Source organism: Dryobates pubescens, chromosome 26 (assembly GCF_014839835.1).
Source record: "Dryobates pubescens isolate bDryPub1 chromosome 26, bDryPub1.pri, whole genome shotgun sequence".
Classification (NCBI taxonomy): Eukaryota; Metazoa; Chordata; class Aves; order Piciformes; family Picidae; genus Dryobates; species Dryobates pubescens.
This window is the reverse complement of record NC_071637.1, coordinates 1,094,379-1,220,980: the sequence shown is the minus strand read 5'-3', so window position 1 is coordinate 1,220,980 and position 126,602 is coordinate 1,094,379. Positions and strand designations below refer to the sequence as shown.

At 55.9% G+C, this 126,602-nt stretch overlaps 3 protein-coding genes across 5 annotated transcripts; 1 reads left to right on the top strand and 2 right to left on the bottom strand.

The window, feature by feature from the left end:
* The first annotated feature begins 11,908 nt into the window (after nt 1-11,908).
* MMP24 (matrix metallopeptidase 24) lies at nt 11,909-78,972 on the top strand. Of its 3 annotated transcripts, XM_054173367.1 has the most exons (9): nt 11,909-12,051; nt 15,918-16,066; nt 29,192-29,308; nt 32,501-32,805; nt 54,737-54,898; nt 69,676-69,890; nt 71,398-71,536; nt 76,212-76,478; nt 78,467-78,972. In XM_054173367.1, exons 1-9 carry the CDS (start codon nt 11,953-11,955, stop codon nt 78,802-78,804), a joined length of 1,791 nt encoding a protein of 596 aa, XP_054029342.1. In that variant the 5' UTR covers nt 11,909-11,952; the 3' UTR covers nt 78,805-78,972. The 3 variants fall into 3 exon arrangements, with proteins under 3 accessions (XP_054029342.1, XP_054029343.1, XP_054029344.1); XM_054173368.1 differs by lacking the exon at nt 54,737-54,898; XM_054173369.1 differs by lacking the exon at nt 15,918-16,066 and having other exon boundaries at nt 11,963-12,051.
* Nucleotides 78,973-83,625: 4,653 nt separating this feature from the next.
* On the bottom strand, nt 83,626-94,379 carry EIF6 (eukaryotic translation initiation factor 6). The gene is made up of 6 exons (XM_054173378.1): nt 94,242-94,379; nt 94,066-94,151; nt 91,960-92,135; nt 89,281-89,457; nt 87,406-87,587; nt 83,626-84,656 (listed from the first exon to the last, which is right to left on the bottom strand). The coding sequence occupies exons 1-6, from the start codon at nt 94,346-94,348 to the stop codon at nt 84,647-84,649; spliced, it is 738 nt and encodes a 245-aa protein (XP_054029353.1). The 5' UTR covers nt 94,349-94,379; the 3' UTR covers nt 83,626-84,646.
* A 3,055-nt stretch (nt 94,380-97,434) lies between these two features.
* Nucleotides 97,435-123,287, bottom strand: FAM83C (family with sequence similarity 83 member C). The gene is given in 5 exon segments (XM_054173365.1): nt 97,435-98,403; nt 103,604-103,728; nt 111,468-111,635; nt 122,514-123,107; nt 123,110-123,287. Coding segments are annotated over 5 exon segments (1,902 nt in total). The 5' UTR covers nt 123,182-123,287; the 3' UTR covers nt 97,435-97,460.
* Nucleotides 123,288-126,602: the final 3,315 nt, after the last annotated feature.

The following is a 126,602-nucleotide window of genomic DNA, read 5'->3' as shown; positions in this document are numbered from 1 at the left end:
ACAGATCACTGCATTTGTTCTTTGGGTGGCTTACACTTGCTTGCTCAGAGAGCTCTTTCTCTCTTTCTCCTGCTGCTTCTATTTGCAATCTCTCTCTCTTCCTACTGTGTGAGGTACCAGGAAGGAGGGAGGGAGGGGAGGAGGTTGTGAGCAGTCCCCCCTGGACCATCCAGGGGGTGTGAGTCTGTGTAAGGGGACCCTTTATATAGAATAGAACAGAATAGAATAGAATAGAATAGAATAGAATAGAATAGAATAGAATAGAATAGAATAGAATAGAATAGAATAAACCAGGTTGGAAGAGACCTTCAAGATCAAGTCCAACCTATCATCCAGCACCACCTAATCAACTAACCCATGGCACCCAGCACCCTATCAGGTCTCCTCCTGAACACCTCCAATGATGGGGACTCCACCACCTCCCTGGGCAGCACATTCCAATGGGCAATCACTCTCTCTGTGTAGAGCTTCTTCTTAACCTGCAGCCTAAACCTCCCCTGGCACAGCCTGAGACTGTGTCCTCTTGTTCTGGTGCTGGGTGCCTGGCAGAAGAGACCCTTGCAGGGTCAAGGCAGGCTATGAGGAGATGTTTCATGTATCTCCCCTGCTCTCACTACAGGAAAACTGCACAGCCTCAGCCTCTACCTCTGCTGAACACCATCCCCCAACCCCACCTTCCTTTGAGCTACCAGTAAGCAACACCAGTGTAGGAAGGAACACCACCATACACCAGTACAGGTTAGAGGCTGACCTGCTGGAAAGCAGCTCCATGGAGAAGGACCTTGGAGTCCTGCTGGATTAATAGCATAGCACAGCACAGCATAGCATAGACCAGACCAGACCAGTCCAGACCAAGCTGCAGGAGACCTTTGAGATCATCAAGTCCAACCTGTCACCCAACACCATCTAATCATCTAAACCCTGGCAGCAAGCACCCCATCCAGTCTCTTCCTAAACACCTCCAGGGATGGGGACTCCACCACCTCCCTGGGCAGCACATTCCAATGCCCAATCTCTCTTGCTGGGAAGAACTTTCTCCTCACCTCCAGCCTAAACCTCCCCTGGCACAGCTTGAGACTGTGTCCTCTTGTTCTGGTGCTGGGTGCCTGGGAGAAGAAACTAACCTCTGCCTGTCTACAACCTCCCTGCAGGGAGTTGCAGAGAGCAAGAAGGTCTCCCCTGAGCCTCCTCTTCTGCAGGCTAAGCAACCCCAGCTCCCTCAGCCTCTCCTCCCAGGGCTGTGCTCCAGACCCCTCCCCAGCTTTGTTGCCCTTCTCTGGACTCGTTCCAGCAAGTCAACCTCCTTCCTAAACTGAGGGGCCCAGAACTGGCCACAGGACTCCAGGTGTGGCCTAACCAGTGCAGTGTACAGGGGCAGAATGACCTCCCTGCTCCTGCTGGCCACACTCTTCCTGCTGCAGGCCAGGATGCCATTGGCCCTCTTGGCTGCCTGGGCACACTGCAGGCTCATGTTCAGCCTACCATCAACCAGCACCCCCAGGTCCCTCTCTGCCTGGCTGCTCTCCAGCCACTCTGACCTATTTGTGCTATTTGTGCACATTCATTGCATTCTATACTCCCATGGAGACCCATCCTTCTAGGCTCAAATTTAGCTGCAAAGGTGAGTTGCTTTGCTCTTGTTAGACTTTAAGCCTCAAGAGTGAAAAAGAAAAGTGCAAAATTAAGTGGAGTTACAAATATATTTTGTGCATATTCATTGCATTTTATACTCCCAGATCTTGCTTGCTTTGCAGCTAGAGCTTCATTCTGCTTTTGAACCAGCTGAGCTGCTCTGGTGGTTTATTTTGGGGGTAATTCTCCAGTTTGTTGGGGGGTAACCACAAGTTCAGCAGCGTTTCATTCTCACCACAGCTTCCTCACAGAGCAGCTCTGCTTAGAGCCTAAGACAGTATCAGCACTTGCAGGTGGGTCTGGGTTTGGTGCTTCTGCTGCTTGAACTGTCCAGGCTGGCAGAGGAGCATTAAAATATCTTCCTGGGTTGGTACAGCTGCCAGCAGTGTGGTAAATGAATCACAGAATTGTCAGGGTTGGAAGGGACCTCAAGGATCTTCCAGTCCCAACCCCTCTGCCAGGGGCAGGGACACCTCACACCAGAGCAGGTTGCTCAGAGCCACATCCAGCCTGGCCTTCAAAACCCCCAGGGCTCTTACCAAGGGTGGGACCAAACTTGGGCTGAGGGCTCTGGGCTCTTAGATGAGTCCTCTCTCCTGATGCCTGGGGTTCCAGCTCCCCTTTCCTATTGCACATCCTGCACTTGCTGGGTTGCCTTATGTTAGAGACAGTGGTGGATGGCCTGTGCAAGGAGTTGATGTGGAAGGGGCAAGAAGGGAGTGCAGAGCAGACTGTCTCCAAGCCCTCAACCATACCTCAAGTTCCTCTGGCTTCACTTATTTGATCTCAACTGCCTATTTGAGGGAGAAAAAAAAATGCTGATTTTTGGCACTTTCCTTTTCAGTGTGGCAAAAGGTGTATCTGTTGCTACAGACCATGGCCAGTACAAGGAGGTGTTGATAGATGCTGCTGCAGAGCAGTACTGTGCCTGGAAGACACGTGAACCAGGTAGGTTGGCTGTGACCTTGTGCTGTGTAAGAAGGTTTGGCACTCTTGTGGCAGGGGACATTGAGGTTACTTCTGCCAGCCACGCTTGGGGGGTGTGGGAAGGCATTGGGATGGTAACAACTGGAGCTTTGTTCTGGTGTCTGATGCTGAGCTGGAAGGTAGTGGGCACCCAGGAGGGGTTGGCTTTGGTCTCTGAGCTTCTGATGCTGCTGGAAGCTGGATACCTGTGTTAGCTTAGCCTGCAGGATAAGCCCCTTGGGTGCTGCTCTTGCTCTGAGTTAGCAAAGGCAAGTCTCTGCTGTGTGTCCTTGTGCTCCCTTGAGTTGCTAGGAGAAGTAGGCAGCTGGAGGCCATTCTGGCTGAGCATGGGGGCTGATGTATTCCTGAAATTCAGATGCCTCTGGGGTCTAATTCCCAGACTTGCTGAATTAATCAGGGGGAAAACTTCTAATGACTTCAGTAACCTCTTGGAACCAGCACATAATAGGGCTGCAAGGGGAGGACATGAAGAGCAGATGACACTGAAGTTAGCATGAGTATTGATCTGCTGGAGGGTAGGAAGGATCTGCAGAGAGATCTGGACAGGTTAGCTTGATGGGATGAGGTCAAGGGAATGAGGTTCAACAGGTCCTGCATTTTGGTCACAACAGCTTCAAGCGATGCTACAGGCTTGGAGCAGAGTGGCTGGAAAGCAGCCTGATGGAAAAGAACCTTGGGGTGCTGGTGGATGGCTGAACATGAGCCAGCAGGGTGACCAAGAAGGCCAAGGGCATCCTGGCATGGATCAAAACCAGTGTGGCCAGCAGGAGCAGGGCAGTGATGGTCCCCCTGTACTGGGCCCTGCTGAGGCCACAGCTATAGAACTGGGTTCAGCCACAGGATAGGAAAGACATTGAGAGGCAGAAGCAGATAAGAGCAGTGGGGCTGGTGAGGGCTTTGGAGGGCATCATGAGGAATGGCTGAAGGAGCTGGGGTGGTTATGTCTGCAGAAGAGAAGGCTGAAGGGAGATCTTGCTGCTCTCCACAACTCCCTGAAAGGAGGCTGGGGTGAGGCTGGTGTTGGTCTCTTCTCCCAAGCAAATAGTGATAGGTTGAGAGGAACTGAGTTTAAGCTGTGCCAGGGAAGGCTTAGATTGGACATTAGGAAAAACTTCTTTACTGACAGAGTGGTCAGGCCCTGGAAGAGGCTGCCCGGGGGGGTGGAGGAGTCACCACCCTGGAGGTGTTCAAGAAGCTGCAATGTGATGGTTTAGTGGTCATGGTAGCTGGGGTTTGGTTGGACTATATGGCTGGAAAAGACCTTTAAGTGGAGGGCTGTGGCAATAAGGAATGGCACAGAGGGAGTTGATAACTGCTTGGATCCAACCAGGCAGCATCTGGCACACAGGCAGAGGAGAGGAAGTTGTTGGGAGTGAGAAGCAGCTCATTTTCTTTTCTCTACCATAAAGAAGCAGCTCCATCTCATAGCCAAGCTTGAACAGCTCTGTGTGCTGCAGAACACCTTTTGTTCCTGAATTCTTCTGGGGGCTGTGTTCCTTCCTTCTTTCTTTTGGGTTTTTTTTCCCCCAAAGGGGATGGTTTCTGAGCTGGGTTTGTTTTCCTTTTGTGGTGCCCATTTAGCAGAGGAGCTCTCTTGAATGCCACTTTGAGATGGGCAGCAGTACAAAGCCTGGCCTGCCCAAAGCTGGCCTTCAGATGTAGAGGAGGAACCCACAGGATTTGTATCCTCAACCAAATCAATTTGGATTAATCCAAATCTGAGGCCTGCACAAGTCAAACTGTAGAGACTTGCTTAAAGCTTTAACTTCATTTCTATTGCTGTTTATTTTTACCATAACTTCTTTATTTGCAACTCTGTTTTGTGCTTTTGACCGCATCAAACCCACAGTTTAGTCTCCATCTGAGCTCTCTGCACTCCATAGGCTTCTCCTTCCTCAGTGAGTGTCCATCCTTTCTTCCTTTACAGTAAGAAAATACTGCCACCCTCTCATGTCATCAGCAAGGAATCCAGAAGCAGTTTGAGAGGGGAAGACCACAGCATTCGGGGTGGCAGCTTCCCTGTGGGCACAGGGCTGGATGTTCCCTGCCTGGGCTGGTGCTGGTGCTCTTCCTGAAGCCAAGCAGAAGTTGAAGCATCAAGAGTTTCCTGCCCAGGGCCAGGTGGTACCCTCAGAAGTGCTGGTGTTCTGAGATGGTGGCTGGGGCCTCCACAGGAAGGATCACAGCTTGCCAGGTCGCATCCTTGCTGCGGGCACAGAGGTTGGATGCTCCCAGTTTGGGTTGGTGCTGGAGCTCTTCCTGAAGCAGAGCGGAAGACCAAGCATCCAGGGTTTCCAGCCCAAGGCAAGGTGGTACCCCCAAAACTGATGGGGGGGGGGTCTGATATGTCGGACAGGGCCCTCCTAGGGGGGACCACAGCATTCAGGGGGACACCCTTCCTGTGGCTGCAGCAGCTGGATGTTCCCAGTTTGGGCTGGCGCTGGAGCTCTTCCCAAGCCCGAGCCGAGGCGCAAGGCGAAGCATCGCGTTCTTGCCACCCAAGGCAGTGTGGCACCCCTCGCAACTCCTGGGATTTGGGGTTGAGTCCAGGACTTCCACCAGAGGGACCACAGCATTCAAGCTGGCACCTTTTCTGTGGGGGCAGGCACTGGGCTTCCCTGTTTGGGTTGGAGCCAGAGCTCTTCCTGAGGGTGAGCAAGCACGAGGATGGTTGTCTGTAGTCCAAACCCCAGGCACAGGGGACTGTGGCCAGAGCTAGAGCTACAGTTAAGAGTCCTTTCTCATGAAGCTCATCCTTGGAGTTACATTTGGATTTGGAGTTGGGGGTAGTGGTTAGCTTAGTGTCTCTGGGGGTTGGTGGGACATACCTGTGGTGGTTTGGCCCTGGCTGGGGGCCAAATGCCCACCAAAGCTGCTCTGTCACTCCCCTTCTCAGGTGGACAGGGAAACACAACCAGAGGCCTGTGGGTCTTGAAGTAGTTTACTAGGATGGAAAGCAGAGCCAAGGCTGCACATGAAAGCTGAGCAAACAGAAAACTTGTTCTCTGCTCCCCATGAGTAGATGATGTGGGAGTCACTCCTGGGAAGCAGGGCTGCACTCTGCAGAGCACCTGCTCCAGAGGATGAAACCTGTCAACTGGTATCCCCACACTGCCTGCCTTCACTCAGCTGTTGTATCAGAGCTGCTGTCATATGGCATGGAGCACCCTTTGGTCAGCTTGGGTCAGCTGGCCTGGCTGTGTCCCCTCCCAAGATCTTGCCCAGCCCTCAGCCTACTGTTGGGCTGGAGGAATGCTGGAAAAGCACAGCCTGGATGCTCAGCAGTAGGCAAAACCCTGCTGTGGTATAGAACTAACTCCAGCTCAGTGAAACCCAGTACAAACTGCATTCTTTGTCTTGTCACTTGTGCCAGCTCAAGTTCCACACAATCCAATGCATGGAACCACCTCACTGCTCTTGGTTCTCCTACTGCAGTCCTTCTTGGGAAGTGGATTTTTCCACCCTGCTTTGTTCACACAGTCTGTTTCCAGAAATACCTGAGGCATCTCTTGCTGCTCCTCTTCCTCTTTGCTCAGCACATCTGCTGGACACAATGCAGCTTTGCTTTCACCTGTTCCCTGGTATCCTCCATGCTTCATTCAGCATCTGCAGGTAGATGTTGTTCTTGTTCTTCCTTGCTGTGGCAGTCAAGTGCCTTTGGTTTTCCAGAGGAAGAGTGCTTCTGGCTTCATACTTTTAGATCATAGAACATTAGAGGCTGGAAGGGACCTCCAGAGATCAGCCAGTCCAACCCCCCTACCAAAGCAGGATCACCCAGGGTAGTCTGCACAGGAATGCATCCAGGTGGGTTTGGAAAGTCACCAGAGAAGGAGACTGCACAACCTCTCTGGGCAGTCATTCCAGTGCTCTGTCACCCTCACTGTGAAGAATTTTCTCCTCCTGTTGAGGTGAAACCTTCCATGTTCAAGTTTGTATCCATTGTTCCTTGTCTTATTTCTGCACACCACGGAGGATCATCGAGTCCATCCCCCCTGCCTAAGCAGATTGTCATCCTCAGCCAATTTCCACCTCAGACAATACTTGAGGGCTAGCTTTTGAGGGAAGAGGTTCCTCAGATTCTTCTGCCACAGGCAGATTCTCTCATTTGTTTGCTTCTTCCTCAACTGGAGCAGCAAGTTTTTGAGCCAGAGGAGAGGCTTTTCTTTACTCTATGCTCTACTGATGATGGCTTTGATCTAGTTCTCACAGGTCTGTGCCTTATGAATTGTCCTTGTTTCAGAGCAGCCAGCTTGCCTGCTTTTAAGCCAGGGTGAGGCCTGGTTTCACAAGCCCATAACATGCCAGTGATATTGATTAGCAGCATTACAGAGCTCACACAGTGTGGACAAGAACCTTGGGAGCCTGCATCATACTACCTCCTACATCCATCCCAGGTAGGGAGACACATGTGCTCCCCTGCCTTCCCCACAAGATAGCTGCAGCTCTGCCATGGAAAGTGGCCGCCCTGAATTCTCTGTTCTGTTCTTACAGTCTCCCTGCAGCTCCCTCATAGCCCAAAGGAGTTTGGGGCTAGTGCCTTTAGCTTATAACCTGGAATGTTTCTCTCTGCTCTTTTTGGACCAGAAATTGCTCAGGGTGAAAACTGCAAATGTTGAGAACCTCTGCAGTGAACAAATGCTTCCTAATATCCAGCCTGAACCTGCCCTGGGGCAGCCTGGAACAATTGCCTCTGCTCCTTTGTGGCAAGGGGCAAGAGCAGAGGCTGCCCCCTCCTCACCCCAGCCTCCCTGCAGGGAGCTGCAGAGAGCAAGGAGGTCTCCCTCAGCCTCCTCTGCTCCAGCCTGAACCACCCCAGCTCCCTCAGCCCCTCCTCTAGCCCAGGGGCTCCAGGCCCTTCTCCAGCCTGGCCGCCCTGCTCTGGACAGGCTGCAGCCCCTCAGTATCCTTCCTGGTGACAGATAATGGTAAGCAGCTTGGTGAGCACAGCTGCCAGGTCCTGAAGCACCCTTGGGTGGATCTCTCCTGGTCCCACAGACTTGTGCACTTCTGAGTGGCACAATAGGTTGCTGATCATCTCCTCTGGGGTTGTGTGGGCTGCTTTCTGCTCCCCATCCAGTTCCAGAGGCTGAACCCTCAAGGAGCATCTGGTGTCAGTGACTGAGGCAAAGCAGCTGTTCAGCCTTTGCCTTGTCTTTGGTTACCAGGTTCCCTCCTACATGCAGCAGTGGGCGGAGGTTCTCCCCAGCTCTTCTTTTCCTGTTAACATACTTATAAAAGCTCTCTTTTCCCCTTTGTAATGGGTTGGGGCAGACCCCTCCCCACCATGGGCAGAAATAACAACTCAGACGAAGGGATTGCAAGTGATGGAAAGTTCAAATGGAAAGCAGTGAGTGTGTGCAGAGAGCCAGCAGCCAGTGACAAAAGAAACCCCAAAGCAGACCCAGAAACATCCCATCCCCACCTGAGGGTGCACCCAAGACCCCCAGGGCTCCTTTCTCCCCACCCCCCACTGCTAGGCTAGTCTCAGCTGGCCAGATCTGAGCCTGCCCATCCCCCCTGGCCTTGGGCCTAGCCAGGCCCATGGCTGGGAGACATCTCCCCCAGTTACCGGCTGGCAGAGAGGGAGGAAGGAGGAAGTGCCAGACCCCGTGCTGGATTTTGTAGTGGTGCAGAGAATTACGGTAGGAAATACCTTGTTTCCTGTGTCCACCCACTGGGCTGGACTTCTGGACACAGGAAACACCCCTGTAGCAGAGGGCACCCAGCCCAAACTACTACACCCTTTAATGTTTCTAGCCAGACTGAGTTCCAGTTGAACTCTGGCCTTTCTCATTCTCTCCCTACGTATCCCTGCAAGAGCCTTGTACTCCTCCTGAGTTGCCTACTGCTTCTTTCATAGCCAGTGGACTTTCTTCCTGAAGCATTGATGATCATAGAATCACAGAGAGGCTCAGGCTGGACGAGACCATAGAGATCATCCACTCCAACCTCCCTGCCACGAGGGCTGCCTCTCAGCTAGACTCAGCTGCTCAGGGCCTCATCCAGCTGTAATGGTTTAGCACAAGGGCTAACCTGCTTGCTCCCCCAGCACAGAAGGGAGGGGAGAAGTAACACACAAAGCTCAGGGCTGAGACAAAGAGATAAGAGTTTAATGTAAACATGAGATATCATAATCACAATGCATAATTACCTTAGCTAATAATCTAATTAATAAGACACTCCATAATTACCTTAGCTAATCTAATTAATAACACAATGCATGATTCCCTTAGCTTAGCCTAGTTGCAGGAGCAGCACAGTGAAATACAGGTTGAAAAAACCCACCCCAGCATAAACCAGAGCACCAAAGCTCCCCGAGTCCCAGCTGCAGAGGAAGAGTCCAAACCCAGAAGCAGCAACCAGGACAGGCAGCCTGCCATGTTGCAAGCTGAACTTCAAGCCTCACACTACTTTGCACTTCCATTGCTGTTTTTTGGTTTTTTTGAAGCTGGCATGACTGCAGCACAGTATGGATAACAGCAGCAGGTTCAGCTCAACCCAAGACACCAGCCTGGCCTTGAATACCCCCAGGTAGGAGGCATCCAGAACCTCCCTGGGCAGCCTATTCCAGGGTCTCATCACCCTCATACTGGAGAACTTCTACCCTGCTCCAGTCTAACCCTGCTCTCCCTCAGCTTCAAACCATTCTCCCTTGGCCTGTCTCTAGACAGCCTCATGAAAAGTCCCTCTGCAGCCTTCCTGAAGGATCCTTTCAGGTACTGGAAAGCAGCTCTAAGTCCCACTGGAGTCTTCTCCAAGCTGCATACCCCCAGCTCCCTCAGCCTGTCCTCACAGCAGAGCTGCTCCAGCCCTTGGGTCACCTTTGTGGCCTCCTCTGGCCTCTCTCCAGCAGCTCTGTGTCTTTATGCTGGGGACAGCAGAACTGGAAGCGGGATTTGAGGTGGGGTCTCAGCACAACAGAGGCTGGGGCAGAATCCCCTCTCTTGCCCTGCTGCTCACGCTCCTGGATGCAGCCCAGCACACAGCTGCCTGCTGGGCTGCAGGAGGGCACTGCCAGCCTCTGGTGAGCTTCTCCTCCATCAACACACCCAAGCCTCTTTCTGCAGAGCTGCTCTCATGCCTGGCTTGTGCTGCACATTCCCATCACAATCCAACAAGAGGCTCTGAGAAGACACCAAGCACATCAAGACCTAAAGAAACAAGAACTTGTCAACAGCTGAAACTTTCACCAGCAAACTTTGATGATGTAAATCTCTTGCAACTTATGATTCTGATGAGTGACCTTTACTCATTAACATGTTATGACACTAAGACACATTCCCCCTTGAGATGAGAAGCCCCTTGCCTATACCATCACCCCTCTCAGAGCATAGGCTCTTCATTGTGTAGCTGCTATTGTTTTACTTGAAGGCAAAGAAGTTGCAAACCAGTCAAGAAGTAGAATAACAATAAGTATGCAGAGGCAGGAGGGGTTTGTCTAACCAGAAGTGTACAGGGCGTAAACAGATAGTTAGACCTGTGGAATGCTCCCAGCTCTGTGCAGATGCAGGTAAAATGCCTCCACTGTGTGTGTACATTGGCTGTTGCACACCAGAGAGATGACCCCAGACTGGGGATAGTGATCATGGAATGGTTTGGGTTGGAAGGGACCTTAAAGATCATTTAGTTCCACCCCCACACATCCCCCCAGGCCATGGGCAGGGACAGCTTTTCAGACTGCATTGGGTTGGAAGGGACCCTCAAAGAGCATCTTGTCCAACTGCCCTGCAGGCAGCAGGGACATCTCCTGATCCTGAAGGCGTCCAGGGATGGGGCCTCAACCCCTTCCCTGGGCAACCTGTTCCAGTGTCTCACCACCCTCATTCTGCAGAACTCCCCCCTGATGTCCAACCTAAACCTGCCCTGCTCGTTTCAAACCATTGCCCCTCATTGTATCACCACTAGACCAAGCTGCTCAAAGCCCCACCCAGCCTGGCCTTGAACTCTTCCAGAGAGGGGGCTCAGGGCAATCAGGATCCTGTAGGCCTATAGTGGAACCCAAAGCTTAATAATTATTATGTTTGATTATGACTTCCTGTAGAGTATCAAGTTACTCTTTCTGAGAGTATCTGCATTGTCTCTCAGTCTGCAGGCCCTGATCAACTCCATCTAGCATTATGTCTTACTAGGTTTTCTCCCAGGGCTTTTGGAGAATTCCCCTTTCACCCTCAGCAGATGTAGTAAGGTTCTAGAAGACTGCATGGAGGAACACCTATTGCCTTCAGCCACAGGTCTATGGAACAAGCCAAGCATAAAAATCTCACTTTCCTCTACACAGACCTAAGATTTGAATTGCCCAGTTCCATTCACTGCTAATTTCAAATCTGCACTGGCATAGTGGTGGACTTGGCAGTGCTGGGCATTAACCAGCTGGGCACATGGGTCTTTAATGGTCTCTTCCAATGTTAAACAGCCCTGTGATTCTATGACTCAGAGGCAACAGTTTGAAACTGGAGCAGGGTGGATTTAGGTTGGACATCAGGAGGAAGTTCTGCACAGTAAGAGCGGTGAAAGCCTGGCACAGGTTGCCCAGGGATGTGGTGGAGGTCCCATCCCTGGAGACATTAAAGTCAGAATTGTTAGGGCCCTGAGCAACCTGATCTCGCTGGAGCTGTCCCCGATGACTGCAGCTGGCTTGGGCAAGATGACTTTTGAGGGTCCCTTCTAACCCAATGCATTCTGTGATTTCCAGTTCCCAGCTCTCACGAAGTGTGTTGTCTTCTTGGCAAGCTCTCGGAGCACACCCAGGGCTCTCCTCTCCAACCAGTGGCAAAGCCTTCTCGGGCTTCTCCGTGCCTCCCCTTGGACACCAATCTCAGAAGCACGCCACCTCCTTTCAGAGCGGGGCCAGGACCAGCAGCCACCAACCTGCCCCGTGTTCGTCTGCCCCCTGGGCTCGCTGCAAGCTGCACGCCCCCGAGCCTCCTGCAGCAGCCTGCGGAACGCCTTCGGGCTGCGGCCGAAGCCAAGGCCAGGCTGCCTGGGAGGCGCTTCAGGAGCAGCACAAACCCGGTGATGCCAGAAGCGGCTCGGCAGAGAAAGGCGCCGGGGCTCCTGCTGGGGCGCTGCGGCAGGGCCGAGGTCGCTGCCAGCCCCTCCGAGCGCTCAGCCTGCAGCTAGAGGCGGCTGCGTGGAAAAAAAACCCTCCGGGAAGGGACGGCAGCGTGGGGCTGCCGGTGCCTGGATCCCAGCCCTGCCGGGGGCTCCGGCTGCAGGCGCCGGCTCGGCGCGGGGCAGGAAGCGGCGGGGCGGTGACTGCTTCCCGTTCCGGGCGCTGCGCGCAGCCGCCGCCGCCGCCGGGCCGGAGCGGTGGCCGGGCCCCGCCGCGCTGCCATGGCGCCGAGGCGGCGTCCGAGCCTGGCCGCGGCGGGCTCCCTGCTGCCGCTGCTGTGTGCCCTGGTCCGCGCCGCCGACGACACCAGCGCCGGCCGGGTAGGTGCCGGAGGGCAGCCCGGGGCGAGGCGGGGTGCTGAGCCTGTCTGCGCCGGGCGGCTCCCTGGGGCGGCCGGGCCGGCGGTGCCGTAGCTGGGAGCGGAGTACCGGGGACGGGCGGCCCGGGCCCGGTTCGTGCGCGGTGCTGGCTGCAAGGCTGGGCTCCCCGAGCTCTCCCGGGCTCTCTGTCGCCCTGCCTGGGCGCTGCTGCCCGCCGGCAGCCTTCCTGCGTCTGCGGTAGGCCCTTCTGGTCCTGCCGCTCTCCGAGGCGGCCGGGCTGGGCTGGGGGGCTGCGGGCTGGGCTGAGGTGCCACGCTGGCTGGCGGCTGCTCTGTGCCCGAGCAGGCTGGCAGCTGGCAGGCGCGGGCGGCCGTGCCCGCCCTGCGCGCTCGGTCAACAGCCGCCCAGGAGCGGAGCCCTTCGGTGCCTGTGCGGGCGCCGAGCGGTGTCCCCGCTGTGGCGGCCGAGCCTGGCCTGGAGGGAAGGGGAAGAGGTGAGAGCAGCCTCCCTCAGAGCTGCAGCGGTTCGTGCGCCCTGCCCTTGCCGCTCAAGGACAGCTTCTTTTGGTCAGGCTGAAGGGCTGCGTGTGCCAGCGCTCCGTGTTTGTCGGAGCCCAGGACCGGAGCTCAAGGCAGTGCTGGCAAAGGTTTGGTCTCCAAACAGTTCTGCAGCTTGGCTTTGCTTTGAGCCCTGGGTGATGTCTCTGTTCCATATGCTGCGTGGCCATTTATTTGGTGAACTTTAATATGTCCCCTGTGGGGACAGGCTGAAAGAGCTGGAGCTGGTAAATGTGGAGAAGAGAAGGCTCCAGGGAGAGCTCAGAGCAGCCTTGCAGTACCTGAAGGGGTTCCAGGAGAACTGGGGAGGGACTTTGGACAAGGGCTGGGAGTGCCAGGATCAGGAACAATGCATTGAAGCTTGAGGGGGGCAGATTGAGACTGGAGATTAGGAAGAAATTGTTGGGAGTGAGGGTGGGGAGAGACTGGCCCAGGTTGCCCAGGGAGGCTGTGGCTGCCTCCTCCCTGGAGGTGTTCAAGGCCAGGATGGATGAGGCCTTGAGCAGCCTGTGCTGGTGGGAGGTGGCCCTGCCCATGGCAGGGGGTTTGGGACTAGATGATCTTTAAGGTCCTTTCCAACCCAAACCATGCTACGAAGAAGTGGCCAGTCTCTATGAATATGCCTGACCCAGATGCTGTCTCACACCTTCTCACCTTCTTTCTAATGCTTTGGAAGCAACTTCCCCCCAGCACCCCCCCTTTTGTCCCAGTCCATTCTAGTATCTTTCTGTTGCCACAAAGAAGTGGAGATTGTTGTCTCTGGTGTGCTCCTATTGACCTGCACCCCTTTTCTGCTGCTGTGTTATGTTAGGGGAGGATGTGGCCCTCAGAGTGTCACAGTACATTAGAGGTTGGAAGGGACCTCCAGAGAGCACTGGGTCAAACCCCCCTGCCAAAAGCAGGATCACCCAGGGTAGTCTGCACTGAAATGCATCCAGGTGGGTTTTGAATGTGTCCAGTGAAGGAGACTCCACAACCTCTCTGGGCAGCCTTCTCCAGTGCTTTATCTGTCCTGTACTCAGCATTGGTTAGGCCACTCCTTGAGTCCTGTGTCCAGTTCTGGGCTCCTCAATTCAAGAAAGATGTTGAGTTGCTGGAAGGTGTCCAGCAAAGAGCAACAAAGCTGGGGAGGGGTCTGGAGCACAGCCCTGGGAGGAGAGGCTGAGGGAGCTGGGGTTGCTTAGCCTGCAGAAGAGGAGGCTCAGGAGTGACCTTATCACTCTCTCCAACTCCCTGAAGGGAGGTTGTAGCCAGGCAGAGGTTGGTCTCTTCTGCCAGGCACCCAGCACCAGAACAAGAGGACACAGTCCCAAGCTGTGCCAGGGGGAAGTTTAGGCTTGATCTTTGAAAGAAGTTCTTCTCAGAAAGAGAGATTGGCTGCCCAGGGAGGTGGTGGAATGATTGTCCCTGGAAGTGTTTAAGAAAAGCCTGGATGAGGCACTTAGTGCCATGGTCTAGTTGTTAGACAGGGTTGGGTGATCAGTTGGACTTGATCTTGGAGGTGCCTTCCAGCCTGGCTGATTCTGTGATTCAGTCTCTGCCCTCCTCTGCCCCCTGCCCTGAGCGGTCAGGCTGCCAGTGTGAGAGCAGCACATGCAGATGATTCATCATCAGTCCAGCACTTGGGTGTTGAGGACTGTGTCCTGTCAGTCAGGTGGGTTGTCCTGGTGGCTGCAGAGAGCATACAGGGTGGGGGGGTGTCTCATAGCAATCCTGTGTAAGTGTTGCATAGGAGGCCTGGGGGCATTGGGCAGAAGGAAGCAGCTCTGGGGTGTGTGCAGGAGGTCACAGTGCAAAGTTTCTGGAGCAGCTCTTCCTTCAGGTTTGTTGCCATTTGCACTGAATGGTGAATTGATGAGCTGGTTTGCTGTGCTCTCAGAGTTGGCGGGGAGAGAAAGGGAAGGGAAAAAATACACTCCTGAATTCAAGGGTGTTCTTGCAAGTGCTGTCCTTAGCATCTGGACAAGTCTGACGTGGTTTTAGCTGAAGCTGCATTTTGGGAGGGAGGCAGGGAAAAGGGACAAAGCTGCAGGAGGGGAGTTGGCTCTTTTCCTATTCTAACCATGTGCTAGGTGTCTGCTGTTAGTAGAGGAAAAGCCCATCTAACCAGAGCCCCTCCAGACTTCCAGTGTGGGATTTTTGCTGTTAGTTGGAGGTTTTAAGGGCGATGCTGCTGTGCTCAGTGCAAGTGTAAAGCTGAACCAGCGTTGGTGGGGATTGCCCTGGGCTGTTCACAGAACCTTAGAGGTTGGAAGGGACCTCCAGGGATCATCCAATCCAACCCCCCTGCCAAAAGCAGGATCCCCTTGGGTAGTCTGCACAGGAATTCATCCAGGTGGGTTTTGAAAGTCTCCAGAGAAGGAGACTCTACAACCCCTCTGGGCAGCCTGCTCCAGTGCTCTGTGACCCTCACTGTGAAGAATTGTCTCCTCTTGTTGAGGTGAAACCTTCTATGTTCAAGTTTGTATCCACTGTCACTGTTCCTTGGCTTGTTACTGTGCACCACTGAAAAGAGCTTGGCCCCCTCTACCTGGCACCCACCCCTCAGATATTGATAGACATTGATCAGATCCCCTCTCAGCCTTCTCTCCAGATTAAAGAGACCCAGGGCTCTCAGTTTCTCTCCATAAGGGAGATGCTCAAGTCCCCTAATCATCCTCGTGGCTCTCCATTGGACTCTCTCCATCAGGTCTCTGTCTCTCTTGAACTGGGGAGCCCAGCACTGGACACAGTATTGCAGGTGTGCTCTCATCAGTGCAGAGTAGAGGGGGAGAAGAACCTCCCTAGCCCTGCTGGCCGCACTTTTCTTGCTACCCCCAGGATGCCATTGGCTCTCTTGGCCACCAGGGCACATTGCTGTCCCATGCAGAACTTGCTGCCCACCAGCACCCCATGGATCATTCAGCTGCTTGCTTGGAGTCTGGAGGCAGCAGTAGGTGGCAGACAATGGGTTCCTGGGAGGGTGCTGCTGTGGGCACTGAGAAGTCTCGTGATGGCAAGTTGACAGTGCACAGGAGGTCTCTGGAACAAGGACAGGGCTTCTTGGGAATTTCTAGTGCTCCAAAGGACTAGTGCTCCAGTTACTCAGTAGGGATGACAGCCAGGTTTAATTGGCATTGTGCTGTCAGGAGAAGTCTTCAGCCCTTCCTGAGGATCAGATGATATTGCCAAACCTAACCACAAAACAGATGGTTGGTTGTTTTTTTTGGGGGGGGGCTAGTTCATCACCTTTGCTGTTGAGGAAATGCTCTGGTCTGTTAAGCTGAAACCTAATGGTGGCATCCTTCTGTCTGTCTCTTTCTTTTCCAGGGTTGGTTAAAAGCTTACGGCTACTTGCTTCCATCTGACAGCCCAATGTCTGCCCTGCAGTCAGGAAAAGCTGTGCAGTCTGCAGTTGCCACTATGCAGCAGTTCTATGGGATCCCAGTGACAGGAGTTTTGGACCAGACAACCATTGAGTAAGATGAACGTGGGCTAACTGTGCCTTTCCCTTTCTCAGCACCTTGTCCTATTAGCTGGGTGATCACTCCAGCTACAAGAAACCCTCACAAGGGACAAATCTGACTGACTCAGCCAGAGAAGTCTTGATTATGAAAAGGTGTCCCTGATGAAAACATGTGGACAGCTCCACCTTTTCCTTTTGCTGGCAGCACTGTGTGTGAGTGTGAGCAGCAGCTCTTGTTAAATGGCATTCTTTATGTGTGGGTCCCCACTGCTGGTGTGCAGGCAAAACATGAATCCCCTGAGCCTCTGCAAGTGGAGAGCATCAAGGGTTTCATTTCTTTCCACCTTTCTCTGGATTTAGGTGAAAAAACTGGGTCTAGAAATGGCTTCTAATGCATTTCTTCATGACTTGGAGTTGTGGAGCTCCATAGATGGTGTTTGGGAAGATCTCTAGTTTTGGGCTGAAGTGAGTTGTTGTAGTTTGATGACAAATAGTCAAAGCTGCTTAGCTGTCAATAGTTGCCATTTGTTGGGCATTAGATGTTCTCTGCTGTGTGTTTCTTCTTGTGATCATGGCTTGATGGCACCAGTCACAAATCACCTAAGCTGGAGGGGACTTTATTCTGTGGAGGCCTTTAGTCTGCTCTTCAGTGTGTCCTGGGAAGTGTGGAAGTGGTGTCTGCTGACTTAGCAGGGCAGGCTTCCTGGCCTCTGACTGCATGGGTGTTGTGCACTGGTAAATCTGCATGCTGTTGGCCTGGACTGGGGAGTATCTCTTAACTAAAGTACAATGCAGATAAGGTGTTGCTAATGTTTTCTAGGAGAAAGAAGCATCTCATGGTGAGCTAAAAAAGAAAGCACAAATAATAGCTCTTGCTTATGCCCTGCCTGAGAGTTTCCCCTTGACCTTAATGCATTAGCAAACCCTTTGAAAGCGTGCTCTAGTTCTTCCTCTCTCCTCATGCCACTCTGCTGGCATAAAGGACACAATAACACAAAGGAAAGGGAGCACAGCATCACCAAGGGGTGTGAAGAACAAAGGGCTTTGATTGTGTGCTTTCCAGTCTACAAGAAGAGGGGAAAACAAAAGAAACAGTGAATTAGGAGGGAAGGGATCATCCTGGACTGGCAGTGCCTCTGCAGTGGATGTAACATTCCTCCCTTTGGCTCCCAGGAGCAGCCCTGGTTCTCCACTAAGGGACAGGGATAATCCTGTGTGTTTGCTTTTCAAATGAGCTGAAAATGAAATGCTTTTTCAAGGTGGGGATTTTGCATCTGAGATCTTTTTGCCTTTAGTAAACACAGGTTGTTATGGGGAGCCAGAGAGCAAGGCTGTGTATGTCCAGCTGGTGTGTAGAAGCTTGCAGTTGGAATGCTTAAGAGCTGGGAGGGGGTGAGGGAAGAAGAGGCTGTGGTATTGGGGTGCTGATTTGGAAAGCTAGGGAGCTGCTTCTGCTCCCCTGTGGGTGGCAGGAGGAGGGAGTAAATGGTGTGTGAGAGTCCCTGCTTCAGCTCAGTAGAAGTGTTTGTGTGGAGGAAAGGAAGGTGTTGCCCATGTTTTACTGAGCTTATATATGGGTGTCCTGGTTTTGCCAGGGCAGAATCCTAGGCCAGCCATGCGCGGCAGGCCAGGAGCTACTTGGAGTCAGCCAGGACCTGAGCTGGCTACAGGTGTCCTAGAGCACACTCAGTGTACAGGGGTGTCCCAGAGCACACTCAGTGTACAAGGGTGTCCCAGAGCACACTCAGTGTACAGGGGTGTCCCAGACCACACTCAGTGTACAAGGGTGTCCCAGAGCACACTCAGTGTACAGGGGTGTCCCAGACCACACTCAGTGTACAAGGGTGTCCCAGAGCACACTCAGTGTACAGGAGTGTCCCAGACCACACTCAGTGGCAAATTTGCTGAGGGCAGGAGCTTCCTGCTTGAGGCTTTTCTCTTGGGCTCCTCCTGACCCTGCTCCTCTTCCTTCTCCTGAGGGCTGCCTTCCCATGCAGTGTGCTTACTGCACCTTTGCTGGGCTGAGGATAACTCTGGGTGCTTTCTATTGACAATGGCATCAGTTGGGCTGGTTCAGTAAATCCATTTTCAGTTCAACCTGTGGCTCTTCTCTCCTTTTTCTTATTCTCCTCTTCTGCTGAGGAGAGGTCGTAAGGCAACTGCCAGAGTTTAGCCCTGGCTAAATGTAGACAATGGGCAGGGTTTAATTGGTGCCTGAGCATGCAAAGGCTGACAAGAGAAAAGCCTGGATGGTTCCCTCTTCTGAGAGTGGAGTCTCTGAAGGCTTGAAAGCTCAGCTGTAAGCAGACAGGGTGTGCTTTGCAGGCAGGTTGGGTTGCTCTGCCTCCATCTGTCCTGAGTCAGTAGGTCCATCTGTTGTCCAGCAGGGTGGAGCAGGAGTACCCAGCTAGAAATTACATGAGTGGAAGATGAGGTCCTAGCTGCTGTCAGCAGTGAGTCTGGGGTTTGAGTTGGAGGGCCCTGTCTAGCTGGCCCTTTTGGGGCTGTCAGCTCCTCAGACCTGATTGTGGAGGCTGAGTAAAAGCAGAAGCTCTGGCAAGGCAGGCTGGCACTGAGCTCTGAACTACTTGGTCATTTGCTCAGCTGTTACTTCAGTCTGTTAGGAGTGTTGAGATTGCAGTTATGGATTTTCTGTCACTTCTGACAGTGCTCTGTCCCTTTAAAGCAACTGTAGGAGCAGTCAGAGTGTAGAGGTTCTATTTTATGTGGTTTCTTTGCTTGCAACAAATTCTGCATATTCTATTTGCACTTAGAGTGGAAGCCTAAAGCTTTTCATCTCCTTCCAACACACCACCAAATCCTGAGCCTGCTCTTTCCTCCAAGAGTGGCAGCCCAAGTGTGTGGAAGTTCTCATGCAGGCACAGCCAGTGGGAATTAAAAATCACAGAACAGTAGGGGTTGGAAGGGATCTCTGGAGGTCAAGTTCAAGCCCCCTGCCAGAGCAGGGTCACCCAGTGGAGGTCACACAGGAGCACATCCAGATGGGGCTTGAAAGCCTCCAGAGAAGGAGACTCCACAACCTCTCTGGGCAGCCTGCTTCAAGGCTTCAGCACACTTAAAATAAAGAAGTTTCTCCTCATGCTGAGCTGGAACCTCCTGGGTTGCAGTTTGTGTCCACTGCTCCTTGTCCTGTCCCAGGAGAGCACTGAGCAGAGCCTGGCCCCTGCTGCTTGGCACCACCCTGCAGCTGTTTGTAACCCTTGATCAGATCTCTCAGCCTTCACTTCTCCATTCTAAACAGTCCCAGGGCTCTCAGCCTTTCCTCATCAGACAGATGTTCCAGTCCCTTTGTCATCCTCACAGCCTCCTTTGGAGCCTCTCTGTCCCTCTGGAACTGGGGAGACCTAAACCTGACACAGTACTGCAGATGAGGCCTCACCAGAGCTGAGTAGAGGTGGAGGAGAACCTCCCTTGACCTGCTGGCCACAGTCTTCTTACTGCACTCCAGGAGACCATTGGCCTTCTTGGCCAGCAGGGCACATTGCTGTCCCATGGAGAACTAACTTACTGTGTCCAGTTCTGGGCCTCTCAGGTTAGGAAAGAGGTTGAGCTGCTGGAAGGTGTCCAGAGAAGGGCAACAAAGCTGGGGAGGGGTCTGGAGCACAGCCCTGGGAGGAGAGGCTGAGGGAGCTGGGGTTGCTTAGCCTGCAGAAGAGGAGGCTCAGGGGAGACATTATTGCTCTCTCCAACTCCCTGCAGGGAGGTTGTAGACAGGCAGAGGTTAGTTTCTTCTCCCAGGCACCCAGCACCAGAACAAGAGGACACAGTCTCAAGCTGTGCCAGGGGAGGTTTAGGCTGGAGGTGAGGAGAAAGTTCTTCCCAGCAAGAGAGATTGGGCATTGGAATGTGCTGCCCAGGGAGGTGGTGGAGTCCCCATCCCTGGAGGTGTTTAGGAAGAGACTGGATGGGGTGCTTGCTGCCAGGGTTTAGATGATTAGATGGTGTTGGGTGACAGGTTGGACTTGATGATCTCAAAGGTCTCCTGCAGCTTGGTCTGGACTGGTCTGGTCTGGTCTATGCTATGCTGTGCTGTGCTATGCTATTAATCCAGCAGGACTCCAAGGTCCTTCTCCATGGAGCTGCTTTCCAGCAGGTCAGCCTCTAACCTGTACTGGTGTATGGTGGTGTTCCTTCCTACACTGGTGTTGCTTACTGGTAGCTCAAAGGAAGGTGGGGTTGGGGGATGGTGTTCAGCAGAGGTAGAGGCTGAGGCTGTGCAGTTTTCCTGTAGTGAGAGCAGGGGAGATACATGAAACATCTCCTCATAGCCTGCCTTGACCCTGCCTCAGCAAGGGCATGGTGCTGGCAGAGCTGTGCTGGCACCTCACAGAAGTGGTGACTGTTGTCTTTGTCACAATCAATCACATGGCACTGGAGGAAACCAGGAATAATCTTACTTGTGTTCTAAGTGGTTTGTGTTTTGTCTTGAGCCTGTTGTGTAGCTTCCTCACCTTGGGATGCAAGATCACAGAGCTGTCAGGGTTGGAAGGGACCTCAAGGCTCAGCCAGTCCAACCCCCCTGCCATGGCCAGGGACACCTCACACTGCAGCAGGTTGCCAGGAGCCACATCCAGCCTGGCCTTAACAAACCTCCAGGGATGAGGCTTCCACCACCTCCCTGGGCAACCTGTGCCAGGCTCTCACCACCCTCATGGGCAACAACTTCTTCCTCATATCCCAGCTGAATCTCCCCATTTCTATTTTGCTCCATCCCCCCAAGTCCTATCACTCCCTGGCACCCTCCAAAGTCCCTCCCCAGCTTTCTTGGAGCACCCTTCAGATACCAGAAGGCCACAATTAGGTCTCCTTAGAGCCTTCTCCTCTGCAGCCTGCACAGCCCCAACTGTCTCAGAGCTGCTCTGCAGAGCAGAGCAGCTCCAGCCCTCTGCTCCTCCTCCTGGCCCTGCTCTGGACACCTTCCAGCCCCTCCAGAGCCCTCCTGGCACAGAGGCTCCAGAACTGGCTCCAGAACTGGCCCCAGAGCTGCAGCTGTGGGCTCAGCAGAGTGGAGCAGAGGGGGAGACTCACCTCCCTGGCCCTGCTGGCCACTGCCAGCAGCTCAAAAGCAGGAGATTGTGAGTGGCAGCTTCCTCTGTTTAGGAGCCTTATGAGATGAGGGGCTTGGCCCCTGAGCTGTGCCTGGACAGGAGCAGGGTGTCACTGCTTTGGGAAGTTACCTCTCTGCATACCAAGCAGCTGGAGGAGTGCAACAGTCTGAGTGTGTACAAGTGCCAGGTACAAATGTTGATGATCCAGTGTTACTGGTGTGCCCATGTGAAAACCAAACAAAACAGGGGGGGCTGGGAAGCAGCCCTAAGTAGCTGAATTCTGCTTGAAGTACCTGGCTTCTGTTGTTGTTTCTGATGGGACCTGGTTTGGTAAAGCCCCTGGAACTCAGAAAGGGTTATCCACACTGCTGAGTGGGGAATGGCAGTCAAACCCAGCTGCTGAAAGCAGATCAGTGGCAGCAAGCTCCAGCTTTGTGGTTGCTTCTCCATAGATTTCTCCTGCTGAGAAAAGAATAGGTGGCTGGACTGGCCCACATAGCTGGAGCAGGGCCCCTGTGCCTGGGAAGCAATCTGAACCAGAGAACTGCTCCAGAGAAATCTCCTCAGCTTGTCATTAGCACAGGCTGTTGACAGCTTGAATATTGCTTAGCTCTGCCCAAGTAGCCAGGATGATCCCCTAGGTCTGCTTCAGGAAGTGTGCAGCTGAATGCTGGAGCAAACTTTGGCAGGCTATGGGGGCAGGGCCAAGTGTAATGAGGTTGAGAGGGGAGTTGGGCAGCTGTGGGTAGCCTAAGTCTATCAGCAGCTCTGCAATTGCTGATACTTGGATGCTTGGCTTCAAGAAGCCCCTAAAGCCCAGAGTGCCAACACTGCAGCTTGCCTCTGCACCAGCCTGCCCTGCCCTCTGCCTGCCCACTGTGATGGAGCTGGCACAGGGTGGTGGTTTCAGGCTATGCCTTTAAAATGCAGTTACAGAGTTTGAGCAGAAAAGTAGGAAAAGTACAAATAAATCACCACTGGGGGTAAAAAGGAAAGGAAAAGAATATTCTAAACAAATTCATTGGCTAAGCACCTAGAATAAGAGGAGCTGTACCTGAACAATTCCTCCCTTTTCTCTTCTCATCTCTGGCTGGTTTTGCTTTGCTCAGGAGAGAGAACCTGCTTTGGCTGGCCTTGGCTAAGTCTAACTTCTCTGCTCCAGAATAAGAATAGAACAAAATAGAATAGAATAGAATTAACCAGGCTGGAAAAGACCTTTGAGATCATCAAGTCCAACCTATCAGCCAACACCATCTGACAACTAAACCATGGCACCAAGTGCCTCATCCAGGCTCCTCTTAAACACCTCCAGGGATGGGGACTCCACCACCTCCCTGGGCAGCACATTCCAGTGGTCAATTCCTCTTGCTGGGAAGAACTTTGTCCTCACCTCCAGCCTAAACCTCCTGGGGCACAGCTTGAGACTGTGTCCTCTTGTTCTGGTGCTGGGTGCCTGGGAGAAGAGACCAACCTCTGCCTGGCTACCACCTCCCTTCAGGGAGTTGCAGAGAGCAAGAAGGTCTCCCCTGAGCCTCCTCTTCTGCAGGCTAAGCAACCCCAGCTCCCTCAGCCTCTCCTCACAGGGCTGTGCTTCAGACCCCTCCCCAGCCTGGTTGCCCTTCTCTGGACACCTTCAAGTCTCTCAATGTCCTTCTTAAATTGAGGAGCCCAGAACTGGACACAGGACTCCAGGTGTGGGCTGAGCAGTGCTGAGCACAGGGCAGGATGAGCTCCCTGCTCCTGCTGGCCACACTGTTCCTGATGCAGTGTCCAGAGGTGGACAGGAAATTGTAATCTGTTGTTATTTCATTCCCATAAGCCCTGCATCTCTATAAAATCAAAAAGCTCAAGCTGTTCTGCCCCTTTTCCCCTTTCCTCCTCTCTCTCCTTCCTGATGCTGCTTCCTATCTTTGCAGTGCAGGGGAGCAAGGCCTTGGATGGCCTTGGCAGGGCCCTGGAGCTGGTGAGCTGAATTGTAGCTGTGTCACTTGGCTTTGGTATGGGGGTAGAGAGCCATGGGGGGGATTGGGCATTTGAGGCTTGGATTTTTTGCCCTGTTGTGGTGGATATTGTGGAGACTTTGGCTTAATGAGCTTCTGTGTTAAGCCCAGACTATGGATTGTGTGTATTTGGTATGCTCTGCACTGTAGCATGCAGTTTATCAATAGCACTTCCATTTAAACTTTCCTGCTCTATCCAATCCTTGTGTGCAGTGTTTCTTCCACTCCTTTGAGAGGGGTTAGAGAGCCTTTCCCTGCTCCACAGGGGCAGGGAATTTGGCTGTCTTTAAGGGAATTCACAAATTGGGGTCTTTGTGCACTTGTGTTTGACTTTGGCAGGGGGCTAATGAGTCTGGCATCTGGTGTTCATCCAAGGGCATCCTGGCCTGCAGCAGGAGCAGTGTGGCCAGCAGGAGCAGGGAGCTCATCCTGTCCTGTGCTCAGCACTGCTCAGCCCACACCTGGAGTCCTGTGGCCAGTTCTGGGCTCCATAGTTTAAGAAGGACATTGAGAGACTTGAAGGTGTCCAGAGAAGGGCAACCAGGCTGGGGAGGGGTCTGGAGCACAACCCTGTGAGGAGAGGCTGAGGGAGCTGGGGTTGCTTAGCCTGCAGAAGAGGAGGCTCAGGGGAGACCTTCTTGCTCTCTGCAACTCCCTGCAGGGAAGTTGTAGCCATGTGGGGGTTGGTCTCTTCTCCCAGGCACCCAGCACCAGAACAAGAGGACACAGTCTCAAGCTGTGCCAGGGGAGGTTTAGGCTGGAGGTGAGGAGGAAGTTCTACCCAGTCTGAGAGATTGGCCCTGGGGCTGTGCTGCCCAGGGAGGTGGTGGAGTCCCCATCCCTGGAGGTGTTCAAGAGGGGATTGGATGTGGCACTTGGAGCCATGGGTTACTTGTCAGGAGTTGTTAGCTACTAGGTTGGACTTGATGATCCTTGAGGTCTTTTCCAACCTGGCTGATTCTGTGATTCTGTGAAACAGGTGCTGAGGGCTGAGGGACTTGGTGATGGATTGTTGATTTGTCATCACTGTCCTTCAAAGTGCTGGTGGCTTGTCCTCCAGGGCCATGTCAGTTTGGTAGTGCTTCCCTGTTACCTTTTTGTCTCCTAGGGAATACTGGTGAGGATAAAACACAGCAGATAATGTTGTGACTGCAGTCAGGGCAAGATGATGGAGTTCTCAGGAAGCTCAGGAGATGAAAACCTAACTCTCACTATGGTCTGTGATGGGTTATGTTAAAAACTCTGACTCATGCCATAGGACTGGAGTGGATTTTTTCAAACACTTAGGAAATCCCTAGGAGACCACAGGCTGCTCTGAACCTAACAGCTCTCCAGCAAAGAGCTAGAAGCAAGGCAAAAGAACACAAATAAAGCATTTTGGGGTTCAATCCTGCAGTGGGGACCTTAAAGATCATCTAGTTCCAACCCCCCTGCTATGGGCAGGGACATCTCAGATTCACAGATTGCATTGGGTTGGAAAGAGACCCTCAAAGGTTCAGGTAGACTACATACATACATAGAATAAACCAGGCTGGAAGAGACCTTCAAGGTCATGAAGTGCAACCTATCAACCAATCCAACACCACCTCATCAGCTAACCCATGGCACCAAGCACCCTACCAAGTCTCTTCCTGAACACCTGCAGTGATGGTGACTCCACCACCTCCCTGGGCAGCATATTCCAGTGGTCAATTCCTCTTGCTGGGAAGAACTTTGTCCTCACCTCCAGCCTAAACCTCCCCTGGCACAGCCTGAGACTGTGGCCTCTTGTTCTGGTGCTGGGTGCCTGGCACAAGAGCCCAACCCCCACCTGGCGCCAGCCTCCCTTCAGGTAGCTGCAGAGAGCAAGAAGGTCTCCCCTGAGCCTCCTCTTCTGCAGGCTAAGCAACCCCAACTCCCTCAGCCTCTCCTCCCAGGGCTGTGCTCCAGACCCCTCCCCAGCTTTGTTGCCCTTCTCTGGACACCTTCCAGCAGCTCAACCTCCTTCCTAAACTGAGGGGCCCAGAACTGGCCACAGGACTCCAGGTGCAGCCTAACCAGTGCAGTGTACAGGGGCAGAATGACCTCCCTGCTCCTGCTGGCCACACTGTTCTGATGCAGGCCAGGATGCCCTTGGTCCTCCTGGCTGCCTGGGCACACTGCAGGCTCATGTTCAGCCTACCATCAACCATCACCCCCAGGTCCCTCTCTGCCTGGCTGCTCTCAGCCACTCTGCCCCCAGCCTGTAGCACTGCCTGGGGTTGCTGTGGCCAATGTGCAGCCCCTGGCACTTGGATGTGTTCAGTCTCCTGCCCTTGGCCTCTGCCCATCTGTCCAGCCTGTCCAGGTCCCTCTGCAGAGCCTCTCTACCCTCCAGCAGATCAACTCCTGCCCCCAGCTTGGTGTCAGCTGCAAATCTACTGCTGATGGACTCAATGCCCTCATCCAGATCATCAATGAAGCTGTTACAGAGCATGGGGCCCAGCACTGATCCCTGGGGCACACCACTGTGGCCTGGCTGCCAGCTGGCTGTGGCACCATTCACCACCACTCTCTGGGCTCAGCCTCCAGCCAGTTCCTAACCCAGCTCAGAGAGCTGCTGTCCCAGCCAGGGGCTGACAGCTTGGCCAGGAGTTTGCTGTGGGGGATGGTGGCAAAGGCCTTGCTGAGGTGCAGGCAGAGCACATCCACAGCCTGCCCCACACCCACCAGGCAGTGCCCTGGGCATAGAAGGAGCTCAGGTTGGAGAGGCAGGACCTGCCCTTCCTAACTCCATGCTGGCTGGGCCTGAGCCCTTGGCCATCTTGTCCAACCCCCTGCAGGCAGCAGGGACACCTCCTGATCCTGAATGTCTCCTCAGCCCCATCCCTGGGCCACCTTTTCCAGTGTTCCACCATCCTCACTGTGCAGAACTTCCTCCTGATGTCCAACTTAAATCTCCCCTGCTCCAGTTTCCATTGTCCCTCATTGTATCCCCACAGGCGCTTCTGAACTGTCCCTTCTCAGCCTTCCTGGAGGTCCTCTTCAGTTATTGAAATGCAGCTCTAAGGTCTCCCCAGAGCCTTCTCTTCTCCAGCCCTGAATATGGCTTTTCCTACAGCACACCTCAGTTGTGCTGCTTTTGTTGGAAGGTGGCAGGAGCTGTGTGGGCAAGGCAGGGCTGATTTCCCCAGGTTGCTTTGGCTTCTGAAAGACAGCCTGCTGAGACCTGGGGGTGAGGTGAGAGGTGTGCTAGCTTTGCATGCACAGCCTGGGGTCTTGCCAGCTACAGTGCAATGTGTGGAACAGCTCTCTTGGGCCCTGCCCTTGTTGGGGAGGAGATGGCAGCTGCCTGCACTGTGATTTGTGAGCATCTGGACTTTGCACATGGAGAAAGTGGATTGAGGAAGAGTCAACTGCTTGGCTGCCTGAACCAGGAGCAGGTATCTGTGCTGTGAGGGAATGTCCTTCTGAGGCAGTGCAAAGCAGTGTCTGTCTATATGTTTTGGGTTTAAATGGTGTCCTGGAGAGAGGCTTTGTAACTCCTTTGCTGGTGAAGGGCCAGTACCCTCTTCCTGAAGGTATGGGGCTCCTGGGGCTGATGTGCAGCTGCAGTGTTTAGGCTCAGGCATGTGGGCACACGTGGCCTGCTTGCCCTTGACTTGCTGCACTTGATGGAGGAATGTCTGTGTTTGGAGGTCCAAAGGTGTTCCCCCAGGTGGCCTCAGATGTGAGGGAGGCCATGCTGAGAAGTGGGGAGAGAGTCTGGTGTCCTGTGTGAGAGATCTGGCAGGACTGGCTGTGGTGCTCTTGCTGTGTGTGCCTGGGCAGTGGCACGTTCCTCATTCCCACGTGCTCGTGGCATTGTGGCGCAGTGACCCTCGCCTGTGCCACCAGAGTAAATGCATAAAATGCCTGGAGAATTCCAGGGCCAGGGTCACCAGCAGAAGCCCAGGCAGTGCCAATGTGCTTGGGAGGCTGTGGCCAGAGCCTGTTTGCTCAGCTCTGCTCTCCTGTCCTGTAAGATCCTAAAGAATGTGTCCTGCACAGAAAGTTGCTGTGCTGGGACCTTTGGAGACCAGTGCCTGTAGTTCTGCATCTATCCTGCTCTCCTTTTTCCCCTGCTGCCACAGGCAGTGGTGAGCTCCTCCATGAGCCATTTCTGGCCTCTGGATGTGGCCACACCAGCAGGTGGGCCAGTGTTTGGGGTACAGGCTGCTTCTCCTTGTCAGAGAATCATTTAGGTTGGAATGGGCCTCTTGAGATACCTGCTCCAGCCCCCTGTTCAAACAGGGACAAGCTAGGGCAGATTGCCCAGGTGGGTTTTGAATACCTCCAAGGATGGAGATTCTGTCACTTCCCTGGGCAAGCTGTGCCAGAGTTTGGCCACCTTCAGGCTGGTGCCAGAAAAAAGCAAAAGATGTGTTAAGGCTGGAAGTAAAGGAGATAGGGGAGGGGACCTGATGGTAGCACACGGAGCAGCTTCCTTTGCTCTTCCTCTTCACCTGGCCATGCAGGCAACTGCTTCCTGCAGCATGGCTGACAATCAAGAGTCAAGGCTTATGGGGAGGAGCTAACTGAGTTTGGTGACTGTGACTCTCAGATTGTTCTGCTGTGGTCCTTACAGCTGGAAGCCTCAGACTTGTTCAGTCTGATTCAGTGAGCTATGGACTGGAGGGGCTTTTAATGACTCAGCAGGGCTGTAACAAGGTGGGAAGTGGATAGTTTGATCCCAGTAGGTGCACAGATGCAGTTTGGATCTGTCTCTTTGGTAGCATTGTCATCATTAAGTTGTTGCAGTATCACAGTATCACCAAGGTTGGAAGAGACCTCAAAGCTCATGGAGTCCAACCTGGCACCACAGACCTCATGACTAAACCATGGCACCAAGTGCCACATCCAATCCCCTCTTGAACACCTCCAGGGATGAGGACTCCACCACCTCCCTGGGCAGCACATTCCAGTGGCCAACAACTCTCTCTGGGAAGAACTTTCTCCTCACCTCCAGCCTGAACCTCCCCTGGCACAGCTTGAGACTGTGTCCTCTTGTTCTGGTGCTGGCTGCCTGGCAGAAGAGACCAACCCCCACCTGGCTCCAACCTCCCTGCAGGGAGTTGCAGAGAGCAAGAAGGTCTCCCCTGAGCCTCCTCTTCTGCAGGCTAAGCAACCCCAGCTCCCTCAGCCTCTCCTCCCAGGGCTGTGCCCCAGACCCCTCCCCAGCTTTGTTGCCCTTCTCTGTACACCTTCCAGCAGCTCAACCTCTTTCCTGACCTGAGGAGCCCAGAACTGGACACAGGACTCAAGGTGTGGCCTAAGCAGTACTGAGCACAGGGCAGGATGAGCTCCCTGCTCCTGCTGGCCACACTGTTCCTGCTGTAGGCCAGGATGCCCTTGGCCTTCTTAGCCACCTGGGCACACTGCTGGCTCCTGTTCAGGCAGCTGTCAATCAGCACCCCCAGGTCCCTCTCTGCCTGGCTGCTCTCAGCCACTCTGCCCCCAGCCTGTAGCTCTGCCTGGGGTTGCTGTGGCCAAAGTGCAGCCCCTGGCACTTGGGTTTGTTGAATGCCATCCTGTTGGGCTCTGCCCATCTGTGCAGCCTGGCCAGGTCCCTCTGCAGAGCCCTTCTGCCCTCTAACTGACCAACTCCTGCCCCCAGCTTGCTGTCATCTGCAAATCTGCTGCTGACTGACTCAATGTCCTCATCCAGATCATCAAGGCTGAGGGAGCTGGGGTTGCTTAGCCTGGAGAAGAGGAGGCTCAGGGGAGACCTTCTTGCTCTCTACAACTACCTGAAGGGAGGTTGTAGCCAGGTGGGGGTTGGTCTCTTCTCCCAGGCAACCAGCACCAGAACAAGAGGACAGAGTCTCAAACTGTGCCAGGGGAAGTTTAGGCTGGAGGTGAGGAGAAAGTTCTTCCCAGAGAGAGTTGTTAGCCATTGGGATGTGCTGCCCAGGGAGGTGGTGGAGTCCTCATCCCTGGAGGGGTTCAAGAGGGGCTTGGATGTGGCACTTGGTGCCATGGTCTAGTAGTCATGAGGTGCTGGGTGGCAGGTTGGACTTGATGATCTTTGAGGTGTTTTCCAGCCTTATTGATTCTATGATTCCCTTGCAGGTGGATGAAGAGGCCTCGCTGTGGAGTTCCAGACCACCCCCACCTGCGGCGCAGCCGGAGGAAAAAGCGGTACGCGCTGACGGGGCAGAAGTGGAGGCAGAAGCACATCACCTACAGGTGTGGTCCTGCTCCTCCCCCTGCCCCTTTTCATTTGGGTAGTTAGCAAGCACACTTTGTAAGTACCATTGAAGACTGGATTTCCCCTGTGGTGCCTGCTCGAGGCTCTCATCCTCAGGACGTGGTGGAGGGAAATGCTTTCAGGGCACTGCAATAACTGAAGGCTCTGTTCTCAGCTGGAAATAACTGATCAGCAGAGACACCTGAAACTCGGCCACCAGCTGCAGAACTTTGGCAGGAGGATCCTAGGAAGCTTCTTTCTGTTCCCTTAGGAATCTGTGGCTCTAACCCTGAGGTCATGTTTCTTCTTTAAAAAAAGACTTGGGGTTGCTGGTGGATGAGAGGCTCTATATGAGCTGCCAGTGTACCCTTGCAGCCCAGAGAGCCAAGCAGAGCCTGGGCTGCAGCAAGAGAAGTGTGGCCAGCAGGGCCAGGGAAGGGATTCTGCCCCTCTGCTCCACTCTGCTGAGCCCACAGCTGCAGCTCTGGGGCCAGCTCTGGAGCCTCCGTGCCAGGAAGGCTCTGGAGGGGCTGGAAGGTGTCCAGAGCAGGGCCAGGAGGAGAGGAGCAGAGGGCTGGAGCTGCTCTGCTCTGCAGACAGCCTGAGAGAGTTGGGGTTGTGCAGGCTGCAGAGGAGAAGGCTCCCAAGAGATCTTCTTGTGGACTCCTAGTATCTGAAGGGTGCTCCAAGAAAGCTGGGGAGGGACTTTTGAGGGTGCTACAGAGTGATAGGACTGGGGGGATGGAGCAAAACTAGAAGTGGGGAGATTGAGCTTGGATGTGAGGAAGAAGTTGTTGCCCATGAGTATTCAGTATCACTAAGGTTGGAAGAGACCTCAAAGATCATCGAGTCCAACCTGTCACCACAGACCCCATAACTAGAGTAGGGAGGCCACTAGTGCCCACTGCAGTCCAACCTGCCACCACAGACCCCATGACTAGAGTAGGGAGGCCACTAGTGCCCACTGCAGGCTTGAACTCATGACCTTCCCATTAACAGTCTTATGTGCCACCAACGGAGCCACAGACTGGTGAGAGCCTGGCACAGGTTGCCCAGGGAGGTGGTGGAAGCCTCCTGCCTGGAGGTGTTTGCAGCCAGGCTGGAGGTGGCTGTGAGCAACCTGCTGTGGTGTGAGGTGTCCCTGCCCATGGCAGGGGGTTGGACTGGCTGAGCCTTGAGGTCCCTTCCAACCCTGACAGTTCTGTGCTTCTGTGAAAGTATGAAAGCAGAAGCAACACAAAATGTTGTAAATCAGTAAAATTGATTTATGTAGAAGTTTTGTCCAGAACTGGGCCTGCTGAGGCAAGATGCTGAGGTGGGCTGGAGGTGTGAAGTGAGGGCTCCATCGTGATGGCTGTTTCCCAGAGATGTGTTTTGTTTGAGTCATTCAGGCCCTTAGCTTTTGAAAGGCAATGTCCAGATGATGCCAGTGGCAAGTTTCTGAGAATAAGACTGTCACTTCAGAAGAAAATTAACTCCCCCTCTTGTTGAAAGTAGGGGAAAAAGAGGTAGCAGGGGAGTAAAAATCAGGTAGGTAGAGGTTAAGGAGAAGATACAGGTGAGACAGAAAGGAAGTCTGTAGTGAAGAGGTAGAAATGTGAGTGACCAAGATGGGGAAGATGCCAGAATGTGTAGGAAGGAATAGGAGGTGTGAAGAAGAGAATCAGGGACTGGGACACTCTTGCTTCTGCTGAGAGGTCTGAGAAAAGGAGGAGGAGGCTGAGTCTTCAGGTAACAGTGAGGGACTGGAGAGACTGGGAGGAGGAACTAATTCTGGGGACTAGGTCATAGCTTTACCACTTTTCCTTTAACTCACCCTGTAAGCAGACACCTGTATTTGAAGAGCTGAGGGTCAGGTCCTGCTTCTAACCTTTTCTGACCCTGGGGGAGCCCAGGTTTTATTTAGACAGTTACCTACCAGTGTGAAGCCTGTGCATAACAACGGGAAGCAGGTCAACAGATGGCTTCACTTCTGCCATTGTCAGCCTAGAGGCCATTTAGCTTCCTGCTTTCAGCATTTCCAGTGTGGCATTAAGTTACAGATACCTTCTTTTACCACTCATGTTTTAGTGTCTTTCATGTGTCAGCCATTCTCTGAAGTGGAGCCAGTTTCATTCAAGACTGAGAGCTGTTCCCATGACACAGAGATTTCACATCCCACAAGCCAAGGGATACTCCTGTGCAGTCCTCCAGGCTGGGGTTTGTCAGCTGTCATGGACTGGGTTGCACACAACTGAGACCCTCAGTGTTACAGTATCACAGAATCACTAAGGTTGGAAGAGACCTCAAAGATCATAGAGTCCAACCTGGCACCACAGACCTCATGACTAAACCATGGCACCAAGTGCCACATCCAATCCCCTCTTGAACACCTCCAGGGATAAGGACTCCACCACCTCCCTGGGCAGCTCATTGCAATGGCTAACAACTCTCTCAGTGAAGAACTTTCTCCTCACCTTCAGCCTAAACTTCCCCTGGCACAGCTTGAGACTGTGTCCTCTTGTTCTGGTGCTGGCTGCCTGGGAGAAGAGACCAACCCCCACCTGGCTCCAACCTCCCTGCAGGGAGTTGGAGAGAGCAAGGTCTCCCCTGAGCCTCCTCTCCTCCAGGCTAAGCAACCCCAGCTCCCTCAGCCTCTCCTCCCAGGGCTGTGCTCCAGACCCCTCCCCAGCTTTGTTGCCCTTCTCTGGACACCTTCAAGTCTCTCAATGTCCTTCCTAACCTGAGGGGCCCAGAACTGGACATAGGACTCAAGGTGTGGCCTAACCAGTGCTGAGCACAGGGCACAAGGACCTCCCTGCTCCTGCTGGCCACACTCTTCCTGCTGCAGGCCAGGATGCCAGTGGCCTTCTTGGCCCCCTGGGCACACTGCTGGCTCCTGTTCAGGCAGCTGTCAGTCAGCACCCCCAGGTCCCTCTCTGCCTGGCTGCTCTCAGCCACTCTGCCCCCACCCTTCTCTGGAGACTTCCCAGCCCTGTCTGGATGTGTTCCTGTGGGACCTGAGCTAGATTGTATGCTCCTGCTCTGGCAGAGGGTTGGACTCAATGATCTCTTTGGGTCCCTTTCAACCCCCGACATCCTGTGAGCCTGTGAAAAGGAACCTCTGTAGATGTGGCCATGTCTGGAATTGTAATAAAAGGTCTTGAATGTCTTCAGCAAGTGTAAAGATCTCTGCTCTCTCCTTCCCACAGCGTCCACAACTACACCCCCAAGGTTGGGGAGGTTGACACAAGGAGAGCCATTCGTCAGGCCTTTGATGTCTGGCAGAGGGTGACACCACTCACCTTTGAAGAGGTCCCTTACCATGAAATCAAAAATGACAGAAAGGAAGCAGACATCATGATCTTTTTTGCTTCTGGTTTCCATGGAGACAGTTCTCCATTTGATGGAGAAGGAGGATTCCTCGCTCATGCTTACTTCCCTGGACCAGGAATAGGAGGAGATACTCACTTTGATTCAGATGAGCCATGGACCCTGGGGAACTCCAACCATGATGGTAAGAGTGCAGCTCCCTTTTCAAAACAAGGCTTAGCTGAATGTGGACACACTGGCAGGCTTTCAGCTAGAAAGTGTTTGGTTAGTGGAGCTTTCATCTGTGCCATGGTTCACAGGGCTTCTAAAACTGTTGTTCAGCTTGTGACTCTGCATGCCTCTGTGCTTACCTGTGGCTGTCAAGGAGTGGATAGAATTGTCTGTCTGCTCTCAAGAGGGGCACCAGTGTTGAACCTGAAACCATGACTGAGAGGGAAAAGGTGAACAGAGTGTTGAAAAGTAACCTTTCTGTCTCATGGAACACTCAGTGAGGGCAGTTAGAGTTGTAATGATGAACACAAAGTTGAGGGAGTGAGGATACTTGGTTGAGTGCAGTCACAGAGGTTGGGGCTGGCTGGTGTGAGGAAGACTGATGATCAGGACCACTGCTGGTGTCATACTGAGCAGACAAGAGTTTCTGATGTCTTTCTAGCTTTATCTTACCCTCTAATGGCAATGAGTACTTTCTGATCTGCTTTGAAACCTTTGATTGAGGACAGTAATGGCTTGTAAAAATTTAAGTTGGAAAAGCAGAGTTTCCCAGTAGCCTCATAAAACCATCACTCCAGGTTTCAGAGGGCTGGAGCACCTCTCCTGTGGGGACAGACTGAGAGAGCTGGGGTTGTGCAGTCTGGAGAAGAGAAGGCTCTGAGGAGAGCTTCTGGTGGCCTTCCAAGATCTGCACGGGGCTCCAAGAAAGCTGGGGAGGGACTTTGGAGGGTGTCAGGGAGGGATAGGAGTGGGGGAGATGAAGCCAAGCTAGAAATGGGGAGATTCAGCTTGGATGTGAGGAAGAAGTTGTTCCCCGTGAGGGTGGTGAGAGCCTGGCACAGGCTGCCCAGGGAGGTGGTGGAAGCCTCCTGCCTGGAGGTGTTTGCAGCCAGGCTGGAGGTGGCTGTGAGCAACCTGCTGTGGTGTGAGGTGTCCCTGCCCATGGCAGGGGGTTGGGGCTGGCTTAGCCTCGAGGTCCTTTCCAACCCTAACAATTCTATGAGTCTAAGCTCTGCTGTCTTAGTGATTGGAGAAGGACAGCTTGTCTTTAAACCTTTAGGGGCTCAGTATCTCTTTTTGAAACATTAGAAGTTTACTTGGGAGGTAAATATGGCCTGGGTTTTAAACGGTACAAAAGCACAGTGGTGTTGCTGGGGCACTCATGCCTGAAGGGCCTCTGCAGAGGTAATGTCTGTACCAAAGTGTAGCCTGGAAAGGAGAAAAGCTTTCTGCTGTGCAAACCACCCTCAGGCCTGACAGCTGTCCAAGTGGAGTGCAGCTTGTGAAAATTCCTGAGGGTTGAGTCTCTATCAGATCATCTGTGAGAGGAAAGGGAGCTGGCAAGTTCCAGCTGGGAATGCTGATGTGAAGGAGAGCAGGAATTATCTGCACTTGTCCTCTCAGGGCAGGAGAGTAAGTTCCCTGACATGTGTAGATGTGGGCAGAGAAGGGAGAGGTTAGAGCCTGTGAACTGTGGAGGGAGGATGGTGTGGGGAGGGGGAAGGTTATGGTGTGGCAGAGCAGCAGTCTCTTGCTGTCTTGACATTCATTACCTTTCATTCTGAGTTTTGTGGCTGGAGGGCAGTTTATAGATTCCCCTTGAGGATCAGGGTTGGCTCTCAGGCTCTGAGTGGTGGCAGCTGTGTTTGTGGAGGTTTTGGTGGTCTGTGCAAGTTCAGTCTGCTCTTGATCTCAACTGTGGGGGGTGAGGGTGGCTTGGGTGCTGAATGTGACTTCCCAGGCAAGCCAAGTATGAGACCTGTGCTGGTGTCTGGGAGAGGGAGCCCTTGCAGGAGGGTGGAAGGGAAGCTTTTCACAAGCTGTGCATGCTTGCTTTTTGCTTTTGCCACACAAAAAGCTTTCTTCTGATGATTTAAGGACTAGCAGGGATGTCTGGGGAGAAAATGTTCCACTGGGTAGGATGCTCCAACATAGATTTACCACTTCTGTGATTCCCCCCCACTCCCGTTATAGTTCTTAGGATGGTGTTTGAGAGCAATGCACAGAGCAGAGGCTCTCTTTTTATGGAAGCTATTTCCTGTGCAGTATCCATGTGGCACTTCCAGTAGCATGCTCTGTTTCCCTGCTGTGCTGGGTGACTGTCATGAGTAGTGTCCCCCAAGTGCTTGTAGTTGGTGTTTGGGGGGTTGCTGTGCATCCCTGGGTGTGAAAATTGCCAGCAGAGTTGAGACTTCCATTCTGGAGAATAAATGCAGTGTCTGGATTTGTTTTCCACTAACTGCTGCATAGGTGGGGGCAGCACAGGTGTTTAAATCCACTTTGAAATGGCACCAGCAAGGATGCTGAGAGTGGTGGGGGAGATCTGGTTGAGGGGTCAGGTGCTCAAGTAATGTTTTCCTCTATACCCTTAGTTGCAGGAGGGAATGCCATAAGGAACAGGTCAGCAGCTATAGCTAACAAGTGGCTTAGAGGCTGGTGCAGTCAAAGGGATTTTGGGTTTTTTGATCTTGGAGAACTTTCTACTGCACCAGGTCAGCTGGCAACAGCTGGAGCACATCTGTCCCAGAGGAGGGGAAAGGTCACAGTGTATGAGAACAGCCTGTCCCCCAAAGGGAAAAAGATCCTGGGAAGGGAATTGGCAGGGCTCATCAACAGGGCTTTAAACTGGATTTGAAGGGGGAAGGGGCTGAAACCAGTCCCCTCAGGCAGGAGTCTGGGGGCGATAAGCTTGAGCCAGGGGTGAAACCAGCAGCCCAGCTGAGGTGCATGTACACTAATGCACGAAGCATGGGTAACAAACAGGAGGAGCTGGAAGCCTTGCTGCAGCAGGAAAGTTATGATGTAGTTGCCATCACAGAGACGTGGTGGGACGACTCACATGACTGGAGCTTGGCAATTGATGGCTGCAGGCTCTTCAGGAGAGACAGGCAAGGAAGAAGGGGTGGAGGGGTGGCCCTGTACATCAGGGAGGCACTAGATGCCATTGAGACGGAGATCAGGGATCGTCAGGTTGAGTGCTTGTGGGTGAGAATTAGAGGGAAGACCAGCAGGGCTGACATCCTGGTTGGAGTCTGTTACAGACCACCCAAGCAGGAGGAAGATGTTGATGAAGCATTTTATAGGCAGCTTAAGGCTGTCTCAAGATCTCCTGACCTTGTCCTCATGGGCGACTTCAACCTGCCTGACATCTGCTGGGAACTCAACACAGCAGAGAGGAGACAGTCCAGGAGGTTCTTAGACTGCATGGAGGACAGCTTCTTATCCCAGGTGCTGAGTGAGCCTACCAGGGGCAAGGCTCTGCTTGACCTCCTCTTCACCACCAGGGCAGGGCTGGTGGGGATGTGGTGGTCAGAGGCTGTTCAGGGGCCAGCGACCAGCAGAGAATTGAATTTTCAGTACTCAAGCTAAGAGGGGCAGCAAGAAGACCTCCACTCTGGAGTGCCAGAGGGCAGACTGCAGGTTGCTCAAGGAACTAAATCAGAAGGTTCCTTGGGATAAAGCCCTTAAAAATAAAGGGGTCCAGGAGGGCTGGACCTGCTTCAAGGAAGAACTGATGAAGGCTCAGAACAGGCTGTGCCAATGCGCCGGAAGAGGAGCCCCGGGGCAGACAGCCTGGATGGGTGATGAGCTTCTAAAGGAACTAAGGGAAAAAAGAGGGTGTATCATCTTTGGAAGAAAGGGGAGGCAACCCATGGAATGTTTAAGGATGTTGCTAGGTCTTGTAGGAAGAAAATTAGGGAGGCATAAGCACATTTGGAGCTTAAATTGGCCTCTGCTGTGCAGGACAACAAAAAGTCCTTCTATAAATATATTAATAGCAAGAGGAGGGCAGGGACAACCTCCACTCCTTGGTTGACATGGAGGGAAATGTTGTATCAAAGGATGAGGAAAAGGCAGAGTTACTTAACACCTTCTTTGCCTCAATGTTTTCTAGCAGGACAGAATGTCTTCCAGACAGCTGGCCTGCAGAGCTGGCAGCTGGAGCCAGGGAGCTGCATAGGTTCCTTATGTTCCATGAGCAGGAGATTGGAGCTCTCCTCAGCCACTTGGATCCCCACAGGTCCATGGGACCAGATGGGATCCATCCCAGGGTGCTGAGAGAGCTGGCAGATGAGCTGCCAAGCCACTCTCCATCATTTTTCAGCAGTCCTGGCTCACTGGAGACATCCCAGAGGACTGGAGGCTGCCAAGGTGGTGCCCATCCACAAGCAGGGCCGGTTGGATGAGCCAGGGAATTCCAGGCCTGTCAGCCTGACCTCAGTGACAGGCAAGGTTATGGAGCAGGGCATCTGGAGTGCAGTCACACAGCACTTACAGGATAGCCAAGGGCTCAGGCCCAGCCAGCATGGGTTTAGGAAGGGCAGGTCCTGCCTGACCAACCTGATCTCCTTCCATGCCCAGGGCACTGCCTGGTGGCTGTGGGGCAGGCTGTGGATGTGCTCTGCCTGCACCTCAGCAAGGCCTTTGCCACCATCCCCCACAGCAAACTCCTGGCCAAGCTGTCAGCCCCTGGCTGGGACAGCAGCTCTCTGAGCTGGGTTAGGAACTGGCTGGAGGCTGAGCCCAGAGAGTGGTGGTGAATGGTGCCACAGCCAGCTGGCAGCCAGGCACCAGTGGTGTGCCCCAGGGATCAGTGCTGGGCCCCATGCTCTGTAACAGCTTCAGTGATGATCTGGATGAGGACATTGAGTCAGTCAGCAGTAGATTTGCAGGTGACACCAAGCTGGGGGCAGGAGTTGATCTGCTGGAGGGTAGAGAGGCTCTGCAGAGGGACCTGGACAGGCTGGGCAGATGGGCAGAGGCCAAGGGCAGGAGATTGAACACATCCAAGTGCCAGGGGCTGCACATTGGCCACAGCAACCCCATGCAGAGCTACAGGCTGGGTTCAGAGTGGCTGAGAGCAGCCAGGCAGAGAGGGACCTGGGGGTGCTGGCTGATGGTAGGCTGAACATGAGCCAGCAGTGTGCCCAGGCAGCCAGGAGGACCAAGGGCATCCTGGCCTGCATCAGGAACAGTGTGGCCAGCAGGAGCAGGGAGGTCATTCTGCCCCTGTACACTGCACTGGTTAGGCCACACCTGGAGTCCTGTGGCCAGCTCTGGGCTCCTCAGGTCAGGAAAGAGGTTGAGCTGCTGGGAGGTGTCCAGAGAAGGGCAACAAAGCTGGGGAGGGGTCTGGGGCACAGCCCTGGGAGGAGGCTGAGGGAGCTGGGGTTGCTTAGCCTGCAGAAGAGGAGGCTCAGGGGAGACCTTCTTGCTCTCTGCAACTCCCTGCAGGGAGGTTGGAGCCAGGTGGGGGTTGGTCTCTTCTGCCAGGCAGCCAGCACCAGAACAAGAGGACACAGTCTCAGGCTGCGCCAGGGGAGGTTTAGGCTGGAGGTTAGGAAGAAGTTCTCCACAGAGAGAGTGATTGCCCTTTGGGATGGGCTGCCTGGGGAGGTGGTGGAGTCGCCATCACTGCAGGTGTTCAGGAGGAGACTTGGTAGGGTGCTTGGTGCCATGGGTTAGCTGATGAGGTGGTGTTGGATTGGTTGATAGGTTGGACGTGGTGATCTTGCAAGTCTCTTCCAACCTGGTTTATTCTTTTCTATGTATTGTAATTTCATGTGGTGGTGCCAGGGGTAAACCTGTAGTGTTGAATGGGAGGATTTTGTTCTTAGCCTTGGTGTGCAGATGTGACAATGCCTCCTCACTGGGTGACCCAGGCTTTTTCAGGAGGGCTTTCCCTTCTTTTTCACTATTGCCTGGCATCCAGGCTCTCACCTCTGCTCTGTTTTACTTGAAATGCCATTAGAAGGTGTTAAAGTTTCTTGTTGGTCAGCAGTTTCCTGCACTGTGATCAGTTCACTGCTTTTGTTCCCTGGAAATAGTGTTAGCAAGGAGAATGCTGTCCTTGGAACAGGGACTGGCTCTTCAGACAAGGCCTTGCTTGTTCTCATGAGAGCTGTTTTGGGGCAGTGGGGTTGTTCTGTATGGCACTGGAGAACTCTCTCAGTGAAAGACTGAAACTGCCCTGCCAGTAGATCAGTATCAGATGCAATAAAGGAACTGTTTTGGCCATTCCTCATCAGTTCCATGGCCATTGATCTTAAAATAGCCATTTAATAACAAAACCACCTTCACACCAGCCTGCAAAATACAGAATCACAGAGTACATCAGGTTGGAAGAGGCCTGCAAGCTCATCCTGTCCAACCCTTGACCCAGGGTCAACCCTAAACCGTGTCCCTAAGCCCCAGGGCCACAGCTGCTTGAACACCCCCAGGGATGGTGACTGCAGCACTGCCCTGGGCAGACCATTCCAATGGCTGAGAACCCTGCCAGGGCAGAAATATTTCCTGAGCTCCAGCCTGAGCCTCCCCTGGGGCATCTTGGAACCATGTCCTCTGCTCCTGTCCCTTGGCACTAAGGAGCAGAGGCTGCCCCTTCCTCACACCAGCCTCCCTTCAGGGAGCTGCAGGGAGCAATGAGGTCTCCTTCAGCTTCCTCTTCTCCAGCCTGAACACCATCCAGCTCCCTCAGCCCCTCCTCTAGCCCAGGGGCTCCAGAACCTTCTCCATCCTGGCTGCCCTCCATTGAACAGGCTCCAGAGCCTCAATGTCCCTCTTGTAGTGAGGGTCTCAGAGCTGAACAGCACCAGGTAGAATATTCCTTTCCTGCCAGGAATGTGTATGAACTGAAGGGAGAGCTGAACAATCAGCCTTGAAGCTCTCTTAGCCTTGCAGCAATTGTAGAGCTAAATGTCTGACCAGCAGAGCAGGATGCAGCCAGGCAGAAAGGGAGCTGGGGTTCTGGTGTACAGCAGCTGAACAGGAGCCAGCAGTGTGCCAAGGTGCCCACAAAAGCCAATGGCATCCTGGCCTGCATCAGGAACAGTGTGGCCAGCAGGAGCAAGGAGGTCATTCTCCACCTGTGTTCAGTACTGCTCAGCCCACACCTGGAGTCCTGTGGCCAGCTCTGGGCTCCTCAGGTCAGGAAAGAGGTTGAGCTGCTGGAAGGTGTCCAGAGAAGGGCAACAAAGCTGGGGAGGGGTCTGGGGCACAGCCCTGGGAGGAGAGGCTGAGGGAGCTGGGGTTGCTGAGCCTGCAGAAGAGGAGGCTCAGGGGAGACCTTCTTGCTCTCTGCAACTCCCTGCAGGGAGGTTGTAGCCAGGTGGGGGTTGGTCTCTTCTGCCAGGCAGCCAGCACCAGAACAAGAGGACACAGTCTCAAGCTGTGCCAGGGGAGGTTTAGGCTGGAGGTGAGGAGAAAGTGCTTCCCAGCAAGAGAGTTTGGGCATTGGAATGTGCTGCCCAGGGAGGTGGTGGAGTCCCCATCCCTGGAGGTGTTGAGGAAGAGCCTGGATGAGGCCCTTGGTGCCATGGTTGAGTTGTCAGGAGGTGATAGGTATTAGGTGATAGATTGGTCTTGACGATCTCTGAGGGCTTTTCCAACCTTATTGATTCTATGATGCTGAAGCTGGCGCCATAGCTCCTCAGAGTACTTGGCCAGGCTGTTTAGTCCACATGGTTTGGTTACAAACCAGAATGAGCTGAGGCTTTGCTTTTGGTAGTCTACATTTGGCTGTATTGTGGCAGCTGAAGTGCTTCAGTAAGTCCAAGAGTGGCTGCAGCTCTCACCCAACACAAGAACTGCTCTGGAGTCTCCGTGAACAGTACAGATTGCATGGAAGCTGTGAAAGGTTGCAGGTGAAGTCTCATCCAGTCTGAACAGATCTTCCTATGAGCACAGCTGCTTTGTAAATGGAGAAAGTGATTTACCCTGGTCATGAAAGCTGTCTTGTACCCACACCTTGGGGATATCTGATAGATTTCAGTGGCAAGAAAGGTATGGATATGCTGAAACCTGCCCAGAGAAGGGCCATGAGGGTGAGCACAGGGCTGGAGCTGCTCTGCTAGAGAGAGAGTTGGGGTTGTTCAGTCTGGCAAGGAGAAGGCTCCAAGGAGACCTTCTTGTGGCCTTCCAGGATCTGAAGGGGGCTTCAAGAAAGCTGGGGAGGGACTTTCGAGGGTGTCAGGGAGGGATAGGAGTGGGGGGGATGGATCCAGGGTAGAGGAGAGATTTAGATTAGACATTAGGAAGTTCTTCCCCATGAGGGTGGTGAGAGCCTGGCACAGGCTGCCCAGGGAGGTGGTGGAAGCCTCCTGGCTGGAGGTGTTTGCAGCCAGGCTGGAGGTGGCTGTGAGCAACCTGCTGTGGTGTGAGGTGTCCCTGCCCATGGCAGGGGGTTGGGGCTGGCTGAACCTTGAGGACCCTTCCAGCCCTGGCAGCTCTGTGACTCTATGGTCCCAGCAGCTGGTGCATGGTTGGTTGGGATGTATATGCACATGATTGTTCGGTGTGGGCACCATTGTGCATGGAGAGCTGGGCAAGGGAGAATCTAAAGAGGTTCAACAAGAAGAGGTACAGAGTGCAGCACTGGGGGGGTACAGCCCCCTGCAGCAGTACAGGTTAGAGGCTGACCTGCTGGAAAGCAGCTCCATGGAGAAAGACCTTGCAGTCCTGCTGGACAGTAAGTTAACCATGGGACAGCAATGTGCCCTTGTGGCCAAGGCCAATGAGCTGCTGGGGGGCATTAAGAGTGTGGCCAGCAGGTCAAGGGAGGTTCTGTCCTCCTCTACTGTGCCCTGGTGAGACCACAGCTGGAACACTGTGTTCAGTTCTGGGCTCCCCAGTTCAAGAGGGACAGGAACATACTGGAGAGTGTCCAAGGGAGGCTGTGAGCATGAGGAAGGGACTGGAAGGGTCTGGATGCTTTGCTATGTGACCTGCCCTGGGTGACACTGCTTTGGCAGGGGAGTTGGCCTGGATGATCTCTGGAGATCCTGTCCACCCCAACCCATCCTCTGATTGTATCATTATTATCCTGCTTTTGCCCCTTGGGGACAGGTCTTTGCCAACCTGAGTGATGCTGTGATTCTGTAAGAGGCTGGACAGGGGATGCAAAGCCTCCCAAGACAGGACAGATGTGATCACAGGATGTTAGGGGTTGGGAGGGACCCCAGGAGGTCACTGAGCCTGATCTTTGTGCCATTTGACTGTTCAGTACTTTTGGTTTTCATTTTCTTTCTCTGATTTCTCAGGTACAGACCATCTGCACATCAGAGTGACAAATGATGGCTTGAATCCATCATTATTTGCCAGGTGTCTGGCACTCAGTTGTTGAAAATGGTCCTCAGTATTGCTCAGAGTGAAAGCCAGAGCTGCTTTCATGTTCCTCATGTGCCCTCTGATGCAGAAGATTTGTGACATGAAACTCTTGCATAGAGGTGTTGGAAGTCAGTTGGGACAGAAAGCCTACTGAAATGTCAGTTGGTGCTGTTGGGCCTTTTCTGACACAGCCCTTCAGGCACATCATGCTGTGGGGCTGGACTAACGTTGGTCCAGCCCAGGATTTAGTCTCCAGGAGATGCCTGCTCAAAGCTGGGTTCATCCTCTCAGTGCCCAGAGAGACTGCTGGGAGCTAGCAGGGGTCCTGTGACATCCTGCACTGCCACTGCAACAGACTGGAGAAGCAGATGACACAGGGCCTGGGAGCACACACACACAGGGTGTGGAGCACACACACTCAGGGTGTGGAGCACACACACACAGGGTGTGGAGCACACAGACACAGGGTGTGGAGCACACACACTCAGGGTGTGGAGCACACACACTCAGGGTGTGGAGCACACACACACAGGGTGTGGAGCACACACACTCAGGGTGTGGAGCACACACACTCAGGGTGTGGAGCACACACACACAGGGTGTGGAGCACACACACTCAGGGTGTGGAGCACACACACACAGGGTGTGGAGCACACACACTCAGGGTCTCTCAGGCACACACACACAGGGTGTGGAGCACACACACTCAGGGTGTGGAGCACACAGACACAGGGTGTGGAGCACACAGACACAGGGTGTGGAGCACACACACTCAGGGTGTGGAGCACACACACTCAGGGTGTGGAGCACACACACTCAGGGTGTGGAGCACACACACACAGGGTGTGGAGCACACACACTCAGGGTGTGGAGCACACACACACAGGGTGTGGAGCACACAGACACAGGGTGTGGAGCACACACACTCAGGGTGTGGAGCACACAGACACAGGGTGTGGAGCACACACACTCAGGGGGTGGAGCACACACTCAGGGTCTCTCAGGCACACACACACAGGGTGTGGAGCACACACACTCAGGGTGTGGAGCACACAGACACAGGGTGTGGAGCACACACACACAGGGTGTGGAGCACACACACTCAGGGTGTGGAGCACACACACACAGGGTGTGGAGCACACAGACACAGGGTGTGGAGCACACACACACAGGGTGTGGAGCACACACACACAGGGTGTGGAGCACACACACTCAGGGTGTGGAGCACACACACACAGGGTGTGGAGCACACAGACACAGGGTGTGGAGCACACACACTCAGGGTGTGGAGCACACACACACAGGGTGTGGAGCACACACACACAGGGTGTGGAGCACACACACTCAGGGTGTGGAGCACACACACACAGGGTGTGGAGCACACACACTCAGGGTGTGGAGCACACACACTCAGGGTGTGGAGCACACACACACAGGGTGTGGAGCACACACTCAGGGTCTCAGGCACACACACTCAGGGTGTGGAGCACACACACTCAGGGTGTGGAGCACACACACACAGGGTGTGGAGCACACACTCAGGGTCTCAGGCACACACACACAGGGTGTGGAGCACACACACTCAGGGTGTGGAGCACACACTCAGGGTGTGGAGCACACACACTCAGGGTGTGGAGCACACACACACAGGGTGTGGAGCACACACTCAGGGTCTCAGGCACACACACTCAGGGTGTGGAGCACACACTCAGGGTCTCAGGCACACACACTCAGGGTGTGGAGCACACACTCAGGGTGTGGAGCACACACACTCAGGGTCTCAGGCACACACACAGGGTGTGGAGCACACACTCAGGGTCTCTCAGGCACACACACTCAGGGTGTGGAGCACACACTCAGGGTGTGGAGCACACACACACAGGGTCTCAGGCACACACACTCAGGGTGTGGAGCACACACTCAGGGTCTCTCAGGCACACACACACAGGGGGTGGAGCACACACTCAGGGTCTCAGGCACACACACTCAGGGTGTGGAGCACACACTCAGGGTCTCTCAGGCACACACACACAGGGGGTGGAGCACACACTCAGGGTCTCAGGCACACACACTCAGGGTGTGGAGCACACACTCAGGGTGTGGAGCACACACACTCAGGGTCTCAGGCACACACACAGGGTGTGGAGCACACACTCAGGGTCTCTCAGGCACACACACTCAGGGTGTGGAGCACACACTCAGGGTGTGGAGCACACACACTCAGGGTCTCTCAGGCACACACACTCAGGGTGAGGAGCACACACTCAGGGTCTCTCAAGCACACACACACAGGGTGTGGAGCACACACTCAGGGTCTCAGGCACACACACACAGGGTGTGGAGCACACACTCAGGGTCTCAGGCACACACACTCAGGGTCTCAGGCACACACACTCAGGGTGTGGAGCACACACTCAGGGTCTCAGGCACACACACTCAGGGTGTGGAGCACACACTCAGGGTCTCAGGCACACACACACAGGGTGTGGAGCACACAGACACAGGGTCTCAAGCACACAGACACAGGGTGTGGAGCACACAGACACAGGGTCTCTCAGGCACACACACACAAGGTCTCAAGCACTCAAACACAGGGTCTCTTGAGCACACACACACAGGGTCTCTTGAGCACACACACACAGGGTGTGGAGCACACAGACACAGGGTCTCTTGAGCACACACACTCAGGGTCTCTTGAGCACACACACACAGGGTGTGGAGCACACAGACACAGGGTCTCTTGAGCACACACACTCAGGGTCTCAAGCACACACTCACAGGGTCTCTCGAGCACACAGACACAGGGTCTCTCAAGCACACACACACAGGGTGTGGAGCACACACACACAGGGTGTGGAGCACACACACAGGGTGTGGAGCACACACACAGGGTGTGGAGCACACACACACAGGGTCTCTCGAGCACACAGACACAGGGTCTCTTGAGCACACACACACAGGGTCTCTTGAGCACACACACACAGGGTCTCTTGAGCACACACACACAGGGTCTCAAGCACACACTCACAGGGTCTCTCGAGCACACAGACACAGGGTCTCTCAAGCACACACACACAGGGTGTGGAGCACACACACACAGGGTGTGGAGCACACACACACAGGGTGTGGAGCACACACACAGGGTGTGGAGCACACACACAGGGTGTGGAGCACACACTCACAGGGTCTCTCGAGCACACAGACACAGGGTCTCTCAAGCACACACACACAGGGTGTGGAGCACACACACACAGGGTGTGGAGCACACACACAGGGTGTGGAGCACACACACACAGGGTCTCTCGAGCACACAGACACAGGGTCTCTTGAGCACACACACACAGGGTCTCTTGAGCACACACACACAGGGTCTCTTGAGCACACACACACAGGGTCTCTCAGGCACACACACACAGGGTCTCTCGAGCACACAGACACAGGGTCTCTCAAGCACACAGACACAGGGTGTGGAGCACACACACAGGGTGTGGAGCACACACACACAGGGTCTCTTGAGCACACACACACAGGGTCTCTCAGGCACACACACAGGGTCTCAAGCACACACTCACAGGGTCTCTTGAGCACACACACACAGGGTGTGGAGCACACACACACACAGGGTGTGGAGCACACACACTCAGGGTGTGGAGCACACACACTCAGGGTGTGGAGCACACACACTCAGGGTGTGGAGCACACACACACAGGGTGTGGAGCACACACTCAGGGTCTCAGGCACACACACTCAGGGTGTGGAGCACACACACTCAGGGTGTGGAGCACACACACACAGGGTGTGGAGCACACACTCAGGGTCTCAGGCACACACACACAGGGTGTGGAGCACACACACTCAGGGTGTGGAGCACACACACTCAGGGTGTGGAGCACACACACACAGGGTGTGGAGCACACACTCAGGGTCTCAGGCACACACACTCAGGGTGTGGAGCACACACTCAGGGTCTCAGGCACACACACTCAGGGTGTGGAGCACACACTCAGGGTGTGGAGCACACACACTCAGGGTCTCAGGCACACACACAGGGTGTGGAGCACACACTCAGGGTCTCTCAGGCACACACACTCAGGGTGTGGAGCACACACTCAGGGTGTGGAGCACACACACACAGGGTCTCAGGCACACACACTCAGGGTGTGGAGCACACACTCAGGGTCTCTCAGGCACACACACACAGGGGGTGGAGCACACACTCAGGGTCTCAGGCACACACACTCAGGGTGTGGAGCACACACTCAGGGTCTCTCAGGCACACACACACAGGGGGTGGAGCACACACTCAGGGTCTCAGGCACACACACTCAGGGTGTGGAGCACACACTCAGGGTGTGGAGCACACACACTCAGGGTCTCAGGCACACACACAGGGTGTGGAGCACACACTCAGGGTCTCTCAGGCACACACACTCAGGGTGTGGAGCACACACTCAGGGTGTGGAGCACACACACTCAGGGTCTCTCAGGCACACACACTCAGGGTGAGGAGCACACACTCAGGGTCTCTCAAGCACACACACACAGGGTGTGGAGCACACACTCAGGGTCTCAGGCACACACACTCAGGGTCTCAGGCACACACACTCAGGGTGTGGAGCACACACTCAGGGTCTCAGGCACACACACTCAGGGTGTGGAGCACACACTCAGGGTCTCAGGCACACACACACAGGGTGTGGAGCACACAGACACAGGGTCTCAAGCACACAGACACAGGGTGTGGAGCACACAGACACAGGGTCTCTCAGGCACACACACACAAGGTCTCAAGCACTCAAACACAGGGTCTCTTGAGCACACACACACAGGGTCTCTTGAGCACACACACACAGGGTGTGGAGCACACAGACACAGGGTCTCTTGAGCACACACACTCAGGGTCTCTTGAGCACACACACACAGGGTGTGGAGCACACAGACACAGGGTCTCTTGAGCACACACACTCAGGGTCTCAAGCACACACTCACAGGGTCTCTCGAGCACACAGACACAGGGTCTCTCAAGCACACACACACAGGGTGTGGAGCACACACACACAGGGTGTGGAGCACACACACAGGGTGTGGAGCACACACACACAGGGTCTCTCGAGCACACAGACACAGGGTCTCTTGAGCACACACACACAGGGTCTCTTGAGCACACACACACAGGGTCTCTTGAGCACACACACACAGGGTCTCTCAGGCACACACACACAGGGTCTCTCGAGCACACAGACACAGGGTGTGGAGCACACACACAGGGTGTGGAGCACACACACACAGGGTCTCTTGAGCACACACACACAGGGTCTCTCAGGCACACACACAGGGTCTCAAGCACACACTCACAGGGTCTCTTGAGCACACACACACAGGGTGTGGAGCACACACACACACAGGGTGTGGAGCACACACACTCAGGGTGTGGAGCACACACACTCAGGGTGTGGAGCACACACACTCAGGGTCTCTTGAGCACACACACACAGGGTGTGGAGCACACACACACAGGGTGTGGAGCACACACACACAGGGTCTCTTGAGCACACACACACAGGGTGTGGAGCACACACACACAGGGTCTCTCAGGCACACACACACAGGGTGTGGAGCACACACACACAGGGTCTCTCGAGCACACACACACAGGGTGTGGAGCACACACACTCAGGGTCTCTCAGGCACACACACACAGGGTGTGGAGCACACACACACAGGGTCTCTCAGGCACACACACACAGGGTGTGGAGCACACACACACAGGGTCTCTCGAGCACACACACACAGGGTGTGGAGCACACACACTCAGGGTCTCTCAGGCACACACACACAGGGTGTGGAACACACAGACACAGGGTCTCAAGCACACACACACACATTGTTTCAAGGTCCACTGCTGTCCCTTCACCCACAGCAGGCTGTAAATAGAGATCCTGCAATTTATTTCTTTTCTTTTCATTTGTTTTTTGACCCAAGTAAAGTGAAGACCCAAAGCCCACTAGCACCCATGGAAGTCTCCTCTCATCAGACTCTTCTTTGCTCCTGGACATCACCTCAGTAAGTAATGCTTTTTTTTTCTTGTGTGTGCTGCCCTTGTCCAGAGAGAGAAGTGGCACTGCAGTGGTGCTGTGCTAGTGGCAGTGTGGCTTTGAAAGCAAAGCTTTGCAGTGTTGAGTGTGCTAGGTATTGATTACAGCCTGAAATTCACTCACCCCAATCACCTGCAAAGTCTGCTTTCAAACCAACCTGCTTGGAGACAGACCTGATGGCCACAGTGTTCTCTGTTATCCATGGCTTTTGGCAGCAATTGTTTGATACACAGAGGATGGAGGAACACATGGAGGGATTTGGAATCACATTCTGTGATTCTAGGGTTCCAAATCCCTCCAAGAGTGCCTCCATCCTCTGTGTATTAATCCTGTGGACTTCTCTATAATCACAGGAAAACATTTGACTTCTTTCTACAGAGAAGGAGATCCTCTGACCTTCCTAGAAAGGAGGCAGTAAGGATCACAATGAAGTGAGGTTCCCTTAAAAAGGAAGAAAACAGCTGTAAAAAAGGCAAGGTTGTGTGAACCAAGGTGAGCCAAAAAGTCTCTTTGTGCTGCCTTCCTTTGTAAAGCAGAGCCAGATGCTGTGAAATGAGCCCAAATGCAGCAGTGTCTCTGACAGTCTTGCTGGAGAGGAGAGGATGAAAATAGCAGGGGTTCAGGAAGAGAGTGAAAAAGAGTTGAATTCCTGAAAAGGGGTTGCTGGTCATCACAGTCAGAGGTGGACTGCAGCAGCAGCAATGAAATGAGAGCCAGCACGATGTGATTGCACATCACAACCCAGTGGCAAGCTGAGGAGTTGTTTGAAGTACTTCAGTGGGTTACTTTTCCCCCCCTCTTCTCTTTCTGGAGAGTTCAAGACTTCAGCACTGCCTGCTCCACTCAATCTACCAAGAGTACCCCTTGGAGGGTTCAGTGTCTTTTACATTCCAGTTCTCTTCACAGTCCTACTCAGTCTTTACAGTCCCATCAAGAACCTTTTGTGTCAGGGGAGTACAAAGATAGTAAGTCAGAGGATGTTAGGGGTTGGAAGGGACCTCTGGAGATCATTGAGTCCAAACCCTCTGCCAGAGCAGGAGCAGAGAATCCAGCACAGGTCCCACAGGAACACATCCAGATGGGGCTGGAAAGTTTCCAGAGAAGGAGACTCCACAACCTCTCTGGGCAGCCTGCTCCAGGGCTCTGGGACCCTCACAGTCAAGAAGTTCCTCCTCATGGTGAGCTGGAACCTCCTGTGCTGCAGTTTCCATCCATTGCCTCTTGTCCTATCCCAGGGCACAGTGAGCAGAGCCTGGCCCTGTCCCTCCCTCTTGACCCCCAGCCCTCAGCTATTGATAGCCATTGATCAGATCCCTCTCAGCCTTCTCTTCTCCAGACTGAACAGCCCCAGGGCTCTCAGCCTCTCCTCCCCAGGCAGTGCTGCAGTCCCTTCAGCATCCCTGCAGCCCTCCCTTGGACTCTCTACAGCAGATCTCTGTCCCTCCTGAACTGGGGAGCCCAGAGCTGGATGCAATATTCCAGGTGTGGCCTCCCTAGGGCAGAATAGAGGGGGAGGAGAACCTCCCTGGCTCTGCTGGCCACACTCTTCTGAAAGCAGCCTGGGATCCCATTGGCCTTCTTGGCCACAAGGTCACATTGCTCTCTTGTCCTAGGTAGAAAAAGAACCTTTTTTTTGGTGACAAAAACTACTCTCATAGCTTCCAGAACAGCTCTTTCTCTGTTGCCAGTTCAACATAATGCCCACCTGAGTGGCCCAAAAGGCTCAAAGGATCCCAAACAGTGCCAGCTATTTTCTGTCAGCACTGCCTGCTTCAAAAGTTGGTTTGGATTTTTCTTTTCTCTCCCCTTTTTGTGGAGCAACCTTCCAGTTGCCCCCAGCTGGGTCAAGCACTAAATTCTTGCTGTAGATCCTGCTGCCTTTAGCTGCTTTTGACAAACAAAGCCACCAGCAGAGCTTCTTCTCAGGGCTGATGGAAGGAAGTCACAGCTACATTTCCCATGGCTGTAGGAGCATTTTGGTTTTCTTTGCTCTCTGTTTTACCAGATTTAGGGAATGGCATGTAGGCAAACAGGAGGTTTTCTTTGGTATTGAATTGCAGCCTGCATCTGTCATGGATGCAGGCAATTCTTTTCAGCAGAGCCCTTTTGTTCCACTGAATGTCAGGCTGCTGGGGCAGCTGAAGTAGTCACAACTTTGCCTCCCCCTGGCTGCCCACTCTTGCCCCCACCTCACTTGGCCTCATCATGCCACAAAAGTGTTTCACCTTTCTCCTGTGAAGTTCTCCCACACGTTGTCCTCATGGTGCCATCTGTGGCATGTCAGATAAAGAGCAGCTCGCAGCATTACCCAGCTCTGTCACACAGCTGACAGACATAGTCTGCACACTGCTTGTCAGGGACCAGGCAGCAGCATTGGCACAGTGATAACAGTAATCACAGAATGGCTTGGGTTGGGAAGCAGCCTAAAGCTCATCCAGTTCCAACCCCCTGCCATGGGCAGGGACACCTCCCACCAGCCCAGGTGCTCAAGGCCTCATCCAGCCTGGCCTTCAACACCTCCAGGGAGGAGGCAGCCACAGCCTCCCTGGGCAGCCTGTGCCAGTCTCTTCCCACCCACTAAAGAATTCCTTCCTCCTCTCCAGTCTCAATCTCCCCTCTCCCAGCTCAAAGCCATTGTCCTTCATCCTGCCACTCCCAGGCCTTGACAGGGTCCTTCCCCAGCTTTCTTTTAGGGCCCTTCAGGTACTGGGGTAAGGTAACAATGATTGGTGACAGGCTCACAGGATGTTAGGGGTTGGAAGGGACCTCTGGAGATCTTCCAGTCCAACCTCTCGTGCCAGAGCAGGGCCAGTGGTACCATCACACAGTTCTTTGTCCTGCTGCAGTCACTTGACGGCATTGAGAGCAGTTTGGTGCCACATCTATGCTGCCATTTCTGTTAAGGCTGCACACCACTCCCTCCTCCAGTGAAGCTGTTGGAAGGCAACTCTTAAGAGCTTTCAGGAAGTCCTTGAGCTGCACCATAGCTATTGCTGCCTTTGTCAGGATTATAGCTTGTTAACAAAATGAAGCTTGTTTTGCTTTCTGATATGTGTTTCCTTCCTTCCTAGAGAGAAAAGCTGCTTTCCACATCTCACTGGCTGCAAGCAAGAGGAAATGCAATGCCACCACTTCTTCAGAAGGCTGAGAAGCTCTTCCTGAAGCAGAGCACATTGTGGAGGTGAATGGAGGAGCACAGACAAACCACACTCCACTGGCTGAAGAGACCTGCAGATGCAAGAGCCAAGGCATAGCTCAGAGTAGCCCTAGAGCTTCTCTAAGTTGTGCTTGGCAAACAAGTGTCTCTGCAGTGGAAGGAAGGGATCATTGTAGTGTATTTAAAGCATGTTCAGTTCACACCATCTTTTCTGTATTGCCTTAGGCATGCTGTTGTCACAACTAATGAGACTTCTTCAGGACCATGCTTCAATAAATGATGTTCAAAATGTCCCCTTCTGATGGCTTGTTAATTGTCTGTGTCAGCTGCAGCCCAGGGATGTGGTGGCACTGTGGTGCAGGGCAGAAAGGTGAAAACTGGGATGGCAGAGATTCACAGCTGCCTTTCTGTTTTTCATTAGGCACACAGCATTATTTGTGCTCCTCCTGGCTTAGAAGCTCTGTCCTGGATTTACACTCCACTCTGCTAGGTGCTCCACAGAGCCTGCTCACGCTCATTACAGCCCCATACAGCCCCCATGCTCAGGGGTAAATACTGAGAGCAGTACCACAGTGCTGCCATAGTGCTGTCCCTGTGTCCTGCTGCTGTATACTGGCAGGCATTTAAATGTGGCTTTGCTGACCTGCAGCAGTGGGGGCTCTGTTATGCAATGAGTTACTTAGCCACATCAATTTTGATCTGCATTTTGTGACTGGGAGAGAGACCTGGGGGTGCTGGTTGGCAGTCACTGAGCAGGAGCCAGCAGTGCCCAGGGGGCCAAGCAGGCCAAGGGCAGCCTGGCTTGGGGCAGAAGCAGGGTGGGCAGCAGGGCCAGGAGGTGACCATCCCCCTGTGCTCAGCACTGGGGAGGCCACAGCTCAGTGCTGTGCTCAGCTCTGGGCCCTCCCTGCAGGAAGGCCACTGAGGGGCTGCAGCCTGTCCAGAGCAGGGCAGCCAGGCTGGAGGAGGGCTGAGGGAGCTGGGGGGGTTGAGGCTGGAGCAGAGGAGTCTGAGGGACACCTCCTTGCTCTCTGCAGCTCCCTGCAGGGAGGTTGGGGTGAGGAGGGGGCAGCCTCTGCTGCTTGGTGCCAAGGGCCAGAGCAGAGGCAATGGTTGCAGGCTGCCCCAGGGCAGGCTGAGGCTGGAGCTCAGGAAATATTTCTGCACTGAAGGGTTCTGAGACATTGGAATTGTTTGCCCAGGGCAGTGCTGGAGTCACCATCCCTTGGGGTGTTTAAGCAGTGTGTGAATCTGGTGCTTAGGGACATGGTTTAGGATTGACCCTAAACTGGGTTGAGCCTGGGGAGTCTGGACAGGGCTCTGGGCAGCCTGCTCTAGTGAAGGATGTCCCTGCTGACTGCAGGGGGTTGGACTGGATGAGCTTGGAGGTCTCTTCCAACCAGATGTTTTCTGTGATTGAAATGAATGAAGCTGTACAAGAAGGTGTGCAGCAGTTTCCCAGAGCAAATCCTCTTCTCAGGATGTCTGTTACTTGATTTACCAGGCTTTTGTTCCAGCTGAAGATGAAATGAGTGATGGAGCATCTCAGGATATGTGAGGAGGTGATGGTGTCCCTGTACTGGGCACTGGTGTGGCTGCATCTCCAATATGGGGTTCAGTTTTGGGCCTTTCACTGCAAGGACACTGAGATGCTGGAGCAGGTCCAGAGAAGGGCAGCAAAGCTGGTGAGGGGTCTGGACAAGAGGGCTGGGGAGGAGCAGCTGAGGGACTTGGGGTTGGTTAGTCTGGAAAGAGGAGGCTGAGGGAGACCTCATTGCTCTCTACAGCTCCCTGAGAGGAGGTTGCAGTGAGGCTGGTGTTGACCTCTTCTCCCTAGTAACTAGCAACAGGACAAGAGGTAATGGCTTCAAACTGTGCCAGGGCAGGTTTAGGTTGGGTATTAGAAGAATTTCTTGGCTGCCAGAGTGGTCAGGGATTGGAACAGGCTGCCCAGGGAGGTGGTGGAGTCCCCATGCCTGGAGGTGTTCCAACAATGAGTCAATGTGGCCCTTCAGGACATGGTCTAGTGGTCATGGAGGCGGTGGGTAGAAGCTTGGACTTGCTGATCTTAGAGGTCTTTTCCAACCTTAATGGTTGTATGATTGAACATCCTGCATGTTCAGATGCCTACAGCCTCCAACTCAGGGGGTTAGGCAATTTAACCACCTTAGTGTGGTACCTAGGACTGGTTGAGCACTGCTGACTTCAGGGGTCTCTAGATGCTGGCCAAGCACCCTGCTGGGAGGACTTGCAGACCTCTGAACATATGCTTGGTGTCTTCTTTTTAATGGGTAACAGTGAAGCAAGAAACATTTCAAAAGTGGAGGTAATTCTACATGGATCACTGCTGCAGCTCCTGTGCCCAGGAGAGCTCAGCCAGGTGCACAAAGCTGAGCTCTGAGGTAGGTGTTTGGAGCTGCTGCAAAGCAGCCACTGAGCTGCCACTGACAGCTGTTTTCTGCAGTCTCTGCCTGGAGGTGCTCTTGGTTTGTGCCTTGCCAAGTAGAGCAACGAGCCAGATGAAGGCAGAATTGACAGCTGAGGCATTTTATTGACATGGGGAGACTCACGTCGTTCATTGTTGGTTGTCTTCATCCCTCACACAGCATTGCCTGTGTCACCTCCATGTCAAGGTGCCCTCATGGAATAGGACATCCAGGGACCACATTAGATCAAGGAAATGAGAGTCCCAAATCCATGGGACTGAAGAGGAGTGTATGCCTGTAACATAGAGCTGAAGGTACCCCTCCTTTGCATTCCTACCAGCTTCTGGACCAGACAGGGCTCCTCAGCCCTTTCTCTTCCTGTCAGGATCCTGTCCCCCCTTCTTCCTCCTTCTCCCTCCTGCCATTGGCATCCAACCCAAACTTCCCCTCTGTGGCTCTGCTTCCTGCAGGATGGTGCTACCTGTGCTCACCTCCCACAGACATGGCAGTGCCAGGAGTCCACCAAAGTTAAAGCATACTGAGGAGCCTGTGCTAGAGGAGATGGGGCTGACCCAGGTACCAGACACACTGCAGTGGGTGTTAGACCTGGCCTCTGTCCTTTCTGCTGCATCCCAGGTGCCTTACAGACCTCCCCTAGGATTTGGAGGCCCATGGCAGATTAGAGCATGGCACCAGAGGACCTGGAAGGGAAGCAAAGTTCCCTTTCCACCGTGTCCCCTTGGTGAGGAGCAGACTGGCAGTGCTCTCACCTCTCCTGGCAGGGCTCAGAGGAGGAGGCAGTGGTCTCAGAGTGGCCTATTGGCAGTGTTCTGTAAGCTCTGCAGGGGAGTCTGCAGTCAGCATCCCTGCATAACAGGCAAGGATGGGTGCTCATGGTTAGGGGCAGTCACAGGCTAGGGGCTTCCTGCCCATTCTGGGCCAGTAACTCTAAAAGCTGTTCAGACTTTCAGGCCAAAGCATTTGCAGGAGCTGACCCTGGCACTGTGACCTGCTGGGCAGTGGCATAGCAAAGCATTTGCTTCTTGCTTTACCAGTAAGGGGGCGTGGGGCTACGTCAGGCTGGGGCTGTGCACTAACCTGGCTGTGCCTTCCTTCCACAGGGAACGATCTCTTTCTGGTTGCAGTCCATGAGCTGGGACATGCACTGGGTCTGGAACACTCCAATGATCCCAGTGCTATCATGGCTCCTTTCTACCAGTACATGGAAACACACAACTTCAAACTGCCCCAGGATGACCTCCAAGGAATTCAGAAAATCTATGGTGAGCGACACTCTGCACTGCCTGCACTGAGCTCAAGTCTAGTGAGTGTTTGACAGCCACAGGCAGGGAGTCCCCAGAATGCTTGCAGCTGCTGCCCTGGAATTCCTGCCATATGGGGACCCAAGTATCAGGCAGCTGTCCCAGTGACAATACCTTTGCACAAATTAGGATAGCCAAAGCTCTGTGATCCCACTGCTGCTCCTTCCCTCACTGTGTCCCCCAGCAACAAGGAGCACTAGAAAGGGGAAATGAGCCCTGGCTGTGCTCAAGGTTTGTGCATTAGGAACAGCCAGTGCAAGCAATGGGCAAGAATGCAAAGCCCTTGGATCAGCAAGGGAAGGTAAAACATGGGTTTGCACTCATGCACTCATTTTTGTGTCTCCAGGCAGGAAAAACCAATCTGCTTAGGGAACACTTTGCTGCTTTGGATCTCCAAAAGGTACAGGCTGAAGGGAAAGAGAGAAAAGGAGGCAGAGGGATTAAAGGGTTGTGGGAGAAAACCAAGGGGCTGGTGATGTGGCACTTTGTGATGGGATCATGGACACCAGGGTGTGAGGACAGGGACTTCCAGGGAATTACTGTCTGAAGGAGACCCTGGGAGAGGAGGGAGATGCATGGTTCAGGAGCCACAGTCAAAGGGAGGCTGAGCTAAGAGATGCTGATTGATAGGGCCTGTGGCAGCCAGTGGCCAACAGGTTTTGTCCAACATGCTGCTTTCATTCTTTGAGGAAAGTACACAGAGGGTACTGAAGTGGAGCACAGAGCAACTATCTCATGTGGCTGTGCAGTGTTTGCAAGCTGCTTGACTGGAGTCAGGTACTAGGGGGAATGGAATGAAGCTGGAGGTGAGGAAGAAGTTCTTCACCATGAGAGTGGTGAAGCCCTGGAATGGGTTGTCCAGGGAGGTGGTTGAGGCCCTGTCCCTGGAGGTGTTTGGGACCAGGCTGGAGGAGGCTCTGGCCAGGCTGATCTAGTGTGGGGTGTCCCTGCCCATGGCAGGAACCTGTCCCTGCCCATGGGCTGATCCTTGTGGTCCCTTCCAACCCTGACTGATACTATGATGCTATGATACTAGCTCTCAAAACCAACAGAGCAGATAGATGAACTGGAGCTGGAAGAGCCCTCAGCAGATGGTTGTCAGTGGGAGAGCTGAGCTGGTGTTCCAGAGGGATTGCTGCTGGGATCAGACCTGGTACTAGGCAACATTTGCATCAGTGACCTGCCAGTGAATTTTAAATGCCTGCTAACAGGTTTAGTGCCAAGGCCTGTAAGACTTTGAAGCAGTACAGCAAACCTTCAAGAGGTCTGAGCTGTCAGCCAAGTCTTTGAGGCTGACATTTAATTCTTTATTTTACTGATATTTGTGTGTGTGTGTGGCTGGAATGAGATGGATTTGTTCTAGTGTGGATGCCTGAAGAAGAGAAGTCCCTTCCTGGGCTACTTTAAATGACTCCTGCCTGGGCAATGGGAAAACAGCAGGCATTGGTAGAGTGTAATCCATCCCCAGGGCAAGGCAGATGTCCAAGTATGGTTCAACATTGAAAATTAGATAGCTTGAAGTACAGCCAAGGGGAAGTGGCTCTTCCCACCAGTGCAGCTGAAGATTTCTCTTAATTGTGCATTCCCTGCATGAAGTTGCATGGCAGTTGTCCTCTGACACCATTTAACTACACATACCTTAACACAGTGTATATTCATGTGGCATTTTGAAGGCCAGGCTGGAGGTGGCTGTGAGCAACCTGCTGTGGTGTGAGGTGTCCCTGCCCGTGGCAGGGGGGTTGGAACTGGCTGAGCCTTGAGGTCCCTTCCAGCCCTGACAGCTCTGTGATTCTATGACACATACTCAGGATGACAGAGGCTCTGGATGCTTTTGAAAAGCAATGCTGGGATAGTAAGTATTAAACTTTCATTAGCCAATGAACATAACTTGTGAAGGCTGCTACAATGCCACTGTGCTGATGATGGTTTGAAATGTTGGTTTAGTTCCTGCAGCCTCTGGGTAATCAGAAAGGACTGCTGCTGACAGGGAAACTGCAATCAGGACCAAAGTAGTGAGTTTCCAGATAGCTCTTTGGAAAGGGAGCAAATCAGGGACTGACAGCCAGGGTGTTAGGAACAAGTTCTGCACCATGAGGGTAGTGGAACACTGGAACAGGTTGCCCAGGGAGGTGGTTGGGGCTCCATCCCTGGAGCTATTCAAGGGAAGGCTGGACAGGGCTCTGGGCAGCCTGATCTAGTGAAGGATGTCCCTGCTGACTGCAGGGGGTTGGACTGGATGAGCTTTGGAGGTCCCTTCCACCCCAGAGCACTCTGTGATTTATGACTGTGGCTGAGCTGGAGACCAGCACTCCCACAGCACAGCTTGGATTGGGACCCACTGTCCAGAGGCTCTGAAATGGGGCTCCTGGGCCCATGGCTGTGGCTGGGTGTTCTGGGAGATGCTAGTCAGGGCTGTTGAGACCTGCTGGTGTCTGCAGGGCTCTAACCATTTGTGAGAGCACTTCACAGCATCTTGTACCTCACTGTGCCAGAGCAGAGAGCTCACTGTGCCAGAGCTCACTGCCCTACTGCCTACAGCTTGGCAGCAGCACCACTTGCCTTGCACTTACACAGTGACGTCAGCCTTCAGCCACAGGCTGTGTTCAGATTCTACCCATGCAAGGTAATGTGCTTCAAGTTCTAACTCAACTGGAAAGAAAGCAGTGTGAATAAATTACTACCTAGTGCTGGTAGTCATTAGCAATTTGTTCACTGTTGTGACTCACACAAAGCTCTTCTCTAAGGCCTTTCATCTGCAGTGGCTTGGGGATGGTGGTGGTGGTGCAGGAATGGCTTCTGCAATAGGAGCTTTGATTCCCCAGGTAGAAGTTTTGGCTCTTAGCACAGAGTTGCAATCCCAAAACTGAGGTTGAGTTTAAAAGCAGGTTTCACTCTTACTGCTCACAAAGAAAAGATGGGAAATGAAGATTCTGTTTCTCCCTAGAGCTGGAGCTAGGAGGACAGAGCCTTTTGCCTGAGCTTCTACCATCTGAGAGGGGACTGCTGAAATACCCTTACTGCAGCTTGAGCAGGAGCATTCAACTGGTGTGTTTTTGTTCCCACGGTGCCAGTCTGCTTTGTTGTGCCTTTGGAGTGCCAAAAGGCCATCTGCCAGAGCCCCTGTCCAAAAGCCCAAAGCCTCTTGCTGTGCTGCCATCCTCAGCAGTGCTCAGCACGTGCTCAAATTGTTCAGGAGCCTGTGCAAAGGATAGGATAGGATAGGATAGGATAGGATAGGATAGGATAGGATAGGATAGGATAGGATAGGATAGGATAGGATAGGATAGGATAGACCAGGTTGGAAGAGACCTTCAAGATCATGAAGTGCAACCTATCAACCAATCCAACACCACCTCATCAACTAACCCATGGCACCAAGCACCCTACCAAGTCTCTTCCTGAACACCTGCAGTGATGGTGACTCCACCACCTCCCCAGGCAGCATATTCCAATGGGCAATCACTCTCTCTGTGTAGAGCTTCTTCCTAACCTCCAGCCTAAACCTCCCCTGGCACAGCCTGAGACTGTGTCCTCTTGTTCTGGTGCTGGCTGCCTGGCAGAAGAGCCCAACCCCCAGCTGGCTACAACCTCCCTTCAGGGAGTTGCAGAGAGCAAGAAGGTCTCCCCTGAGCCTCCTCTTCTGCAGGCTAAGCAACCCCAGCTCCCTCAGCCTCTCCTCACAGGGCTGTGTTCCAAGCCCCTCACCAACTTTGTTGCCCTTCCCTGGACACCTTCCAGCAAGTCAACCTCCTTCCTAAACTGAGGGGCCCAGAACTGGCCACAGGACTCCAGGTGCAGCCTAACCAGTGCAGTGTACAGGGGCAGAATGACCTCCCTGCTCCTGCTGGCCACACTGTTCCTGCTGCAGGCCAGGATGCCATAGGCCCTCTTGGGTGCCTGGGCACACTGCAGGCTCATGTTCAGCCTACCATCAACCAGCACCCCCAGGTCCCTCTCTGCCTGGCTGCTCTCAGCCACTCTGACCCCAGTCTGTAGCTCTGCCTGGGGTTGCTGTGGCCAATGTGCAGCCCCTGGCACTTGGATGTGTTCAATCTCCTGCCCTTGGCCTCTGCCCATCTGCCCAGCCTGTCCAGGTCCCTCTGCAGAGCCTCTCTACCCTCCAGCAGATCAACTCCTGCCCCCAGCTTGCTGTCACCTGCAAATCTACTGCTGATGGACTCAATGCCCTCATCCAGATCATCAATGAAGCTGTTACAGAGCATGGGGCCCAGCACTGCTCCCTGGGGCACACCACTGGTGCCTGGCTGCCAGCTGGCTGTGGCACCATTCACCACCACTCGCTGGGCTCAGCCTCCAGCCAGTTCCTAACCCAGCTCAGAGAGCTGCTGTCCCAGCCAGGGGCTGACAGCTTGGCCAGGAGTTTGCTGTGGGGGATGGTGGCAAAGGCCTTTCTGAGGTGCAGGCAGAGCACATCCACAGCCTGCCCCACAGCCACCAGGCAGTCCCCTGGGCATAGAAGATCAGGTTGGTCAGGCAGGACCTGCCCTTCCTAACTCCATGCTGGCTGGGCCTGAGCCCTTGGCCATCCTGTAAGTGCTCTGTGACTGCACTCAAGAAGGCACAGAGCCAGAGGCATTGCCTTGCCTCTAGCACCCTTGTCAAAAACCAAACTCAATTACAACTTCCAACTATTCTTTGTACTGAAGCTGCTAGAACAAAGAACAGAAGCTCTGCCAAAGCTGAAGTCCCATTTCTTGTCTTCCTTGCAGAAAGAAGCATTTCAGCTGTGTTTTGGTGTTGTGTCTGTGTTTGTCCACCAGAACAGAAGATGTTTACCTCTGCCTTTGATATCTTTCTGCTGTATTTGTTTCTAAGCTCACCTGCAGAGCCAGCAGATGGTGTGAGCTCTTGTTTGTGCTTCGTGCTGGTCAGTGTAAGGTCAATGTTTGAAGTGGTATTGCCCCAAGAGCACTGGAAAGGTCAGCAGCTCACTGAGCCTGAGGAAGTAGCCTCTGCAAGTCAGCAGTGCTTCCACCTTCTGCTGAGTGCTGCTTGGAGCATCTTCCTTGCCCAGCTGAGGGAAGTGCCCTGCTTGTCCTTTACAGGTCTTTTTCAGAGGGATGTCTCCCACTGTGCTTGTGTGCCCATGTCACAAGTGAAATGCCCAGCAGGGAATTAAACTGGCAGTGAGTCTCTGGTGTGGGTCCCCTGGATGTCCTGCTGACTGCCTCTGCTAATTTTGCTAGTGTTGAAGTCAGGCCTGCATGCAGGTGGGGAGAGGAGACAGCCATGGCCTCTTCCTGTGGCCTGAGCTGATCATCCTTCAGTGCTGGTTCTCCTGTTCTTCACATCAGTAGGCTGTGAAGCAGCCTCTCATGTTAGTGACTCCTGACACTGCCTGGGGAGCAGAGGGTTGACATGATGTGCAGGAAAAACTCATATCCACATGGGGGCTTGGAGCTGGTAAACCAGGCCATTGCCTTCAAGGCTCTTCCACAGCTTCAGCTCACAAAGGACAGGTCTCCTGGTCACTCAGAGACAGACCAAGTCATTAAGCCGGGAGACAACCTGAAGGATCTGGGCTGTGCCAAATCTCACTGAGGCTGTGTCAAGCTCACACATCTTTTCTGCAGCTTAGTCAGTGCACAAGCTGCATCTCCTGAGGGCTGAGGTCCAGGATGGTCATGAAACCATGGCCAAGACACCACCAGCTCTGACATCCAGGATCAGCAGGACACAGTGTCCATGGAGCACCTTCTGCCAGCCTCATTAGTTCTCTGCAGCAAGCACAGCTTTCATGACCTCCCTCACCTTTTCCCAAGGGCAGCCTTAGAGCAGTCTCAGATCCTTGTGACCTGCAGGTAAGAGATGGCTTGTGGTGAAACAGCAGAAAGACCTGGTGCAGAATGCTCCATGTGGTGACACTGCCTTGTGAATGGGACCATCAGAGCAAGCTTTGCTGCCATGCAGGGCCTGGATGCTTTAGGCAGAGAAACTGTTTCCTGATGATGTCCTCTTGGAAGGTGGGAAAAGCATAGCATGATGCCCACAGCAGCCCTGAGGCTGCACACACTGGGTGTGAGAGCAGAGATCAGCTGCTTCTGATGCAAGGGAAGCTGAGGAGAAGCCCCACCTCTCTTGGGAGGTTTCTCAGCTGGTGGAGAGCACTGCTTTATGTCACAGCTGGCAGGAAATACTTCTCTCATCCTACACATCTTGCTGAGTAGAAGAGAAATGTTCTGTTTTGCAGGGGAGCAGATGTCAGCATTCTTAAAAGGGACCTGGGCTGCAGCCCTTGCAGAGCCCCAGGCTCTTAGCATTTGCCTGCCTAAGCCTGGCAATTTTACACCCCAGTTTTCTTGTGCAGTGCAGGGTGATTTGCTTCATTGCAGAGCCCAGGAGAGCATTCCCTTTGGCTCAGAGCAAGGATTTCAGCCATGGACTCTTTGTTGTCCAGGTGAATGCTCTGTCATCTGGGTGGCAGCTGGTGGTTGGTCATTCAGAGGAAATTGTTTATGCCAGAAGGGCTCAAGGAGCACTTCCCACCACTCAGTCGTGACCCTGAGGGCCTCAGCTGCCCAAGTGCTGGGCACACTGGGTGCCAGGGCTTGTTCTTCAGACTGTAGGGCACTGTGGCAAGGATACCCAAACTAAATGGAATAGCTGATCACTGCAGAAGGCTAACCCCAGAAGCACGAGGTCCTCTGTGGACATGTTTAGCAAGTGAGCAAGGGAAATGAGTCTTTCCTGAGCTCTGAGCTGTTGTGGCTTGACTGTCTCTCATCCCTGAGATAGCTTGTGGGCAGCTGGCAGGGACCTGCCTGCACTGCCCTGGAGCCTGCAGAGCACCCAGGTGGGTTTCTCTCACTTCCTTTGGCTCATAGGTTTTAATCTGAAACCTGGGCAGCTGGTGCAGTCCCACAGAGACGTGCAGGCAGCTCAGCTTCTTCCCAGCAAAACACTCCAAAGGGTAGGCAGATGCCTGTAGTCTGGATGATCCTTTTATTCTGGATGGAAATAGCTAAGAGTAGTTAAAAGAAGTTAGGCAGATGAAGAGAAGCCTCAGTTTGCAGGTAGATCATTGTCTGATCTGAACCTGAGGGCATTCTCTGCGCCGGCAGGCTTGGAGTCAGCGCTGCTGACCGTGATGGATGCTGAGCCTCCAGGCAGGGCTGTGCAGTTGAGGGAACACTCTGTCAATAGCCAGGAGGACAGCACAATTACACTTTGTCCTCAACTATCGACACAGTGGCTCCTAAATGCCTCCTCTCTCTGTGTTATCTTCACAGGTCACCTTGGTATTCAGATGGTCTGCGACAGAGGAAGCATGAAGGGAGGAGGCTAAGTGCCAGTGGCGGAAGTCACACTCTGAAGGTGATCTGCTGTGCCCCAAAAGCTTTCTGACATTCTTTGCCTTGGTTGTGATAGAGAGGAAGAAACTCTTCTTCTCCACACAGTGTCTGTAAAGTCCCAGCCAGCTGCTTCCCTCCAGTGTTCAGCTGCAGGTTTCTTTCCTGCTTCCCATGTGGAAGTGGCTGCAGGTTCCACCCGGGGGTGGGTTTGGCTCCCGTGCTGGGGTCACACACAGCTTCAGGACAGGCTGCAGAGCCCTGCAGTAGCCTCTTACATTTTAAACCTCGATGAGATTTGCTCTGTCTGATTCTCTGAAGCCTCTTGGGTAGAGGCTGTGATCTGTGTCCAGCACTGCCTGGCTGGTTGTGTCAGTGCTGGCTGTAACCAGGTCTTGTGACAAACACCAAGGTGCCAGCATCTCTTGAGCAGCTCTTTGTTCACACAGTCAGCTCTGCTTCTGCTAAACCTGTTCTGTTCTGCCTCTAGCAATCTGTTTTGGAGACACATGACTGTGAGGACATTCTGGAAATAGGGGTGGCTGGCAAACTATCCAGGGTCTGTTCCTTCTGCTTTTCTGCTCTGAAGTGGCTCAGGTCTTAACAGGTAGCATCTTTCTTCAGCAGTGGGCAGGCTGTGCGTCTGCTTCCCATCCCCCTAACTGGAGACCAGGTTCTGCCTGGCTGGCACTTGGACCCCAGGATTTTTGTCTTGTACCTGTGCTCCTCTGCTCTTTGCATGTGCTTAGCTGTAGAGCTACCTTCCCCCTTTAGCTGCAAGTCCACTCTCTCTCAGTGCCCAAGAGAAGGCAGCAATTAAAGATGCAATCCGTACAAGAGGAAACAAGACTTCAGTCAGGATAAATCAGAAGGCTGAGAATGGATCCAAACAAGAAGTGAAAGATGGAAGGGAAAATCCATGGCTGGCAGGGAAAGACAGGAAGAGAAATACTTGAAGTGAAATGACAAAGTCTGCATCCAAGTAAGTTTCAGTGTCCCCTGCAGAAGGTGTTGGAAGCTCTGCCAGTGGTGGGTGCCTCCTTCACAGCCAGATGCCAGTTCCAGTGTGGGTGTTGCAAGCAGTGAGCACAGGTGGTGCTTCTGACTTTCTGCTGCTCTAGCAGACGTTCCAGTGAAGGCAAACCTCTGCTTCCCCTGGTTTGCACCCTCCTGACTGCAGTCTGTGCCACTGCTTCTGCCTCCTAAGTTTACTGCATTCTGTTCCAGTGGCACCTCAGGGCTAATTAAAACCCCTGCCTTGGTCCCCTGGCTTGCAGGTGTTGTTTCAACTTTCCTCTTCTTCATAGAAGATTTTGGGCACTTAAATGAGGGAGTTGAACATGTCCTGCAGCTGGGCTGTGAGTGGCCTTCACTTGTGTGTGTGTGGAATTAATGTCATGTCCTGATCTCATTGCTCATGGTCATCTCTATCAAACTCTCTTCTTGCTCTCTTCTCTCAGAGTGGGCAGTCTGTGCCTTGTTATTTCTGAGAATCCAGAACTCCCTGGGAGAAGAGGCTGAGGGAGCTGGGGTTGCTTAGCCTGCAGAGGAGGAGGCTCAGGGGAGACCTTCTTGCTGTCTGCAACTCCCTGAAGGGAGGTTGGAGCCAGGTGGGGGTTGGTCTCTTGTGCCAGGCACCCAGCAGCAGAACAAGAGTACACAGTCTCAAGCTGCACCAGGGGAAGCTTGGGCTGGATAAGAGGAATAAATTCTTCCCAGCAAGAGAGATTGGCCCTTGGGATGTGCTGCTCAGGGAGGTGGTGGAGTCCCCATCCCTGGAGGTATTTAGGAAGAGCCTGGATGAAGCCCTTGGTGCCATGGTTTGGTTGATCAGATGGTGCTGGGTGATAGGCTGGACTTGATGATCTCAAAGGTCTTTTCCAACCTGGTTAATTCTGTTCTATTCTAACTGCAGTTGGTTTGAGTAGCTCTGTCTCTTTGCTGTGTCTGAGAAGCAGAACCCCTCTGAGGTGGCAGTCATTCCCTTTCACACTGTTCTTCCAGCATGCATCACCCCCAGTGACTTGCTGGGTCCTTACCAGACCATCCCTCTGAGAGCAGCTGTGCTCTCTGCATTGCAGATTGCTGCAGCTCTCACCCTGCTGGGAGGCAGCAGCAGCGCTCCTTGGAGTCCTTACAATCAAACTCACAGTGGTGTGAGTTTGCTGCCACTTGCTTCTCACAACACAGGCTCTGTGCTGTGCTGCAGCTGGGGCCTGTCTTCTGTAAACTACCAAACAGCTGTCTGAGGAAACTGCTCCACTGTGCCAGTTAAACTGGCAGCCAGAGAGGCTTTGACCTGATGGAGGGGATCCAGAGGAGTGCCAGGAAAATGCTCGGGGGGTTGGAGCACCTCTGGTATGAGCACAGGCTGAGGGAGCTGGGGGTGCTCAGCCTGGAGAGGAGAAGGTTCCTGAGAGACCTTAGAGCAACCTTTCAGTACCTGAAGGGGCTACAAGAAGGCTGCAGAGAGACTGTTCCCAAGGGCCTGCAGGGACAGGACATGGGGCAGTGGCTTCAAACTAGAGCAGAGCAGATTGAGCTTGGATGTGAGGAACAAGTTCTGCCCCAGGAGGCTGCTGGAACACTGCAGCAGGTTGCCCAGGGAGGTGGTTGAGGCTCCATCCCTGGAGCTATTCCAGGTGAGGCTGGAGAGGGCTCTGGGCAGCCTGCTCCAGGGGAGGATGTCCCTGCTGGGTGCAAAGGGGTTGGACTGGATGAGCTTTGGAGCTCCCTTCCAGCCCAGAGCATTCTATGGTTCTATGATTCTATAATTTTCTGATCCATAAATGAATGAAGGTTGCAGGGAGCTGGGGGTTGGGCTCTGCTCCCTAGTCTCAGGTGACAGAAGGAGAGGGAATGGCCTGAAATTGTGCCAGGGGAGGCTGAGCTTGGAGAATAGAAAAAATGTCTTTGCTGCCAGAGTGGTCAGGGCCTGGCAGAGGCTGCCCAGGGAGGTGGAGGAGTCCCCATCCCTGGAGGTGCTCAAGGACCTGTGGCCATGGCACCTGGGGACATGGCATGGTGGCCATGGTGGGGTTGGGTTGCTGGTTGGACTGGATGAGCTTAGAAGGCTTTGCCAACCCAAACAATTCTCACTCTCTGAGACATGGCCACAGAACTGCATTTGGGTCAGTGCACTACTTTGCTGCAAAGGGTAGGCAGCTAACAACTACACCTCCTGTGCTTCTGTAGGCCACAGTCTCACTTAGAAAGGTGAGTCATTGACTCACAGAATGGTTTGGGTCAGGAAGGACCTGAAAGCTCATCCAGCTCCAGCCCCCTGCCATGGGCAGGGACCCCTCCCACCAGCACAGGCTGCTCAAGGCCTCATCCAGCCTGGCCCTGAACACCTCCAGGCAGGAGGCAGCCACAGCCTCCCTGGGCAGCCTGTGCCAGAGTCTCCCCAGCCTCACTCTCAACAATTTCTTCCTCCTCTCCACTCTCAGTCTCTCCTCTCCCAGCTCAAATCCATTGTCCCTTGTCCTGGCACTCCCAGCCCTTGGCCAGAGTCCCTCCCCAGCTCTCCTGGAGCCCCTTTCAGGTACTGGAAGGCTGCTCTGAGGTCTCCTCAGTGCCTTCTCTTCTCCAGGTTGAACAGCCCCAACTCTCCCAGCCTGTCCCCATAGCAGAGGTGCCCTCTGTTCATCTTCATGGCCTCCTCCAGACACTCTCCCCAACATTTCCATGTCCTTTATTCATGTGACAGCTTTCCAAGAACAATTATCAGCAGCCAACCCTCATCTAAAGGATTTCTGTGAGCAATAGTTGATGTCTTTCATTAAAGCTCTGGAGTAAGAATGATTAAAAATGTATTTGCCAATAAAAACTTCATGTGGCACAAAATATTACACTGTGAGGAGAAGTCCTCTCCAGGAAATGTAATGATCCACTTGAAGAGCTTTAGAAAAGAGCTGTAAGAGAGTCTCAGGGTCTTAAGACCAAGGAATTGGTCTTTTTAGCTCATTAAGGAGACTTTTAAAGCATCCTCCTTTAGTCACCTACAGCCTAGGTGACTAAACTGTAACCAAGGTGGCCTGGTTTTGGCTGGGGTAGAGTCAGTTTCTTCCCAGTAGCTGGCCCAGTGCTGTGGTTTGGCTTTAGTGTGAGGCAATGTTGCTATCACACTGATTTTTCAGTCCTGGCTCTGCCCAGTGCTGTGGTTTGGCTTTAGTGTGAGGCCAGTGTTGCTATCACACTGATTTTTCAGTCCTGGCTCTGCCCAGTGCTGTGGTTTGGCTTTAGTGTGAGGCAATGTTGCTATCACACTGATTTTTCAGTCCTGGCTCTGCCCAGTGCTTGTCCTAAGGGGAGGACTTCTCACTTTCCCATGCTCTGCAAGTGGGCAGCTGCACGAGATGCTGGGAGGGGGCATGGCCAGGACAGATGACCCAAGCTGGCCAAAGGGATGTTCCCTACCACAGGACATCATGCCCAGTATGTAACCTGGGGGAGGTGGCCAGGAGGGGCTGGTCACTGCTCAGGCATTGGGCAGCAGGAGATGAGCAACTGCAGTGAGCATCACTTCTCTTCCCTTGGGCTCCATTTCTCTTTCTTTCTCTTTTTGCTACTACTAGTTTAGTTTAGGTTTATGGCAGAAGGACTTGGGTTATTTTCCTCCCTTCCTCAAAAGCTTCACAGAATCACAGGCTCACAGAATGTTAGGGGCTGGAAGAGCCCTCAAAAGCTCATCCAGTCCAACCCCCTGAAAGAGCAGGGTCACCTAGAGCAGATCACACAGGAGCACACCCAGGTGGGCTTGGAATTTCTTCAGAGAGGGAGACTCCACCACCCCCCTGGGCAGCCTGCTCCAAGGCTCTGTCACCCTCACAGGGAAAAAAATGCTTTATGTTTCCATGGAACTTCCTCTGCCTCAACTTCCAGCACTGCCCCTTTGACACCACTGCCATTGTGCCAATGTATTGCAGATGTTCTGGAGCTTCACCCTTTTCCAGTACAGCGTGGATTAGTCCATGGCAAGTGGTGGGGCTGTCTTTCCACCCCTGGGGCATCCCCTTTGGCCAGGGGGAGGAGAATCAGAAGGAAAAAGCAATGTGAGGTGAGATAAGAAGGGTTGAATAACTGAACTAAACCAAATTAAACTAAATCTAATCCAACTAAACTAAACTAAGCCAAACTAAACCAAACCAAACTAAATCAAACCAAACCAAATCAAACCAAACTAAACCAAAGCAAAGCAAAGCAAATAAAAGAAAACCAAACCAATCCAAACCAAACCAAATCAAAGCAAAGCAAATCAAACTAAACCAAACCAAACCAAACTAAACCAAAGCAAACCAAACCAAACCAAAGCAAATCAAAGCAAAGCAAATCAAACCAAATCAAACCAAACCAAACCAAACCAAATCAAAGCAAATCAAAGAAAACCAAACCAATCCAAACCAAACCAAACCAAATCAAAGCAAATCAAATCAAACTAAACCAAACCAAAGCAAACCAAACCAAACCAAAGCAAATCAAAGCAAAGCAAATCAAACCAAATCGAACCAAACCAAACCAAACCAAACTAAACCAAACCAAACTAAACCAAACCAAACCAAATCAAACCAAACCAAATCAAACCAAACCAAATCAAACCAAACCAAAGCAAACCAAACCAAAGTAAACCAAAGCAAATCAAAGCAAAGTAAATCAAACCAAATCGAACCAAACCAAACCAAACCAAACTAAACCAAACCAAACCAAACCAATCCAAAGCAAAGCAAAGCAAACCAAACCAAACCAAACTAAACCAAACCAAACTAAACCAAAGCAAAGCAAAGCAAAGAAAAGAAAACCAAACCAAACTAAACCAAACCAAACCAAACCAAACCAAATCAAACCAAACTAAACCAAACCAAACCAAACTAAACCAAACCAAACCAAATCAAACCAAACTAAACCAAACCAAACCAAATCAAATCAAACCAAACCAAACCAAACCAAACCAAACCAAACTAAACCAAACCAAACCAAACTAAACCAAACCAAACCAAATCAAACCAAACCAAATCAAATCAAACCAAACCAAACCAAACCAAACTAAACCAAACCAAACCAAACTAAACCAAACCAAACCAAACTAAACCAAACCAAACCTAACCAAAGCAAAGCAAACCAAACCAAACTAAACCAAACCAAACTACAGTAACAAGAGTACATATCAGTGTGGTTCTCACACTAATCCAAAACACAGCTCTGTACCAGCCACTAGGAATAAACTCACTCTGTCCCAGCGGAAACCAGGCCACATCATAACTGCTTCCTCATTTCTGAATCCCCCTTAGACTGCAGCAGCATTTTCCACACCCTAACCTGCTTGCTGGTTTTGCTCTGTTGTTTTCTGGTTTGTTTTGGGTTTGTGGGTGGTTTTTTGGTGCTGTGTTTGGTTTGGGGGTTTGGTGGCTTTGTTTGTTGTGTTGTTTTGTTTTGTTTTCCTAACAGTGTACTAAAGAATTCTACTCAAGGGTTATTAGCTTTCATTTCGGTTGGGAATGTGATTGCTGAGGCTGCTCCTTCCTTTTAGCACCAGCCTCTTTGGGAAGACCTTCAAAACCATACTGTCTTTTGCTCAGTTTGAATCCTGTGTGCAGTTCTGGGCCCCTCAGTTTAGGAAGGAGATTGACTTGCTGGAAGGTGTCCAGAGAAGGGCAACAAAGTTGGGGAGGGGTTTGGAACACAGCCCTGTGAGGAGAGGCTGAGGGAGCTGGGGTTGCTTAGCCTGCAGAAGAGGAGGCTCAGGGGAGACCTCATTGCCCTCTACAACTACCTGAAGGGAGGTTGTAGACAGGCAGAGGTTGGTCTCTTCTCCAGGGCAGCCAGCACCAGAAGAAGAGGACACAGTCTCAGGCTGCACCAGGGGGAGGTTTAGGCTGGAGGTGAGGAAGAAGTTCTACACAAAGAGAGTGATTGCCCATTGGGATGTGCTGCCCAGGGAGGTGGTGGAGTCCCCATCACTGGAGGTGTTCAGGAGGAGACTTGATAGGGTGCTTGGTGCCATGGGTTAGTTCATTAGGTGGTGTTGGATGATAGTTTGGACACAATGATCTTGAAGGTCTCTTCCAACCTGGTCTGGTCTGGTCTATTCTATTCTATTCTATTCTATTCTATTCTATTCTATTCTATTCTATTCTATTCTATTCTATTCTATTCTATTCTATTCTATTCTATTCTATTCTATTCTATCCTATCCTATCCTATCCTATCCTATCCTATCCTGTTCTGTTCTGTTCTACTTACCTGTTTTGGGACATCTTCCCTGAGTGGACGCATCTGGTTGTGGTCCCCATCTCCAGGGGACCAGCTCTGCATAAGCAGTGTGTAACTTGCTCTCAGTGTCCCTTCAGCCAGCTTCCTGCCTTTTGGGACCTACCAGGGAAGCACAGACAACCTGTCCACTTTGCCTCACGTCTTTCTTTTCACTTCTAGGTCCTCCCATTGAGCCCCTGGAGCCAACCAGGCCTTTACCGACTCTTCCTGTTCGCAGAATTCACTCCACTTCAGAAAGGAAGCATGAGAGGCAGCCACGACCTCCCAGCCCTCCCCTGGGTGACAGGCCATCTCCTCCTGGCTCCAAACCAAACATCTGTGATGGCAACTTTAACACTGTGGCTCTCTTTAGAGGAGAAATGTTTGTTTTCAAGGTACTGAGACTTGCTGCTTACCTGTGAGCCTTCCCTTAGCTTTATGATGAATAGGAGTGGAAAGGATTCACCCTAAGGCAGAGAGATGTGAACTGGTTGTCAAAATAACTGTTCTGAATGAGCCAGATTAGAGGGAAGTGTAAGCAGGTTGGCTCTGTAGTACTCCAAGGTATACAGACTGAGAGTTGGGGCTGTTCAGTCTGGAGAAGAGAAGGCTCCAAGGAGACCTAATTGTGGCCTTCCAGTATCTGAAGGAGGCTACAAAAAAGCTGTGGAGGGACTTTTTAGGGTGTCAGGGTAGGACTGGGGGGATGGAACAAAAATAGACTGGCTTGAGAGCAGCCCTGAAGAAAAGGCCTTGGGGGTGCTGGGGGAGGAGAAGCTCAGCAGGAGCCAGCAGGGAGCACTTGCAGCCCAGAGAGCCAAGCAGAGCCTGGGCTGCAGCAAGAGAAGTGTGGCCAGCAGGGCCAGGGAGGGGATTCTGCCCCTCTGCTCAGCTCTGCTGAGCCCACAGCTGCAGCTCTGGGCCAGGTCTGGAGCCTCTGTGCCAGGAAGGCTCTGGAGGGGCTGGAAGGTGTCCAGAGCAGGGCCAGGAGGAGGAGCAGAGGGCTGGAGCTGCTCTGCTCTGGAGACAGCCTGAGAGAGTTGGGGTTGTGCAGGCTGCAGAGGAGAAGGCTCCCTGGAGAGCTTCTGGTGGCCTTGCAGGAGCTGCAGGGGGCTGCAAGCAAGCTGGGGAGGGACTTTGGAGGGTGTGAGGGAGGGACAGGACTGGGGGGATGGAGCAGAACTAGAAGTGGGGAGATGGAGCTTGGCTGTGAGGCAGAAGTTGTTGGCCAGGAGGGTGGTGAGAGCCTGGCACAGGCTGCCCAGGGAGGTGGTGGAAGCCTCCTGCCTGGAGGTGTTTGCAGCCAGGCTGGAGGTGGCTGTGAGCAACCTGCTGTGGTGTGAGGTGTCCCTGCCCATGGCAGAGAACTGGATCCTTGAGGTCCCTTCCATCCCTGGCAGTTCTGTGATTCTATCTGCAAGGTCAAACAGCTACAGAGTCAGATCCCCAAATGATTTTGCTGTACATACTTATCTGTTAATACCTACTCTGATGCATACACCTGACCCCTATCCCCATGCTAGCACCTCATCTAACCCATGCATTCACTGACCTCATCTGAGGCCTCTGTCCTGAAGGCAGTGTGGGTAGCTGGGCAGCAGCTGTGCCAGGCTGAGTGGCAGTGACACCAGAGGTCACTCACCAGCCAGCTCATGACTGTGGACCTGCTTCCCCCTTCTCCTTTTTCCTATCCTTCTTTCCACCCTTTAATGCAGCACCGGCAATCAGCTTCTTCCCTCTCTGGCTGCCCTCTTCCCTCTCTGCAGAGGGTGAGGCTGGGTTTGGAGCTGCCCCCTGCAGCACGGCTCCTGCCCGGCAGGGGCAGGGGGCATCGGCAGGGCTTAGGCTGCTGGCCGCCCAGCCCCCAGCCTTGCCCTGAAGGTGCCTGTGGGTTTCCCTCAGGATCGCTGGTTCTGGCGCCTGCGCAACAACCGGGTGCAGGAGGGGTACCCCATGCAGATCGAGCAGTTCTGGAAGGGGCTCCCCGCCCGGATCGATGCTGCCTACGAGCGCTCCGACGGCAAGTTCGTCTTCTTCAAAGGTAAGCCGCGGGCAGCGCCCCCTGCTGCCGGGCCAAGGACAGGCACCGCAGCGCGGCCCCGGCCCACAGCGCCCCCTGCTGCCAAGCCAAGGACAGGCACCGCAGCGCGGCCCCGGCCCACAGCGCCCCCTGCTGCCGGGCCAAGGACAGGCACCGCAGCACAGCCCCGGCCCACAGCGCCCCCTGCTGCCGGGCCAAGGACAGGCACTGCAGCGCGGCCCCGGCCCACAGCGCCCCCTGCTGCCGGGCCAAGGACAGGCACCGCAGCGCGGCCCCGGCCCACAGCACCCCCTGCTGCCAAGCCAAGGACAGGCACTGCAGCGCGGCCCCGGCCCACAGCGCCCCCTGCTGCCGGGCCAAGGACAGGCACCGCAGCGCGGCCCCGGCCCACAGCGCCCCCTGCTGCCAAGCCAAGGACAGGCACTGCAGCGCGGCCCCGGCCCACAGCGCCCCCTGCTGCCGGGCCAAGGACAGGCACCGCAGCACGGCCCCGGCCCACAGCACCCCCTGCTGCCAAGCCAAGGACAGGCACCGCAGCAAGGCCCCGGCCCACAGCGCCCCCGGCCCATAGCGCCCCCTGCTGCCGGGCCAAGGACAGGCACCGCAGCACGGCCCCGGCCCACAGCACCCCCTGCTGCCGGGCCAAGGACAGGCACCGCAGCACGGCCCCGGCCCACACCGCCCCCTGCTGCCAAGCCAAGGACAGGCACCGCAGCACGGCCCCGGCCCACAGCACCCCCTGCTGCCAAGCCAAGGACAGGCACCGCAGCAAGGCCCCGGCCCACAGCGCCCCCGGCCCATAGCGCCCCCTGCTGCCGGGCCAAGGACAGGCACCGCAGCACGGCCCCGGCCCACAGCACCCCCTGCTGCCGGGCCAAGGACAGGCACCGCAGCACGGCCCCGGCCCACAGCACCCCCTGCTGCCAAGCCAAGGACAGGCACCGCAGCGCGGCCCCGGCCCACAGCGCCCCCTGCTGCCGGGCCAAGGACAGGCACCGCAGCACGGCCCCGGCCCACAGCGCCCCCTGCTGCCGGGCCTAGGACAGGCACCGCAGCACGGCCCCGGCCCACAGCACCCCCTGCTGCCGGGCCAAGGACAGGCACCGCAGCACGGCCCCGGCCCACAGCACCCCCTGCTGCCGGGCCAAGGACAGGCACCGCAGCACGGCCCCGGCCCACAGCGCCCCCTGCTGCCGGGCCAAGGACAGGCACCACAGCACGGCCCTCTGCCAAGGGGGCACTGCTTGGAAGGGACCTCCAGGACTGCCCCCATGGCCCCTGCCAGAGCAGGGTCGTCTAGGCCACATGGTTCTCTGCAGCTGCCTGAAAGGAGGTTGTGGAGAGGGTGGTGCTGGTCTCTTCTCACAGGTAATTAGTGGTAGAACAAGAGGCATCACAGGATGTTGGGGTTGGAAGGGACCTCATCGAGTCCAACCCGTCTAAGACTGAGAGGGATCTGATCAATGTCTGTCAATAGCTGAGGGCTGGGGATTAAGAGGGAGGGACAGGGACAGGCTCTGCTCAGTTGCACCCTGGGATAGGACAAGGGGCAGTGGATATAAACTGCAGCACAGGAGGTTCCAGCTCAACACAAGGAGGAACTTCTTGACTGTGAGGGTCCCAGAGCCCTGGAGCAGGCTGCCCAGAGAGGTTGTGGAACCTCCTGCTCTGGAGCCTTCCCAGCCCTGTCTGGATGTGTTCCTGTGGGACCTGTGCTGGGTTCTCTGCTCCTGCTCTGGCAGGGGATTGCACTGGAAGCTCTCCAGAAGTCCCTTCCAACCCCTAGCATCCTGTGAGCCTGTGATCTGTGAACCCCCTTGCCAGAGCAGGAGGGAAAGGCTTCATAGTGCACCAGGGAAGGTTTAGGCTGGACATTAGGAAAAAAAATTACACATCAGGAGTGGTCAGAGACTGGCACAGGCTGCCCAGGGAGGTGGTGGAGTCACCACCCCTGGAGGTGTTTAAAGGTGGTGCAGATGTGGTGCCTGGGGCTTGGGACCTTGCAGAGCAGGGTCAGTGGTTGGACTTGGTGGTCCCAGGGGTCTTTTCCAACTTGAACATTTCTGTGATTCTGTGAGAAGGTGACACAGGAACTTGTCACAGTGAGGGTGAATGTTTCCAGAGATGGAGCCTCTGCCAGCTCTCTGGGCAGCCTGTTCCAGTGGCCCACCACAGTTAGACTAAAGAAGTTCCTCTTCATGTTCAGATGGAACTTCTTATGTTCAAGCTTGTCCCCATTAGCCCTTGTCCTGTGCCTGGGCACCACTGAGCAAAGCTTGGTCCCATCCCCTGGCACCCACCCCTCAGCATTGGTGAGATCCCCCTTCAGTCTTCTGCAGCCCCAGTCCTCTGAGTCTGTCCTCATATCGGTTCCAGTCCCCTCAGCACTTTGCTGTCCCCTCTCCAGCAAGTCCCTGTCCCTTCTTGAACTGGGGAGCCCAGAACTGAACACAGTTCTTCAGATGAGGTTTTGCCAGGGCAGTGGAGGGGGAGGAGAACCTCCCTTGACCTGCTGGCCACGCTCTTCTTGATGCAGCCCTGGATGCCATTGGCCTTCTTGACCATGAGGGCACATTGCTGCCTCAAGCAGCCACTAACCCTAACCTCCAGTTTAGTGTGGGCTGAGCCTGCCAGGACAATCTCTGTGTAAAGCTCATAGTGGTCAGTGGAAGTTGGCTTCCATCTGCTAACAAGAGTTAGCTCCTGGTTGCCAGGGGGTGTCAGTTTGCTGCTTGTCACTTTGAAGGTGTTTGATCAAGGCATTAGGGACTCTGCAGGTAGAGGTCACTCCCAAACCACATTTCTGGGCAGCTGTCTCCTAAAGAGACAAAATGAGCAACCTGCTACTGGGGCCCATGTTAGCTCCCTGCACAGGCTCTGAACAGGGTCCTGGAGCTTGAGAGCAAGTTGTAAGCAGGGAAGCTTGGCTGGAAAACATCATCAGGTACAAACCCATCACACCTGCTCTTCTGAACTCCTGTCTGCAGGGTCAGCCCTCAGCTCAATGGACTGTACTGAAAGCTGAGACTCTAGAGTCCTGCACCTGGGGAGGAACAGCCTCCTGCACCACTGCAGGATACCACTGCAGGGTAGGGCTTGACCTGCTGGAAAGCAGCTCCGTGGAAAAGGACCTTTGAGTCCTGCTGGACAATGAGTTCTCCATAGGACACAATGTGCCCTGGTGGCCCAGAAGGCCAGTGGGGTCCTGGGGTACACCAGGAATGATGTGGCCAGCAGATCAAGGGAGGTTCTCTTCCCCCTCTACTCAGACCTGGTGAGACCACATCTGGAGTGTTGTGGCCAGCTCTGGGCTCCCCAGTTCAAGAAGGACAGGGATCTGCTGGGGAGTGTCCAACAGCAGGACACTAAGATACTGAGGGGCCTGGAACATCTGACGAGGAAAGGCTGAGCCCTGGGGCTGCTTAGCCTGGAGAAGAGCAGCCTGAGAGATCTGATCAATGGTCACAAACATCTGCAGGGTGGTGCCAAGCAGCAGGGGCCAGGCTCTGCTCAGTGCTGTCCTGGGACAGGACAAGGAGCAATGAGCACAAGGTGGAACCCAGAAAGTTCCACCTCAACATGAGATAAATCTTTGGTGTGAAGCTGCTGGAGGCCTGGAGCAGGCTGCCCAGAGAGGTTGTGGAATCTCCCTCTCTGGAGACTTTCAAGGCCCATCTGGATGTGTCCCTGTGTGACCTGCCCTGAGTGACTCTGCTCTGGCAGGGGGCTTGGACTGATCTCCAGAGGTCCCTTCCAACCCCTAGCATTCTATGAAAGGCAACAGAGCAGTAAGTATGGGCTGGCTGCATGCAAACAGCTCCTCAGCCTGACTGAGGGATGACAGAGTAGGAGGGAAGTGTCTGAAATCATGGCTGGCCTAGTGAAAGCAAATCAGGAAGAGCTGAGGAACTGCTCCAAAGCAAGAGCTGAGGAGCAGCAGAAGTGGGACCAGCAAGACAAGGGAGGTGATTCTCCCCACTGCTCTGCTTTGCTCAGCCCCCACCTGCAGCACTGCCTCCAGCTCTGGGGCCCCCAGCACAAGGAGGACCTGGAGCTGCTGGAGAGGCTCCAGAGGAGGCCACAGAGATGAGCAGAGGGCTGCAGAGCCTCCCCTGTGGGGCCAGGCTGGGAGAATTGGGGCTGTGCAGCCTGCAGAAGAGAAGGCTCCAGGGAGACCTCAGAGCAGCCTTGCAGTACCTGAAGGGCTCCAGGAGAGCTGGGGAGGGACTCTGGACAAGGGCTGGGAGTGCCAGGCTGAGGAACAATGGCTTTGAGCTGGGAGAGGAGAGACTGAGACTGGAGAGGAGGAAGGAATTGTTGAGAGTGAGGCTGGGGAGACTCTGGCACAGGCTGCCCAGGGAGGCTGTGGCTGCCTCCTGCCTGGAGGTGTTCAAGGCCTTGAGCAGCCTGTGCTGGTGGGAGGGGTCCCTGCCCATGGCAAGGGGTTGGAGCTGGATGAGCTCCAAGTTGCCTTCCAACCCAACCCATGCTCTGAGTCTGTGATTGATGAACTGAAATCAGGCTTCAGGTGGACAGGCGAGATGGGGAGCAGCCTCTTCACAGCTGCAGTCGATCCTGGAAGTCCCCAGCAGACCGTAGCTCACTGTTGCTGTTTTGCATTTGTAGCAGCTTGTGGTCAGGCCAATCTGTTGCTTGTGTCCCCATGCCTCTCCAGGAGACAAGTACTGGGTGTTCAAAGAAGTGACAGCCGAGCCAGGCTACCCCCACAGCCTGGTGGAGCTGGGGAGCTGCCTGCCCCGCGAGGGCATCGACACCGCGCTGCGCTGGGAGCCGGTGGGCAAGACCTACTTCTTCAAGGGGGACAGGTACTGGAGGTACAACGAGGACAAGAGAGCAACTGACCCAGGCTACCCCAAGCCCATTACCGTCTGGAGAGGCATCCCCCAGGCGCCACAGGGAGCTTTCATCAGCAAGGAAGGCTGTAAGTGCACCGGGCAGGCCCCCGGGGGCTGGCAGCTGGGCTGGGGGCGCAGCAAGCGCTGCCTGGGGCGGGAACCGAGGCTCAGAAGTCCTGGGGTCAGAGGGACCCCTGTGAGCCCCAGCAGCCTTGGGGTCAGAGGGACCCCTGTGAGCCCCAGCAGCCTTGGGGTCAGAGGGACCCCTGTGAGCCCCAGCAGCCTTGGGGTCAGAGGGACCCCTGTGAGCTCCAGCAGCCTTGGGGTCAGAGGGACCCCTGTGAGCCCCAGCAGCCTTGGGGTCAGAGGGACCCCTGTGAGCCCCAGCAGCCTTGGGGTCAGAGGGACCCCTGTGAGCTCCAGCAGCCTTGGGGTCAGAGGGACCCCTGTGAGCCCCAGCAGCCTTGAGATCCTTCCTAACCCTTACCCCAAACCCTGCCCCTCCTCAGCTGCTAAACCACACTTTTGTGATGCCAGCTCTGGGGGCCAGGGACCTGTGCTGGGTTTACTGCCACAGCAGCCCCTACCCAAGGTTTCCTGGGCCCTGACTGTGAGGATACCATAATTCTACTTCCCTCATAGCTCCTTACCTGGAGCTAGCTCAGTCACTCCCATCTGCCTGAGGTCCTTTGCAGTTGGGCACACTCTGAGCAGGGGGTTGGGCCTCCAGAGGCTCCTTCCAACGTGTTTCTTTCTCTGATTTCCTCCTCTTCTTTGAGTGGGGAAAGAACCAGCGGGGAGGGCTTGTGCTGCTGAGGCCATGCTTAAACTCAAGGCTGCAGGGCTGGGCTAGGCTGGAGATCTGCAGTGAGAGCCAGCCAAGCTGGAGGACAGATGCAGGAGGCTCCAAGCTTTCACCACTGTTCCCTTCTCCTTTTCTCCTTCTGAAAAGGACTCATGTGGGGAGCTGAGAGGTGCTTAGAGAACACTCAGCATAAATCATCAGCCTTTTCTTAGCAGCAGGGCTCATTCAGCCTCTGCTGGCTCAGGCTGGGTGAAGAGAAACCTTCAGCATTCCTCCAAGCACCACTGCAGCTGCCTCTCTGATGTGTCAGTGAAAACCTCCTGCCTGCAGACCACTTCTAAAGTTAGTTGTGGCATTTTTGTTCACACCTTGTCCTGGCCAAGGGGTCTGATGTTCTGTGGGGACAGCTGCACCCACGGGCCAAGGCTCTGGTGTCTTCTTTAAATCCTAGCTCCAAAACCACCTTCAGTTCTCAGCAGTTTTTGGGATGCCCTGGATGAATGTGTTTCCTTGGCTCAGGCAGCTGCCACTCCCAGCTTGGAGAGCCTGTGCAGAGGCACAGCCTCACAGGAGCACAGCTTAGCGAGCTGGAAATGTGCTCTTGTGGCCAAGAAAGCCAAGGGACTCCTGGGGTGGGTTAGAAGGGCTGTGGTGAGGAGGTCAGAGAGGTTCTCCTGCCCCTCTGCTCTGCCCTGCTGAGGCCACAGCTGGAATCTTGTGTCCAGCTCTGGGCTCTCAGCTCAGGAAGGACCTCAGGGAACTGCTGGAGAGAGTCCAGCACAGAGCCACAGAGATGCTGCAGGCAGTGGAAGATCTTCCTCAGGAGGAGAGCCTGAGGGAGCTGAGGGCTCTGGAGCCTGGAGAGGAGGAGCCTGAGGGTGAGCTCATGGCTGGGGCTAAAGCTGTGCAGGGTGATGCCCAATGCCAGGCTCTGCTGGGGGATGCCCAATGCCAGCACCAGGGGCAGTGGAGGAAGCTGAAGCAGAGGAAGCTCCATGGGAACAGGAGGAGGAAATTCTTCCCTGTGAGGAAAAAAAAATTTCCTTGTGAGAACACTGGAGCAGGCTGCCCAGGGGGGCTGTGGAGTCTCCCTCTCTGGAGATACTCAAAACCTGCCTGGCTGTGCTCCTGGGTGCCCTGCCCTGGGTGCTCCTGCTCTGGCAGGGGCTTGGGCTGGGTGAGCTTTGCAGGTCCCCTCCAGCCCCTGGCACTCTGTGGTTCTCCCGTGGAAACGGCGTGGTGAGAACCACTCCCTGTTTTCTCTTCCAGTTTATACCTACTTTTACAAAGGGAAGGAGTATTGGAAGTTTGATAACCAGAGGCTGAGTGTGGAGCCAGGCTACCCCAGGTCAATCCTCAAAGACTGGATGGGCTGCAACCAGAAGGACGTGGAGCGGAGCAAAGACCGACGCCTGCCCCACGACGACGTGGACATTATGGTGACAATAAACGATGTGCCTAGCACTGTAAATGCAATTGCAGTTGTGATCCCCTGCATCCTGTCTCTCTGTATCCTCGTCCTGGTGTACACAATCTTCCAGTTCAAAAACAAAGAGGTGCAGCAAAATGTTGTGTACTACAAAAGACCTGTCCAGGAGTGGGTATGACACAGCCCTCCGCACGGCTCAGCTCGCTCGTCTGGTGAGGACTGTGGACACCAAAAACACAAACCAAGAGAGGAAACCCACAAAGCATTCAAAAGCCTACCAAACAAAACTACTTCAGTGACCTGCAAGGTTTGGACAGCCTGGGACTGAAATCAGCTGGAAAACTGGGGGGGGAAAAACCCCCAACCCCCTCCACAGGCAGTCTTGCAGCGTGGAGCCTCTGTTCTTGCTGCCTGAGTCGCGTCAGCCTCGGCGTGCCACCCTCCACGGGCTCACTCTGCAAACATCAGAGGCTTCAAGACGAGTTTCCACTGACCTGGGAGGCTTCTTTCAGTTGCCTGCAGCAGTGCTCCCAGTCAAACCCAGCATTCTCCAGTGTAGCTAAACCACCTCTGAGCAGAACCTTGTTTTTTAAACAGCTGTCTCCTGATAAACGAATTAAGGTCATGAAATCTAGGAGCAGGAACAATGCAGTGTCGTAGGCAGAAGGCATTCTGATGCTGAACCACTCTAAAAGGTCTTCTTAGTTTATTACAAAACCCAGGGAATTACCTGAGTACAATTTTCCAATACCTGCTGGTCAGATGTTTTGTACATTCAGAACTGAAGTCGAGGCTGCCACTCGGTACAGTGCATGAGGAACCACGGAGCGCTCGCAGGGTGCAGAGCAGAAGCTCAAGGAGCACCAAACCAGACACCCTCAATGTCACCCTAGAACTGGGACAGTGTGAAGACAAAGTTCTTTGGGTCTGAAAAAAAAAAACCCCAAAACCCAACCCAACCAAAAGCCACTCATGGGAAGTGTTTGGTCTGGGAGCCGGTCGTGAAAGGAGTCTTTGCGGTAGGATGTTGGTTCCCATCAGCAAGAGCCAGTGGAGCTCCCCATGGACTGACAACTGTGTGTGGATGTGGACTGCACTCTGCCCCTGTTAAGAAGCTGGGAAGAGCTGAGTTGTTGTTCTGTGGCATGTGTAACTAGGTTGTGGAATTTGTGTGGGGGGCTCCAGGAGAGTGGAAGTGTTTGGAGCGAGGTCGTCGCTCCGTTCTTACTGACGTAGTCAAGACACAAGTAAGGGTTAGGCCTGTTTATAAACCCCCAAATCCCTCTAGATGTTACAGACATTGTATGCCTTTGAAATGGGTTTGGGGTTTTTTTTTTGGGGGGGGTGGGTTTGGTTTCTTTTCCTTTTTGGTTTTGTTTTGCTCACTTCTTCCCAGGCAAACGTTTGCCAGGGAGGAAAGGAAGCACGCCACGCTCCAGAGCGAGCTCACCGCTAGCCACGGCTGGCAGGCACCGGCAGCTCAAGGCCGAGGTAAAGGTCTCAGCTTCTGGCTAGTAGCTTTCCACTTCCCCCAGTAGTACCTTCTGCTCCTCCAGCTGGGGAGGGGTTGGGGACTCGTGCTTTAAGCACACCTTCAGTCCATTGTACTGCTGCTGGTGGTGTCAGCCGAGGGCGAAGCCCAGCCCCGGGCCAAGTGCCACTCCTGGAAGTACCTGAACTGCTCTGCACGCCGATGGCAAGGAGCAGGGGATTAGCCTGAGCCCTCTGCCTGTAACTGGATTGCACTCAGTGCAATGCACAGAATGTCCACGTAGTATAGAGAAAAAACCCCAAACCAGTAACAGCTTCATAATCTCAGCCAGGGGGAGAAAACCCCAAAGCAAAGTGCTGCAAACAATTCCTGATTCCAGCCACCAGGAGTGAAGACACAGAAAGCTTGGTAAGCAGCCTGCATTGCTGAGTAACTCCCCAGCACTGCTCTGGTGAAGCAGGGGAGACAAAGAGCTACTTCCAGCAGAGCCCACTAAGGACTGCACTGCCTGCTCTCCAAACTCTCTTCTCTCTTTGATGGTCCTTCCCCACTCGATTGCCACAACCAAGCTGTCTCTGGTGGGTCAAAAACACAAACCCAAGCGAGCAAAGAGTAGGGGAACACAAGGGAGAAGTGGGTAGATGCCAAACTTGGAAGGCCAGTGGATTTAAATAACTTTAATAAAGCAAATACATGTGGTGAGGTCTCCTGATGGGTGAAGGAGTGCAAAGGACCAAATGAAATTGGAGCTCACTGATTAGACCTCCCCCTCCCCCGTGCTAGCTCTGTGCTGCCCTCTCTTCCAGGACTGTGACAGCCCAAACCTTCCAGCAACTTCCAACAGCCATCATTATAAAAGGAAATTTACAACCTTGACAGCTGGCTCTTTTCTTTGTGGGTTTGGGTTGCTTTCCTCCTCCCCCAAAGGTAGCTTTTCAGTCCACCACAGGCAGAAATAACGACTCAGACAAACCCTGTAGCGAGCAGCAAGCTGCACCGGCAGCGCTGTGCCTGAGGCTGGAGCAAGCTGAGCTTTCCTCAGCTGGCCTCATCCTGCCTGGCAGAGCCAGGCAGCCACTGCAGCAAGGCAAGCTGCCTTGCCCTGGACTGCCAGGGCCCAGCCTTCCTCACCCAACTCTTGCTTCAGAGAACTGGAGAAACAGCCTGGGGTCCTTCCCACGGCTTCCGAAGTGGCTCCTTGTGCAGCTGTGACCTATTTGAGCTTCCCAGGGGTGTGGAGAGCTTCCTGTAGGTGTTGAAGGGGCTGAGAAGCAGCTGTCTGCAGTTAGCAGTCCTGGCAGGCAGGGAAGGTAGAATCACAGAGTGCTCTGGGCTGGAAGGGAGCTCTACAGCTCAGCCAGTCCCAGTCCCTGCCCCCCAGCAGGGACATCCTCCCCTGGAGCAGGCTGCCCAGAGCCCTCTCCAGCCTCACCTGGAATAGCTCCAGGCATGGAGCCTCAACCACCTCCCTGGGCAGCCTGCTGCAGTGTTCCAGCAGCCTCCTGGGGCAGAACTTGTTCCTCACATCCAGTCTAAGTCTGCTCTAATTTCAGACCATTGTGCCTCATTCTGTCCCTGCAGGCCTTTGGGAACAGTCTCTCTGCAGCCTTTGGTAAGCCCCCTTCAGGCACTGCAAAGCTCTCTCCAGAGCTGTCTCTTCTCCAGGCTGAACAGCCCCAACTCCCTCAGCCTGGCCTCACAGCAGAGCTGCTCCAACCCCCTGAGCATTTTCATGGCCTCCTCTGGAGCCTCTCCAGCAGCTCCAGGTCCTTCCTGTGCTGGGGGCCCCAGAGCTGGAGGCAGTGCTGCAGGTGGGGGCTGAGCAGAGCAGAGCAGAGGGGCAGAATCCCCTCCCTGTGCTGCTGCTCTCCCTGCTCTGGCTGCAGCTCAGCACTCAGCTGGCTCTGGGCTGCCAGGGACCAGTGCTGGCTCGGGGGCACTTTGTCACCACCTGACCCCCCCCCCCCAAGGCCTTCTCCTCAGCACTGCTCAGAGCAGTCCCACACCTGAGCTTTTGGCTGGGACCCTCTGGCACACTACAGAACCAGTCCCTGTCAGCAGAGTCTGGGCTCAGCCCTTGGCAGCACAGCCAAAGAATCTCCATGGGAAGGTGGCCACGTTCCAGCTCCTGCCCAGCCCTGCAGCACCAGGCCATATTGCCACCACAGGGAGCGGGGGACAGCAATGCTTAGCCCACACTAAGCCCATAGGGCAGAGGCTCCTCTAGGTGTGCCCCTGGTGTGGTGTGCAGCAGCCTGGAGGACAGCCAGAGCAGGGGGCCTGGCACTGGCCTTGAGCAGGGCAGCCCCCAACAGCAAGCAGTCACTGCCCTCAGCAGCCTGCTTTGGGGGTGTCCTCAGGGGGGCTGGAGGCTGCTCCCAGGATTTCTGACAAATAGAATAGGAATAGAACAGGAAAGAAACAGAATAGAAATGGGATGGGATGGGATGGGATAGGATAGGATGGGATGGGATGGGATGGGATGGGATGGGATGGGATGGGATGGGATGGGATGGAATAGGACACGATTGGATTAACCAGATTGGAAAAGACCTGAGAGCTCATCCAGTCCAACCTCTCCCCCAGCACCATCTGATCAACCAAACCATGGCACCAAGGGCCTCATCCAGGCTCTTCTTAAACACCTCCAGGGATGGGGACACCACCACCTCCCTGGGCAACCTGCTGCAGTGTTCCAGCAGCCTCCTGGTGCAGAACTTGTTCCTCACATCCCCAGGGCCAATCTCTCTTGCTGGGAAGAACTTTCTCCTCACTTTCAGCCTAAACCTCCCCTGGCACAGCCTGAGACTGTGTCTTCTTGTTCTGGTGCTGGGTGCCTGGGAGAAGAGCCCAACCCCCACCTGGCTCCAACCTCCCTTCAGGGAGCTGGAGAGAGCAAGAAGGTCTCCCCTGAGCCTCCTCTTCTCCAGGCTAAGCAGTTTTTCCAGGCCAGTTGGACCTGTGGTGGGCTGCACAACCACTACAGTCAGAACTGAGGTCAGCCTGCACTGGTCAGGAGTTGCTCCTCTTGTATAGTTAGCCACTAAACCCCATGGGGCTCTCCCATCCCTCACCAGGAGGCCTCTGGTTTGTCAAGAGCTGCTGTGAAGGATTCTGACAGCAGCTTTTGGACACTGTGGCAGCCAGAGCCTCACACTCCAGGACTTCTCATGAGTTCCCAGGTGCAAGACTCTACCCCCAAGAAGCTCTGAGTGGTTACAGGCAGGGGAGCTGTGTGGCCCTGGCAGCCCCTGGCTCAGTGGCTACATGATGGGAGGACTCCTGGCATCAGAGCTTCTGTGGCAATCTTTATTCAGAAGTTGGAGCAACCTTTACTGGACCAGAACTTAAAAAACCCTTCCCCAAACATCCAGACAGAGGAATAGAAATGAAAATGTACCAAGGGTGAAGGCCCAGGGCTGGAAAACCCCCAAAGCTCTGCCCACACTGCTGTCAGGGCAGCAGCCTCAGGAGAACCCAGCTGGGGGATGCAGCTGCACGGAGGCAGGAACAGGCCAGCAGCAAAGCAACTGAAGTGAGGGCTGAGTGAGCAAATGCCCTCCTGCCTGGAAGCAGCACCCACAGCTCCTCTGAGTCACCATCACTCCCTGCCAAGGGCAGAGCTCTCACCTGGCAGCCTGCACATCTCCACCCCCCTGGTCAGAACCCTGTCCCTTGGCCTTGGCTTCTGGGGTAACTCAGGATGAAGTGGTTTGAATCTCTCCTGGTTTGCTAAGTGTCCCAGCATGGGTGGCCAGCTTCTGTGGAACACACTTCAGCCCCTGGCACCAGCATGCTGCTCTTCTGAGCTCTGCCCTGCAGGTACCTCAGGAGCAGGACACAGGCCAGGAGGCACTGCAGGCCTCTGTGCCAGAGGCAGGAGCACAACACTGCAGCTGTAAAAAGCCCCTGGCCTGACTTTGATTTGCCCCAGCTGGAATCAAGAGCTCAGCACTTCAGACTCACCCTGAGGGAAGAGCTGCAAGCCAGGAGAGCAGCTGCTGGCTTCTGAATTGCTTTGTGGCAAATAAAACTACCCTTAAGTTTTGGTGCTGCAGGTGCAAGGGGCTCCTGCCTGCCTCCAGCAGGAACAAGGCCCCTCAGCAGGAGGGTGGAGAGCAAGGGCAGTGCTCTGTGTGTGTGTGTGTGCTGGAGCACAGCACTCAGACATGATTTAAGGCAAAGTCCTCTCCAGTAAACAATTTCCAAGAGCCCCCAGAATAAATATTGTGAGCAGGCTGAGGGGCTGAGTCAGCATCAGCAAATGGGAGAAAGCCTTTGAAGTGCAGAGCCAGGAAGTGTCAGAGGGAAGGAGAGAGAGGGAGAGCATTCCTTATTGGTAACTAAGGGGTATTATTTGCCAGGGTTTGTAGGAACAGTTTGCAGAACACTACAGGAAGTTGGGTCTGGGTCTGGAGCCTCTTCCTCAGGCCTGGGGCTGCAGAAGCAGCATCAGGAGATTTTGATGTCTGTAGTCCAAAGTGCAGCTGAAACTCCACTCCTCGTGGAAAGCAGGAAGCAGCACTGCTCAGGTCAGGCTGGAGAGACAAAACACAAAGGAGATCAGCAGGTGAGTGCCAGGGAGTGCAGGAAGCATTGCACAGCATTTGAATGAGGCTGGGGAGGGGTCTGGAGCACAGCCCTGGGAGGAGAGGCTGAGGGAGCTGGGGTTGCTTAGCCTGCAGAAGAGGAGGCTCAGGGGAGACCTTCTTGCTCTCTGCAACTCCCTGCAGGGAGGCTGTAGCCAGCTGGGGGTTGGTCTCTTCTCCCAGGCAGCCAGCCCCAGAACAAGAGGACACAGTCTCAAGCTGTGCCAGGGGAGGTTTAGGCTGGAGGTGAGGAGAAAGTTCTTCCCAGCCAGAGAGATTGGCCCTGGGGATGTGTTGCCCAGGGAGGTGGTGGAGTCCCCATCCCTGGAGGTGTTCCAGAGAGGCTTGGATGTGGCACTTGAGCCATGGTTTAGTTGTCAGGAGGGGCTGGGTGATAGGTTGGAGTTGATGATCCCTGAGGTCTTTTCCAACCTCACTGATTCTATGGACACCAGCACTGCAGTCCTCAGTTTCCAGTTACAAAGGCACAGCAGCAATTTCCCCTTTAGGGTCAGTGAAAAGATAGCAGCAGAACACATCTGCAGCACCACAGCAGAGGGCAGGGGCTGTAGGCAGCTGAAAGCTACCAGCCAGCCAGAAGAACAGACTTGGCAAGCTGGCAAAGGCAGAAGGCAGGCTCAGCCTAGCCCAGGTGTTAGTGAAAGCTCAGAGCAACTTTCACTGCTACACACAGGGACAGGAGGCCTTAACAGAGGAGCTGTAAGGGGCAGCAGAGAACTCTCCCAAAGGGTTCTTCACTCAAAGGATGCTTTAGGCCATAAATCATTCCCATGCATTCCTGTGCTGACTGAGAACTCAGCCACCAAGCTGCACCAGCCCAGGCAGCTCAAGAGCACATCTCTAGCACCACAGCAGAGAGGGCAGGGCTTGTAAGCAGCTGAAAGCTCCAGTGGAGTCTGCATTCAGCCACACATCAGCCTAAACCTTGCCCAACAAGTGCCCTCACTCATGGATGGGAAGGGCCTGCAGCACTGCACTGCAGGCAGGAATCAGGGCAGCCTCCCTCCCATTAAAAGGGAACTTGGACAAAGCCTTTGACAACAAAACTTAGGGGGAAAAAAGCCCCCAAGGGTGCAGCCCTCTACTGAGAAGCCTTCAGGCAGCTGCAGACAAGCTCCAAAGCATTTTTTAGCTGCAGCAATGATTGCAGCAGGCTTGTGAAACAAGAGCTCTCTGGCTTGGGCCAGCCAAAGGCCAAGATGGCAAGCAGAGCTCCTGGCAGTTGGACTTTTCAAGCAAGCTGTGTTTAAAATGAATCTATTCCTGTCACCACCAAACCCCAACAGCTAGGAAATAAAGCACATGAAACATGGAGGGCATGGCTTGTAACTGCAGCAAAACCCTTCCACTGGCCACCCTTCCACACAGGCCTGAGCAGGCTCCTCAGCTCCAGGGGAGCAAACCCTCCTGCAGCAAAGCAGCTGCTGCCTGGGAGCCGTGCAAAAGAAAGGGGAAGTGGGAAAATAAAGCCCCCAAGATGGAAAACACCAAGAGGATAAAATGGGATCAGCCCTGAAACAGTCCTGCTGATGCCAGGGACAGTGGCACTGAGTGCAGCCTCAGCAGGGCTGCTGATGGCACCAAGCTGTGTGCTGCAGCTGACAGCTGGAGGGAAGGATCCATCCAGAGGGACCTGCACAGGCTGCAGAGCTGAGCCCAAGGCAACCTCAGGAGGTTCAACAAGACCAAGGGCAAGGTCCTGCAGCTGGGGCAGGGCAATCCCAGGCACTGCTACAGGCTGGGCAGGGACTGGCTGGAGAGCAGCCCTGGAGCAAAGGCCTTGGGGGTGCTGGGGGAGGAGAAGCTCAGCAGCAGCCAGCAGGGAGCACTTGCAGCCCAGAGAGCCAAGCAGAGCCTGGGCTGCAGCAAGAGAAGTGTGGCCAGCAGGGCCAGGGAGGGGATTCTGCCCCTCTGCTCCACTCTGCTGAGCCCACAGCTGCAGCTCTGGGGCCAGCTCTGGAGCCTCTGTGCCAGGAAGGCTCTGGAGGGGCTGGAAGGTGTCCAGAGAAGGGCCAGGAGGAGCAGAGGGCTGGAGCTGCTCTGCTCTGGAGACAGCCTGAGAGAGTTGGGGTTGTGCAGGCTGCAGAGGAGAAGGCTCCCAGGAGAGCTTCTGGTGGCCTTGCAGGGGCTGCAGGGGGCTGCAAGCAAGCTGGGGAGGGACTTTGGAGGGTGTCAGGGAGGGATAGGGGTCTGGGACACCTCTGAGGGGGGCAGGAATCAGGCCTGGGACAGAAAGGCAGCAATGGGCACTGGCAGCCCAGAAGGCCAAGGGCAGCTGAGCTGCTTCTGGGCTGCCAGTGCCCATTGGCAGAGGTGGAGGGAGAGGATCCTGCCCCTCTGCTCTGGGGTGTGAGGGAGGGACAGGACTGGGGGGGATGGAGCAGCACTAGAAGTGGGGAGCTGGAGCTTGGCTGTGAGGAAGAAGTTGTTGCCCATGAGGGTGGTGAGAGCCTGGCACAGGCTGCCCAGGGAGGTGGTGGAAGCCTCCTGCCTGGAGGTGTTTGCAGCCAGGCTGGAGGTGGCTGTGAGCAACCTGCTGTGGTGTGAGGTGTCCCTGCCCATGGCAGGGGCTTGGGGCTGGCTGAGCCTGGGGGTCTGGGTGGGCCTTGAGCCTGACAGCTGCGGTGAGGGCAGCTGGGCCGCGGGTGCAGGGCAGGCAGAGCCCAGCGCTCCTTACCTGTCGATCAGGGAGTCCCTCATGTGTGTGGCGATGGCGCTGGGCTGGGCCTCGTTGAGGCGGAAGATGCTCTCGATGAGGGACAGCTCGGTGCTGGTGGTGTCCAGGCCGCAGAAGGCGCTCCAGTCGTTCACCACCATCCCTGCCGCCACCACCTCGCTGCCGCGGTTCACCGTCCCGGCCTGCCGGAGCGCCGCGTCAGCCCTGCCCGGGGCTCCGGGCTGCCGGGGAGCGCACAGCTCCTCCCAGCAAGAGAGACTGCCCTCTGGGATGGGCTGCCCAGGGAGCTCATCCTGCCCTGTGCTCAGCACTGCTCAGCCCACACCTGGAGTCCTGTGGCCAGCTCTGGGCTCCTCAGGGCAGGAAAGAGGTTGAGCTGCTGGAAGGTGTCCAGAGAAGGGCAACAAAGCTGGGGAGGGGTCTGGAGCACAGCCCTGGGAGGAGAGGCTGAGGGAGCTGGGGTTGCTTAGCCTGCAGAAGAGGAGGCTCAGGGGAGACCTTCTTGCTCTCTGCAACTCCCTGCAGGGAGGTTGGAGCCAGGTGGGGGTTGGTCTCTTCTGCCAGGCAACCAGCACCAGAACAAGAGGAGACAGTCTCAAGCTGTGCCAGGGGAGGTTTAGGCTGGAGGGGAGGAGAAAGTTCTTCCCAGGTGTGACCGTTTGACGCTGTGCCTTTAAGGAAGGGGCACACTGGCACACACCCACCACACCAGGAAGAGCAATTGGCCCTGGGGATGTGCTGCCCAGGGAGGTGGTGGAGTCCCCATCCCTGGAGGTGTTCAAGAGGCGACTGGGTGTGGCACTTGGAGCCATGGTTTAGTTGTCAGGAGGGGTTAGGGATTAGGTACTAGGTTGGACTCGATGACCTCTGAGGTCTTTTCCAACCTGGTTGACTCTGATTCTGTGACACTCCTACAAGATAGGCAGTGGGCACTGGGCCATGAACTGCAACCCAGGAGGTTCCACTTCAACGTGAGGAGAAACTTCTTTGGTGTGAGGCTGCTGGAGCCTTGGAGCAGGCTGCCCAGAGAGGCTGTGGAGTCTCCTGCTCTGGAGGCTTTCAAGCCCCACCTGGATGTGTTCTGTGTGCCCTGCCCTGGGTGATGCTGCTTTGCAAGGGGGTTGGACTTGGTGATCTGCAGAGGTCCCTTCCCACACCTACCACTCTATGATTCTATGGTCCTGCCACCAAGTTATGAAGACTTCAGACAAAAAGACTAAAGGACAACCTTGAATGCCTGGGGAGAGAAGCCTCTGCCATTCAGTGACATCAGATCTAGTAAGTGGGAAGCTAAAGGCAGAGCAGCTGTGAAAGGCTCAGAGAGAACTGACCAGACACAGGATTTTAGCAGGTTTCTTTCAACACTGCCTTTGGCCAAACCACAGGATCCCAGCTCACAGGATGTCAGGGGTTGGAAGGGACCTCAGGAGATCATCCAGTCCAAGCCCCTGCCAGAGCAGGAGCAGAGACTCCAGCACAGGTCCCACAGGAACACATCCAGACAGGGCTGGGAAGGCTCCAGAGAAGGAGACTGCACAACCTCTCTGGGCAGCCTGCTCCAGGGCTCTGGGACCCTCACAGTCAAGAAGTTCCTCCTCATATTGAGGTGCAACCTCCTGTGCTGCAGTTTATATCCACTGCCTCTTGCTCTATCCCAAAGGCATCTTTCAGAGACAAGCCAAAGGTGCTGAACAGCTCATCCAGACTCAGAATTCTCAGTCAGGGAATGTCTCCTGAGCCTTGCCCCATTCAAGCACCTGGAGCAGCTGTGCAGAGGAAGCAGCCTCTAGGAGCTCAGGAGATGCTGAAACATGGGAACTGAGAGGTGTGCTGGAAGGGGATGGCAGGAGGAAACCCAACCCCCCCAGGCCTTACCACAAGTGGGACCTGGAGCAGCGAGGACAGCTCATCCTGGTCATCAATGGAAGTCTTGGGGTGCACAATTCCTCCCTGGTTGCTGAAAACACAGTAACTTCCCACCAGCACCTGGTCTGCCACTGTTTGTCTGAAAACCTCCACCTTCAGCACATCTGCCAAGATCTCTTCTGTCTCCTGCAAACAGAAAGAGAAAACAAAAGTCTTCAGCAAGGAGCTGCTGCAGAAAGTGAAGTGAAGCTCTTCCTGCAGCTGGGATCCTCCCCACCCCTGCACAATCCATTGCCACTTCATCATGATCCAAGACTCAGCCTCCAATGCTGTTAAGACAGCAGCTCTCAAAGGCAAAGGAACAGCAAGGTTGCTGCTCCTCCTCTGCACTTTCAGGGGAGAACTTTCCATCTCTCTTCACTCCTAACCATCCACACCATGTCTACAGCTTGTGGACTAAAGAGACTGAAGAGGAGTTGAGGCAGGACCTCAGCAGTACTTAGAAGCACTGCTGAGCTGCCTTGGGCTGCAGAGGTCCTGCCTCAACTCTTCTCCATGCTCTCTTTATCACCCCCCCCCCCCCTCTTCCATTCAGTTTCCCACATGCAAACTGCAGCAGGCAATGTACTTGGATAAGGATTTTCCCCCACCCTGGCTGAATTCCTATACCCAAAGCTTGCTCCCCTGGGTATATCTCTTGTGCTAAAGCAGCCTTCTACCTCACTGCAGCTAAAAGTGAAGGCAACCCAGCTGGTTCCAGCCCCTGCAGAAGGTGTGACAAAGTCTCAAGCTGTACCAGGGGAGGTTCAGGCTGGAGGTGAGGAGAGAGTTCTTCCCAGAAAGAGGAATTGGCCCTTGGAATGTGCTGCCCAAGGAGGTGGAGGAGTCCCCATCCCTGGAGGTGTTCAAGAGAGGCTTGGATGTGGCACTTGAAGCCATGGTTTAGTTGTCAGGAGGTGTTGGGCGAGAGGTTGGACTTGATGATCCCTGAGGTCTTTTCCAACCTCACTGATTCTATGACAGAGCATTCTGCTGTCCTCAAAGGACAAAGGCTTTGGGTTTTGTGAGGTGTTGAGGATGTGCACCTGCCAACAGACTTCCACAGGTCACTCCCTCCTTGCTGCAGGGACCATGCTGGACAAGAGGGCAAGGTCCACATCCACAAAGAAATGTAAGAATAGGAAACAAAAACTGAACTGACTCCAAGAGAGAAGTCCAAAATCCAGCTCTGAGACTTGAGAACGAGAGGTGAGGCAGCACAGCTCCTAGCTGCCATCAGCATGAGCTGCTGAACAACCCCTGCACACACAGACAAATCAGTGCCTGCTGCTTGCCTCTTTGAGAGCTTACTGCTCTGACCAGACAGCTCCAGCTGTGTCTGCACCACCTGGCAGAACAACACTGCAGCCCCTGCAGCCTCAGCTCCCCAGAGGAGGTTTGTTCCTCCCGAGCAGGATCTCATTTCCCACCTTCAGTCACACACAGGAACATCCTTGAGCCAGCCTACTCTTCCCATGGCTGCTTGCCACTTGCTCTCTTCAGTTTGTTACACCACCAGATCCCTCCCAGTCATGAGCTCCCATTTGATAGAAGCACAGAACTGTCAGGGCTGGAAGGGAGCTCAAGGCTCAGCCAGCCCCAACCCCCTGCCATGGCCAGGGACACCACAGCAGGTTGCTCACAGCCACCTCCAGCCTGGCTGCAAACACCTCCAGGCAGGAGGCTTCCACCACCTCCCTGGGCAGCCTGTGCCAGGCTCTCACCACCCTCCTGGGCAACAACTTCTTCCTCACAGCCAAGCTCCATCTCCCCACTTCTAGTGCTGCTCCATCCCCCCCAGTCCTGTCCCTCCCTCACACCCCAGAGCAGAGGGGCAGGATCCTCTCCCTCCACCTCTGCCAATGGGCACTGGCAGCCCAGAAGCAGCTCAGCTGCCCTTGGCCTTCTGGGCTGCCAGTGCCCATTGCTGGCTCCCTGTCCCAAGCCTGATTCCTGCCCCCCTCAGAGGTGTCCCAGACCCCTCTCCCTCCCTGACACCCTCCAAAGTCCCTCCCCAGCTTGCTTGCAGCCCCCTGCAGCTGCTGGAAGGCCACCAGAAGCTCTCCTGGGAGCCTTCTCCTCTGCAGCCTGCACAACCCCAACTCTCTCAGGCTCCTCCTCGTGGCCCTGCTCTGGACACCTTCCAGCCCCTCCAGAGCCTTCCTGGCCCAGAGGCTCCAGGGTTGTGCTGCAGGTGAAGGCCTGCTGCAGCCTGGCAGTCCGGGAAAAGGGGGGGGGGGAAAGACAGAAGGGGGGGGAAAGACAGAAGGGGGGGGAAAGACAGAAGGGGGGGGAAAGACAGAAGGGGGGGGAAAGACAGAAGGGGGGGGAAAGACAGAAGGGGGGGAAAGACAGAAGGGGGGGAAAGACAGAAGGGGGGGAAAGAAAGAAGGGGGGGAAAGACAGAAGGGGGGGAAAGACAGAAGGGGGGGAAAGACAGAAGGGGGGGGAAAGACAGAAGGGGGGGAAAGACAGAAGGGGGGGAAAGACAGAAGGGGGGGAAAGACAGAAGGGGGGGAAAGACAGAAGGGGGGGAAAGACAGAAGGGGGGGAAAGAAAGAAGGGGGGGAAAGAAAGAAGGGGGGGAAAGAAAGAAGGGGGAAAGAAGAGGGGAAAGGCTGTCCCTGCAGGGGCTGTGGCAGCACACACCCTGTCCAGGTCGGGGTGCACCAGCGCGACGTAGTCGTTGCAGGCGGTGACGTTGCCCAGGGCCGAGAGCCGCTCCTCCACCCGCTGGATCCGCACCGAGTCGGGGAGGCTGTTGCGGATGTGCTGCAGCTCCTGGTCTGTGGTGCTGCTGGGCACCAGCAGGCCGTGCCTGTTCCCTGAAACAGCAAACAAAAGGAGTGTTTCCTGGGCCATCCCTGCCTTCCTGCTGGGCACAAAGCAGCTCGGGTTGCCCTGGCCCTCCCCCGTGCCTCCCAAACGGCGGCACCGCGTGCAAACGAACGCGGCAGCAGGGTGAAGGCAAAGCCAGCCCCGGGGCCACTGCCTTGGAGCACCTCTTCTCTTCAGCAGCACTGAAGGAAGCCTGAGGCTCTCCAGGAGACACTTTTACTAGAGGAAACAGCCTCAGGTTCAGGAGGGGATTGGAAGTGGCACTTGGTGCCACGGTCTAGCAGTCGGGAGGTCTTGGCTGAGAGGTTGGATTTGATCTTTGAGGTCTTTTCCAACCTTGTTGATTCTCTAAGTTGTGCCAGGGGAGGTTTAGGTTGGAGATGAGAAACAATTTCTTTGCTGCAAGAGTGGTCAGGCACTGGCACAGGCTGCCCAGGGAGGTGGTGGAGTCCCCAGCCCTGGAGGTGTCTAAAAGCTGCGTGGATGTGGTGCTGAGGGGTGTGGGTTGGTGGCATTGAGCTCTGGGTGAGTGCTCGGACTGGATGAGCGCTAAGGCCTCTTCCAACCTCAACAGCTGAGTGGTTCTATGACTCAGGACATCCCCTGGAGACAGCAATTGCCGCACAGAACACACAGATGGAGCTTGTTAGGGCAAAGCAGTAAGATGGCAGGGGCACTCTTCACAGGAACAAAACTCTGTCTGCCTGGACAGGGTCTCACCAGCCAGAGACAGATGAAAGCCTTTGTGTTGACCTTCACAGGCTGGTAGGGGTCAGAAGGGACCTCTGAAGAGGTCCAATTCCCCTGGCAGAGCACCTAAAGAAGATCACACAGGAAAACATCCATGGGGGCCTTAAAAGCCTCCAGAGAAGGAGACTCCAGCAGCTCTCTGGGCAGCCTGCTCCAGGGCTCTGCCACCCTCACAGTAAAGAATTTCCTCCTCATCTTTAGATGGAACTGCCTATGTTCAGGTTTATGCTCACAGCCACTTGTCCTGTCCCCGGGGACCACTGACAAGAGCCTGGCCCCATCTCCCTGGCCCCACCCCTTAGGTGTTTGTAAGCATTAATGAGATCCCTCTCAGCCTCCTCTCCTCCAGGCTGCACAGCCCCAGCTCTCAGCCTCTCCTCATCTCACAGAATCAATAAGGTTGGAAAAGACCTCAAAGACCATCAGGTCCAAGCTGTCACCCAACACCTCCTGACAACCAAACCATGGCTCCAAGTGCCACATCCAAGCCTCTCCTGAACACCTCCAGGGATGGGGACTGCACCACCTCCCTGGGCAGCACATTCCAATAGCAAACCACTCTCCCTGGGAAGAACTTTCTCCTCACCTCCAGCCTGAACCTCCCCTGGCACAGCTTGAGACTGTGTCCTCTTGTTCTGCTGCTGGGTGCCTGGGAGAAGAGCCCAACCCCCACCTGGCTACAACCTCCGTTCAGGGAGCAGTAAGGTCTCCCCTGAGCCTCCTCTTCTCCAGGCTGAACACCCCCAGCTCCCTCAGCCTCTCCTCATGTGATTCATTTGTTACTGCTTCCACCCTCTCTGGACTCTGATCCTCCAGAGCTAACAGAGAGTCATTAAGAAAAGGGAAACGTCTCCCTGTTTACCAGAAACACAACTGGTTGTAGCCCACCTTTAAGCCTCGAGAGGCAAATGCTCTCCACTCCCCCAGCTCTTTGTTGTGGATTTAGTTTTCCCATTCCCGCAGCCCTCTGTACACTTGAAACACTAAAATAAAAACCAAGAGGAGGAGGGGCGCTTCCCGCTGGACTCGCCACTGCTAAACCCACGGAAGGCACCAACCGAGAGGCGACGGTCCCCCTGCTTCCCCTGGAGCCCCTCCAGGGCTCTTCTCACCCTAGGGCCCCGGCCCAGCTCCCGTTGCGGGGCGAAGGGCCGCACCGACACCTACCCACACACATTCTGCCGATGATGCGGCAGCCGGCGATGGAGGCGTGCACCACCGGGATGGTCCCGAAGAGCTCACCCTCGAAGACGCTGCAAGGAGAAAGCGCCGTTAGGGTACCGCCGCGGGGCCGGCGGGGGCCGGGTGGGGCCGGGCGGGCCGCGGCCTCGGGGCTGCCTCACCTGTAGAAGTTCTCGGAGCCGCCGATGGCCACCAGGCAGTAGGCGTTGGTCAGCTTGGCGAAGCAGCCCAGCTCGTTGTTGTTCTCGAAGCTGGCGCGGACAGCCATGGCCGGGCCGGACGCGGGGGCCGAGCACGGGGGCCGAGCACCGGGGGCCGAGCACCAGCGCCGCCGGCACGCGCACGAGGCACGGCCGCTTCCGCTTCCGGCGGCGCGCGGGGGGCGCACGCAGAGCCCCGCCGCCAGGGGAGGGGAGGGGAGAGCGCCCCCACCGGCCGGGAGGCGCAGAGGCCCCGGGCACTCCCGCCCTGAGCAGGAGGGCAGCGCCCCCGCGGGGCTGTCCCTGTGCCAGTCCCTGGCCCCGCGCGGCTGGCCGTGTCCCGCCCTGAGGAGGAGGGCAAGGGGCCCGTGGGGCTGTCGCTGTCCCTGTTCGAGCCCCGTCGGGCTGTCCCTGTCCCTGTGCTTGTCCCTCTGCCCGTGGGGTTGTGCCTGTGCTTGTCCCTGTGCCTGTACTTGTCCCTGTCCCCGTTCCCAGCCCCGTGAAGCTCACCCTGTCCCACCCTGAGGAGGAGGGCAGGGCCCCCGTGGGGCTATCCCTGTCGCTGTCCCTGTCCCTGTCGCAGTCCCTGTCCCTGTCGCTGTCCCTGTCCGTGTCCTGCCCGCAGGGTCGGGCCCCCGAGGCGAGTCCCCAGGGCCTGCCTGACAGCCGCATGTCCCCGGGGCCCGCCCGCCACCAGCCTGGCCTCTGCCCTGTCCCCGTGGCCCATGACACACGACCGTGCCCCCAGGTACGGGGCTGAGGCCACGGCTCTGCCCGCACAGTCCCCCCGTGCCCGCGGTGCCGTCCCCCTGCCCGCGGTGCCGTCCCCCGTGCCCGCGGTGCCGCCCCCCGTGCCCGCGGTGCCGTCCCCCGTGCCCGCGGTGCCGCCCCCGTGCCCGCGGTGCCGTCCCCCGTGCCCGCGGTGCCGCCCCCCTGCCCGCGGTGCCGCCCCCCGTGCCCGCGGTGCCGCCCCCCGTGCCCGCGGTGCCGCCCCCCTGCCCGCGGTGCCGTCCCCCGTGCCCGCGGTGCCGCCCCCCTGCCCGCGGTGCCGTCCCCCGTGCCCGCGGTGCCGCCCCCCTGCCCGCGGTGCCGCCCCCCGTGCCCGCGGTGCCGCCCCCCTGCCCGCGGTGCCGTCCCCCGTGCCCGCGGTGCCGCCCCCCTGCCCGCGGTGCCGTCCCCCGTGCCCGCGGTGCCGTCCCCCGTGCCCGCGGTGCCGCCCCCGTGCCCGCGGTGCCGTCCCCCGTGCCCGCGGTGCCGTCCCCCGTGCCCGCGGTGCCGCCCCCGTGCCCGCGGTGCCGTCCCCCCCTGCCCGCGGTGCCGTCCCCCGTGCCCGCGGTGCCGCCCCCCTGCCCGCGGTGCCGTCCCCCGTGCCCGCGGTGCCGCCCCCTTGCCCGCGGTGCCGTCCCCCGTGCCCGCGGTGCCGTCCCCCGTGCCCGCGGTGCCGCCCCCCTGCCCGCGGTGCCGCCCCGTGCCCGCGGTGCCGCCCCCCTGCCCGCGGTGCCGTGCGGGCAGCCCCGTGCCCACGCCCCGTGCGGGCAGCTCCGCGCTCGCCAGGCGCCGCCTGTGCCTCAGCGCCTCCTGTTTCGCTGGCACCACCCGCGCAGAGCTGCGGCCCGCTGCAGAGATGCCCGCCGTGCTCCAGCCGCCCCCCCAGCGCCTCGGCACGCCGCTCCTCTGGCAGGCCACCCCTGTCCCGACCCGTGCCGGCTGCCACCCAAGCGCAGCCATCGCCGGCCGCGCACAGATGCCAGCCGTGCGCCCAGGCGTGCCCCCTGCATCTCCCTGGCGTGGGACAGCTCGGCGTAGAGCAGCGCTGGGCAAGCTCAGCCTGCTCAGCTCCCCGTGAGGGACCCCACAGGACTCTCTCTTTCCAGCAGAACAGCTCCTTTATTTTTCACCACCTCGCCCAGCCTCTGACCGTTCCGTTTGCAGCACCTGGGTACAGGGAGGGGAATCACTCAGGATAAAGAGACCCTGGGTTCACCCTGGAGACCTCCGTGGCCAAACTGTTAGTTTCCAGCTGTAGCAGTGGTTTTGCTGCCTGTTTTTGGAGAGGGAACAGTTCTTCCCCAAGTGGGTGAAAAGAGTGTAAAAGTGTGGATTACGCTCAGGTCATTGTCCTGCCGTAATCTTGGCACTGAAAATGGGAACTGGGAGTTGCTAATCTCCTCTGAATCAGCCACCTGATACACCAGAAGCAGCACAGACACCGTGGAACAGGAACAGGACCAGTTTGCCACCCGTCTCTTCTCTTTGGTGGATGAGAAGCTCAACATGAGCCAGCAGGGAGCACTTGCAGTCCAGAAAGCAAATATATATCCTGGGCTGCAGCAAGAGAAGTGTGGCCAGCAGGGCCAGGGAGGGGATTCTGCCCCTCTGCTCCACTCTGCTGAGACCACAGCTGCAGCTCTGGGGCCAGCTCTGGAGCCTCTGTGCCAGGAAGGCTCTGGAGGGGATGGAAGGTGTCCAGAGAAGGGCCAGGAGGAGGAGCAGAGGGCTGGAGCTGCTCTGGAGACAGCCTGAGAGAGTTGGGGTTGTGCAGGCTGCAGAGGAGAAGGCTCCCAGGAGAGCTTCTGGTGGCCTGCCAGGAGCTGCAGGGGGCTGCAAGCAAGCTGGGGAGGGACTTTGGAGGGTGTGAGGGAGGGATAGGGGTCTGGGACACCTCTGAGGGGGGCAGGAATCAGGCCTGGGACAGGGAGCCAGCAATGGGCACTGGCAGCCCAGAAGGCCAAGGGCAGCTGAGCTGCTTCTGGGCTGCCAGTGCCCATTGGCAGAGGTGGAGGGAGAGGATCCTGCCCCTCTGCTCTGGGGTGTGAGGGAGGGACAGGACTGGGGGGGATGGAGCAGCACTAGAAGTGGGGAGCTGGAGCTTGGCTGTGAGGAAGAAGTTGTTGGCCAGGAGGGTGGTGAGAGCCTGGCACAGGCTGCCCAGGGAGGTGGTGGAAGCCTCCTGCCTGGAGGTGTTTGCAGCCAGGCTGGAGGTGGCTGTGAGCAACCTGCTGTGGTGTGAGGTGTCCCTGCCCATGGCAGGGGCTTGGGACTGGCTGAGCCTTGGGGTCCTTTCCAGCCCTGACCATTCTGTGCTTCTTCGATCTCAGGCCCCAGGTGTGATGATGACTGGGGGAGGGGAACAGGAGCCCTTCCCCAAGTCAGACCACAGGAGGCCTGGAGGCGCCGGGGTCAGAGCTCAAAGCGGCTGTGGATGTGCTTGGATTTTAGCTTGTTGTACTTGGTGATCAGGTCCAGCTTACTGTGCCCCAGAGTCATTCTTTTCTCAGCCCCATAGGCGCTGTTCTTCTCCATCAGCGTGTCCTCGGTCAGCTGGTCGTAGCAGAGCACCACAGGCTTCCTGTCTCGCTTCAGCAGGCTGTATGGGGACAGCAGGTCCGGTTTGCCTTGCCCGGGGCTCTGCCTTTTGTCCATCTCACAAGCAGCCTGGTTGTTTTCTGCTGGGGGTTCCCTGGAGCTAGCAGGAGCCCCCTTCTGCCTCGTGCCTGCCCCGTTGCTGCTGGCACCCTCCGAAGGGAACCGTGGCGTCTGCTCCTGTCTCGCTGGGGAGGGGTTGCTGCTGTCGGCCACGGTGGCACCTTGAGAGCCAAGGTGATTGGAGGTGAGGGCAGCAGAAGGCTCTGGCTGCAAGAATGTCCTCGCTGCCAGGAGATTTGGTTTGTGATACAAGGCTGCAGCAGATGGATTTGGGTGAGTGCTGGGCGAGTCTGGGGGCTCTCCCTGCTGCTTAGGGCAAACCTGCTTCGGGGATGTCTCTTCCTTCCCCTTCTTATTGCCAGAGTCTGAGGCTGAATCCTGCTTCTCCTGCTGCGCACTGCTGCTGGAGCTCTTCAGAAAGGGAGACACCTTGATGCTTCTGATGCTCACGTTGGAAAGGCTGCTGGAGGGGCTGGAGGTGTCGGCATCACTCACCAGGGGGGGTTTCAAGAGGCAGCTGGTGGCTTTCGAGGCGGGGTGAGCCGAGGGGCAGGGGCCAGGCTCCGGCAGGCAGAAGCTGGTGACCGCCTTGGACTCTGCGTACAAGTAGCGGAACTCCTTCTCGAACTCTGCCACGATCTGCCCGCGGAAGTGGGTCACCAGGCTGCTGTGCACCTGGCTGCACAGCCAGGTGAGGCTGCAAAAGAGGAGGAAACACACAGGACTCGAGGTCACAGAGTGCCAAGGCACCAGCACCGAGCTGAACATGCGAGCGAGGGCTGGAGCGCCTCTGCTATCAGCACAGACTGAGGGAGTCGGGGTTGTGCAGTCTGGAGAAGAGAAGGCTCCCAGGTGATCTTCTGGTGGCCTTCCAGTGCCTGAAGGGGGCTACAAGAAAGCTGGGGAAGGACTTTTTAGGGTTTTGGGGAGTGATAGGACTGGAGGGAACGGATCCAAGCTGGAGGAGGGGAGATTAGACCTTAGGAAGAAGTCCTTCCCCATGAGGGTGGTGAGCCACTGCAAGCAACTGCTGCCTGGGAGCCAAGCAAAAGAAAGGGGAAGTGGGAAAATAAACCCCACAAGATGGAAAACACCAAGAAGATAAAATGGGATCAGCCCTGGGAGCAGTCCTGTTGTACAGCTTTGGTGGTGCCAGGGACAGTGGCACTGAGTGCACCCTCAGCAGGTTTGCTGATGACACCAAGCTGTGTGGGGCAGCAGACAGCTGGAGGGACCTGGACAGGCTGCAGAGCTGGGCCCAGGACAACCTCATGAAGTTCAACAAGACCAAGGGCAAGGTCCTGCAGCTGGGGCAGGGCAATCCCAGGCACTGCTACAGGCTGGGCAGGGACTGGCTGGAGAGCAGCCCTGGAGCAAAGGCCTTGGGGGTGCTGGGGGAGGAGAAGCTCAGCAGGAGCCAGCAGGGAGCACTTGCAGCCCAGAGAGCCAAGCAGAGCCTGGGCTGCAGCAAGAGAAGTGTGGCCAGCAGGGCCAGGGAGGGGATTCTGCCCCTCTGCTCCACTCTGCTGAGCCCACAGCTGCAGCTCTGGGGCCAGCTCTGGAGCCTCTGTGCCAGGAAGGCTCTGGAGGGGCTGGAAGGTGTCCAGAGAAGGGCCAGGAGGAGGAGCAGAGGGCTGGAGCTGCTCTGCTGTGAGGACAGACTGAGAGAGTTGGGGTTGTGCAGGCTGGAGAGGAGAAGGCTCCCAGGAGAGCTTCTGGTGGCCTTCCAGGAGCTGCAGGGGGCTGCAAGCAAGCTGGGGAGGGACTTTGGAGGGTGTCAGGGAGGGATAGGCCTGGGGGGGATGGATCCAAGTTGGAGGAGGGGAGATTTAGATTAGACCTCAGGAAGAAGCTGTTGGCCAGGAGGGTGGTGAGAGCCTGGCACAGGTTGCCCAGGGAGGTGGTGGAAGCCTCCTGCCTGGAGGTGTTTGCAGCCAGGCTGGAGGTGGCTGTGAGCAACCTGCTGTGGTGTGAGGTGTCCCTGCCCATGGCAGGGGGTTGGGGCTGGCTGAGCCTTGAGCTCCCTTCCAGCCCTGACAGCTCTGTGATCCTGTGATAACTGCAGCTCAGCCAAGCCCAGTGCAGGGGGAGTGTTCTTGATCACACAGTTAAGAAGAATTATGAAATGAGCTGAGGGCAGAATGGGAAAGGCAGCTTCTGCAAAGGGAAAGTTACCTCACACAAAGCTGGGAGGGCTCTTTGGAGAAATCTAAGAGTGCAGACAGGGAGACTTTGTGTGGCCTGCTGTGCTGACACCACCCAAGGTGCCTGGCTCCCAGCACCACTGCCTGGCTCTCAGGGCTGCTGCTCCTGCTCCCATCCATGCTGCTTCCAGCTCTTACCCTTCTACACTGCACAGCACAGGACAACACAGCACAGCACACAGGCAAGGTGTGCAGCAAACCACTGCAGGATGCTGGGAGGTCCTGTGAGCTCCTAACAGTGGTAGGGATGCTCCTGCCCCGGTGTTTTCCATAGCAGCTGCAGCACACAGAGGTTCCTCAGTCTCCCCAGGGAGAGATTCAGAACAGAATGAAGGATCTCTGTGTGCTGGAGGCATCTGGCAAAGGCTTTCTGTAGGACAGGAGCTCCTCCTTGCCTTGCTGTGACCCTCCTGGAGCAGCCAGCCTGGAGGAGCCCGTGCAGCTCAGCCAGCGGCCAGGAGATGGAGATGCAACATCAGCTCTCAGGAGGTGGGGGACACCTAAGTGCCCTTGGGCTGGGGCTCTGGCTTGGGCAGGAGCACTCTGCAGAGTCTCATCCCATGTCTGTTCCAGCAGCATTTGGGGCAGTAGGATTCAGTCCTCTGCCTGCCCCTCTGCAAGACTCCAAGCAGGTCTAGGGCTGTGATGGCCTTTCCCCAGAGGTGTGACCCTCAGTTCACACTGGGCTCTGCTCAGCTTGTCTCCAAGGTGGCAGCAGAAGCTGTGTTTTGGGGTTTGTTTGTTACTGGGTTTGTTGCTTTCCTGTCACTCTGGCTGTCAAAAGAATCCTTCTTGCATGCCAATACAGCCTCTTGCCCATCAGGTTTGCTCCTTGCTCACTGCAGATGCTCCCAAACACTCAGTAGCAGTTGGGGTAATTCAGTCTGGAGAAGAGAAGGCTCCCAGGAGAGCTTCTGGTGGCCTTCCAGGATCTGAAGGGGGCTCCAAGAAAGCTGGGGAGGGACTTTGGAGGGTGTTGGGTAGTGATAGGAGTGGGGAGGGTGGAGGAGGGGAGATTTAGATTAGACCTGAGGAAGAAGTTGTTGGCCAGGAGGGTGGTGAGAGCCTGGCACAGGCTGCCCAGGGAGGTGGTGGAAGCCTCCTGCCTGGAGGTGTTTGCAGCCAGGCTGGAGGTGGCTGTGAGCAACCTGCTGTGGTGTGAGGTGTCCCTGCCCATGGCAGGGGGTAGGGGCTGGCTGAGCCTTGAGGACCCTTCCAGCCCTGGCAGCTCTGTGACTCTATGAAAAGCAGTGCAATGGTTCAGTTCACCTGGGCATCCCACAGCAGCTCTCTCCCATTTGTGACTCAGCCTTGCAGAACCATTCCTTTGCCCTTTCTTCTGGATTCACTTTTCATTGACACACCTTGAGGACTTGCTGCTCTCTGCTGTGCTGCCAAGGTTCCACAGCACTGATCAGTGCCACACCAGCCTGGGCCTCCCTTGCTGTGCTCTCCACTCTTTATGATTAATTTCTGGGGGTGGCTGCTCACAGAATCCTGGAATAGCTTTAGCCCTATTTGCCCTCAGGCTCCTCTCACAGCATCACAGAGCACAGCAGGTTGGCAGAGCCCCCCCAAGCTCCCCCAGCCCAGCCCTCAGCCCAGCACTGCAGGCTCAGCACCAAACCAGGGCCCTAAGCCCCAGGGCCACAGCTGCTGGAGCACCCCCAGGCATGGGCACTGCAGCACTGCCCTGGGCAGCCTCTGCCAAGCTCTGAGAGCCCTTCCAGGGCACAAAGATCTCCTGAGCTCCAGCTTCAGCCTGCCCTGGGGCAGCCTGCAACCATTGCCTCTGCTCTGGCCCTTGGCACCAAGCAGCAGAGGCTGCCCCCTCCTCACCCCAACCTCCCTGCAGGGAGCTGCAGAGAGCCAGGAGGTCTCCCTCAGCCTCCTCTGCTCCAGCCTCAACCCCCCCAGCTGCCTCAGCCCTCCTCTAGCCCAGGGGCTCCAGGCCCTTCTCCAGCCTGGCTGCCCTGCTCTGGACAGGCTGCAGCCCCTCAGTGGCCTTCCTGCAGGGAGGGCCCAGGGCTGAGCACAGCACTGAGCTGTGGCCTCCCCAGTGCTGAGCACAGGGGGATGGTCACCTCCTGGCCCTGCTGCCCACCCTGCTTCTGCCCCAAGCCAGGCTGCCCTTGGCCTGCTTGGCCCCCTGGGCACTGCTGGCTCCTGCTCAGTGACTGCCACCCAGCACCCCCAGGGCCCTCTCCCAGCTGCAGCTTTCCAGCCACACATCCCCAGGGCTGGAGCTCCCCATGGGGCTGCTGTGACCCAGGGGCAGGCCCTGGCCCTTGGCCTTGCTGAGCTTCACCCAGAGAGCCTTGGCCATGGCTCTGACCTGCCCAGACCCTGCTGGGAAGCTTCCCTGGCCTCTAGCAGATGGCCACAGCCACCCAGCTGGGTGCCACTGCAGACTCCCTGAGGGTGCCCTCAGTGCCCTCATGCAGATCACCTGCTGCATTGGGAAATACCTTCACATTGTTCACTCTGCAATGGTGAATCCTTGCTCAAAGAAACGGGCTTGGGGGTTTTTTGGGGGGTGTTGCTTGTTTGTTTCCTGGTGCTTAGAGCAATACAAACTGAGCAGACACAGTTAGTTAGGACCTTATCATAGAGCTCTCCATGAACCCTGACTCCTCTGGGTCTTCACCCAGAGGAAATGCAAGGTTAAAGATGGAAAGCACAGGGAAATAGTTCATCAGTAAGCACACAAGGGCTGGATGTGTTCCTGTGTGCCCTGCCCCAGAGGATCCTGCTTGGGCAGGGTGGTTGGGTTCAAAGATCCCCAGAGGTCCCTTCCAAACCCTGCCATTCTCTGCTGCCATCAGGGGTCAGAACCACTTTGCCTGCAGTTGTTTAGGGTACTGGACTCTTGTGTCCAGTTCCAGAGGGCCAGGGACTGCTTGAGAGAGGCCACAAAGATGATCAGCAGCTGGAGGAGCTGGGGCTGGTTAGTTTGAAAAAGAGGAGGCTCAGAGGAGACCTCCTGGCTGCCTACAGCTCCCTGAAAGGAGGCTGTGGAGAGGTTGGGGCTGGTCTCTTCTCCCAGGTCATTAGTGGTGGAACAAGAGGGAATGGCCTCAAGCTGCACCAGGGGAGGGTTAGGCTGCGCAAGAGAGACATAAGGAGGCCACAAGGGTGATCAGAGGGCTGCAGAACCTCCCCTGTGGGGCCAGGCTGGGAGAGCTGGGGCTGTGCAGCCTGGAGAAGAGAAGGCTCCAGGGAGACCTCAGAGCTGCATTTCAGTATCTGAAGGAGAGCTGCAGGCAGGCTGGGGAAGGACTGCTCAGAAGGGGCTGTGGGGATAGGAAACTGGAGCAGGGCAGGGTTGGGTTGGACATCAGGAGGAAGTTCTGCACAGGGAGGGTGGTGAGAGACTGGCACAGGCTGCCCAGGGAGGTGGTGGAGCCCCAACCCTGGAGACATCCAAGGTCAGGGTTGGTGGGGCCCTGAGCACCCTGCTCTAGCTGGAGATGTCCCTGTCCACTGCAGGGGGGAGCTGGACAAGATGACCTTGGAGGGTCCCTTCCAACCCCATGCATGCTGTGACTCTGTGATTATCATGGATTGAAAAAAACCCCAAACCACCTCATTCCCCCCCAGAATAACCACCCCCAAAGCAAGCCCAGGCAGGCAAGGAGCTGCAGTGTGCAGGGTCTGAGCAAGGAGCCAGTTCCTGTGTCCCCAGCAGCTTACCTGTATGTACCAGCAAGCACTTGGTCACAGTCAATGAGGATGAACTTCTCCAGCACCTGGCCTGCAAACTTCTTGCCTGCTTTGCTGTAGTAGGTGTCTCCACTCAGGCATCTCACACACATGTTCTGCAACCAAAGCAAGGTTCAGAGGCCACAGTGTGGCAGCTTTAGGCTAAGCCTCTAAGGTTTTTCACCAGATCTTGAGCAGAAAAGTAGTAAGATGTCAACAAGTCACTCTTGGGGGTCAAGAGGAAAACAAAGAGAGGTCTAAACAGTCCCCTTGGAGAGATCTCTGCCAGAAGGTTGGTTGGACCAAACCAATTCCTTCTCCTCTTCTCTGTCTTGCCTTTGGGGACAGAGCCAGGCAGAGAGGGACCTGGGGGTACTGGTGGAGAGCAGCTGAACAGGAGCCAGCAGTGTGCCCAGGGGGCCAAGAAGGCCAAGGGCATCCTGGCCTGCAGCAGGAAGAGTGTGGCCAGCAGGAGCAGGGAGCTCATCCTGCCCTGTGCTCAGCACTGCTCAGCCCACACCTGGAGTCCTGTGGCCAGCTCTGGGCTCCTCAGGTCAGGAAAGAGGTTGAGCTGCTGGAAGGTGTCCAGAGAAGGGCAACAAAGCTGGGGAGGGGTCTGGGGCACAGCCCTGGAAGGAGAGGCTGAGGGAGCTGGGGTTGCTTAGCCTGCAGAAGAGGAGGCTCAGGGGAGACCTTCTTGCTCTCTGCAACTCCCTGCAGGGAGGCTGGAGCCAGCTGGGGGTTGGGCTCTTGTGCCAGGCAGCCAGCACCAGAACAAGAGGACACAGTCTCAAGCTGTGCCAGGGGAGGTTCAGGCTGGAGGTGAGGAGAAAGTTCTTCCCAGAAAGAGGAACTGGCCCTTGGGATGTGCTGCCCAGGGAGGTGGTGGAGTCCCCATCCCTGGAGGTGTTCAAGAGGGGATTGGACGTGGCACTTGGAGCCATGGTTTGGTTGTTTGGAGGTGCTGGGTGACAGCTTGCACTTCATGATCTCTGAGGTCTTTTCCAACCTTACTGATTCTATGATTCTCTTCACAGTCTCACAGAATCACCAAGGCTGGAAGAGACCTCGAGGATCATCCAGTCCAACCTGGCACCACAGAGCTCAGGACTAAACCATGGCACCAAGTGCCACATCCAATCCCCTCTGGAACACCTCCAGGGATGGGGACTCCACCACCTCCCTGGGCAGCACATCCCAAGGGCTAATAACTCTCTCAGTGAAGAACTTTCTCCTCACCTCCAGCCTGAACCTCCCCTGGCACAACTGGAGACTGTGTCCTCTTGTTCTGGTGCTGGCTGCCTGGGAGAAGAGCCCAACCCCCACCTGGCTCCAACCTCCCTGCAGGGAGTTGCAGAGAGCAAGAAGGTCTCCCCTGAGCCTCCTCTTCTGCAGGCTAAGCAACCCCAGCTCCCTCAGCCTCTCCTCCCAGGGCTGTGCCCCAGACCCCTCCCCAGCTTTGTTGCCCTTCTCTGGACACCTTCCAGCAGCTCAACCTCTTTCCTGACCTGAGGAGCCCAGAGCTGGCCACAGGACTCCAGGTGTGGGCTGAGCAGTGCTGAGCACAGGGCAGGATGAGCTCCCTGCTCCTGCTGGCCACACTCTTCCTGCTGCAGGCCAGGATGCCCTTGGCCTTCTTGGCCACCTGGGCACACTGCAGGCTCATGTTGAGGCAGCTGTCAATCAGCACCCCCAGGTCCCTCTCTGCCTGGCTGCTCTCAGCCTCTCTGCCCCCAGCCTGTAGCTCTGCCTGGGGTTGCTGTGGCCAAAGTGCAGCCCCTGGCACTTGGACTTGTTCAGTGCCATCCTGTTGGGCTCTGCCCATCTGTGCAGCCTGGCAAGGTCCCTCTGCAGAGCCCTTCTGCCCTCTCACTGACCAACTCCTGCCCCCAGCTTGCTGTCAGCTGCAAACTTGCTGCTGACTGACTCAATGCCCTCATCCAGATCATCAATGAAGCTGTTACAGAGCATGGGGCCCAGCACTGATCCCTGGGGCACACCACTGGTGCCTGGCTGCCAGCTGGCTGTGGCACCATTCACCACCACTCTCTGGGCTCAGCCTCCAGCCAGTTCCTAACCCAGCTCAGAGAGCTGCTGTCCCAGCCAGGGGCTGACAGCTTGGCCAGGAGCTTGCTGTGGGGGATGGTGGCAAAGGCCTTGCTGAGGTCCAGGCAGAGCACATCCACAGCCTGCCCCACAGCCACCAGGCAGTCACCTGGGCATGGAAGGAGCTCAGGTTGGAGAGGCAGGACCTGCCCTTCCTAAACCCATGCTGGCTGGGCCTGAGCCCTTGGCCATCCTTCAGGTGCAGTTATTGCCCCCAGGATAATCTGCTCCATCACTTTCCCTGGCACTGAGCTCAGGCTGCCAGGCCTGGAGCTTCCAGGTTCCTCCATCCAACCCTGCTTGTGGCTGGGGACCACCTTGGCCAGTGTCAGTCACCTGGGACCTCTCCAGTGAGCCAGGGCTGGAGGAAGATGATGGAGAGCAGCTTGGCAGCTAATCTGCCAGCTCTCTCAGCACCCTAGGGTGGATCCCATCCGGCCCCATGGACTTGGGAGTGTCCAAGGGGCTCAGCAGGTCCCCAGCTAACTCCTCATGGATTCCCAGGGCATCACACTGCTCCCCTCTTCTCACTTTGTGACTCTGAAGAGATCCTAACTTGCTTCTGCTTGACCTTGGCTGCATTGTTTTGGTTAAGTCTAACAGCAACTTTCTCTGCTGCTTTCTCCCTTTGGTACAGTGGGGTCTGGGCAGGCAGGGAAGGAAAAGCCAGGAGCTTCCCCTGGTCTCTGTGCTGTTGAGCCTGCAGAGCATTGCCCCAGCCCTGGGGATGTGTGGCTGGAAAGCTGCAGCTGGGAGAGGGCCCTGGGGGTGCTGGGTGGCAGTCACTGAGCAGGAGCCAGCAGTGCCCAGGGGGCCAAGCAGGCCAAGGGCAGCCTGGCTTGGGGCAGAAGCAGGGTGGGCAGCAGGGCCAGGGGGTGACCATCCCCCTGTGCTCAGCACTGGGGAGGCCACAGCTCAGTGCTGTGCTCAGCCCTGGGCCCTCCCTGCAGGAAGGCCACTGAGGGGCTGCAGCCTGTCCAGAGCAGGGCAGCCAGGCTGGAGAAGGGCCTGGAGCCCCTGGGCTAGAGGAGGGCTGAGGCAGCTGGGGGGGTTGAGGCTGGAGCAGAGGAGGCTGAGGGAGGCCTCCTGGCTCTCTGCAGCTCCCTGCAGGGAGGTTGGGGTGAGGAGGGGGCAGCCTCTGCTGCTTGGTGCCAAGGGCCAGAGCAGAGGCAACGGTTGCAGGCTGCCCCAGGGCAGGCTGAGGCTGGAGCTCAGGAGATCTTTGTGCCCTGGAAGGGCTCTCAGAGCTTGGCAGAGGCTGCCCAGGGCAGTGCTGCAGTGCCCATGCCTGGGGGTGCTCCAGCAGCTGTGGCCCTGGGGCTTAGGGCCCTGGTTTGGTGCTGAGCCTGCAGTGCTGGGCTGAGGGCTGGGCTGGGGGGGCTGCAGGGCTCTGTGCTCTGTGATGCTGGGATGTCTGTACATTTTCTTTCAGACTGTTGATAACATTTAGCTGAGCAGCCTGGCTGAGGGCTCTGCATGGGAACTGACTGCTGCCCTCCAACAGCTACCTGGTGCCCAGGCAGTCGAAGGGACTGCTCTGAGGCAGGTCACTGCCTGGCTGCTTAAAAGCAAAACACTGCTGAGGGAAACAAAGCTTTGCAGAGAGGTTCATCTGCAGTCCCAGCACTGCCCTTGACCAGCATGCTTTAAATGACACCAAACCTGCCAGCTGCTGGCCTGAAGTGAAGCCCTCCTAATCCTCCTGGGGTTTAAAGCTGCAAAGCCCTGATGCAGCTTGGAGCTGTGAAACCAGCACACAATCATGGAATGCCAGGACAGGATGGGCTGGGCTGGAAGGGAGCTCAAAGCTCAGCCAGCTCCAGCCCCTGCCATGGGCAGGGACCCCTCCCACCAGCACCGGCTGCTCAAGGCCTCATCCAGCCTGGTCCTGAGCACCTCCAGGCAGGAGGCAGCCACAGCCTCCCTGGGCAGCCTGTGCCAGAGTCTCCCCAGCCTCACTGCCAACAATTTCTTCCTCCTCTCCACTCTCAGTCTCCCCTCCCCCAGCTCAAAGCCATTGTCCCTCAGCCTGGCTCTCCCAGCCCTTGTCCAGAGTCCCTCCCCAGCTCTCCTGGAGCCCTTCAGGTGCTGCAAGGCTGCTCTGAGGTCTCCCTGGAGCCTTCTCTCCTCCAGGCTGCACAGCCCCAACTCTCCCAGCCTGGCCCCACAGGGGAGGCTCTGCAGCCCTCTGAGCATCTCTGTGGCCTCCTCTGGAGCCTCTCCAACAGCTCCAGGTCCTTCCTGTGCTGGGGGCCCCAGAGCTGGAGGCAGTGCTGCAGGTGGGGGCTGAGCAGAGCAGAGCAGAGGGGCAGAATCCCCTCCCTGTGCTGCTGCTCTCCCTGCTCTGGCTGCAGCTCAGCACTCAGCTGGCTCTGGGCTGCCAGGGACCACTGCTGGCTCCTGGGGACTTTGCCACCACCTGACAGCCCCAAGGCCTTCTCCAGGCTGGTCTTGAGCCACTCCTCACCCAGCCTGGATTGGTGCTTGGGCATCTCAGTACCCACCAGGAAGCCTTTCAGCAACAGGAGCAGTTTGCCTTGGTGTGAGCAGCTCACCTGGGGAAGGCAGAAGAGAACAGTCCCTGGACACAGCTCCTGGCCTGGTGTCTATGATCCAGAGCCAAGCAAAACATCTGGCATGCAAACAACCTTCCCTGAGGCTGCAGCTGCCCTGGCCTGCCAGGTCAACCCTCACAGCCCCTCCAGGCCAGCTCCACTGCCACCTGCAGTGGCTTTGGCACACCAGGAGCTGTTTGTCCTGGCAGATGCCTCTGTGGGCAGCTGCTACCTGCCTGGCATCAACCTTGCAAAGGACTCCTGGCACTGGGACAGGCTGCACACAACACCCTGCCAATTGCTGGGGGTGGGTGCTGGGGCTGGGTGCTGCCCATGGCTGCTGGCTGCTCCTGGGGGAACTGGCAGCCTCCTCTCTGCCATGATGAACTCAGTCTGGACAGACACAGTTTGGGACAGCTGCAGGCACCACCTCCTGTCCTCTTGTCCTGTTGTGGGCACTCTTGTAACAAGTCCTTGCTGTAGGATCCCTTCAGGCCTTGGCAGGCAGTGCTTAGGTGCCCCCTGCAGCTGTCTCTTCTTCAGGCTGAACAATCTCAGTCTCCTTTGCCTATCCTCATAGCAGTCCCTGGATCATGTTTGTGGCCTCCTCTGGACTTGTTCCAACAGTTCCATGTCCTCCTTCTGCTGGGGACACCAGATCTGGAGGCAGGATTGGAGGTGGGCTCTCAGCAGAGCAGAATCCCCTCTGCTGCCCTGCTGCCCACCCTGCTGTGGCTGCAGCCCAGCTCACAGCTGCCTGCTGGGCTGCAGGAGGGCTCTGCTGGCTCCTGGGGAGCTGCTCACCAATCAACACCCCCAAGTCCTTCTTTTCAGGGCTGCTCTCAACCCACTCTGCACCCAGTTTCTATCTGTGCCTGGGACTGGCCCAGCCCAGCTGTAGGACCTTGCACTCGTTGAGCCTCCTGCCCTTGGCACTGGCCCCTCTCTCAAGCCTGGCCAAGCCCCTGTGGATGGATCCCCTTCCCAGCACAGCCCACAGCTCAGTGCCATCAGCAAGCCTGCTGAGGAGGCACTCAGTGCCACTGTCCATGGCACTGACAAGGATGGTGAACAGCCCTGGACTGTGACACTGACTTGTCACTGGGCTCCACATGGCTGTTGAGCTGCTAACCACAACTCCTACAGAGTGACCTTCTAGCCAGTTCCTTATCCACTGTCCAGCAGAGCCCTCTCTCTCCATCTCAGAGACAAGGCTCTTGTGTGGGACACTGTCAGATGCCTTGCATAAGTCCAGGTGAAGGACATCAGTTGCTTGGCCCATGCCAGCCAGTGCTGTAGCTCTGCCATGGAAGGCCACCAAACCAGTCAGGCATCATGGAGCTGATGGAGAGGGTCCAGAGGAGGCCACAAAAATGATCAGGGGGTTGGAGCAGCTCTGCTGTGAGGACCTCAGAGATCATCAAGTCCAACCTATCAGCCAACACCATCTGATCAACTAACCCATGGCTCCAAGTGCCACATCCAAGCCTCTCCTGAACACCTCCAGGGATGGGGACTCCACCATCTCCCTGGGCAGCACATCCCCAGGGCCAATCTCTCTGGCTGGGAAGAATTTCTTCCTAACATTCAGCCCAAACCTCCCCTGGCACAGCCTGAGACTGTGTCCTCTTGTTCTGGTGCTGGCTGCCTGGCACAAGAGCCCAACCCCCAGCTGGCTCCAACCTCCCTGCAGGGAGTTGCAGAGAGCAAGAAGGTCTCCCCTGAGCCTCCTCTTCTGCAGGCTAAGCAACCCCAGCTCCCTCAGCCTCTCCTCCCAGGGCTGTGCCCCAGACCCCTCCCCAGCTTTGTTGCCCTTCTCTGGACACCTTCCAGCAGCTCAACCTCTTTCCTGACCTGAGGAGCCCAGAGCTGGCCACAGGACTCCAGGTGTGGGCTGAGCAGTGCTGAGCACAGGGCAGGATGAGCTCCCTGCTCCTGCTGGCCACACTCTTCCTGCTGCAGGCCAGGATGCCCTTGGCCTTCTTGGCCCCCTGGGCACACTGCTGGCTCATGTTCAGGCAGCTGTCCACCAGCACCCCCAGGTCCCTCTCTGCCTGGCAGCTCTCAGCCACTCTGCCCCCAGCCTGCAGCACTGCCTGGGGTTGCTGTGGCCAATGCTCTGAATGTTCTAATGTTCTAAATGCTCTATAGAGCTCTCCTCCTCTAAGTGTTCCAAAGAGCTCTCCTCCTCTAAGTGTTCTATAGAGCTCTCCTCCTCTGGACCAGGTCAACAAGGCATCAAATATATGGACCAGGGATGAGGGATGGACGCTCCACTCCCCTTTGATGTGAGCATCAAAGATGCTCATGTGTGGCTTGAGATGCATCCAGCTGAAGAGGCACTGCATGCTGAGACCTGCTGCTGAGTCAGAGAGTGGGGGAGGCAAGTGCTGATGAGCTATTCAAGCACAAGAGATGACATCAGGTCTAACAGAGAGATGGAGACATCTCCCTGAATGTAATCTCACTCTACATTTGATTAAATAATGGCCAGGCTCTTGGAGGAAGCAAATCCCAGCCTGGGCTGCAGCCAAGGCAGCACTGCCAGCAGATCCAGAGAGCTGATTCTGCCACTGTGCTCTGCTCTGCTCTGGGGAGAACTCACCTGGAGCACTGTGTGCAGGGCTGGAGCCCTCAGCACAGGAAGGACCTGGAGCTGCTGGAGAGGCTCCAGAGGAGGGCCAGGAGAATGCTCAGGGGGTTGGAGCAGCTCTGCTGTGAGCACAGGCTGAGGGAGCTGGGGGTGTTCAGCCTGGAGAGGAGAAGGCTCCAGGCAGACCTGCTGAAGGGGCTACAAGAAGGCTGCAGAGGGACTGTTCCCAAAGGCCTGCAGGGACAGGCCCAGGGGCAATGGCTTCAGAGCAGAGCAGAGCAGATTGAGACTGGATGTGAGGAACAAGTTCTGCCCCAGGAGGCTGCTGGAACACTGCAGCAGGCTGCCCAGGGAGGTGGTTGAGGCTCCATGCCTGGAGCTATTCCAGGTGAGGCTGGAGAGGGCTCTGGGCAGCCTGCTCCAGGGGAGGATGTCCCTGCTGGGGGCAGGGGCTGGGACTGGCTGAGCTGTGGAGCTGCCTTCTGGCCTGGACCCTATGATTCTATGTTTGTGTGAGAAGGGAGAGGTGAGAGGGAGCAGAACAAAGGGGTCAGAGCTGGCACAGGTTGCAAGGCCTGTGTGTCCCCTCCAGAACACTTACTGGGAAGTCATCCTGAGTGAGAGCCATTTTGCTGCACATCTCCACGAAGTGCTTCAGGTATTCTTCATCCAGGATGAGGTACACAGGGACATGCCTCCTGCTGGAGGCCTCCAGCAGGTCACACAGGATCTCCATGTCTGTAAACAGATCCATCACAATTGCTATCACCTATGGAGATAAGGGATGAAAACCAAGAGACTTTGAAATCTCATGTCCGAGAGAGTTGCACTTTAAGCTGTGAATGCAGCATTCAGACCTCTTGAGCTGTGTCTGTGGCCACCTGGGGACTGCTGCTTGGCCTTTGTGTTTAACAGCCCTCATCCCTCCCTGGCAAATACAGTCACTGCTCAAAGCCACAAAGAGGTTCCCCAGCCAAGCCTCCTCCTGCCTCAGCTGGCATGGGCAGGCTGCAAGGGAAATGCTCAAACCCTGACTGCCACCCACAGACTCCCAGCATGGGCTGGCTTGGAAGGGACCTTCAAAATAACCCAGCACAGCTTGCTCAAGGCCTTGAACACCTCCAGGGAGGAGGCAGCACACCTGCCAGCTGCTGGACTGAAGTGAAGCCCTCCTAATCCTCCTGGGGTTTAAAGCTGCAAAGCCCTGATGCAGCTTGGAGCTGTGAAACCAGCACACAATCATGGAATGCCAGGACAGGATGGGCTGGGCTGGAAGGGAGCTCAAAGCTCAGCCAGCTCCAGCCCCTGCCATGGGCAGGGACCCCTCCCACCAGCACAGGCTGCTCAAGGCCTCATCCAGCCTGGTCCTGAACACCTCCAGGCAGGAGGCAGCCACAGCCTCCCTGGGCAGCCTGTGCCAGGCTCTCCCCAGCCTCACTGCCAACAATTTCTTCCTCCTCTCCACTCTCAGTCTCCCCTCCCCCAGCTCAAAGCCATTTTTCCTCAGCCTGGCTCTCCCAGCCCTTGTCCAGAGTCCCTCCCCAGCTCTCCTGGAGCCCTTCAGGTACTGCAAGGCTGCTCTGAGGTCTCCCTGGAGCCTTCTCTCCTCCAGGCTGCACAGCCCCAACTCTCCCAGCCTGGCCCCACAGGGGAGGTTCTGCAGCCCCCTGCTCATCTCTGTGGCCTCCTCTGGAGCCTCTCCAACAGCTCCAGGTCCTTCCTGTGCTGGGGGCCCCAGAGCTGGAGGCAGTGCTGCAGGTGGGGGCTGAGCAGAGCAGAGGGGCAGAATCCCCTCCCTGTGCTGCTGCTGCCAGTGGCTGTTCAGTCATGAAACTTTGCAGGAGGAAGCAGCAGTGATGCCAACATCCTTCAGACCAACAAAAATGAAAGCAATAAACATCCACCTGAATAAACTGAAATCTTGCAGGATAAGGTCTTCAAGGGATGGGTTTAAAACAGTGACACTGAAGAGAACTGCCACTGAGATGGGAAAAGAGGATGGCAACCCATGGCAGTGGGGAGATGGGGGGCAGCAGAACCCCTTGGCTGGAGGAATTGTCCAAGCACTGGGAGGAGAATGCAGCAGAAGGAAGGTAGGAAGGTAGACACCTTCTGAAGTACCTCCTGGAAGTGCACTAAGGAATTGGAATGACAGCATGGCCTGCAGCAGAACCTGCAGACACTCTCAAGATCCCAGCTCACAGGATGCTAGGGGTTGGAAGGGACCTCTGGAGAGCTTCCAGTCCAAGCCCCTGCCAGAGCAGGAGCAGAGGATCCAGCACAGGTCCCACAGGAACACATCCAGACAGGGCTGGGAAGGCTCCAGAGCAGGAGACTCCACAACCTCTCTGGGCAGCCTGCTCCAGGGCTCTGGGACCCTCACAGTGCAGAAGTTCCTCCTCATGGTGAGCTGGAACCTCCTGTGCTGCAGCTTCCATCCACTGCCCCTTGGCCTATCCCAGGGCACAGTGAGCAGAGCCTGGCCCTGGCCCTTCCCTCCTGACCCCCAGCCCTCAGCTATTGATAGCCATTGATCAGATCCATCTCAGCCTTCTCCTCTCCAGACTGAACACCCCCAGGGCTCTCAGCCTCTCCTCCCCAAGCAGTGCTGCAGTCCCTTCAGCATCCCTGCAGCCCTCCCTTGGCCTCTCTGCAGCAGCTCCCTGTCCCTCTGGAGCTGGGGAGCCCAGAGCTGGATGCAATATTCCCGGGGAGGTCTCAGCAGGGCAGAGCAGAGGGGGAGGAGAACCTCCCTGGCTCTGCTGGCCACACTGGCCTGAATTCACCCCAGGACCCCCTTGGCCTTCTTGGCCCCCAGGGCACATTGCTGTCCCATGCAGAGCTGCTTGTCCACCAGCACTCCCAGCTCCTTCTCCCCAGGGCTGCTGTCCCAGCACAGTGGGGGACTGAGGAAGGTGAAGGTAAAGTGGTGAAGGATTTCCCAGCAGCCCAGCTTCACTTCAGAACCTGAGCAGTGAATGGCACTGCTGACCAGCTCAGCTCCAGTCTTTACCACATCTTAGCACTCCAGAAGGTCACTGCTGCTTGGAAGCTGTGTGCATCACCCAGCAGAGGAGGCCCAAGTAAAGATGACCCAAGAAGCACTGAGCCTTAGGGTGAAGCTCCTATGGTGTCCTTTACCCTGCAGTGCTTCTGCACTCCACCTGCACACAAAGTGCACAACAGTTTGCTCTGCTGCTCGTCCTGCACTCCATCAGGAGGCAGGAATCTTGGTTCCAAACAGCTCCTCTGCCTGGCCAGGAATGCAGCTCTGCACAGCCCCAAGCACCCTGTGGAACAGACCACACCACCAGTGCTCTGGGCTGGAAGGGAGCTCCACAGCTGAGCCAGTCCCAGCCCCTGCCCCCAGCAGGGACATCCTCCCCTGGAGCAGGCTGCCCAGAGCCCTCTCCAGCCTCACCTGGAATAGCTCCAGGCATGGAGCCTCAACCACCTCCCTGGGCAGCCTGCTGCAGTGTTCCAGCAGCCTCCTGGGGCAGAACTTGTTCCTCACATCCAATCTCAATCTGCTCTGCTCTGCTCTGAAGCCATTGCCCCTGGGGCTGTCCCTGCAGGCCTTTGGGAACAGTCCCTCTGCAGCCTTCCTGTAGCCCCTTCAGGTCCTGGCAGGCTGCTCTGAGGTCTGCCTGGAGCCTTCTCTTCCCCAGGCTGAACACCCCCAGCTCCCTCAGCCTGTGCTCACAGCAGAGCTGCTCCAACCCCCTGAGCATTTTCATGGCCTCCTCTGGAGCCTCTCCATCAGCTCCAGGTCCTTCCTATATTGAGGGCTCCAGACCTGGATTCAATGCTCCAGGTGAGGTCTCCCCAGAGCAGAGCAGAGGGGCAGGATCCTCTCTCCATCTCTGGCCACACTGCTGTGGATTCAGCCCAGGCTGTGAGTGGCCTTTTGGGCTGCAGTCTCTCACTGCCTGCTCCTGGCCAGCTTCTCCCCCACCAGCACCCCCAAGGCCTTCTCCTCAGGGCTGCTTTCCATCACCTCCTCCCCCAGCCCAGACTGACAGTGAGGATTGCTCTGGCCCAGGGGCAGGACCTGCACTTGCTCCTGCTGAACCTCATGAGGGTCTCTTGGGCCACCTCTCCAGCTTGTCCAGGTCCCTCTGGCATATCACCAGCACCACTCAGCTTGGTGTCATCTGCAGCCCTGCTTGGTGTCATCGGCTGTCAGCTGCTGTGTCCCCCACATGGATGCCTGGAATCACAGCAGCCTTCAGAAAGGTTCTTCCCCAAGAGCTAAAAACCACTCCCGTTGCTTAGCCCAAACCCAGCTCTCCCTCCTGCCACTCCAGCCCCAAGAGCTGAAGGCTTCAAAGCCTAACTCTTTGGTAGCCCTCATCAGTGTTGTCTTTCCAGAAGCCTTTTTCAGGCTCTGGCAAACTCTCCCACTCCTGAAAGGCATCCATCTGGCATGGGTTGGCAGAACCAGCCCTGGAAGAGCTTTGAAATCAGTGAGAAGCATCTTCAGCTGCTGCTGGCTGCCAACATCAGGTACCCATGAGACCCACACAGACCAGAAGGCTTCACCACCCCTTCCCACCCTGGTCTTCAGCCAAAGACCAAAAGCAGTTTAGCCAAATGGCTTTGCTGGGCTACCCATGGGCTACCATCCTCTGATGATGAAGCCAAGAGACAAAGCAGCATAGCCCAAATCTGGTGCAGGGCCCCAGGCAAGCCCCTTTCAGCCACATCTGCCTCACAATACTCCAGCTGGTCCCAAGGTCTGAGGCAGGCTTGGCCCTGGAGACAATCCAGACTTGGCCTGGGGAGCTGATATGATGGAGCCAAGTTCAGAGGCACTGCTTCAACCCAGTATGCACAGAAGGCCACACAGAGCCACAGGCTTGGAAGGGAGCTCTGGAGATGGAGTCCAACCCCTCTGCCAGAGCAGGGCTAGCCAGAGCAGGGTGCACAGGAACACATCCAGGTGGATCTTGAATGGCTCCAGAGATGGAGGCTCCAGCAGCTCTCTGGGCAGCCTGCTCCTGTGCTCCAGCACCAGCAAAGCAAACCAGATCCTCCTCATGCTTAGCTGAAACTTCCTGTGCTCAACCTTGTGCCATTGCCCCTGGTGCTGGCACTGGGCACCACTGAGCAAAGCCTGGTGCCATCCCCCTGGCAGCCACCCTCTGAGTACTGCTCAGCAGTGATGAGATCCCCCCCAGGCTGCTCTTCTCCAGGCTAAACAGCCTCAAGTCCCTCAGCTTCTCTTCACAGTCCCCTCAGCAGCTCTGCAGCCCTTTGCTGTGCCCTCTCCAGCAGTTCCCTGTCCCTCTTGACTCAGGGAACCCAGAACTGGACACAGGACTCCAGGTACTTCTTCACCAGGGCAGGGAAGAAGGATAAGAGAACTTCCCTCAACTGCTGGCCACGTTCTTCATGATGCCCCCCAGGATGCCCTTGGCCTTCTTGGCCTTGGCACATTGCTGCTTGTGGCCATCCTGCTGTCCCCACAGAGCTGCTCCCCAGCAGGTCACCTCTCAGCTGTGCTGCTGCAGGAGGTTGTTCCTCCCCTTGTCCTTGCTGAGCCTCATGAGGTTCCCTCTGCCCAGCTCTCCACCCTGCCCTGGTGACCCTGGATGGCAGCACAGCCTGGCAGGTGCCAGCCACTGCTCCCAGCTCTGTGCCATCAGCAAACTGGCTGAGGATCCATTCCAAGCCTTCATCCATGTGATTGATGAGGATGTTGAACAAGACTGGACCCAGCACTGACCCCCAGGGAACACCACTGGCCACAGGCCTCCAACTGGACTCTGTGCCACTGACCACAGCCCTCTGAGCTCTGTCCTTCAGCCAGTTCTCAACCCAGCTCAAAACCACTCACCTGACCCACACTCCCTGAGCTCGCCTAAGAGGATGCTGTGGGAGATGGTGTCCAAAGCCTTGCTGAAATCAAAGTGGACAACAGCCACTGCCCTTCTCTCACCCAGCTATGCCCTCATGCAAGGTCCACACCACCCTGCTTTCCTACAGCAGTGCTGACAGGGCAGGACTGCCTGCCCAGAAGTGGCACTGCCCATCAGCAGCCTCCCTGTGTGGATGGGGCTGAGCAGGCAGCAGCACAGCACAGCCAGTGGCACAGGGTCACACTTGGTACCCAGTGCCCTGGGCTGGGTGCAGCTGGCTGCCAGGCAGACCTGCACCTCCTGGCAGCTTTGTGGCACAGCTCTGGCATCAGCAGGGGGGGATGCACAACAGGCATGAGGGCAGCAGCGTGGGCAAGCTGCTGGGGCCCTGTGTGACAGAGTCCTCATCTCCTGCAGTGGGGTCTTCACTTGGCAGCAGGAGGTGGAACAGGCCCCTGACTGGCGGTGCCCTCACAGGAGGGATTGGGGTAGAGCTGCTTCTGGTGGTGCTGGCAAGCACCCACAGGCAGTGCTGGGCAAGGAGGGTTGGCAGCCCCATGTGCACTGCTGAGCACAGTGGGGAGGGAGGGGAGGTTGTGCCCTGCCACAGCCTGGTGTGGGGCAGGTGTAGCACCCATGGGGGGGCTGCTGAGGCACAGGTGTGACAGGACCACACAATGTGCTCTAAGCAAGCAGCTCTTGTATTAACATCAGGTCAAGCCCAAAGGCAGCAAGTCTGGGGGGGGAAAGAAGACCCTGGAGGTCTTCCCCTCGAAGCCTCCTAAGAAGGTATTGCCACAAGATTGTGCTCTGAAGCCTCAAAGCTGATTTCCAGCTCCATGAGCAGTGGCAGTCAGGTAGCTAAGTGCCATCTCCACTTCAGGCTGCTGACAGCTCATGCCTCACATCTCAAAGCTCTGGGCACTGAAGTCACTCTGTCCTTACAAGCCCCTGTGCCCAGTGCCTCCAGCCCCTTGGTTTCAGTGCTGGGAGCTGCCAGGCCAGGGCTGGCTCACAGCATCTGTGGTAGTTTTAGGCTGCACCTTGACCATTTCCCTCAGATCTTGAACAGGAAGTGGTGGAATGATAACAAATCCTTTTTTCCTGGGTGGAAAAGGGAAAACAATGATGAGTCCCAAACAACCCACTGGAGAGGAATCCACCACAAGAAGTGGTTCTGCAAACTGCATCTCTCTCTCTCTCTTGGTTTCCTTGCTCTGGGAGACACTAAGCTGCTTCTGCCTGACCCTGCCTGGGGGCTTTGGCCTGGCTGAGTATCTTTGTGAGGAGAGGCTGAGGGCCCTGGGGCTGCTCAGTCTGGAAAAGAGAAGACTTAGAGGGCATTTCATAAATGGCTATCAATAGCTGAGGGCTGGGGGTCAGGAGGGAAGGGCCAGGGCCAGGCTCTGCTCACTGTGCCCTGGGATAGGACAAGGGGCAGTGGATGGAAACTGCAGCACAGGAGGTTATAGCTCACCATGAGGAGGAACTTCTGCACTGTGAGGGTCCCAGAGCCCTGGAGCAGGCTGCCCAGAGAGGTTGTGGAGCCTCCTGCTCTGGAGCCTTCCCAGCCCTGTCTGGATGTGTTCCTGTGGGACCTGTGCTGGATTCTCTGCTCCTGCTCTGGCAGGGGCTTGGACTCAATGATCTCTCTGGGTCCCTTCCAACCCCTGACATCCTGTGATCCTAACAACACAACCCTCTGCCCTTTTCTCTTGTCCCTCTGTGTCCAGGGGGGTAAGAAGCAGGGGGCAGGGAGGAAGAAGCTCTTAGCTCCCCTGGTTTTTGGCCAGGGGGAGGTTCTTCTGCTGTTCATCAAAGGTAGATCCCTGTAAATCTTGGTACATCCTGCAGAGTCTGTGCATGTTCACTGCATTTCATTGTAGAGTGTAGATCTGCTTGTACATACAGCTTCATTTGCTTCCAGCTGGGCTGGGCTGGCAATCTGAATGCTGGGGGGGGATTTGTAACCCACCACAGCATCCCTGTCCCTCACCATCCTGGATCACAGCCTCCAGGGCCGTGACAGCCTTGGCAGGTCAGGGCACGGCAAAGGCACAGCTCAGCCCACAGGCCCTAGGAGATGCCCCCCTTGCAGCTGCAGGGTTAAACCATGGCATTCCCAGAGCCACTGCTGGAGACTCAGCAACTCAGCAACTGCTGCAGTCATCACTTTGGGAATGACAGCAGTGAGCAGCTCCCCAGCTGCTGTGGTTGCCATCCGGTCTGGTTCCCAACCAGCACAGCTGGTCGGACTGGTGTTTGCCAACAGCACTCTGGGTTTGGCCATTCCCCTGCCCTTGCCTGTGGAAGCAATACCCTGCAGCTCCCTGGGGAGCTACCAGGGACCCTGCCCCCAACCCCCACACAGACCTGCAGCCGGCCTGGGAGTGCTCCAAGAGAGGTGGAAGAGGAAACAGGGGCAGCTGGACGCGGCGTGGAGCTCAGCCAGCCAAAAGCAGATGGCAACAACATCATCAGCTGAGGGCCAAGGTGTGGCTGCACTGCATCTCCTGGTGTCTGCAGAAGGGAAAAGCTCCCTTCTGGAAGCACACCTTCAAAGAGGGCTGTTTGAAGGCACCAAGCAGAAAGACAAACCACAGCAGGGAAAGGCACCCATAAAGCAGTGTCCCCTGGGCTGGTTTGTCAGTCCCAGAAGTGCTGTTGCAAAACACATCAGCTGCTGCTGGCCTGGGAGACTGCTCTGCAGAGAGCTGCAAGCAGCAGTCCCATCTCTGCAGAACCCCAGCAGCTGCACTCAGGGGATCTCAGCACCTTCCCCACAGCCCAGCAGCACTGGGGCTGTGCTGCCTGTAAGCAGAATCACTCTTAAGGAGGGATACACCAGGAGAGATCAAGGCATAGTGGAGGAAAGGAAAGCCCAGAGAGCCAAGCAGAGCCTGGGCTGCAGCAAGAGAAGTGTGGCCAGCAGGGCCAGGGAGGGGATTCTGCCCCTCTGCTCCACTCTGCTGAGCCCACAGCTGCAGCTCTGGGGCCAGGTGTGGAGCCTCTGTGCCAGGAAGGCTCTGGAGGGGCTGGAAGGTGTCCAGAGAAGGGCCAGGAGGAGGAGCAGAGGGCTGGAGCTGCTCTGCCCTAGAGACAGCCTGAGAGGCTGGAGAGGAGAAGGCTCCCAGGAGAGCTTCTGGTGGCCTTGCAGGATCTGCAGGGGGCTGCAAGCAAGCTGGGGAGGGACTTTGGAGGGTGTCAGGGAGGGACAGGACTGGGGGGGATGGAGCAGCACTAGAAGTGGGGAGCTGGAGCTTGGCTGTGAGGAAGAAGTTGTTGCCCAGGAGGGTGGTGAGAGCCTGGCACAGGCTGCCCAGGGAGGTGGTGGAAGCCTCCTGCCTGGAGGTGTTTGCAGCCAGGCTGGAGGTGGCTGTGAGCAACCTGCTGTGGTGTGAGGTGTCCCTGCCCATGGCAGGGGGTTGGGGCTGGCTGAGCCTGGAGCTCCCTTCCAGCCCTGACAATGATTCTGTGAAATGTTGGAAATGCAGAAATTGCAACTGGACAGCAAGGAAGCAAAGGGCTCTCTGCACAGCTGCCACTGCCACTGCAAGCAGAAGGTGTTTTTGTCTCTGGGGAGCATCCCTCTGGGTGGTTTGATGAGGAAAATGAGTCAGTAACTACTTAGAAGTTGTGTCACTGGGGTTGTGAATGAGCTGGAACTGCTGCCAATCACTGAGCTAATCATGGGGAGTGCTGGCCTGAGCTGCTGGCCTAGAAGCCAGTAAACCACTGCTAATAGACCTGGTTGCAAACTCATTCTCACATCTCATGCAAGAGGCAAAAGAAGCTCCGTGAGGGAATGGGCAGCTGGAAAGCTGCCCCAGCTCTGGGGCAGGGACTCTGTCAGTGTGGGACACTCTCAGCCCCAAACACGTAAAGAGCCCAGAATGTGCTTGGAGAACCACAAAGCAGCTGCTGCCTGAGCAATCTGCCTGCAGCAACAGAGAAGTTCCTGGGAACTGAGAGCAGCAGAGTGGTTTTCCTGTGGTTTGAAGGCTCACAGTGTCAGCAGGGATCCGGGACGTGTGGGGACATTTCCTTGGCAGTCACTCCCTTGCTGCGTTCTGCCACGACTATGCCTTAATCCCCAGTGCTGAAAGGGACTCACAGGGTCACAGGACACTTCTCAGATCATTTAAGACACCATAAATCAGCTGCCTGCAAAGGCAAACAAAGCTTTTTGTCGCCTGCATTTTGCCTGCAGAGGTGCAGCAGAAGTTCAGGCACTGAGTGAGGGCTGCCCACACCTGAGCAGGGACAGCTGGGGCAAAATGGTCTCCTTCTGGATGAAAAAGGCCCAGAGATGCCAGTTTACCTCAGCTCACCCCCAAGTTTCAGTGCTCTGTGGGTCTGTGATGGAGCACAGCAGCCTGAGCTGCTGAAGGGCCTCAGCTGCATGCGCTGGGGGCAGCGTGGCTTTGTTTGCTCAGCTCTGCAGGTGATGACAGAAGGCACAGCTGAAATCCAAGCACCGATTCCTTCCCTCCCTCCTTCTGCAGCAGGCAGCAATAAAGTTGAGGAGCAACACTGTACATTTAAATCAGAAACTGCTGCAGTGATAAGAGACTTTCCCTGGCAGCTGCCTGGCTGAAGGTGAACTTTGCACTGAAGGCTGACTCAAGATCCCCAAGCTGGTGAAATGAAATGCTCCCAAGGAGAATCAATACGGATGGAAGAGGTGAGGAGAAGCAGCAGAGGACAAAGGCAGTGAAAGCTGGAAAAGCCTCTGAGCTGCAGCTGTCCAAGCTGCTGTTTCAGTACACAGTGCAGAGGCAAAGGAACAAGAAACAAGGAGGAGCATAATGAGTGAGTAAATTGATGGCAGGGTTGTGCTTGGCAGGCAGGCACAGTCAGGAGTCATCCAGGATTTATTGCAGCCAAGGGCTGGCATCCTCCACCCAGCAGACACAGCGCTGTGGGGCCCATGGGCTGCTCCCACCTCATCCTCAGCTCAGCACAGACTTCATGTTCAGAGGACAGAGTGACGTGTTCTGACCGACCTCAAACCACAGGCAGGGATCTGCAGGCCCACAAATGTACTCAGGGCCTGTGTTCTGCCACAGGAACTCACCAGTGCTGCCCTCTTGTCCTGCTGCAGGTGATGGCCAGGGCTTGGAAAAAAGGTCTGTGGCCATGCAAGCTGCCTGGCAGGGGGAAAGGGCTGGCAGGGGGAGAGGGCTGGCTGGGGCCAGCTAAATGCTCACTCTGCATGATCTGCCACTCACTCGACAGGATCAGAGGATTGTTTGGCTTGGAAAAGCTCTCCAAGCCCATCCAGTCTGACCAGCAGCCTAAGACCACCTTGGCCACTAAACCACAGCCCCAGGTGCCATGGCCTCACCTTTCTGGAACACCTCCAGGGGTGGGGACTCCACCACCTCCCTGGGCAGCCTCTGCCAGGCCCTGACCACTCCTGCAGCAAAGACATTTTTCCTCCTCTCCAACCTAACCCTCCCCTGGCACAATTCCAGGCCATTCCCTCTCCTTCTACCACCTGATCCTAGGGAGAAGGGAACCAAGCTCCACCTGGCTCCAAGCTCCTCGCAGGAGTCTGCTCCAGGCTTCGGCGCTTGTGCTCTGCGTAGCAGCCTCGGAGTGGGCGCAGGGCACGAAACCCCACAGGGAAGGAGAGGAGCACGGCCAGTTACAGGTCTGCTAAGGAGAAAGCAACCCCCACACCACGCCAGCTCCCCAGAGGCCATGAGGAGGCTGGGGCAGGCGGCGCAGAGCCCGCGGGAGCTGCGCGGGGCGGCGCAGGAGCCGGTGCGGGGCGTACGTACCGTGCGCGCCCGGCTGATCAGCGCCCGCAGCAGGTCCTTGATGCTGTTGGCTCTGTTCCTCTGGAAGATCACCGTGGCCTGGGTCTGCCCAGACAGCGTGAAGAGAGGGGTCCCCGGCCACCCCAGCTCCAGCTCTGGAGGGTGCACGTCGGACATGAGAGGAAAGTAGGTACCGGAGGTCAGTTCGGAGTCGAGGGAGGACCTGTCCCCGGCGTCTGCGTCCCCGGGGTCAGCCTCTTTGGCTGCGCCGGGGTCCAGGAGGCTCGGGCTCCGCTGCTGGCTCATATATTCCATGTCCAGGAGGGAAAGGAAGGGCAGCTCCCGCTCCTCGGCGATGGCACTCAGGTAGCCAGGCTCGCCCTGCTCCAGGAAGGCGTCGACGGCCAGCCTGGCTGTCTCGCTGTGCTGCAGCACCAGGGGGCTGGGCTCCCTCCACCAGGGCTTCCTCAGCTGCTCCAGGCGGCTCCGCAGCGGCCCTGACACCCCTTGCTGGCCCCCATAGCTGCGGTGCACCTGGCCTCTCACCTCTGCCGCTAGGAAGCTGAACATCGCTGGGGATGCCGAGAAGCGCCTCTCCGGCCGGGTGAGTCCTCTGTCCAGCTCCGGGCTTCTTCTGCCCCTCTTGCACGGCTGAGCTCCTCCCGACAGGTTCCTTCAGCACTCAGCATGAGCTCCACTCCTCCACATGGGAGTTAATCACCAGGTACAGCCTCCCACCGGGGGGGAGGAGCTGGCACTTTGCTCAGCTCCCTCCCTTGGCATCCCCACGCACACACCTGACACCCGGTGCTTGGAGTGTCCCTTGTGCAAGGGGAGGAAGATCAGCTCCCCAAGCTGCTCCTTCCCTTTCCTTCTCAGGATTCATGTACTGCCCTCCCCTTCCCTGCTCAGAAGTTCCCACCCTTGGCCAAGCAAGCTCCAACCTGTTTAGTCCCTCCTGGTGCTCGCAGTGGAAATGCAGATGCTGAAACTTGTTGATGCTTGAAATTAGTTCCAAATCCAACGTGCTGCTTGGTGTCAGTTAGGAAGGAAAACAACTACCCCCCGTGGGCAGCCAGGCTCAGCCAAGGCACCAGAGCTGAGGCTCCTCCCCAGCCCTCCTTGGCAGCCCAGCTGCTGGTAGGCTGGCACCTGGCAGAGAAGCCAAATCTCACTTCTCTTGGTGTCACACTGGCCCAGTGTCCCTCTGAAGCACAGCAGGAACCTTAGAATCACCCAGGCTGGAAGGGGCCTCTAAAGGTCACCCAGTCCAACCCCCTCCCCCCAGCTCATGCTGCTAGATACCAAAGGCCACCAGCTCGGGTGGGCTTCCAGCATCTCCCAGCAAAGCCTTCAGGGAAGGTCCATGCAAAGTGCAGAGCCTGGTGCTGGGGCACTGCTGATGCTCTCCACATGCTGTCTGCTTCCTGCTTAGTTAACTCCAGCTTAGAATCATAAAATCACAGAATTGTTAGGGTTGGAAGGGACCTCAGGGATCATCCAGTTCCAACCCCCTGCCACTAGAGCAGGTTGCTCACAGCCACCTCCAGCCTGGCTGCAAACACCTCCAGGCAGGAGGCTGCCACCACCCACTTGGGCAGCCTGTGCCAGGCTCTCACCACCCTCCTGGCCAACAACTTCTTCCTGAGGTCTAATCTAAATCTCCCCTCCTCCAGCTTGGATCCATTCCTCCCAGTCCTATCCCTTCCTCACCCCCTCCAAAGTCCCTCCCCAGCTTGCTTGCAGCCCCCTGCAGACCCTGGAAGGCCACCAGAAGCTCTCCTGGGAGCCTTCTCCTCTGCAGCCTGCACAACCCCAACTCTCCCAGGCTGTCTGCAGAGCAGCTCCAGCCCTCTGCTCCTCCTCCTGGCCCTGCTCTGGACACCTTCCAGCCCCTCCAGAGCCTTCCTGGCACAGAGGCTCCAGAGCTGGCCCCAGAGCTGCAGCTGTGGGCTCAGCAGAGTGGAGCAGAGGGGCAGAATCCCCTCCCTCAATGCTTCCCCAAAGCATCAGGGAGCTGTTTTTGGAGAAACAGCCAAAGCAGGCAGCAATCTGTGATCTGAAATGCTGTGCCAGGAGCACAGCACCCAGTGCAGGATGTGGAACAGTGTGCACAGGGGGCACACAGCAGCCCACAGGCTCCAGTGTGGACCTCCCCCACCCAGGTCAGCTCACTAAAATCCACAGGGGCTGAGCAGAGGGTGAAGAACTGGCTGGAAAGTTGATCTGATCAGCTGGTCCCTTAGCTGCAGGATCCAACCCCCAGCCCATCCAGGCTGAATGGAGCCATCTAAAAGCTCTGTGTCTGCTTTCTACTCCTGCAGGCTCCAGGCAATGGAGAGAGACAGCTGTGCCTGAGTGGGAACCAGCACATGCAGAGACTAAGTCCTATGTCAGCTGGGATGAATCATGTCCACAAGGGACTCCATGGGCTACAGCAATGTGCTCAGGTGGCCAGGAAGGCCACCAGCATCCTGGCCTGGATCAGCACTGGTGTGGCCAGCAGGAAGAGGGAAGTGATCATGCCCCTGGACTGGGCACTGCTGAGGCCACACCTTGACTCCTGGGGTCAGCTTTGGGGCCCTCACTCCAAGGACACTGAGGGCTGGATCAGGTCCGGAGAAGGGGAGCTGGGGAAGGGTCTGGAGAGCAGGGCTGGGGAGCAGCAGCTGAGGGAGCTGGGGGGGGGTTTGGTGTGGAGCAGAGGAGGCTGAGGGAGACCTCATTGCTCTCTGCAGCTCCCTGAGAGGAGGCTGCAGGGAGCTGGGGGTTGGGCTCTGCTCCCTGCTCTCAGGTGAGAGAAGGAGAGGACATGGCCTGGAATTGTGCCAGGGGAGGCTGAGCTTGGAGAGGAGGAACAATTTCTTTGCTGCCAGAGTGGTCAGGGAGTGGCAGAGGCTGCCCAGGGAGGTGGTGGAGTCCCCATGGCTGGAGGGGTTCCAGGAAGGTGAGGCCATGGCACCTGGGGCCAGGGTTTGGTGGCCATGGTGGTCTTAGGTTGCTGGTTGGACTGGATGGGCTTGGAGGGCTGGAACTCAGGACAGGAAATCACAGAAGCTGTCCACACCTCCAGCTGAGTTTGCCAGGCTGGGCTTCTGCAGTGCTGCTGGGGAGAGGCAAAGACATCTGGAACAGGGCAGAGGAAAAGTGCCAGGGAAGCTCCTAGCTCTCTGCACAGAGCTCAGTGACAGAGGTTTACCCTGAGACATCTACAAGCAGGTGAGAGGGCATCCTGCCCCTGCTGCCTGGCAAGGAGCTAAATGCCTCTGGCTGGTGCTCCACTTGGCCAGCACAGGATGTGGGCATCACACAAACACAGAGCTGGCAGGGTTGGAAGAGACCTCAAGGCCCATGCAGTCCAACCCCCTGCCATGGGCAGGGACACCTCACACTACAGCAGCTTGCTCACAGCCCCCTCCAGCCTGGGATGGGGCTCCTGCCACCTCCCTGGGCAGCCTGCAGCCTGCCACCTGGCTGCATTTTAAAGGACAGAAAAGTACCCAAGGGCCACCTGCAGCTGCAAGTGTCCTGGGCTGACACCAGGGCAGCCTTCCCTCTGCCTGCAGGCACAGATCAGCCCCACTGCCCAGCCTCAGCCAGGCCCAGCAGGCAGTGCCTCATTCGTGTCCCACTGGAGGAGTCCTTGCAGCTGTGGGAGCTTCAGGCTGTGCTTTGAAATTTTCCCACAGCTCTTGAACAGGAGGTAGCAGAATGTAGCTAAACCACCCTGGGGTGTGAAAAGGAAAGCAATGGTCAGTCCTGGGCAGTCCCATGGCACAGGTAACAGACATAAGCCAGCAAGGGAAACTTAACTTTCTCTCTATGCAGCTTCCTCACTCTGGGAGAGGCTAACCTGGGCTTCTGCTTGGCTTTGCTCCCCTTGGTTGTGCTCTTTGTTGTAGCTGAGGATCTGAACAAACAGCTCTGCCCTTCTCTCTCCTCTAGCATGTACAGGGGGAGGGAGCAGGGAAGGGGAAGCTCAAGATTGAATCAAGTGCCAGGGGCTGCACTTTGGCCACAGCAACCCCAGGCAGTGCTGCAGGCTGGGGGCACAGTGGCTGAGAGCAGCCAGGCAGAGAGGGACCTGGGGATGCTGGTTGACAGCAGCTG

Bases quoted from the DNA above. Each gene is read 5' to 3' on its own strand.
- MMP24 (XM_054173367.1), top strand. From the start codon at position 11,953: ATGGCGCCGAGGCGGCGTCCGAGCCTGGCCGCGGCGGGCTCCCTGCTG. The intron at 29,309-32,500 runs GTGTGGTCCTGC...TCCTTCCCACAG, and splicing joins CAGAAGCACATCACCTACAG to CGTCCACAACTACACCCCCA. The intron at 54,899-69,675 runs GTGAGCGACACT...TTTCACTTCTAG, and splicing joins AGGAATTCAGAAAATCTATG to GTCCTCCCATTGAGCCCCTG.
- EIF6 (XM_054173378.1), bottom strand. From the start codon at position 94,348: ATGGCTGTCCGCGCCAGCTTCGAGAACAACAACGAGCTGGGCTGCTTC. The intron at 94,152-94,241 runs GTGAGGCAGCCC...TTCTCCTTGCAG, and splicing joins GGCTCCGAGAACTTCTACAG to CGTCTTCGAGGGTGAGCTCT. The intron at 92,136-94,065 runs GTAGGTGTCGGT...TTGCTGTTTCAG, and splicing joins CATCGGCAGAATGTGTGTGG to GGAACAGGCACGGCCTGCTG.